At 41.7% G+C, this 144,179-nt stretch overlaps 2 protein-coding genes across 5 annotated transcripts; one reads left to right on the plus strand and one right to left on the minus strand.

Annotated features, from left to right (window-relative positions):
• The first annotated feature begins 38,211 nt into the window (after positions 1-38,211).
• On the plus strand, positions 38,212-54,663 carry LGALS3 (galectin 3). 2 transcript variants are annotated; one of them, XM_003267720.3, is made up of 6 exons: positions 38,212-38,298; positions 46,406-46,427; positions 47,380-47,703; positions 49,600-49,688; positions 51,911-52,076; positions 54,357-54,663. In XM_003267720.3, exons 2-6 carry the CDS (start codon positions 46,410-46,412, stop codon positions 54,510-54,512), a joined length of 753 nt encoding a protein of 250 aa, XP_003267768.1. In that variant the 5' UTR covers positions 38,212-38,298; positions 46,406-46,409; the 3' UTR covers positions 54,513-54,663. The 2 variants fall into 2 exon arrangements, with proteins under 2 accessions (XP_003267768.1, XP_030666776.1); XM_030810916.1 differs by having other exon boundaries at positions 38,257-38,343.
• Positions 54,664-57,370: 2,707 nt separating this feature from the next.
• On the minus strand, positions 57,371-100,484 carry DLGAP5 (DLG associated protein 5). 3 transcript variants are annotated; one of them, XM_030810899.1, is made up of 20 exons: positions 100,269-100,385; positions 97,760-97,998; positions 92,079-92,272; positions 90,890-90,952; positions 89,746-89,830; positions 89,203-89,325; positions 88,179-88,249; positions 85,626-85,900; positions 84,455-84,579; positions 83,897-84,023; positions 80,257-80,342; positions 78,657-78,817; positions 72,242-72,346; positions 67,844-68,063; positions 63,949-64,138; positions 61,876-61,936; positions 61,001-61,247; positions 60,096-60,145; positions 57,892-57,982; positions 57,371-57,770 (listed from the first exon to the last, which is right to left on the minus strand). In XM_030810899.1, the coding sequence occupies exons 2-20, from the start codon at positions 97,995-97,997 to the stop codon at positions 57,751-57,753; spliced, it is 2,532 nt and encodes an 843-aa protein (XP_030666759.1). In that variant the 5' UTR covers position 97,998; positions 100,269-100,385; the 3' UTR covers positions 57,371-57,750. The 3 variants fall into 3 exon arrangements, with proteins under 3 accessions (XP_030666759.1, XP_030666744.1, XP_030666751.1); XM_030810884.1 differs by lacking the exon at positions 57,892-57,982 and having other exon boundaries at positions 57,427-57,770; positions 100,269-100,484; XM_030810891.1 differs by lacking the exons at positions 57,892-57,982; positions 100,269-100,385 and having other exon boundaries at positions 57,432-57,770; positions 97,760-98,000.
• Positions 100,485-144,179: the final 43,695 nt, after the last annotated feature.

Here is a 144,179-nt window from a genome sequence, read left to right on the forward strand (position 1 = left end):
GACGTGGTGGCATGTGCCAATGGTCCTAACTACCTGGGAGGCTGAGACAGGAGAATCACTTGAACCTAGGAGGCAGAGGTTGCAGTGAGCTGAGATTGTGCCACTGCACTCCAGCCTGGGCAACAGAGCAAGACTTCGTCTCAAAAAAAAAAAATTTTTTTTTAGAATGTAGGTGAGTGGTTATCACCCACAGGACTAGTAACTGGGAGGGGAATGAGGGTGTTGGCTAGGGTGCCGCTAGTGTTCTACTTCTTGGCTTATGTAATGAGTTCACTTTGTAAAAATTCACAAAGCTGTACACTGACGAGGTGTGCTCTTTGATGTATATATGTTACACTTCAATAAAAAGTTGTTTTAAATCCTGATTTGTTTACACAGATTACTTTTACATGAGCCGACTTTAATACCACCAAAACTTAGCTCATCCCTGCTTAAAGGAGCAGCAGCCTTGTTTACTGTTACGCTCTGACAGAGAGCACACCAGCGTTCCCTGAGGACTTTCTGAAGGGTTGTGAGAGCAGCTCAACATCTGCCATTGCATTTTGAGTGCAAGCATACATTTCGGGAGAGCTGCCACACAGGAAGTTCATCCTCTGCCTTTAATACTACAAACATATGCTTTTTCTGTGTGTCCAGAAAGTAAGGAAGAAGACAGTTTCTAAGTGGGCAGGCCAGACACAGCAAACATCTCACACAAACGGCAAAGCTCAGAACTCACTACAGTCTCGACCTCCTGCGTTCTTGAATAGCTGGGACTACAGGTGCATGCCACCACACCTGGCTAAGTTGTAAATTCTTTTGTAGACACAAGGTCGCACTATGTTGCCCAGGCTGGTCTTGAACTCCTGGGCTCAAGCAGTCCTTCCGTGTGAGCCGCCCAAAGTGTTGGGATTACAGGTGTGAGCCATCGCACCTGGCCCATATCCCACTTTTAACAGCCAACGGCACCAGTACTATTTTCAGGAAAAGCAAGAAAGCCAACTCCTGCATCCTAACGGTGCAGATGGTACCTCCAGAGAAGACAGAGATGAGAAACGGAGCTGCAAACTAAACTGCTCAAAACTCCATGGCAGGCCGCAGTGAAGTCATAAATGGAACCAGATTTCCTGTTTCCCCAAGTACACCTGCTTCTCATTAGCTCTTACTGCTTTTGCGGGACCAGCAGACTTGACAACATTAAAGGACAAAAGTACAACATATTCCTTCAGGGGTTGGCTGTCTCTGTTCATGGCTACACACCACATACACACATAAAAAAACGCATACACACACATATACACACGCGTGCACATGCACACACACCCGCACACGTACACACATACACACATATACACACACATACACATGCACGTATACATAGACATTCACACATATGCACACACGCATGCACACATACACACATAATACACACACATGCACATATACACAAAACATACACACATACACACACATACACATACACGCTCCCTCATTCCCTTTGCTAACTTGGACTGCTACTGCCACTTGAGCTCCTCGTATCCTCCATCTCACTGATTCTCTCCCATCCCACAAGCAAAAGAGTAAAAATCCTGAAAAACATTGCTAGAAATCCACTTGCACACTTTCTCCAGCTAGATTGCTTTCAGAGGAGTTGACCCTCTTTCTTTCCTCCCAGTGGTCAGAGGGACACGGGATATGTGTCTGTAATTTTTGCACCTCTCCATGATGGGGCAGGGGGCGGTTTTCAGAACTCTGGCAGGCTGTGCCACAGGTACATTTTCAACCACAAGTGCAGGATCATAGTGTGGGAACTGAGGCAGGTTGCTGTTCTGCCAGAGTCTAAAGGAGTCCTGGGGGCAGCAGAGACACCTTGGGGTCTGCTTGCTTAATTGGGGCCCAACATCAGGAATTTTCTGCAGTGGCAATACTCAAAGCCAGGTAGATGGCACAAAGACATATACAAAGGTGTTCATTATAGCATTGTCATCAAAGAGGAAAAGAGAACGAAAACATCCAGCAACAGGAAGTGTTAAATTATATATAATCAGCTGGTGCGGTGGCTCACACCTGTAATCCTAGCACTTTAGGAGGCTGAGGCAGGTGGATCACTTAAGGTCAGGAGTTCGAGACCAACCTGGCCAACATGGTGAAACCCCGTTTCTACTAAAATACAAAAATTAGCTGGGCATGGTGGCATGCACCTGTAGTCCCAACTACTCCGGAGGCTGAGGCAGGAGGAGAATCACTTGAACCTGCGAGGCGGAGGTTGCAGTGAGCCGAGATCACACCACTGAACTCCAGCTTGGGCAACAGAGTGAGACTCTGTCTCAAAAAAAAAAAAAAGTATATATAATCATATACCATGGATTATCACACAGCCGTGAAAAGAAATGAGGCAGCTCTATATTAACTACCATGGAAAGAAGTCTATGCTATGTTGTTAATGATAAAGGCAAGTTGGAGAAAACTGCATATAGCATGATCCCACATATGGATTAAAACAATTTGTATGCACACACAGGCACACACTATTTCACATGTTAGACTTGATAAGCTGATAGAAAAATGTCTAGGAAAAGTGAGGAGGAGGAGGAGGGGAAGGAGGAGGGGGAGGAGGAGGGGGAGAAAGGTCTTGAAGGATACACACTAAACTATTATCAGGTTATTTCTGGGCAAGGGAGTGGAAGTGGGGGTTGGTGAGGGGAACTTTCCAATTTTGCCATATTTATTTCTATGTTATTTAGGATGCACCAGTAGTGCTTCCCCATAAAAACTATGGGGATGGAGTATGGAGGAGGCATGGAGGCACATTTGATGGGGATGTTAGCACAGCCAGAGGCTTCTGGGAGTCAGGGCCAAGGGCTGGAAAGCAGACTGCAAGCTGGGGGAGAGGATCTAAGCTCCCGACTATGCACCGCATGTCCTTTTCTTGTTTTGTTTTCCCTTTCCTGGGTCTCTTTCCAAACCCAGGCAGCTAGAGAAGAACCCCTCCCTAGGAAAACTCAGAGAGGATGGCTTGGCTTGGCCCTAGGCCTTAAGAAGAAACCTCTTCTGTCCCTTAGTGCCCATTTCCTTGTTTTTTGTTTTGTTTTGTTTTGTTTTGTTTTTGAGATACTCACAGTACAGTGGTGCAATCACGGGCCACTGCCACCTCGACCTCTTGGGCTCAAGAGATCCTCCTACCTCAGTCTCCTGAGTAGCTGGCACTACAGGCACGCAGTGAGACCCTGTGTCTACAAAAAATAAAAAATTAGCCAGGTGAGGTGGTACGTGGTAACGTGTTGTGCCACTATATTACAATAGCTATGATGTCACTAGGCAACATAGTGAGACCTCAAACTCCCGATGCAAGTGATCCTCCTTCCTCAGCCTCCCAAAATGTTGGGATTACAGGCATGTGCCACCTCGCCCAGCCTTCCTTGAGGTTCTCTTCCTGTGCCTTTTGCTATCAGAGCAAAAGATCTCCAGGAGCTGAGGAAAAGAGGCTACAATAATTTGGCTAACTTCCAGTGGAGACCACTTGTTTTCTACCCAGATTCCTCCTTAGAATTGCCTGGGGAGCTTTTAAAGAATACGTAAACCTCACGCATAGTCATGCATCACTTATAAGAGACAGGGATGTGTTTTGAGAAATGCATTGTTAGGTGATTTTGTCATTAGATGAACATCACAGAGTTTATTTACACAAACTTAGATGATATAGCCTACCACACAGCTAGGATACACTATAAAGCCTATTCTTGCTCCTAAGCTATAAACCTATATGGCATGTTACTGTACTGAACACTGTAGGCAATCATAACACAATGGTTTTTGTGTATCTAAACACATCTAAACATAGAAAAGGTAATGTGTCATGCTACTACATTACAATAACTATGACGACACTAGGCAATAGAAATTTTTCAGCTCCATTATAATCTTATGGGACAACCATCATATATGTAGTTCATTGTTAACCGAGATGTCATTTATGCTGCTTAGTGTATAGACATATACACTGTAGTACAGAATAAATGTTTTGTTATTTTAGCAAATATCCAATTCTGGATAAATAGAACGTTTCTTTTATTCTGGAATGAGTGTAAATTGGTTAAGAACCCTTTGAAAAGCAATTTGACAATACCAAAGTCTAAAATGTTTTTTAATTTTTTTTTTTTGAGATAGGGTCTAGCTCCATCACTTAGGCCGAAGTACAGTGGCATGATCATGGCTCACTGCAGCCTCGACCTCCCAAGGTCAAGCAACCCTCCTAACTCAGCCTCCTGAGTAGCTGGGACTGCAGTCACATGCCATGATGCCCTGCTAATTTTTTTTTTTTTTTGTAGGGATGGGGTTTCACCATGTTGGGCCAGGCTGGTCTTGAACTCCTGGCCTCAAGCGATCCTTCCACCTCAACCTCCCAAAGTGCTGGGATTATAGGCATGAGCCCCCTTGCCCAGCCAAAAATATTTTCATACTATTTTGTTCAGCAATAAAACTTCTGGGAATTTTTCCTAAGGAAATATTTTTTAAAGAAAATGTGTGTGACAGTTGCTCTCATGATTCTTTTTATAATTGTTAAAAATTGGAAACAAATTAAACCAACAAATGGCAGATCCTTACTACATTGGACATTTTGCAGCAATTAAAACTGTAATGGAAATTTGTAATAATACGTAAAATATACTGATAATGAACTTGTAATCTTTTTTTTCTTTGGACTTAAGTGTTTTTGTGCTTTTATGAAAGTTCATTTCAAAGGAAAGAATAGGCCGGGTACGGTGGCTCATGCCTATAATCCCAGCACTTTGGGAGGCCAAGGTGGGCGGATCACGAAGTCAGGAGTTTGAGATCAGCCTGGCCAACATAGTGAATCCTGTCTCTACTAAAAATACAAAAATTAGCTGGGCATGGTGGCGTGTGCCTGTAGTCCCAGCTACTCAGGAGGCAGAGGCAGGATTGCTCGAAACCAGGAGATGGAGGTGGCAGCGAGCCGAGATTGAGCTTGGGCGACACAGCGAGATTCTGCCTCAAAAAATAAATAAATAAATAAATAAATAAATAATAAGCATGCTTAGACCTCATCCCAGTCTAATAATCTAAGTCAAAACTTGGGGAGTAGGGGCTGGTCATTGGTATTTATTATTTATTTTTATTTTATTTTATTTTTTTGAGATGGAGTATCACTCTGTTGCCCAGGCTGGAGTGCAATGGCATGATCTCAGCACACTGCAACCTCTGCCTCCCGGGTTCAAGCAATTCTTGTGCCTCAGCCTCCACAGTAGCTGGGATTACAGGTGTCCACCACCATGCCAGGCTAATTTATTTTGTATTTTTAGTAGAGATGGGGTTTCACCATGTTGGCCAGCTGGTCTCGAACTCCTGACCTCAAGTAATCTGCCTGTCTTGACCTCTCAAAGTGCTGGGATTACAGGTGTGAGCCACCGCACCCAGCCCTATTTATTTTGTTTTTCAAAAATTTGTTTTAACACAGCAAAATTTCATCATGAAATGTTGGTAGTTTTTAAAGTCCCCCAGATGATTCTAATTGAAGCCAAGGTTGCGAGACAACCATTAGCTTTGGATCCAAATAAGACCCTCCCTCCGCCCGCCCGCCGACCAAGTTCAGCTGTGGCCCATTCTAGCTTGTTTGGGTGGAGTTCTAAGTGGGGTACTAAATGGTCTGTTTCCCTAGACTTGTCACTTGCACATACCTCTCAAGGAGTAGTGGGGCCAGTGGTGGCCCCAGTAGGAGGCTAATCATAAATTTGGGATCATGGCCGAATAATTTTACATCTTACCACAGCCAGCAGCAGGTAGACTCATTAGGAAGTAGGTGTTAAAATAATCTAGGTAAGAGTCAGTGAGGGCTTGACCAGGGTCAGGGCAGCAGAGGAAGGCAGGCAGAGGCAGAACCTGCACCACTGAGGAGCTGAGCAAATCTAGGATCTACAGAGTTGGAACCAAATTCTGGAATGAATCTGGCCTGTTGTGGAGGGGACCCCAGCCCTACAGAGGCCCTGGTTGCCTGCCTGCTAGTGTCTGCATAGTCTTGCTAGAGGGGATAAAAGCAGAAAGCTTAGAGGGTTTGCACTAGGAGATCCTGGCAAGAGATGCTGGTGTCTACAGGGATCTTCAGAAGAAGGTGCTACCAATTTGCTGTTGGAACAAAGGAAACAAACTAAAATTGAATAGGAAAGAGAAGAGTCAGGAGAGCAAAAGAGGTCCATCAGAAAAAGATAATGATCCCTTTATGGCCCAACATTCTGTGACCTCAGGGAAGAGTGACACAGGTGATGTGGCATGACTGGTGAGGCAGCAAGGAGCCCCCTGCTCATCAAAGTCCTTCTCCCCGCAGCTCCCTATTGCCTGTAATTCCACTATTGGGTCGATTCTACTTGGATTAGTAAGCATCGCTCATTCATTATTATCATCTTCTAAAACACAGATTCCTGAAAGGGCTAACAATTTGATTAGCAAAAACTTAGTGGAATTGGTTTATGATGTATTCAGCCAGTGTGAGTGCCTACTCACTAGGAAGTCAGATACAATAGAAACAAGAACTTGCCAAGGTGACTAAGAAGACTCAATTCAATTTGGAAGTATCTACTAGACATTTCCTGGTCACCAGACAAGGTAGGAAAACAGAAAAATGCATGATACTGTCACCTCCCTCAAGAAGCTTTTAGCCTTGTTGGGAGGAATTCAAGCACACTAAAGCCACAGACAGAACAAGCAACTGCTTATTAAACTGTTAACATCATCAAGGGCCAACATGAAGAGCAGAGCTAAGTGCCTTCATGTCAAAGAGCCTTTTCAGAAGCTCTCATGATTGAACCACACTGACCCTTTTCATTAGGGAGCCTGGAAAATAAGCTATTACAACCCTACTGTTATCTAAATATTAACCTGGGTGTAACTTTGTGGTTCTAAGGAACCATAGTTTCTACCGTGCACCAGAGGTCTTGCGTTTGCACTACTGAGAGTCATTCATAAGCATTTCAGGGTGCGTAGGAGCCCACCTACCTTCTCTGTCCTCCCAACTCTGGCCACATGCCACATCTTCTAGGTGGGCTGAGTGGTTTCACATTTACTAATCACCCAGAAGACACATGGTTCCTGTCTATCTCAGTCATGCTCACAAGGAACCCTCGTGAGGAAACCTCACCAGCTTCTGCCTCTGGCTGTCACTGGAAGAGAGGACTGTAACCATCAAGAAATTGGAAAAAAAAGAAGCAAGATTCAGGCAGGGCATGATGACTAGTGCCTGTAACCCCAGCACTTTGGGAAGCTGAGGCAGGAAGGATTGCTTGAGTCTAGAAGTTCAAGATCAGCCTAGGCAACATAGCATGAACTCATCTCTACCAAAAAAAAAAAAAAAAAAAGAAGAAAGAAGAAAAGGAAGAAAGAAGGAAGAAGCAGCAGAACAAGCAGAAAAAGAAACAGAAGAAGCAGAAGCAGCAGCAGAAGCAGAAGAAAGGAAAGAAGTATGGGCCAGGTGTGATGGCTCATGTCTGTAGTCCCAGCACTTTGGGAGGCCAAGGCATATTGCTTAAGCCTAGGAGTTTGAAACCAGTCTGGGCAACATGGTGAAACCCCATCTTTACAAAAAATACAAAAATTAGCCGGGTGTGGTGGTGTGCTCCTGTAGTCCTCGCTACTCTGGAGGCTGAGGTGACAGGATCACTTGAGCCTGGAAGGTGGTGGCCGCAGTGAGCTATGGTCAACCACTACACTCCAGCCTGGGCACAGAATGAGACCTTGTCTCAAAAAAAAAAAAAAAAAAAGTATAAGTCACAAGGGTGTATCTATTTATAAAAAATTGTTAAATTGTATACTTAGGACTTGTGCATTTCTCTATATATAAATTTTACCTTTAAAAATGTGAGCAGGCCAGGCACGATAACTCATGCCTGTAGTCCCAGTACTTTGGGAGGCCAAGGCAGGTGGATCACCTGAGGTCAGGAGTTTGAGACCAGCCTAGCCAACATGGTGAAACCCCATCCCCACAAAAATACAAGAAATTAGCAGGGCATGGTGGCAGGCGCCTGTAGTCCCAGCTACTTGGGAGGCTGAGGCAGGAGAATTGCTTGAACCCAGGAGGCAGAGGTTGCGGTGAGCCAAGATCACACCATTGCACTCCAGCCTGGGCTACAAGAGCAAGACTTTGTCTCAAAAAAAAAAAAAAAAAAAAAAAAGGTTAGCAAATTGAACTCTGGTTAGGTTTACTTTTAGCAGTGCTATGGACTAGCAATTCTGAAACTATAGTCTGTGTATTCTTGAGCTTAAGGCTAAGGGGAACCAGATTTTTCACTGTTGGGGAAAGAAGTTACAAATATGGAAAGTTTATTGCATTGGAACTGGAGTTACTCAGTAGGAATTCATGTTTTCTAATATACATCTATGTCTCTATAGCTATTTCTGTGTGTATATATGTGTGTGTATTGCCTAATCCTGTCTGCTGACAGGGCCTACAAGCAATGACACACCAACAGGAATGAGCATGTTAAGCACCCAGGTCTTGGTTTCTAAATACCATGCTTCACTAAAAGAACCAGGGATCTTTGAGAAATGGCTTATTCCAAAGCTGGAGCAGGAAAAGCTGGAGAGGATTAGCCTGAAACATCTTGTGCCAAAATGTAAAGAAGTGCTCCAAGAAAAATGGGACGTTGTAAGGACTCAGAAGCCAGTTTGGAGGACTCCTAACTGGCCGAATCTGAAACAATTTAAGTATCAAAATAAATAATGGCCTTATCCCATTGAATAAAATAAGAATCCATATAGATATAAATAAATAAATGCATTTTTTTAAATGGAAGGGAGGGGAAATCTCTCTTTTTAAATTTTCTTTCTTTTTTTTTTTTTTTTGAGACAGGGTCTCATTCTGTTGCCCAGGTTGGAGTGCAGTGGCACAATCATAGCTCACTGCAGCATTGGTCTCCTGGGCTCAAGCATTCCTCCCACCTTAGCCTCCCGAGTAGCTGGGACTACAGGCATGTACCACCATGCTTGGCTAATTTTTGTTTTAAATTATTTGTAAAGACAGGGTCTCACTATGTTGCCCACGCTGGTCTCAACCTCTTGAACTCAAGTGATCCTCCTGCCTTGGCCTCTCAAAGTGCTAGAATTACAGGTGTGAGCTGCTATGCCTGGTAGAAATCTCTTCATTACAGAATGCCAACTAATAAATATAGAAGGAATGATGAAGGGAGAAAATCATCAATGAATGCTAAGACTGGTGAGTACATGTTTGATAAGAAATAGGATAATTACACAGTTGCAAAGTATGCTGCCACAAATTACTTATTTGTTACAAAGGAAAAATAATAACACCACAGTGGCAGACACCACTTAAGTCATCAAACCTTACATCACTATATTGGCATAAACCAATATCCAATATCCAATATCCAATATCATGTGCCTTCCAGTAAGATGCTTGGAGAAGGAAAATAAATAGACCTGGCAACAAAATGCTATTGTGTGATCTTGGACACAGGAAAAAAAAGTAAGAGCCTTGTTAGGGCAATGGATGAGATAGATAGTAGTACTGTATTAATGCTTAATTTCCTGATTGTGTTAACTGTACCATGTAAGAAAATGTAAGGGAATATAAGAGAGTGTCTTTGTTCTTGGAAAATGCACACTGAAGGCCAAAGTGGGAGGATTGTTTAAGGCCAGGAGTTTGAGACCAGCTTGGGCAACATAATGAGACCCCATCTCTGGAAAAAAATGTAAAACTTTACCAGGCATGGTGGCAAGTGCCTGTAGTTCCAGCTACTTGGGAGGCAGAGGCAGGAGGATCACTTGAGCCCAGGAGTTTGAGGTTACAGTGAGCTAGGATTGTGTTACTACACTCCAGCCTGTATGACAGAGTGAGACCCTGTCCCAGCACCCCCCACTTTTTTTTTTTAGAGACAGGGTCTCTACAAAACAATAGAAGGAATTCCTATAATCCTTTATCCAGAGTCACTGATGGTTTGCATTTTTGTCTTTTTTGTCCCAGCACTTTGGGAGGCTGAGGAGGGCAGATCACGAGGTCAGGTGACTGAGACCATCCTAGCTAGCATGGTGAAACCCCATCTCTACTAAAAATACAAAAAATTAGCTGGGTGTGGTGGCACGCGCCTGTAATCCCAGCTACTTGGGAGGCTGAGGCAGGATAATCACTTGAACCCCGGAAGCAGAGGTTGCAGTGAGGCAAGATCATACCACTGCACTCCAGCCTGGGCGACAGAGTGACACTCCATCTCAAAAAAAAGAAAAAAAAAGCACAATGAAGTTTTCAAGTTACTCTTTCTTTTTTTTTTGAGGCAGGTGTCGCTCTGTTGCCCAGGCTGGAGTATAGTGGCACGATTCTGGCTCACTCTGCAATGCAACCTCAACCTCCTGGGCTTAAGTGATCCTCCCACCTCATCCTCCTGAATAGCTGGGACCACAGGCACATGCCACCACGTCCAGCTAACTTTTTTATTTTTGGTGGAGACAAGGGTCTCCCTATGTTGCCCAGGCTGGTCTCAAACTCATGACCTCAAGCAATCCTCCTGCCTTGGCCTCCCAAAGTGCTGGAATTACAGCCATGAGCCACTGTGCCCAACCAACAATTTACTCTTAAATGGTTCAGCGAGCACTATATATATATATATATATATATATATATATATCTCACACATACATATTTATGGATAGAGAATGATAAGACAAAAATGCCAACCATCAGTGACTCTGGATAAAGGATTGTAGGAATTCCTTCTATTGTTCTTGTAATTTTTCTGCAAGATTGAAATTATATCAAATTAAAAGGCCCTCCTCCAACAAAGCAAACAAACCTGAGTGTGGCCAGGAATCAGGCAATACTTTGGCACGAGCAACCAGGAGGCCTGTGCTTCCTGCTGGGGCCAGAGCCAGCCCAAAATACGTCCACCCAGGGCCTGCAGGAGGGTATGAATAGCAACCCTGCAGGGTAGGCCTGGTTGGCAAGAGCACGTATCATGCAAATTCTGTCAACAACTAGACCACAAGCTGGGTTGCAGTTCCTGGCAGAACTCATTATGTCCTTAGAGCAGAGAGGCCTTACAGCTGTTTCGTGTTAGATGATTCACAGACAACGTGCAGCAAACCAAAGAATCATTGGTGAATGTGTGGATTGCACTTGCATTTCATCTCTTTTCATAAAAGTTATTATTGTTTAAGTCTGCTTTTGTTACAGCTCACTAATAAATGGAATGTATTTGCATTTTTGCAAGGAGGCCTGAATTTTTAACATCTAATCATCTTTACCAAAGAGCAAGAATCAGTTAAAGTTTTCCCATTTAGTAAGAGTAGTAATTAAGACATACACCTTCCCTAAGCAATTCCTTTTCAAAGAGGAGCACACATTTGAAGAGAATTCATTGATGTCTCTTCTGAGGCTGTTTATCCAGTTTTGTCATGGCTCTAGAACACAGGAATCTCTTTTTCTCCTCCATCTCTTTTTTAGCCAGTCTCTGAGAATCTGAGTTGCTAAATATTATTTATTTCTTCAATTTTACCCCCAGAAGCTTAACAATTTTTGACTTTTTGGCTTTGTTTTTTGAGCAACTTGAATGTCCCACACATCAAAGGCCAATTAGCTAAAAGACAGGCTTCTTCACACAACCCCTAGTTGCTATCAACCTGTCTTTTTCTCAAAGCAACAGGAGGCCAGGTGGCCAGCTCTAAAACCAATCCCACCACATACGTTTTTCCTAACCTCTGACTTACACCTCCGGGTTGTGCCTGGTTAACCTTCTTGTTTTGCTCCTGGGGCCAAGAGTGAGCTGCGGAGGAGTGAAACAGACAAAGATTCACGTTCCTCTCCGGCCGCCTATGGGGAGCAGTTTCAAAACTCCCATCCCGGCTCACGCAGGGGCGGGGCAGTGCTGGCCTGGGGAGCACCTGGCCGACATGACTGAAGAGGCCCCGCCCCAGAAAGGCCTGAAAAACACTCGTTAGAGCTAGGGCTGAGTCGGCCGGGCGCGGTGGCTCAAGCTTGTAATCCCAGCACTTTGGGAGGCCGAGGCAGGCGAATCATGAGGTCAGGAGATCGAGACCACTGTGAAACCCCGTCTCTACTAAAAATACAAAAAATTAGCCGGGCGTCGTGGTGGGCGCCTGTAGTCCCAGCTACTCGGAGAGGCTGAGGCAGGAGAATGGGGTGAACCCGGGAGGCGGAGCTTGCAGTGAGCCGAGATTGCGCCACTGCACTCCAGCCTGGGCGACAGAGCGAGGCTCCGTCTCAAAAAAAAAAAAAAAAAAAAAGCTAGGGCTGAGTCATCTGGGTGTGGAGGCTGTTGGGTCACATTCTTGAAACATAACAGGCAAACAGGACAGGCAGAGAACATCTAGACTGTGGATTCTGTAAAGCTTTTTCAAGGCCGGTTCACAGAAGCATTCCCTACTCTGTGAGCGTGAAATAAAAGGTGAATGCAGCGCCAGTGCCAGAACACAAGGCCAGTCAGTGCTACACAGGGTCAGTTTAGCCCTGGGCTGACCCTTAAGATCAGGAAAAAGTGATGGGGCAGTGACTTCTCAGCAAGTCTTTTCCAAGTTTCTGGTGTCTTTGAATTCCTAGCTGAACAGAATTTATCGAAGCAGAAGGTAGCCGTTTATACCCCAGTTTACCCAGGCAAAGAGGAATGCTTTGGAATTGAGATATTTTCAGGGCATGAGTGGTTTAGATCTCTGAAACTGGAAGACGAAATCCAGGTTATTAGAGATCAGCAGCACCTGAGAGGCAGGCTTCCTGGCACCTGAAGACTCACAGAGAAGTCTTGGTAGCCTGGCTTGTTTTCCTTGGAGCTCAAAACCATTTCTTTGAGGTCATGATCTGAAAGGGGACACTGGGCCCTGGACCTAAATTCTGGTCCCTATGAGTAAATGCTTCTGACACATCAAGGTGGGGAGCTTCCGCTGAAGAACACTGAGACTAACACCTTGGTGTGACAGCCACACCTGTCTCCAAAGTGTACATACCACCCCACCAGGACATCACCAACCTGACATTTAATTAGCAATGAGACACTTGTTTTCACTCCTGTGGTCAAAGTATGGGGAAATAGCTGCTTTCTGTCTTCTTGCCTTTGGTTATTTTTCTCCTGCTTCCTGAGCTGGGCTGGGAGCGACAGAAAAGAGAAGGAAGGAGAAACCCAGCAAGGCAAGAGCAGCTCCTTCCCTTCTTCGACACATTTATGTTCTGCTCCTATAGTGGTGGAAGCAGGAAATAGGGTGACTGGCCTGCTGCACTCACATTCTGATCATTTTCTCTACAAGGCAAGGATGGCTAGCACCTCCAGTTGTATGGAATGTTTCTATCAGGGGCCTGTGTATGGTATCATTGACATCTGGAATGTCTCATTCAAGCAAGGAGGGCCAGGTGTGGTTGTGGATGGTGAGATAAAAATTCATCTTTGCCTCTGGAAAAACAGTCAGAAGGCATGCCTTCCTGAAGGCAGGCATATCCTCTCTAAATCCAGCATATTGTATAGCATTATGGAATAGAGCAGAAAAGAAACCTAATATTTGACTGGGGGCTGGCTAACTGTACTGAACATTTTAGCTATCTTCTCAATCTGCCACCAACTCTGAGGCAGATGGCCTTGTACCTGTTTTACAGACGAGGCAACTAGGGCTGTGGATTTGGCAAGGTGCTAGTTGCAGGACCTCAGGTAACTGGCAGAGTTAGGATGTGAACTTAGGTTGGTACCTACTTATCAAGCCTGTGTGTTCTCCATGGGACCAGGCATGCTGTGCTTGACACTGGTTTGACATTAAGGTCATTTGTTCATCCCTGGTCACCTACTACTTCTTCAGTTTTCCATGATTTCTTGAAGACTGCCAGGAGGGATTGTGAGGTCAATGGTGATTTGAGTTTCATCTTTTTAATATATTTGATTTGAATTTTATATTTAAATATACTTGGGTTTCATTAAAAATTTTTTTTTAACTATAATTAAAAACAGCCTAGGTATGGTGGCTCGTGCCTATAATCCCAACACTTTGGGAGGCTGAGGTGGGAGGATCACTTGAGCCCAGGAGTTCAGGACCAGCCTGAGCAATGTAGGGAGTCCCTATCTCTATTATTTTTATTTTTTAAAACTAGAGATGGGGGTCTCACTATATTGGCCAGGCTGGTCTCGAACTCTTGGGCTCAAGTGATCCTCCTGCCTCAGCCTCCCGAAGTGCTGGGATTACAGGAGTAAGCCACTGCACCCAGCCTCCATTAAAATTTTTTTTTTTTCTTTAACCTGGTGGTTGATGCCTGTAATCCCAGTACTTGGGGAGGCCAAGGCGGGTGGATCACTTGAGGTCAGGAGTTTGAGACCAGCCTGGCCAACATGGTGAAATCCCTCTCTACTAAAAAAAAAAAATACAAAAATTAGCCAGGCATGGTGGCAGACATCTGTAATCCCAGCTACTCGGGAGGCTGAGGCAGGAGAATCACTTGAACCTGGGAGGCTTAAGAGACTCCGTCTCAAAAAAATAAACAAAATAAAATTGAAAATAAAAAATTTTAAAAACCTATAATTAAAAACACAATGTGTTGCTGTGCTATAATAATGCTGGCACATAACTTTTGCTGGCAGTCTTTTGAGCAAATCTTGGATTGAAGCTTTCTGGGCCCTTCCTCCTTTCCTCCCTGCCTCTCTCTCTGTCCCTCTCTCTTTCACTGACTCTTTCAACTAACAGGACATTGAAGTATAATTAATCTACAGCAGAATGCACAATTCTTAAGTGTATAGCTCATGAATTTTCCCACATATATACTCCATATAATCACTACGCATAACAAGATATAGACAGGGTCCAACACTCTGGAAAGTTTCCTTGTGTCCATTCCAAGTCACAAGCACCGCCTCTTGTTACTATTCTGACTTCTATCACCAAAAATTACTGAGTTGTGCCACTGATTAGGAAGGTTATGGGTCTGCCCTGGCCTTTTCTATCTGTTCCTGCAACAATGTTCCTGAGAAGACAACTGCTGCACAAGGCTCAGGATTTTTGGTTCATATTCTTGTCATGCCTCAGTTGTGTATTCACGAGTGATGTGTAACCCGCCCTGAGGCTCTACTGCTTATGAAAAGTTTTGGGTATTTTGTGTTTTGTGTCCAACTTTTTATTTAGGACAAGAAATTTAATAGTCTTTTTTTTTTGAGACAAGGTCTTCCTTGGTCACCCAGGCTGGAATGCAGTGGCACGATCTAGGCTCACTGCAGCCTGCAGCCTCCACCTCCCAGGCTCAAGTGAGGTCAAGTACCTCAGCCTCCCAAGTACCACATCCAGCTAATTTATAAACTTTTTTGCACAAAGTCTCACTATGTTGCCTAGGCTGATCTCAAACTTCTGGACTCAAGTGATTCTCTTGCTTGGCCTCCCAAAGTGTTTGGATTACAGGCATAAGCCATGGCATCCAGCTTCAATAGTCTTAATAATTCACTTTGAAAGTTAAAAAGTGTTCTGGTCTTCCTTTTCCAAATTGGATCAGTTTAAAGATGAGAGAGATGACAAGGCAGGCAGTTTTTAAATATTTGTTTATCTTTTGCAACTAAAACAATATGAAGTAAATTAAATGCTGAGCTTGATAAAAGATTGCAGTGGTTATGCCTGTGTTATTTCAAATTTTGGTGTTCATCAAAATGGTAATTTTTCTCATAGATTGACTTTATGAGAAGTGAATGCCAAATGAATTTTAACTTAAATGTAGATTCATAAATTATTTCTTTTGTGTTTTTATCTTTTATTGCTTTTTGAGACAGAGTCTCACTCTGTTGCCCAGGCTGGAGTGCAGTGGCTTGATCTCAGCTCACTACAATCTCTGCCTCCTGGTTCAAGTGATTCTCCTGTCTCATCCTCCCCAGTAACTGGGATTACAGGCGCCCACCACCACACCCAGGTAATTCTTGTTTTTGTAGATATGGGGTCTCGCCATGTTGCCCAGGCCAGTCTGAAACTCCTGGCCTCAAGCGATCTGCCTGCCTCAGCCTCCCAAAGTGCTGGGATTACAGGCGTGAGCCACTGCTCCCGGACTCTTTGGTATTTTTATTTTTATTTTTTTAGATGGAGTCTCGCTCTGTCCCCCAGGCTGGAGTGCAGTGGCGCGATCGGTTCACTGCAACCTCCACCTCGCGGGTTCAAGTGATTCTCCTGCCTCAGCCTCCTGAGTAGCTGGGATTACAGACGTGCATCACCACACCCAGCTAATTTTCGTATTTTTAGTATAGATAGGGTTTCACCATGTTGGCCAGGCTGGTCTTGAACTCCCTACCTCAGGTGATCCACCCACCTCGGCCTCCCAAAGTGCTGGGATTACAGGCGTAAGCCACCCGTGCCTGGCCGGTATTTTTAAATTAAAGTTCTTCTAAGATTTATCTGAAAAAGTTACACTACTAAAAAATTTGCAACCCACACTCAAGGACATAATTTGTCTGGGCATAGAGACTTGATGACGCTTCAAGTAGCTGGATGAGCTTCTCTTAACATGCAATTTCTCTCAGGTTTACATTCTTCTTGACTGCCCTTGTTCCTTTCCTATTCTATTTGAAGCAAAATGGTTAACGTTCTTCCACTTTCACCAGGACAGCCCTATTTGCCCCTTCCTTGGCCTTGTTAGCCTGGTTTTATAAAGCCTCTTTTGCAGGGGTCGGGGCAGTTAATAGCATTGGGGATTGTCGCTTGTTCCCTATAGACGAAAAGTATTTTTCTATTGTTTAAAAAAAAAATCGAGGTCATTCTCCAAAGTAATTTCCTGAAATAAAGCGTGGGAGGAAGTCATGGGCATGAGGATGAGTCATCAGGCAGCAGCACGAGGCTGCAGGCGTGAGCCGGGGAGCTCTGGCTCAATCCTCCACAGGCTTGGATCCCTGAGCAGAGCAGGCCACTGGGGCCTTCTGCCGTGAGAAGAGACCTACTGAGAGGCGGGGAGCGGGGGTGGGAGTGGTTGCTTCTGACTTATAGGACGGTGGTCAGCGTGGGCTGGTGGAGGCACAGGAGAAGGCCCACAGGCCCTGGGTCCTGGGGCCACTCAGCTGCTGGAAAATGAGGTTCAGAGTTGTTTGGACTGTCTGAAGTAGGATAGAACCAGCCTTAGCCCTAGTTAGGTAACACATGCCAGAGGCACCTGAGCAGAGACGTGAGCTGAACCATGGACTTCCTGGCAGGACTTCCACAGAGGAGGGCTAGGGGAGAGGAACAAGGGAGCAGAGGGCAGCTCGCCATCCATGCAGCCTCCTGAGGCCCCAGATGAGTCACCAGACAGCAGCCTGTCTTTACTTAAAGCAACTGCTGAGTAGAAGAGTCCCTAACCACATGAACACTGGGGAGGAGGTTCTGAAAGAGGCTGCTGGGCACAAGGTCCACAACTAGGGTAATCCAATTTCACCCCAGGCTTCTTTTTTTTTTTTTTGAGACGGAGTCTCACTCTGTTACCCACGCTGGAGTGCAGTGGCACCATCTCGGCTCACTGCAACTTCCGCCTCCCAGGTTCAAGCGATTCTGTTGCCTCAGCCTCCTGAGCATATGGGACTACAGGGCGTGCCACCATGCCCAGCTAATTTTTGTATTTTTAGTAGAGACAGGGTTTCACTATGTTGGCCAGGCTGGTCTCGAACTCCTGACCTCATGATCCTCCTGCCTTGGCCTCCCAAAGTGTTGGGATTACTGGCATAAGCCACAGCTTCCAGCCGAGTCCCACTAGTGCTTCTAAGAAGAAATTAGGGAAGCAGGATCATGAGAGGCTTGGTCCCACTCACAGTGTGCGACATCACTGATGACTATGCTTGGTTACCTGTCTTGTTATTTGCTACCTTTGTTATTGTCTATTTCTTGGTAATTAGTAGTACACTATAGTGATTAGGAGTGATCAAGAAGATGCCTGGCTTCATATTCCAACTTTGTCATTTACTAACTGTGAACTTGGCCAAGGTTTTTTGTTTGTTTGTTTGTTTTGCTTGTTTGTTTTGAGACAGGATCTCACTCTGTCACCCAGGCTGGAGTGCAGTGGCGTGATCTCAGCTCACTGCAACCTCCACCTCCTGGAATCAAGGGATCCTCCCACCTTAGCCTCCCAAGTAGCTGAGATACACGTGTGCACCACTACACCTGGCTAATTTTTGTATTTTTTGTAGAGATGGTGTTTCACCATGTTGCCCAAGCTGGTCTTGAAGCCCTGGGCTCAAGCCATCGCCCACCTTGGCCTCCCAAAGTGCTGGGATTACAGGCGTGAGCCACCTCCTGACCTCAGGTGATCCACCTGCCTCAGCCTCCCAAAGTGTTGGGATTACAGGCATGAGCCACTGTGCCCAGTCCAATTTCAATTTCTTTGTTTGTAAAGTTGTAATAATGACAGGACTAGCTCTTACCCAGAAGCAGTGGCTCTTGCCTGTAATCCCAGCACTTTGGGAGGTTGAGGTGGATGGATCACTTGAGGCCAAGAGTTTGAGATCAGCCTCAGCAACATGGCGAGACCCCCTGTCTCTACAAAAAATATAAAAAATTATCCAGGTGTGGTGGCACACACCTGTCGTCCTAGCTACTTAGGAGGCTGAGGTGAGAAGGTCGCCTGAGCCCAGAAATTCAAGGCTGCAGTGAGCTATGGTCACGCCACTGCGCTCCAGCCTGGGTGAAAGAGCAAGATCTTGTCTCAAAAAAAAAAAAAAAAAAGAGATAGGACCAACTATATGGTAGACACATCTGTGTATGGGAGACACGCCTGAGAGTAATAAACTAAACATTCCCTGAGAATGACACTGTATGGCAGAGGCACCTGAATGTGTATTCTGAATCGCAAGCATGCCAACTCAGAGATTCATTCCTTATCTATAGGGAACATCTGAGCTCTTGTCCTGGCCACGGAATGCTGTAGAGGGGATCAACGCCCTTTGTGTTGGTTTAAGTGAAGGTTGCCAGGTGGTAGTTGTTAGGGGGAGGGTGTTAAGTGAAAATGCTATATAAACTGCATGCATTTTTTTTTTTTTTTGAGACGGAGTCTCTCTGTCGCCCAGGCTGGAGTGCAGTGGCCTGATCTTGGCTCACTGCAAGCTCCGCCTCCCAGGTCCATGCCATTCTCCTGCCTCAGCCTCCCAAGTAGCTGGGACTACAGGCGCCCACCACTGCGCCCGGCTAATTTTTTATATTTTTAGTAGAGACGGGGTTTCACCATGTTAGCTATGATGGTCTCGCTCTCCTGACCTTGTGATCTTCCCCCCTTGACCTCCCAAAGTGCTGGGATTACAGGCATGAGCCACCACGCCTGGCCAACTGCATGCATTTTTACAAGCAGTGGCAATTCTCCTGTCCAGCTCACCTCCATCAGACCACTCTGTATGTAAATGCCCTTCAATAAACTCTATGTTGGCTGTGTGCAGTGGCTCCTGCTTATACTCCCAGCACGTTGGGAGGCTGAGGCAGGAGGATCCCTTGAGCCCAGGAGATTGAAAGAAGCCTGGGCAATATAGCAAGCCCCATCTCTAGTGAAAAAAAAAAAAAAAGAAAGAAAAAGAACAAAAAAATAACCCTATGTCTCATTCGCTGGGTCTCTTCTTTGGCCTCTCAGACATGGTACCATCCCTACTGGAAGTTTTTTTTTTTTTTTTTGTAATTTTTAAAATATTTTAAATTTTTAATTTTTTTCTAGTCCCAAAATTAACATCCTGACCTACTGGAGTAAATGGGGTCCAGTATGATAGGTGGTGAGCCCAGCAGGAGGTGGGAGAAAAGCCGCAGATGATGAGATTGGGAAAGGGGAGATCTGCGGGAGGAAATCCTGGGTTGGCTATCCATGTCTATATGGGGCCCGAGAGCCATATGGATCGGGCCTAATGTGTGAGTACAGGGATGCCCTGAAAACACTGAAAGGTCTGGAAGGGTAGTTGCAGCGGGTAGATCTGACTGAGCAAGGCTCAGATTCCTGAGCTGTGGCAGCTGTAGTTGGCTGGCCGCTTCTGACCATGCTCCAAGCAGCCATAGAGGCTGAGCTCACAGCACAAGCAACGGTCCAACTGGGCACAGATGGTGGCTTCTCTTCAGGACAAAATGGACTGTTGAGCCTACAAAGAGCCGCCCCCTCCTCCACCAGGGGCCTGCTGTGGCACATCCAAGATGGGCTCCCAAGAGCTTGGGAGAACTTTCTATTGTATTCGTTGTTCTTTTTGTTGTGGTGGTTTGTGTTGCTGCTGCACTGGTGCCAGTGCTCCTCTGTATACCTGGCCCCAGGGAATGTGATGAGACTATGAGAGCCATTCAAGGGCGTGCTGGGGTGGGGCGTATGGTAGATGCACCTGTTCATGGCAGATGCACCTGACAGCAATAACTTAAGCCTACCCTGAGAATGACCCTGTATGGCAGATGCACCTGAATGTGTGTTCAGAGTTCCCAGTGCGGCCAACCCAAAGATTCATTATATCTTTTTTTTTTTTTTTTTTTTTTTTTGAGACAGAGTCTTGCTCTGTCACCCAGGCTGCAACCTCTGCCTCCTGGGTTCAAGCCATTCTCCTACCTCAGCCTCCTCAGTAGCTGGGGCTACAGGTGTGCACCACCAGGCCTGGCTAATTTTTGTATTTTTAGTAGAGACAGGGTTTTGCCATGTTGGCCAGGCTGGTCTTGAACTTCTGACCTCAAGTGATCTGCCTGCCTCGGCCTCCCAAAGTGCTGGGATTACAGGTGTGAGCCACTGCGCCTGGCATCATTATATTTTATCTATGAGGAACATCTGAGACCCTGGGCCATCCTGTGGAATGGGCTGTGTGGGGGATCAAGGACCTTCGTTTTGGGTTAAATGAAGGTTGCCAGGTGGAGGTTGTTTGGGGAAGGGTACTAAATGAAAACACTATAGAAACTGCATGCTTTTTGTAGGTGCTGGTGCTTCTCTGGCCCAGCCTGCTGCCACTGGACCACCCTGTATAAGTTCCTCTCAATAAACCCTGTGTCTCATCTATTGGCTTTGGGTCTCTTCTTCAGCCTCTTGAACCTGATGCCATCCCTACTGGAGTTAATAGGGGTCTGGCATGATACCAACTCTTTTTTTTTTTTTGAGACGGAATCTCACTGTGTCACCCAGGTTGGAGTGCAGTGGCACCACCCTGGCTCACTGCAACCTCCGCCTCCCGGACAAGCGATTCTCCTGCCTCAGCCTCCAGAGTACCTGGGACCACAGGCATGCACCATAGCATCTGGCTAACTTTTGTATTTTTGTGGGGATGGGGTTTCATCATGTTTGCCAGGCTGGTCTTGAACTCCTGGCCTCAAGTGATCCACCTGCCTCAGCCTCTCAAAGTGCTGGGATTACAGGCATGAGCCACCACTCCCAGCCCAACACCAACTCTTGAGGTAAAAATGTTTAAATGAGAATGCGTATAAAGCCCTTGGCATGGGTAAGGGTGATGGTGAGGATAGAAATAATAGTAGCAAGAGAAATAGTGATGGTGACAAGCCAAATAGCGGTTGTGTGCTGGTTTGGGGATGGGGGAGTGGATGGGAAGGTGGGGAAGGGCTGTCCTGCAAGCTTGGGGCCCAAGGGAATCTGAGAGGAAGAGCTTCCTACTGTGGTTAGCCTCTGAGGGCATCATGATCCCAGGCTGGTTCTCTTCAACCTGCCTATAGCTCTGGAAATCCTCCCTTCACTCAGGACTCTTTTTATTTTGTTTATTTATTTATTTTGAGATGGAGTCTTGCACTGTCGCCCAGGCTGGAGTGCAGTGGCGTGATCTCAGCTCACTGCAACCTCTGCCTCCTGGGTTCAAGCGATTCTCCTGCCTCAGCCTCCCAAGTAGCTGGGATTACAGGCACCCACCACCACGCCCAGCTAATTTTTGTATTTTTAGTAGAGATGGGGTTTCACCATGTTGGCCAGGCTGGTCTCGAACTCCTGACCTCAGGTGATCTACCCACCTCAGCCTCCCAATGTGCTGGGATTACAGGCATGAGCCACCATGCCCCGCCCACTTAGGACTTCATTGAAGCCATCTGAGTGGATTCCGTCTCCTGATGGGACCTCAACAGATCTAGTACTTGATAATTGCTGTGTGTCCTTCCGTCAGTCTTTTGAGATGATCCTCAAACCAGCGCCTTCTCTGAACTTTCCTTAGCTTCTTCCCTTGGCTGTAGACACTAACATTTCCTCAAGCACTCAGGTGTGACTTTTAGTCATGCCTGATTGATGCTTCCCTCTCCCTGAGCGCCCACATCCTGACACTCTTACCCCCGCCAATCCCTCATGCCCACTCCTTCCTTTCCCTTCCCCTGGCTTCTCCTTCCCATTCAGACCTTCCTTCCTCCCCCTTGGGCTGTGACAGGAGTCTCCTAACTCGACCCCCAGGCTCTTCTACACCCTCATTCAGATGAATCTCTCTAAAGCTGGAGTTTTCTTGTTTCTTTCTTTTTATTTATTGAGACTTTTTTAGACAAGGTCTCACTCTGTCACCTGGGCTGGAGTGCAGTGGCACGGCTTACCGCAGCCTCGACCTCCCAGGCTCAAGCCATTCTCCAGACTCAGCCTCCCAAGTAGCTGGGACTACAGGCACACACCACCATGCCTGGCTAATTTTTTGTAGAGACGAGATTTCGCCATGTTGCTCAGGCTGGTCTGGAACTCCTGGGCTCAAGTGATCTGCCCACCTTGGCCTCCCAAAGTGCTGGGACTTATAGGCATGGACCACCATTCCTGGCTAAATCTGGAGCTGTCCAGCCTTTTTGACCATGACTCATAATAAGAAACATATACATATACTTGAGACAGTGTCTTGCTCTGTTGCCTAGGATGGAGTGCAGTGGCATGATCATGGCTCACAATCACAGCTCACTGCAGCCTTGACATCCCAGGCTCAAGTGATCCTCTCCAGTTGCTGGGACTACAGGTGTGTACCACCACATCCGGCTAACTTTTTATTTTTATTTTTAGTAGAGATGAGGTCTCGCTATGTTGCCCAGGCTGGTCTCAAACTCCTGAACTCAAGCGATCCTCCCAAAGTGCCAGCATTACAGGCATGAGCCACTGTTCCCAGCCAAGAACTATATTTTACCTTACAACCCAATACACAGACACAAAACTCACAAAGCAATACTGCATTCTATTCATGATCCACTAAACTGACTTTGTGGCTCAATAATGGGTCATATCCCACAGTTTGAAAATACTGCTTCAAAGCACAGCTCCGATTATGCCACTGCTCCAGGGAAAGCTTTCAATTATCTCTGGCATCCACTGAATTGAGTACAAGTTTAACCTGGCATTAAAAGTCTTCTATGGGATGACCCCAAGTTGTCTGTCTAAACATTTCTCTCCTTACCTCCAATTATGCCATTTAACCTGTCCAGGTCTTGGTGGTCTAACATATCGCATGGTAATAAAAATACTTCCCTAGCCTGGAAGCCAGGGGTAGACCAGATGGTCCATTTAGTTCTCTTTATCTATAAGAGCTATGACTCTGGGATTGTAAGTACCCAATATCAATGACTAAACACATCTCCTCTCTGCTGTCTGTGCATTCTCATATCTTTATCTGTGTTAATGTTGTTCCCTATAGCCCTCCATCTCCCTCTATATTCCTGTGTTGAAATCCCAACAAAGTCCAACAAGAGCAAAGGACACAGGAAGGAAAGGTAGGAACTTACTCCAGGAATGCAATTAGTCCACTAAGGCCAGAGACACGAAGGCTGGCATGTTACCTGAGATGGGTTGGGCTAGATCACACCAAACCAAGAGCCTTGGGCTGAGATTTTACCTTAAATTAGAAGTCATAGGGAGTCAGGGCTAGCTTCTGGGCAGGTGTGACATGTTCAAAGGTGAGGTTGAGCCAGGGGTGGTGGCTCACGCCTGTAATCCCAGCACTTTGGGAGCCCTGAGGTGGGTGGATCATTTGAAGGCAGGAGTTCGAGACCAGCCTGGCCAACCTGGTGAAACCCTGTCTCTACTAAAAATACAAAAATTAGCTGGGCATGGTGGCAGGCACCTGTAACCCCAGCTACTTGGGAGGCTGAGGCAGGAGAATTGCTTGAATCCAGGAGGCAGAGGTTGCCATGAGCCAAGATCACACCACTGCACTCCAGCCTCGGTGACAGAGTGAGACCCTGTCTCAAAAAAAACAAAAACAAAAAAACATGGTGAGGTTGAAGGCTGATTTACCTGGAGCTGGGGACATAAGAGGTTACTTCAGTAGTAAAATGGACACAGCCTGGATATAATTAGTATCAGGCCAGACCATGGATGAATTCTAGAAATCCAGGCAGGCAGCATCTGGGAGGTTTGGCTTTGGCCACAGATGAGTGTGCTGGAGAGCAGGAGGGACACGGTGTCAAGGTAAAAGGGGCAGGCCTGAGCAGTGAGTGCCTGGCTGGAACACAGTGCAGGGACACAGCCAGGGACTGGGACTTGGGAGCAGGAGGCCATCCCTGGGAGGCTGATGAGAGCTGAGCTTCTGACAGCAAATAAAAGGTGTTACTCTTCACTCAGTTCCTGCTGTGTGACGGGTTCCCTAGAAAGCACTCTGGGCTGGGGGTGGGGAGAGGGGGGAGGGATAGTATTAGGAGAAATACCTAATGTAAATGATGAATTAATGGGTGCAGCAAACCAACATGGCACATGTATAACTGTGTAACAAACCTGCACGTTGTGCACATGTACCCTAGAACTTAAAGTATATTAAAAAAAAGAAGAAGAAAGTACTCTAGGGAACCCATTGCTTGTCATCCATCTGGCACCAAAACCTAAACTCTGAATGATACCAAACTACCACCAAGGTCTCTAAGGGATAGATGCAAATTCTCTCTCCTCCTGGGACCTAGCACAGTGCTTGCACAGAGCAGGCCTTGACAGGTTTTTGTTGGGTAGAATTGCAAAGGGATTATTGTCGTTATCATCCCATGGATAACACTGTTTTCTTCTCTGTCTTCATGGGTGACTTTTTTTGTGTCCTGGGCCTGAATTGTCTTCTAAATACTAGAGCTCTGTGGCCAATTATGTTAATATTCTGATTTCATTAACCTAAATGCATTTCTAGATGAAAGCCTTGATACGCAGCTTCAACAACTGGTGCCGGTGTGAAGTGGCAAGCCAGCAGCGTTACTGTGCTGTCGTCTTTCATCCCAGAGCCCTTGAGGAGCAGTGAGAACTCAGCGCTGTGGTGAAACATTACCTATGAATAGTCATGAGACTTGCTTCCTTCTGGTGCAGAAGAAACTGTTACCAAGCAAGGGCTGGAGAAGCCAATACTATGGCAATGGCTTTTGAGATAAGTAAAAACCTTATCACCAGTTGACTGGCAAGGACACAGGAGGCAACATTCAACTCTGTCGCCAGGATCTGGGTGGTTGGGTCAAACTTTTGTGGCATTTCTAACTAGTCCCAGCCCCCCATGCCAGCCAGTCTGCTATGCTGGCGGTGCTAACAATGAGGAGGTTAAACTCTTCCCATGGCACGTACCAGGGCAATTTTGACTGTGTGACATAGTCAAAGGTGAGGCTGAACACCCTAACAGCTGTTCAGCTGTTGCTGTAACAACTTAGGCAATGGTTAATTGGTTTGAGCCGGTCCCATGGTTACAAAACCAGCACTATTGTTATTCTTTTCATACACTCTCTTCCAGATATGCCATAAACGTTCCAGCCCCTCCCACCAACATGTCAATGGGCTTAGTTGCTGAGTGTGCCCACTCAAGGAGCAGTGTCAGGAGGAAGCTGAGTCCTGGGCTGGAGCTGCTGCATCTGTGTGGCTCCCACTGTCATTTCAGCAGCCCTGAAACAGGTGGGGGAAGCTGGCTGGGGTCTGTTTGGAGCAGCATACTCTTGGGGTGAACAGGGAACATTTGACTGCCAGAAAAAGGGTGTAAAACACTCTTCCTTGGTAATCTCTCCATGAGCATGGGTTATTCGGGATCCATGAGTCCTGCTTATTCATTAACAATCACTAAAAGCTCTTTTGCTAACCCGGAAGCAGAGGGAAGGCCGGCCCATTCCACTTTTGAGGCACATAGTACACTAAAAAAAAAAAAAAGTACAAATGGTCTGGGCACGGTAGCTCATGCTTGTACTGCCAGCACTTTGGGAAGCTGGGGCGGGTGGATCACTTGAGGTCAGGAGTTCAAGACCAGCCTGGCCAACATGGTGAAACCCCATCTCTACTAAAAATAAAAATTAAAAAAAATAGCCGGGTATGGTGGCACATGCCTGTAATCCCAGCTACTCGGGAGGCTGAGGCAGAAGAATCGCTTGAACCTGGGAGGCAGAGGTTGCAATGAGCCAAGATCACACCACTGTACTGCAGCCTGGGCAACAGAGCAAGATTCCCTCTCAAAAAAAATGTTTTTTAAAGTACAAAGGGCTAAACAACATTTTAAAATTATGGTATATTTTAACATTTATTTTTAAAATTAAAATTGTACTATGAATATTGCCTTTCCTTCCTATAGGTATACCTCTGTGTCTGAGTTCACAACTCACTTGCAGATAGCTCAAAAGCCCATATTTGAGGCCCTTTATGGATATGGTGACTGGATCTATCCCCACCCATGGCTGGTCTCTTGTCCCCATCCCCCATCATCTCCCCTGCCATGTCATGATGCTCAGAGGGCTGAACTGTGGCTTATTACGTATGTCTTAGACTAATGCCAGACTATCCACCTCCTGCGCAACCACAGAGGAGACTCCCTTTGACTTCAAATTGAGCCTGGAGCTTTGGTCTGCCCTGAGAGGCTCACACTCAGATGCAGGACTCTGTTCTGGTCTGAAGCAACTCTTCTGGGTTGGGAAAGCCTTTCCTGCCCGGCCGACAGTAAACCATGCTATTTGGCTTGAGTTATATCTATGGTTTCCCCACATGCATTAGAACTGTGGGGAACACCCTCTATGCATATGCTTGGACATGCTCATCTGTAGCAATAGGGAAAGAAGGGATTCCCCAGGGAACCTCTTTTGCTTGGACACATGATAAACTCCTCTAAAGCCACAGAGTCAGGAATAGGAGGTGCTGTGATGTCCAAACACAGAAGCACATGATTTGATTTCCATTGTGATAATATGAGGAACTGCCAGCGCCCTTTTTTAAAACAACAAAGAGACCTAACCCACAATACGAATACATTTACCAGATTTTGGTTTTAGGAAACAATGGATCTGAGGGACTCATTTCTTTGGAATCTGCTTCTTCTACAGCTTGGAGTTTGGGGGGGGACCCAAACTGGGGCCTCCCACAAGGCCAACTGAAGTCTGACGCAAAATCTTGCTGGATTTCCTTACTAAGACCTTTTCTCTAAGAATTTCAAATTTGTTTTGAGAGAGTTAAGGAGTTAGCACTTCCCTGACAACACTTAAGAAGAAAAGGGCTTCCATTTCTTCTGGAAGTAGAAGATCTGAGCCCTGTGGCCTGTTCTGCGTCCTTGGTGGTGGACTGATTCCTGCCCCAGCATTCACTGACAGCTGAAAATGTGAAGAGACGCTGAGGAACAGGGAGTGACGCAGTTAGAGAGAGCTCTCTAAAGAACTTGGGAACCCAGAAATTCTTCATGTGTAAAAATGCCTACCCGTCAGAAAAAGCCGATAAGAGGGAGCAGGCAAAATAACAGAGTCTCTAATATTGCTAAAGGAATAAAAATACTTTTTTCACATCAATTTCATCTTAATTACAAAGATGCATGAATGTGATGATGTAGCTGTCACTATTGTGTTTCCTGGCACACAGCTATGTTATTTTGTTTCCTTACAGGTTTGTAGCAAAGGAAAAAACGTTAAAAAAATTTTAAGTCTCAAGGGGAAAAAAGACACAAGTGGAAGGAACATTTTTTTTTCTTCAGACCAGATCACACTTGCATTTTAAAAGGTAGCACATCTCTTAACATATTTATCTTAGGGAAGCTTCCACCTCCCAGGAGAAATGCTAGAAATTATGGCTAGTTACTTTGTGTTTATCTTGGGTGTTAGCTCTTGAAAGAAGAGAAAATTATAATGGAAGTACTTGTCTATTATTAATTACCGAGCTTCAGAAATCCTGTCACATGACTTCTAGTGTGTCCTTCTAAAGGAAATAATGACCATGGCCTTCCCTTCCTTACTTTGCCTTTAAGAGTGGAAATTCTGGTGTGGCTTTATATTAATTCTGGGGAATTTGATTATGACTATAGCAGTTCCTTCAGTCTTGTTCCCACCACCCTCTTTCTCACTAGCTAAAGGTGATTTTCTCCATCTCCTGCTATCAAGGTCATTGGCAGACTGGGCAAAGTGGTGCACAGGAGTTTGAGGCTGCAGTGAGCTATGATTGCACCACTGCACTCCAGCCTGGGCCAAAGAGAAAGACCCTGTCTCTAAATAAATAGAACATCGGCCCTGGTGACTCCTTCATATCTAGGAAAAAGAGATGTTCTGGCATTTATTCACTTTATTTGGCATGTATTCATTTAGTGCCTGGTATTTTGCTAGGCACTGGGGATAAAAGAGTGACCAAAAAAGGACAGAGCCCTATTATTAGGTGGTAAGAATCATACCAATAAATATGAAATGACACTCTGACAAATCCTATTCTTTCCAAGGAGAAATCCTCCTTGTTCTTAACTCATCCCTTCCTACCCCTCTTGTCCCTCTGCAACTGCAGCCTTAACCTGTTCACCTGATCCTTCCTCCCAGTCAGCAGCACGCTCTGGCTTCCCTTTTTAACCCTGCCTCCAAATAATCTTACCTTCCTCACCTTCTTTTTAGCCAACAAACTGTGTAAGTTGGTGCCCACTGGCTTTCTCCAACCTACTGGAAATGCTGTCTCAGGACAGGCCACAAAGTCCTCGCCATTACTGAATCCTCACCACAGCCTTCATTGTTGCTCCTGATCTCTCCACTGTGTCTAATGCCCTGACTACCTCCACCTGGAAACGTTCTTCCCCCATCAGACAAGCCTCTCTTCTTTCTCCTTACACCACATACGGACTGGTGTTCCCCAGGTTCCAGTCTTGGCCCTACTCTGTCTTCTGTCCATTCTGGGAGATGGCACTGAGTTTCAAGCCTTCAATGACACTCTCCCCTACACCTCCAATTTGAGTTTCCCCTGAGCTCAGACCCATGTTTTCATGTCAGCCATTATTCTTGAATGCCCTGTTGGACTTCAGATCTGAAGATGTGCAAAACAAACCTCATGGTTTTCCCTCCCAACCCAGTCTTTCTCTGTTCTCCGTCACCATCCACAGCATGGCTTTCCATTCAGGGACCCACAGCAGAAACCTCCAAGCTATCTGTGACTACATTTTTTTTCACCTTATTGGGACATTCTGTCTGCCATTGTGTCCACCTGAAAATGTCTGTCACAATGACAGATGACAAATAGGTTTCATCTAATGTACCAGCTGTGACTGATTGGCAAGTGGCTGCCTGGAGCACTGTGTTGAGAAAGATTCCGAGGCAGCATCTGACCCCAGCAAGAAAAAGTAGCGTGATTTGTTATCACCTCTGCCTTGGGTGGTGGAAGACATGGCCGGCATTTGCCATCTGGCTGCAAACTTCACCAGTAAGCAAATGGAGATAAGCTCCTCCGGGTCCCATCGCCACTGCCCTGGGTTCTCTCTTAGAGTGTTGCAATAACCTCTCTTGGTCTTCTCCTTTCTGTCTCTCTTCCCCTTCCCCATCCAGCCCTTGCATTATCCCTTTAGGGCAAATTTCTCATACTAGGTTAAAGCACATGGCATTAAAGTCCATTGCAAATTTGACTACAGCACCCCCGCTTCCTCCAAACATCCTGCATGTTCCAGGATCAGGTAGTAGAGCATCGTGGTTCACAGCATGGACTTGAGGCCTTCCTGCCTAGTTTCAAACCCCAAATCTGACACTTACCAGTTGTGTGACCCTGATTAAGTTATTTGACTCTCTGTGCCTCTGTTTTCTCAGCAGCAAAATGAGAAGATCTACCTTATAGGGTTGTTGTGAGCATTAAATGAGTTAAAGTAGGCCGGGCGTGGTGGCTCACGCTTGTAATCCCAGCACTTTGGGAGGCCGAGGCGGGCGGATCACGAGGTCAGGAGATCGAGACCACAGTGAAACCCTGTCTCTACTAAAAATACAAAAAAATTAGCCGGGCGTGGTGGCGGGCGCCTGTAGTCCCAGCTACTCGGAGAGGCTGAGGCAGGAGAATGGCGTGAACCCGGGAGGCGGAGCTTGCAGTGAGCCGAGATCGGGCCACTGCACTCCAGCCTGGGTGATAGAGCAAGACTCCGTCTCAAAAAAAAAAAAAAAAAATGAGTTAAAGTATAGAAAATGCCCAGAATATCTGTGGGCATATGATAAATCGAATGTCAATGTTCAGTCTTATTGCTACCACACCTGCACCCTAATCCTCATTGGCTTTGGTGAGGCTGTTTCCACGGGCCCTGCCCCACCTTTCCTAACTCTCAGGAAGAACGAAGTGTTCCTTGCGTTGTCCTTCCATAGCACGGGTAATATTCCTCTACTCCAGCAGTTGTTGCATTGCACTGGGGTTAGTTGTTCATGTGTATGTCTGATCCAACAGTTGGGGGATCCTTGAGGGCAGGGAACATGTCTTTCCTACTTTTGTGTCCTCTACTTCTTTTTCTTTTTTTTCTTTTTTTTTTGAGACAGACTCTCGCTCTGTTGCCAGGCTGGAGTGCAGTGGCATGATCTTGGCTCACTGCAAACTCCGTCTCCCAAGTTCAAGGGATTCTCCTGCCTCAGCCTCCCTAGTAGCTGGGACAACAGGCACTTGTCACCACACCTGGCTATTTTTTTTTTTTTTTTGTATTTTTAGTAGAGACAGGGTTTCACTATGTTGGCCAGACTGGCCTCAAACTCCTGACCTTGTGATCCGCCCTCCTCGGCCTCCCAAAATGCTGGCATTACAGGCGTGAGCCACCGCGCCCAGCCTGTGTCCTCTACTTCTACCAGAGTAGAAGTCTGGAGGACAGTAGATATGATAATGTGTGAATGACGACATGTTAAATAACTGAATGAATGAATGAATTGGCAGCAGAGACAGAACGAGCACTGGGTGCTAATAATGGTTATAGTGGAAACTTGTTTATCTCCAAGGGAGATAATAAACAAAAGTTTACCTCCTGGAATACTATCTCCATAGCAGATAAATTCTTTCTTGAATACTAGTACATCTCCAGGAATCAGTTACCCAGCTCTGACTTTTCCTTTGCCCCTAGAAAGGGCTCTTGTTAACTTAAATGTAATCATGCTCATTCTCATCTCTATAAACATAAATTGCACTTTTTATGGCCTATACGGCCTAGTTCCTCCCCCATCTGTAATTCTGTGCTAGGTATAGAACAAACAGAAACTTCTTACTTGATTGTAAGACCTCTGACCTTTACTCTCAAAGGTACCAGGGGCCAGTAGTGCTGAAGATTTCATGATTGCTGCTAATGATAACGAGGCATTTGGAGAGCTCTGACTTGCAACCTGGATGAGAAAGAATTAGCTCTTTTCTGAAAACTACCTGCCTCATGCTCTTGCTATGATTTAGATTGTGCATTTGTAGTCAATAGACTTCCACAGTTTATAGTAAACAGCCAGACCTAACTACACGTCTCTTAGCTCCTCTGTGAAGTTTGCAACCTTGATTCTGCCCTTGGCAGAAGCACATGGCACGCCCTTCAAAAGTGCAGAGAGGGGCAAATCCTCCTCCATGTTCCCTGATTTTCTGCACAAACTAGATCTCCCCAGCTCATTCCACAGAGATATTTATGGTTGTTGGCTAGCAGACATATTGAAAATATGCATGGCACGTTGCCAATGTGCAGATCTGGAAGAAACAGGAGCCTGTCAGTCCTGTTCCACCCCACCCTGCCACAGCCCTGGCAAGCCTCATGGGTCAGTTTGCGCTGTGAACACTCCCACTTCATTGCAGGCGATGCTTATCAATAGCGGCCCTGGCCTCCTCCCTCTGCTCTCTGTAACATAACAGGCTGGCAGCGCCCAGAGAGGATTTTGACTATTCCAGTTTTAGTAAAAGGCTGGAGGAAATCCATATAAGCAAGTCTATTGTTCTTGGGGAGAAAAAGAGTAGGACTTTGGTGTAGAGAAAAGAGGACAGAATCTGCAGAGGCAGGATGACAGTCCTGGAGAATGCCACAGGTGGAGGCCAGAACACAGTGGATCCGGGCACATCTGAGCTGACAGTAGGCCAGGATGAGCTGCCTCGCAGGGAAGGTGCAGCCCAACCCAGCTTCCCAGGAAAGACTTCCCCCTGAGTTGTAAGCCGGCAGTGTGGGAATCAGTGGGTGGGCAGTGTGGGATTCAGTGGGGAAATCCTACAACATGAGTCAAATAGCAGTAACCATGGTGACAACACTGAAAGTCAGCTCTCTCTGGCTCATGTCTCCACCAGCACACACACAGGACCCAGCCCTCCACAGTTAGGTGGCCTCCAGCGAGGCCCCATTTGGGTCTATATTCTGTATGAGGGCTCCTTGGTGGCAAGTGACAGAGACCAGCATCAGCAAGCCTGAGCAGAAAAAGGATGCGAAAAAGGGAGGTGGGCCAGACGTGGTGGCTCATGCCTGCAGTCTCAGCACTTTGGGAGGCTGAGGTGGATGGAGTGCTTGAGCCCAGGAGTTCAAGACCAGCCTGGACAACATGGCGAAACCTCATCTCTACAAAAAATACAAAAATTAACCGGCATGGTGGCACGTGCTTGTAGTTCCAGCTACATGGGAGGCAGAGATGGGAGATTCACTTGAGCCCAGGAAGTCAAGGCTGCAGTGAGCCATGATCGCGCTACTGCACTCTAGCCTGGGCAACAGAGTGAGACCCTGTCTCCAAAAAAAAAAAAAAAAAAAAAGTGTTGGGGGAAGCTGGGGTTGGATTCCTTGGATTTAGAATCTGAGGAAAAAAAGAGGACGGGTGTTGGGACAAAAGCAATACACAAAATCCAAATGCAGACGTGACACTAGGCCTCAGGAATTTAAATACTGCAGGACTCTCTCTGTCTTGTCCCTTGCCTCTGTACAGCTTCTCAACTCATCTCCGCAGACCGGCTCTCTCTGCTCTTCCTTTATCATGGCAGAATGTGCATGGCTCCCAGGCTGACATGGTGCAGATGCAGCCACACATACCAACTGACTCACAATCCATCAGGGGCCCAAACTCAAGCTTTCAGGTAAGAGAAACCAAATACTCAGCTGCGTTAGTTCCTTCTGATTCTTGTTGCAGGTGAGCCGTGACTATTGGGGCCAGTGGCATGGGGGGTAAGAGGAATTTATCAAGACAGTTGTAGGTAAAGAAAGGCAGATTTATTAGAAAAAGTATAAAAATATGTTGCAAGGAAGCAATGGGCAGGCTGGCAAAAGAGAAGTCGAGTGAAAGGAGACAAAGGCTTGCTGGGGATTTTATAGGATGGAGCGCGTGCTGCGTGCTGAAGAGGGTTTTGTGCAGTACTGATGATGCCAAGGTTGCAGTGAGCTAACGTGCATTTTTTCTATCAGCCAAGGGGCTGGAGAGAGCTGGGAGCAGGAAGATTGTGAGTTATTTGCGCAAGAGGGCTATGTGTCCTGGACCATGAAGAAAGGCAGACTTATAGCTTATCTGCCTTTTTTTTTTTTTTTTTGAGACAGAGTCTCACTCTGTTGCCCAGGCTGGACTACAGGCACCTGCCACCATGCCTGGCTAATTTTTGTATTTTTAGTAGAGATGGGGTTTCACCATGTTGGCCAGGCTGTTCTCGAACTCCCGACCTCAAGCGATCCACACATCTCCGCCTCCCAAAGTGCTAGGATTACAGGCGTGAGCCACTGCGCCCGGCCTGCTTTCTCTTTTTGCTTTCCCTTGATCCCACCAGCCCAATTCTCCACTTCCCCCAGCCCCCAATTAGGACTCCACAATTCTCCCAACTCCACTTAAGGTGAGAGGTCATGAAGTGCTAGCTTTGCTGCTGGGCCACTTTATGAGGATGGCAGGGAAGGGATTCTGAGAGGAGTGGGCAGGAGGTGCCCCATGGGTGTCTATGCTGGCACAGGTCCCTGTTGCAATTCAGTGTTATTCTTGCCATTCCCACTTTCTCGGATCTTTACAAGCCTGTCCCTACTCCTTATTTAGGTCTCAGCTCAAATACCACCTCCTTGGAGAAATCTCTGCTGACCACACTTGCTGAACTGACAGCCAGCTCCTCCCCTGCCCTTCTCTGATACGGGATGAATTGTGTCCCTCTCTCTTTGCAAAAACTTTTATTTCAGTATCATCCTAGCCCCGGATAGCTCAGAATGTGACTGTTTTTGGAGATAGGGCCTTTAAGGGGGCAATTAAGTTAAAATAACGTCTTAATCTAATACGAATGTGTCCTTCTATCAAGAGGAGATTAGGACACAGACAGGCATATAAGAAAGACCATGTGAAGTATAGAGAGACATACAAGCCAAGGAGAGAGGCCTCAGAAGAAACCCACCCTTCCAACATCTGATCTTGGACTTCTGGCCTCCAGAATTGGGAGAAAATAAATTTCTGTTATTTAAGTTACTCAGTTCCTGGTGCTTTGTTATGGCAGCCTTAGCAAGCTCGCACATTCTCTATCCCTTTCCCTGGTTTTATACTTCCTCAAGAGGCAGCTTAATGCTGTAGCATGGTTAAGATCATAGCCCTATAGCGTGGTTAAAAGCATAGCCCTGGGTGTGGCTGCAATAAGGGCAGAAGTAGTGGCAGCAGCCACTTCCTGTCTATAGACAGAAGTGACTGGTAGGAATGTGGGTTTGGTGGTGGCTAGTGCTGAAGACAGGCCTGGGTTAGTTAGGCTTGAGGGACAAACAAGGAAGGTTAGGCTGAGGTAGCCAGGGCTGAGGTTGGGCTGGAGAAGGGGCTTTACACCTGCAGTGGCACCTGGGACACCTCTTCTCCCTGACGCTGTTGGCCTGCCCATCCAAGGCAGGAGGGGCTGCTCCCTTCTAAGCAGGTTTTGACTCTCACTCTGTCCCCAAGGGGCTGTAGTTGCAACCCAGGTGGTAAGACCTTGTAAACCATCATTGGGCACATTACTGCCACCGACCCTATTTCATTTGTTGACCAGGTTTTGGTGAGCCTGTTCATTCAGCGAGCTAGAAGGGGTGGATTTTGCAAAATAGTTGAGGCATATATTAGGCCCTCACTAAAGGCCTTGGATATGAGTAAGTACATGTAGATAACTGGGACTAGAAACAGCAGACAGCCACAGTCATTTCGTTCTGGAACTGGAAATTACTTTGTCTTCAACGCATAAATGGTTCCCCAGAACACTCAGCCTCTCTTTCAGTCCCTAAGTCTGCCAGCCACCCAGAATCCAGTTGTTGGCACCAGAAAGACCAAGTGCCCTGAGGCCTGACTCAACTCTTCACTTGTCACCCAGATGCGTTAACACCATGTAGACACAGAATTGCCAAACTTGCCTGGGCTCCCCAGGGTCCAAATGTGAAAACTGGAAAGCAGCCGCTTTGCTCTTTTCTGGCTGTTCCTGTATTCTGCTGTCTACATGACTTAATATCAAGATTTTTGTTTATATTTCATAAGAACTTCAGCTTTTGTGAGACATTCTTTCCCTATCTGGCCCACTGTAGTGCTAATTTCTGGGAAATTTCTCTCCTCTTTTCTGGCTTGTTCCAGGTTCACTCACTTTTTATATTTTCATAATTCTTCTATTCTCCTCTCTTTTTCCTTTCTCTCTGGTTCTGTTTTCTTATTTAAAAGGTGACTTTAAAAAACTGGCTTTGCTGCCGGGCACAGTGGCTCACGCCTGTAATCCCAGCACTTTGGGAGGCTGAGGTGGGCGGATCACCTGAGGTAGGGAGTTTGAGACCAGCCTGACCAACATGGAGAAACCCCGTCTCTACTAAAAATACAAAATTGGCCAGGCGTGGTGGTGCATGCCTGTAATCCCAGCTACCGGGAAGGCTGAGGCAGGAGAATCACTTGAACCTGGGAGTGGAGGTTGCGGTGAGCCGAGCAAAACTCCGTCTCAAAAAAAAAATAAAAAATAAATAACTGGCTCTTCTTTCTCCTCCAATTACTGTCTTCGTTTCTCTTTTCTGCTTATCCTTAAAGACTTTCCCTTTTTGTTCTCATCTTCATCTCCTACTCTCTTCTGGCTCTAACCGAAGTTCTTACCCAGCTTCCCTCCTGACCTTCCGGACAGCCACCTGCTTTCCCAAGTTTCCTCTTTTCCCTCCTGTGGAGATGCCTCTCTTAGAATCCTTGCTTTTATCAGGGGCCTACAATCTCTGCATCCGTAGAAACCAGCCAGCCTATTTGTTTGAGGGCTAATTCTTGCCTTGTCCCTTATTTCAAATAACACAGTGAGCTGTACATAGAAGTCACTCAATGATACCTTAATTGATTTTATGGGGTTCTTTTTTACGCTTATCTTAGAAAAGGGATATGACTTTGGATTGGGTAATAAAGAGCCGTTTATTGCATGTGTACAAATTATAAATTCCCAGGCACACCCTGATCATAGCAGGATCCTTTTGTTAGCTTTGTGGGGCATGAAGTTGGCACCAAAGTATTCATGGGGATGTACAAGTAAGGAAGTGAAGCCAAAAGGATGTCTGATCATACAATCAGGTGTAAGCAAGCCCCCTAAGTAGCCATGGCATGAACTTTGTCTATCTTTGAAATGACCAGAAGAAAAGGCAAGAGTGTGATCCGTCCCTTGCCTCCACAGCAATTCATTTGGCTATCTACTTTTCTTATTACCAATGGCTAACCCTCTAAGGGTACCACACCTGGCCATGAGGCCTCATGACTCAAAGTCTTAAGATTTATAGCATTTTCCCTGGAGACCAAGGGCATTCCTTTGGGTGACACCTTTTTACTACCCAGAGGTTAGTCATTTACTATGGGTGATCCATTCAAATAAATTGGTTGCCAGGCTACCTCTTCAGATAAGAGTTCATACTTTCATAAATAATCCCCAGCCACACTGTGACTTCTATGTGCAAGCCTAGAGGAGACAATGTTGCAGGAACAGTGCCAGCCACTAAGACACTTTCAAATTTATCCTAGAGAGTGCCAAGACAGCTTCTCAATTCCATCAAGTGAGTCCTTCACAGGAACATTTCCCTAAGTTGAAAAACTGCAGGAAATAATTTATCTTTATGTTATTAATCGGTTACTATAAGGGCTACAGGAATTATTTAGGAACCAGATGATACCTGGTTTTCTCCATAGTTTACATAAGCCAGTCACTGCAAATATTCTTCCCCCACCCCCCTTAATTTTTTTTTTTTTTTCCTCAGAGATCCTTGTTCTGACCTGCAAGGATTCTTTGGCCTGGTGCTTTTCCAGATAAAGTGTAAGAGCCAGGATTTCTGGATTTTGTTCCTAGACATGAGTGAGCTTGGATAAGTAAATCATTTTCTCTTTTAGTCTGTTTGGGTTTCTGTAACAAACTATCATAAACTGGGTAGCTTATAGGCAATATACATTTATTTTCCACAGTTCTGAAGGTCGGGAAATCCAAGATCCAGACCAGCAGATTTGATTTCTGGTGAGGGCCTGCTTTCTGGTTCACAGAGGGCACCTTCTGGCTGTGTCTTCAAAAGGTGGAAGTGGAAACGGGTCTCTCTCCGGCCTCTTTTATTAGGGCACCAATCTCATTCCTAAGGACCCTGCCCCTATGACCTAATCACTTCCCAAGGCCTCCACTTCCTAATACATCACGGTGAGGGTTAGGATTTCAACATATGAACTTTGGTGGGATATAAACATTCAGACTATAGCACCCTGACAGTAAAAATGAGATAATAATACTTATCTCTTTCTTCTAACAAAACGATAAGGTAAAGTTAAAAGGAGGGTATATATATATATATATATATATATATATATATATATAATGTGAATTTCCTGTGTAAAATGTGTTAAAGAGTTGTCTGATTAATTGCTTCATAAGGGAATTGCTTTGAGACTAGGCCTATTGATCTAGAATAAGTAGTCAATTTGTAGTCAGTACCCTAGGGAATAGACACTGAAAAGGTTTTTGGTTTTGTATTCTACAAATAAAGCAACCTATTAATTGAATTCCTCTCAGTGAATTCTTCACTCAGGTGATTCTGGAGAGGGCGGGGGACAGACGCGGCCACAGCCCAGGCCCCGGGAGCGCCACGGAACCTAACGGTGGCAGCGGAGGTCGCGCCCCTCAGTGCCCGCGCTCTCCCCGTCGGGAGCTTCCTGGTCGCCCCTGTGGCGGCGGCTCGGGGTGTCAGGCGGGCGCGGGGCTCGCCCAGCCTGATCCAGGGAGAGGACGGGCTGGGCAGGGGCGCCGCCCCGCCTCGGGAGAGGCGGGCTGGGCGGGGCTGGGAGTATTTGAGGCTCGGAGCCACCGCCCCGCCGGCGCCCGCAGCTCCTCGCCAGCAGCCGTCCGGAGCCAGCCAAAGAGCGGTGAGCGGCGCGGGGCGCGGCGGACGCGGCTCCGGCCGGGCAGGGGTGAGGGCGCCCAGGCGCTGCTTGGGGCGCGGTCCGGAGGGGGTTCGGCTCCCCGGGACCGGGCCGGGGCGCGCGCGGAGAGCCCCACAGCCTGTGCTCTGCCCTCCGGGTGCGGGGCGGCGGGCAGCGATCTGGCCCCGGGGCAGTCGCCTTTGATTCTCGAGGGCGCTGGCGCTCGGGGAAGGTTGGCAGCACCTTACGAGACCCACACACGTCTCCGCGGCGGCACGGGCCACCTTCTGCGGAGCCTCGGGGGCTTCGCTGCCGTCTCACCTCCGCTGGCTGCGCTCTGCGGCCCCGGAGTAAGCTCCATCTGGTAACGAGCCGCAGTCTGGTCACCCCAGTCCCGCCAGGTCCCGCTGCGAGGGGAGGCGGAGGGGCTCGCTCAGCAAACCAGACGGCCGCTCCAGTTTCTCTAACTGGGGTTGGAGCCCCGTCACCCTTTCCCAGATCACGGCCGCGGGGGAGCGAAGGGACTTCCCGGGACTGCATAGGGCGCCTCCCGGGACCCACAGCTTGGCTGGCCCGGCCGCTTTTGAGCATCAGCTGAGGCTGGACTTGGAGGAGATCTCGCAGTGGAGCGCGAATGAGTTCTTCCACCAGGACCAGCTGCGGCCGGGCTGCAGCCGCTGTCTGGTTGCTGATCCCACAGAAAATGGTGCTTGCCCCATGGCCTGAGTGGACATGACCCGGCTTAGCAAAGACTGCAAACTCTAAGCTTTTCCGAATCAAATGCGCCTCCCTGCCCAGACTGTGCCCAGGAAGTGGTGGATGTGGCAGAATGTTGGTCCTAGTGTGCAGAGCCCTAGCGGGGAGCTTTCACAACATGTTTGAGAGTTTATTCTGAATTATCGGGTGCTCAAATAGAAACACTAAAACGATTGCCCTCTGAGCAGTAGGCATTCAGGTCCAGGGAGTCGGGGACGCATGGTGGAGGCTGGGACTTAGGTTTCAGCCTTACCCTTCAAGTTCGTCATGCCGATTCCAGAGACTGCGGAATGTTTGTAAAGTGACTCTGGGAGTTGGGTTGCTGCACAATGAGGACACCTGGACCTCGGTGACTCAGGCTGTTTCTAGGATTCTGGGGAAGAAATGGGAGAAGGCTCAGTTAATTCTGAAGAAAATGAGACTGATACAATTAACCACTTGGGCACAGAGCCTGAGGAGAAAAAGCTTTCGTCAGCTTCCAAAGTTCTGATTTGTTTACGTAAGGTTTTTGTTTTTGTTTTATTTTTATTTTTATTTTTTGAGACGCAGTTTCGCTCTTGTTGCCCAGGCTGGAGTGCAATGGCACTATCTCGGCTCACCGCAACCTCTGCCTACCGGGTTCAAGCGATTCTCCTGCCTCAGCCTCCGGAGTAGCTGGGATTACAGGCATGCGCCACCATGCCCGGCTAATTTTGTATTTTTAGTGGTGGTGGCGGGGTGGGGGGTGGGGGGGTGGGGGGGGTGGGTCTCTCCATGTTGGTCAGTCTGGTCTCGAACCACCAACCTCAGGTGACCCGCCTGCCTCGGTCTCCTAAAGTGCTGGGATTATAGGCATGAGCCACTGCGCCTGGCCTACCTCAAGTTGATAAATATTTCATAGTAGGAAATTGTGTGTTTCCATAAAAGGTAAAGTTGAATAATGATCATTTACTTTTCTACAACAATAGTCTCCCTTGTAGACATTTACTCTCAATCCTTAGGGTAGGGTCTCTCATTCTAAAGATGATCATACCCCATCCTTGATCTTTGGGGGACTTAAGCAACTTCCTAAATTCATAATATTTAGAGGTGATGTTTAAAATCAGCACTTAGTCCAGATTCTGGGGAGAAGTTTGATGATGGTCCTTGAATATTTAGCACTTAGAAGTGCTAGGAGGATGCCTCACTAAGTTACGTAAGAAGCAGAAGAGGACGAGTACCGCCTGATGGACTGACCCCGAAAACTAGTTGTGTCCAAGTAGAATAGGTGTCTCGCTCTGTTAAGTGGTCTTTAATCTATGATAGTTCGCTGTGCTACAAATATGCATAGGTGCTTTATAAAGACTTTTTTCACTTAGTGAGGTCAAGAGGCTAATGCTGGTCTCATGTATAATTTAGATACCTTTTTACACAGAACCCTCATTAGCCAGACTCTAAACCTTAACTGCAGCCGAGACCTTTGTTCATGTAGTATGCCTTCAGAATCTCGTGTTGACCTTAAATGCCAAGTGGCTTGTAAATTTATGTACTTGATACTTGTGGTAACTGATCTCAAACATAGCTTTTCTTTCCTGTGATCGTTTGGGACACAGGCTCCCACTCAAGGGTAGCTCCTTGTGTCTGGTGCCTGAACTGGATCTTCTCATTAAATTCTGAGTGGGTAACTTAAGAGCCAGTCTAGGCTGTGCTTGCTGTATACTTCCAGTTCGCTATTGACCAAGTGTAATGTGTTCTCTTTTGACCTCTGTTCAGCTTTTCCATAGGGGGAAAAATCAGTCATGAGAAGCAGAAAGTAACTACCTTCCTTGATGCCAGGGAGTTATGATGAGAAAGAAATCCTAGGAAAGGACTAGTTTCCCTTATTCCAACTTAGCATCACTGAATTTGTCTTTGGCAAATAAGCTTTCCTCAAGTCCTGCTCTGTGTTTCAGCAAGGACAGGAAGTAGACTGCCTCTTGTGTTACTTGAGGAGCAGTGTAGGGCAGTGCCTAAGGGCTCAGGAAGTAGTCTTCTCCCGTGATGGCTTGCGCACAGGTCAGGGACCTTTATGAGCAGACATTTCAGAAGTGCCCCTGGGAACCCAGACAACCGGACTGATTGCTGGGTGGGCCTATAATAGCATAGTGCAGTGGATAGCTACTCTTTGTTAAAGGGGAAATCTACCAATTAACAGCCGATTAAAATGGTCTGTATTCTAACTCATGTTTAAATTCCTTATTCCGAAGCTACACTGAACTGCTTACTGTAGGTGTTTACAAATGTGGAGACCCAGCTAGTATTTCTCTACTTTTAGTTTATTTTTTGAAGTGTTTTTTTTTTCCTTCTGACTCTTCAAAATTCTCTGATCCTGGAAACACCAGGATGGGGTTCACATATCTATAGTATCTGTAGAGTGGGAAGATTTCTGACATTTGATTGTATGTCTCTCTCTCTAAACTACTCATCTGAAAAGAAAAACGAAAAAAATTTCAGGCAGGTAAGGATGATATTTATCTGAATAGATGTCTTTTTAGTTTTCCTGAAAGTTTTGAGGTTAATAATCTTGATTTCAAAAGAGCATCGTTATAATGCTTTTCTTGTCTTTTTTTCTTGAGATGGAGCCTTGCAGCCTCCCAGGCTGCAGTGCCATCTCGGCTCACTGCAACCTCTGCCTCCCGGGTTCAAGCGATTCTCCTGCCTCAGCCTCCCGAGTAGCTGGGATTACAGGCGCCCGCCACCACACCCAGCTAATTCTTTGTATTTTTAGTAGAGATGGGGTTTCACTGTGTTGGCCAGGCTGGTCTCAAACTCCTGACCTTGTGATCCTCCTGCCTTGGCCTCCCAAAGTGCTGGGATTACAGGCGTGAGCCACTGCACCCGGCCTATAATGCTTTTCAAAAAAGAAATCTCATGTTTGGAAGTTGACATAATCAAAACGGGGCATACCCAATTTTTGGAAAAGTACACTTTATTGGTTAAAATGTGGTTATAATTAGCAAGTGACTATACAAAATGGCATTCTTGTATTCAATATTCAATATCATTTTGTGCTTGAATGAATCACCCAGTTAGTTTTCTGACCAAAACACAATCCTTTTTAAAAAATTTGTTTACAATTTCAGTGTGTTATGTAGTTACAGATGAGTAAGTCAGAGAATTAATTTCCCAATGAAGTAATTAACACTTTCAAAGGACTGTACTTTAAAATTTCAAAGTGTGATGTTTTCTATTGGTGTAGAATGAGCCTAAATAAGGAGTAAAAAGACACGAGCCCTACTCCTTGATCTGCCAATGACAGATGACTTTGGGCCACCGTGTTATCTCTCTGAGCCTCAGTTTCCTTATGGTGAGAACACAGTAGTCTCCCCCTTATTTTCAGGGGATGCATTCCAAGACCCCCTGTGGATGCCTCAAACCATGGATAGTACCGAACCCTATATATACTGTTTTTTTGATCTGATAACCAAGCCTGCTACTAAGTGACTTGTGGGTGGGTAGCATCTACAGTGTGGATAGGCTGGACATAGGGATGATTCATGTCCCAGGCTGGACAGCGAGATGGCAGAACAGTACAAGATTTCACCACAAAGATTGTCATTATAACTAAAATAGATAAGGTATGTGAACATGCTTCATAAGCTGAAAAGCACCACACAAATACCAGGTTTTGTTCTAGTGGCCTTGTCTAATGTGTCGAGACACAATCTATACTGCCCTCCGAGGTGGTGTTGAAACAGTGGAAATGCAGCAAGATCTGCTTTGTTTCCCAAACTGGATTTGGTTAGATTGGAAAATAAACTAAACATGCTTGAGCGGAGGCTTTGAAAAGAATAAATATTAAATTGTGGAAATGCCTTCTTTATTGGACTTTCTGGTTGGAATCAGCCTTTAAACACATCTTAATTTGAATAGAGTTATGTTAGGACCCTTTATAAGGCAAATTCAGCTAGTTTTAACAATTGAAACTTTTTGGTTTTTATTGAACCATGTGTGCACATTCATGTAGGGATACACTGCTAACTAGCTAGATTGGCGGTCCTCAACTAGCCATGATTTCGCTCCCAGGGGATATTGGCAATGTCTGAAGACATTTTTTCCTTTTTTTGGTAGAGACTGGGGTTTCGCTATATTGCCCAGGCTGGTCTTGAACTCCTGGGCTCAAGCAATATTCCTGCCTCAGCCTCCCAAATGACTGGGATTACAGATGTGAGCCACCACACCCGGCCTGAAGACACTTGGTTGTCACAAGTTGGAGTGTGGTATGCTGGAGTTCTGGCAGCATATGTATTGAAGCCAGCAATGCTGCTGAACATCCTGCAGTGCACAGGACAGCGCCCCACAGCGAAGCATCTGACCTGAAGTGTCAGTGGTGCTGAGGTTTACAATAAGCTCCTGTGCAAAGAGGACATTTAAAAGAAATCAAAATGTTGATAACGTTATTGCTGGGTCTTTGATATGTTGCCTTAGGGTGGAAGAAGTATGTGTAATTAAAGGAACTAAGCTTTCTGCCCACCTTGAAGTTCAAGATTGTTTCCTACTGGCATCCAAAATGAGGGAGACTTTCTTTTTCTGAATTAAAAAATTTCATTTATTTTCCTTTTCTGTAACAACTCTTCTCTCAAGTTCCCCCTGCAGTAGCAACTTATACGGTTTCTTGTATGGTAGTGTGGCAGCCTTTTGGGGAAGGAGGCACATGCAGAGGAGCTCACAACTTTTGCTTTAAAAAGCCAAGCACTATAGGATGTAACGTAAATGAAAGATGTAGTAACCTCTGGAGTCACCGTGACTTCCCTGTCAAGCTGCCAGCAGTTCCCTAGGTTGGAAAATGGGCATGGTCATAACCTAACCACTTCTGAATAGGTTTCAGAATGACCATGTTCAAAAAGAGATGTGTGGTTGGATGCGGTGGCTCATGCCTGTAATCCCAGCACTTTAGGAGGCTGAGGTGGGAGGATCACTTGAACCCAGGAGTTTGAGACCAGCCTGGGCAACATAGAGAGACCCTGTGTCTACAAAAAAAAAAATAACTTAGCTGGGTGTGGTGTTGTGTGCCTGTAGTCCCAGTTACTTGGGAGGCTGAGGTGGGAGGATCACATGAGCCTGGGAGGTGGAGGCTGCAGTGAGCCCTGATATCATGTCACTGCACTCCAGCCTGTGCAACAGAACAAGACCCCGTCTAAAAAAAAAAAGATGTACAAAAATATTTTAGTCAAAGGTAATGTCTGACTATGATATAAATAATAGTAGTATAGTATAGGATGAGCATCCCCAATGCAGAAATCTGAAATGCTCCAAAATCCCAAACTTTTTGCATGCCTGCATGATGCTCAGAGGTCATGCTCTAAAGAAATGCTCACTGGAGATTTTGGATTTTGGCTCTTTAGATTAGGGATGCTTAACTGGGCATAAGGACATATTCCAAAACAAAAAAAAAAAAATGGAAATCAGAAACACTTCTGGTCCTATTTCAAATAAAGGATACTCAACCTGTATAAAATATCCAGTGTGTGTAAATGAAGCATATGTTAAGCCCTAGGAGGAGCTCTGCCTGTTTGAGTTTTACCAAAAAAATGTAATATTTTATGGGTTTTTTTTTTTTGAGACGAGGTCTCGCTCTGTCACCCAGGCTGGAGTGCAGTGGTGCAATCACAGCTCACTGCAGCCTTGACCTCCTAGGCTCAAATGATCCTCCCACCTCAGCCCCTCGAGTAGCTGGGAACACAGGCATGCGCCACCACACCCAGCTAATTTTTGTATTTTTCATAGAGACAGGGTTTTGCCATATTGCCCAGGCTAGTCTTGAACTCTTGGGCTCAAGTGATCTGCCCACCTTGGCCTCCCAGCGTGCTGGGATTACAGGCATGAGCCACCACACCCAGCCAATATCTTGCATTTGAATCAAGTAGTGGACATTTATTGGATCCCTTGGGGCCGATGCCATTTCTAAAAGTGATTGAGTAAATATCACAGGTGGGTAAATCAAAGAGAAGGCTATTCTGGTTGTTTCAAGGTCCAGGTAATTCAGGCCATGGCACAGGTGATCCTGAGCTTAGGAAGAGCTCACCCATGACTCAGGGGCCCAGCTGCCCTGCTCCCCTCACTGCTGGAGCACCTACAACAGCTGTGAAGCATCTTGTGCTTTTGGAGCCTTGACATGGGAAGGAACAGGAGAAAGCAGGACTGATGTCTCCAGACCACCCCTTAGGCAAACCCTCTTTGGTAGCATCTTACACCCAAATATTTTTTTCCTTCACGTCGCATTGCCTGAATTTTTTCATCTTAGTTTGTTGTACTGCCAAAGATTTTATTTGGAATAACAAGTACCTTTGAAAAAAAAAAAAAGCACATACAAATTTCAGCTGCCCTTTGAGGCTTAGCTCCCAACAGCACCTTTCCTTTCCTTCTTAGAAGTAAGCTTTCTGGGTTTCAATTCCTACAGCACATATTCTGACTCATAGCATCTGTGACTTGTTATTTCACATTTCCATGGATGCATCTCATCTGCCTTGCTGGACTGTGGGCCCTTTGGCTTTTTTGTTTTTTAATTCTTAATCTTTATGGGTACATAGCAGGTATATATATTTATGGGGTATGTTAGATGTTTTGACACAGGTATGCAATGCCTAATAATCACATCATGGAAAATGGGGTATCCGTCTTCTCATTTATTTGTGTTACAAACAATCCAATTATACTTTTAGTTATTTTCAAATGTACAATGAAATTATTGACTATAGTCACCCTGTTGTGCTGTCAAATACCCGGCCTTATTCATTCATTATAACAGTTTTTGTCACTCATTAACTATCCCCACCTCCCTCCCACCCCCTCCCACTACCTTTCCCAGCCTCTGGTAACCATCCTTCTATTCTATATCTCTGTGGGCTCAATTGTTTTGAGTTTTAGATCCTGTGGCCCCTGTGACCATGCAGATCATGGCCTATTCATCTTCACACCTGGATAGGAGCCTGCGCAGTGCCTGGCCAAGAGCAGGCATAAGTGTGTGCAAATAGAGGAATAAGTAACAGGGCAGCAACTATGTCTGGAGGTCATTGTCTTTCCTGTCTCAGTAGGAATCAATCACTGCTTATCTTCAAAAACTCAGAGGAGGGGATGGGGCAGTTAGTGGGGACAGAGGGCAGATGGGCAAGATTCAGAGCACAGGCTAGTGTGATGGAAGTTTAAACTTGTGAGTTAAATAGGGTTTGGCGATCTAGCTGGAAAGCATCCCTGCCCCTTGAAGAGATGTTTTTGTGGCCCCACACTACTGACTTAGGCATAATGCCTAGAGATGGACTAGAACTGCACAATGAACTAGTAGTGAGGTTCAGTTTAATGGAAATCAGTGAAAGCTTTCAGGATCAAATGATAACCTCTGTCTCTTTCTTTCTCTCAGGAAAATGGCAGACAATTTTTCGGTAAGTGTTTTATGCCTGTTTCTTTTTTTTTTTTTTTTTTGAGACAGAGTCTCCCTCTGTCGCCCAGGCTGGAGTGCAGTGGCGCGATCCCAGCTCACTGCAAGCTCCGCCTCCCGGGTTCACGCCATTCTCCTGCCTCAGCCTCCCGAGTAGCTGGGACTACAGGCGCCCGCCACCACGCCCGGCTAATTTTTTGTATTTTTAGTAGAGACGTGGTTTCACCGTGGTCTCGATCTCCTGACCTCGTGATCCGCCCACCTCAGCCTCCCAAAGTGCTGGGATTACAAGCGTGAGCCACCGCGCCAGGCCTTATGCCTGTTTCTTACCCTCGATCAGCTCCACATGGTTGAGGGCTGGGGGTTTTGTTTTTACCATGACTTTCCCTTTTCACTCTCCCACTGCGTGGCTTCCCCTGGACTCATTTGTCCAATGAAGGCTTGCGAGCTGGAGCCTTGTTTTTCCAGCAGCAGATCTGGGAAGAAAGCCAGGCAGAGCGAGGCCTGGGACTCACTCACAGTAACCCTTTCACCAAAAGGCCCAGGGCATAAGGGAGTGGACTCTGCCAGCAGGAGCTGAGAAATCCTCTGAGGGGGGAAGTGCGGTACAGTCTGGGCATTCTGATGTTTGTGATTGTTTTTCTCACGGTGACTAAAAAGTATGTGCTGTAAGTAGAGGAGCACTAACTACTGACTTGAGCTAATTATGAAAATACAGCCCTCCCTGATCTTGAGACGTTGGGAGGCAAGAATAAAGTGAGAAAGTATATGTAATCCCAACATCTAATTTTAGTCTTAGAAACTCAAACTATTAATAAGTGGAAAAAGTTTAATGATATGCATGTAATGCCTTTGCCATATTCCTCTCCTTCTTTGATCACATATTCCTATTTTCCTGAAAATTCTGCTTTTGAGAATGCTTTCTGTCCTGTAATTGTTTATGTCTTTCTTTCCAGCTCCATGATGCGTTATCTGGGTCTGCAAACCCAAACCCTCAAGGATGGCCTGGACCATGGGGGAACCAGCCTGCTGGGGCAGGGGGCTACCCAGGGGCTTCCTATCCTGGGGCCTACCCCGGGCAGGCACCCCCAGGGGCTTATCCTGGACCGGCACCTCCGGGCGCCTACCCTGGAGCACCTGGAGCTTATCCCGGAGCACCTGCACCTGGAGTCTACCCAGGGCCACCCAGCGGCCCTGGGGCCTACCCACCTCCTGGACAGCCAAGTGCTCCTGGAGCCTACCCTGCCACTGGCCCCTATGGTGCCCCTGCTGGGCCACTGGTGAGATGGCATTCCTTCTTTCATGTACTTGACATGCAGAGGGCTTCAGGGAGACCCTGAGCTTTAAACCTGCTGCTTAGAGCCACTTCTCAAGGGCCAGCCATGGGTGTATGTTGGTGGAGTCAAAAAATTAAGTATTCATATTGAGCTTATTGTGTGTGGTTAGTATAAACAGAAGGTAATGAATATTTTGAAGGCACTCATAAAGCTGCTTATGAATATAAATCAAGATTGTAGTAATGGAGAACATTTTGGTTATTATTAACACTTACTGAGTACATGTCAATAGTATGCATCTACATGGATAATCTCATTTAACCCCATTACCACCCTATAAGATACTGTTAATAACCCCATTTCACACATGGGGAAATGGGGCAATAGAGAAGTGATATAATTTGTCCATGGTCATTGAGCAAACATGTAGAGGAACCAGGGTAATCTGGTTTTGAAAAACCTTCTAAAGATAATTTTGTGATCTAAGGGTTGAATTTTCATGCAAATTAAAATGTCTTAGCAAGTGAATTCTAAGTGTAAAACATAACTCCATGGGGGATCCAGATACATCTCAGCCACAGGATCCTTCCTTTCCAGATTTATAATCTAGTTGGATGATAAAACGTATAATAAATATGAGGAAAGAGCTAAGTACCAGTGTGGGATTAGACCATTTCAGGACTATGCAGAAGACAGCACAAGGTAGCACTGTCTCCTTTTAGGTCAGTTTAGAGTAGAAAGACTTGGGGGAGTGGGTGGCATTGAGAGGGACTATACCAGAGATGATCAGTTGCAGAGAGAGGGGGACATGAAGGCTGTGGAAAGGAACAGGCAGATGTAAGAGAGATTACAGAGGAAGAACCCCCAGAATCTACTGATTATGTCTTAGGAGTCATAGAGGACTCTGACTTTTCAAGGCTGAGCAACTAGAGCCATCGGCAAAGCTTTAGCCCAAACTGGGAACTCATGAAGGGGAACTGATGGGGGAGGGGGTAGGGAAGACCATTCTAGTTCACACTTTGAATCTGAGGCACTAGCAGCAAATCCAGGTGGGAGGAAGTACAGGACTAGTACACATCAGGACTAGAAAGAAAATATTTGGATGGGCTGGGTGTGGTGGCTCATGCCTGTAATCCCACCACTGTCGGAGGCTGAGGCAGGAGGATTGCTTGAGTCTAAGAGGTTGAGGCTGCAGTGAGCTATGATCACACCACTGCACTCCATCCTCAACAACTGAGACCCGGATTTTTGAGACCTTGTCTCAAAAAATAAAAAGGTTTAGGTGATAGTTAAACCCAGGGGAAGTCTTAAAAAGGGAAAGAAAAGAGGCCATAAATAAATAGAGCTTTGGGGATATTCACAGTACCTTGAATGTAGTTGCTCAATAAACATTTGTGGAATGAACCTCACAGTATTAACAGTGTTCATTCCATAAATACTGAGTATCTGCCACATCAAAGCACTCTGCTGGAGCCATGTGAATACAGAGCATATGAGAACCCACAAGCCCAGAATATGATATGCTGCTTGCCCCCAGGAAGCAGAATAACCACAGTGAAGCATGTACCATGACAGGGCCTTAAGAGTGATACAAAAATGTTAATGTTGATCACAAGATCTAGCTTAAGCCTTTCCAAAAATAGTCAACATGAATAAGTACAAATTGGGATGGCCGTAGTAATGAGATTTACTGATGGCTTTCAATTATTATTTGTACATCTAGGGAGCCTTATCTCTTTGGCCCCTGGGCAAAGTGGCCCGAGAGTCTGGACAGATGGCATATACTAGAGTTATGTGTTTTTCACACATATTAATAGTGATGGAACTTTAGAAACATCGTTTTCTTTCCCCAAAGAAACATGACTCCTTATTGACACATATGTAATTGTTCATTCCCAGACTGTGCCTTATAACCTGCCTTTGCCTGGGGGACTGGTGCCTCGCACGCTGATAACAATTCTGGGCACGGTGAAGCCCAATGCAAACAGGTAAGGAGAGCAAAATTAAAAAGCCTACCCTATTTGTAGATTGGTTTTTGAATAAAGAATGGCCTATCTTGATTTTTTTTCCTTGCCCTGTCTTACGGTGCTATTTTGAATTTTAGTACAATTTAAAGAACTACATATTTAGAATCTTGGCTATACCATCATATAGATTATCCCATAAATCCATACATATTCCCATATAATTTTGCTAAGCATCAGGGCACTCATAGTAAACGGTAACACACCTTATTCTATACTTTGATATGTACTATGTCAGCTAATCTTCATGGTTGAAGGCAGGATAAGGAATATTGCTCTCCCCTTTTTATAGACAAAACTGAGGCTCAGGTTCTACAGATGATCAGTGGCAGGCCTGGGAACCCGTCTTTTGAGTAGATACTATTTGCTTATGGGTTTGAAGAGATTCTACAAGTTAAAAACTTCATCATAAATCAACCTTTGCTATTGGAAGTGGTTTGATTGATGAGTTGGGCTAGGATGGGGTGAGGCTTTATTTAGGAAAACACATGCTAATTATGGCTGTCCTGGGCCGCTTGGCCCTGGTTGTCACCACTGGTTATGTAGTACTTACATATCATATAAGGAAGCTGGCCATGTCCTGAAACCATCTGAGATGCCTGCCCCTGAGGTTAGTGGAAGTGTCTCTAGGTCTTATGGACAGTACCTAAATGGCACAAATTCAAACCATGTACACAGATTTATGCAAGAATCCATAAACAGTCTCAGTGTCTGTCACCTTGTTCCACATCCTGCAATCAAGAGATGGACTTCACTTCTGATCTGATAATTTCACATTCAAATGCTCATTCGCTCCACCTCAGCCAGCCTCCTCTGTTTCTGCAATGGTAGTCACTATCCTAAGCCAACCCATCTTTCCACACAGCCTAGACAACTTCTGTAAGCACAGAACTTCCCCGCACAATAATGCCCATCTCATAGCAAATTACAAAATATATACATCCTCTACCTATGTCCTTATCCATATTTCCTCCCAACATCACATAAAACCCAGCACACCTTATCCTGTGCACACAGCACTCATGATTTATTAAATATCTGCTCTCCTCCTCCCACAACCCCTAACGCACACTGAATACCCAGTTTGGTATCCTTGTCTTGTTAGAGTCATTTCACTGGAAAGTTTAGTTCTAATAATGCTAGAGATGTAGATTGAGACTGGCAGATCAAAACTAATTCTGGTTGAAATGGTTTATGGTAGTAAACTAAAAAAAAACTGTTGCTTAGTCCTGTAAATTCTATATGACGAACTGCGTAGAAAAAAAAGTGCTTAAGCTGACAGAGATGACAACATTGTATATTTAGTCAAACACAAATTCTATGCTGTTTTTTCCTTACAAATTTAATCACTGGAAGATCATTTGTGGTTGAATGTGACTGTTACTGGGTGAATCAAAATACACAGAGAATCTTTGTTAGTTGGTCTAGAGTGCAGACCTGGCTTTAAAATACGAATACCTGCTGATGATTCTGGTGTTACTGCTCTATAGAGCACACTTTGGGAAACTCAGGGATGGGGTTAGTCAAAGAGGGCTTGTGTTTGCATTAACATCCAGGGAGAAGGAACAGGGTCAAAAAGCTAAACCAGCAATTTCATTGGTTCCGGCTCACATCACAGAATGTTTACCACATTTACTATCATGACTTTACAACTTAGCAACAAGATACTGAATATTAACTACCTTATCTCATTCTTGTTGTTTTAGAGGAACTAGGGCTTCTGGTTAATTATGAAGAAGCCAGGTATTTGATGGCTGTTAACTATATAGCTGGCTGGCCTTTACCAGGTATTGAAAGCAAACTGGAAGAGCAGGAAAGAGATAACCATTATCTATAGTAAGGGATAAAGTGTCCTCAGAGTGGCTCTAAACCTCTGTAAGAAAACCTCGAAGGGTTTTCATGAGTCTGTAGGGGCATTACAGATGAATGGAAATATGATCGAAGACAATGAGGCAAAAAAATTCAACATCTATTGTCTTGCTTTAGATTTTGTGATAGTACATAGAATATCGGGCTTAGGATAATTTCCAGTTTGAACTCATTCTGATTTATTTGCTTTCCATTCAGAAAAATTTCCTAGGTACTGTATTATGAAATTATTTGCTTTTTAGAAAATTATATGTTCTTTACATGATACAAATGTACAGCTTTAATCATTTTAATAACTGGTCTTTGGTTTAAAACAGAATTGCTTTAGATTTCAAAAGAGGGAATGATGTTGCCTTCCACTTTAACCCACGCTTCAATGAGAACAACAGGAGAGTCATTGTTTGCAATACAAAGCTGGATAATAACTGGGGAAGGGAAGAAAGACAGTCGGTTTTCCCATTTGAAAGTGGGAAACCATTCAAAGTAAGTTATTGCTACTATTATATATTGATAATGTATATTTCTCATGAGGAATCACTCTAAAACCACAAAGCACTTGAAGTGAGTTTTTATCACCTCTCCTAAGGTGCCTAACCAGTGTATCTTCTCCCTGCCCAGGGGACCAGGCTCAGCAGGCTGAGAACATGGCCAGGAGTGGCACACTCACAGTTCCTTTCAGGCAACTCACCATCATCACTGCTGCCACCCCTCTGAGTTTAAGCCTTTCTAGAAATGAAAAGAATACAATCTTTAACAAAAAAGGCAAAAAGTCTTTATGGTACAGTTGTACTGCGACTTTGTTGCTTAAAACAACGCAGTTGGCATAGAGATGAAAAATGTTTTTTATTCTAAAATTAAAGTTTTATGAAAAGTTTATAAATTTTTAAATTAACAAAGTTTCCTATCTTTTACTCCTTCCCCCATCCTAAGTTGCAATTCGATGAGTATCTTGCCAGTATTTTCTGACATATAGCATGCTTTTTATTTGTAAGCACTGCTTCAACAAATGAGGTCCACAGCATTGAGTTAGGGTTGACTATAGAGTGGTGAATAAAACAGCTGGACTGTAAACTCTTCAACAACAGGGACAAATAAGGACCACAGTCTACATTTGGTGGACATCTTTTCATATCAGAATATTGTTACTTAATAGCACTTTTTTTTTTTTGAGACGGAGTCTCGCTCTGTCGCCAGGCTGGAGTACAGTGGCACGATCTTGGCTCACTACAACCTCCGCCTCCTGGGTTCAAGCAATTCTTCTGCCTCAGCCTCCCAAGTAGCTGGGATTATAGGCGTGCGCTACCATGCCCAGCTAACTTTTGTATTTTTAGTAGACACGGGGTTTCACCATGTTGGCCAGGATGGTCTCGATCTCTTGACCTCGTGATCCGCCCGCCTCAGCTTCCCAAAGTGCTGGGATTACAGGCATGAGCCACCATGCCTGGCCAATAGTATTTCATTTTTAGATATGTGATAATTTAACCAGTACCCTACTGATGAAAATTTACAGAATAGAAACACTCCAACCTGGAAAGATTTTACTAAAATACTGTAATAACTATCCTTACAAATCTTTGCTTCCTAGAAGCAAATCTTCTAGAAATCTTTGCTTTAAATGTACATGTTTACAATTTAGATATTGTCAAATTGCTGCTTCCAAAAAGATGTAGGAATGAACATCCACTATTGGAAGAGTAGATTTCTCCTACCCTTGCCAAAACTGATTATCATCAATCTTTACAACATTTGCCAAAGGAATCCTATTTTCGTGTTTTTCTTTTAGGTGTTTTAGGCCATACCAGAACTTTTGGTTGTTTTGAGACAGGGTCTCACACTGTCACTCAGGCTGGAGTACAGTGGCACGATCACAGCTCATTGCAGCCTGTCAACCTCCCAGGCTCAAACGATCCTCCCACTTGAGCCTCCTTAGTAGCGAGACCACAGATGTATGCCACCCACGCCTGGCTAATTTTTGTATTTTTCTTGTAGAGATGGGATTTCACCATGTTGCCTGGGTTGGTCTCAAACTCCTGGGCTCAAGAGATCCGCCCACCTTTGCCTCCCAAAGTGTTGGGATTACAGGTGTGAGCCACCACACCCAGGCTCTTTTAAGTTTTTATGCAGGCAAATCTTTAGCCTTCACCTTTATGGCTTCACTTATGTATCCTTCTAATAAATTTGTTGCTTTAAAAAAAAACCTGAATAACTTGGAATTTTGTTGTTGTTTTTTGTTTTTTTGAGACAGAGTCTCACTCTTTCGCCCAGGCTGGAGTGCAGTGGCACTATCTCGGCTCACTGCAAGCTCTGCCTCCCGGGTTCACGCCATTCTCCTGCCTCAGCCTCCCAAGTAGCTGGGACTACAGGCGCCTGCCACCATGCTAATTTTTTGTATTTTCAGTAGAGACAGGGTTTCACTGTGTTAGCCAGGATGGTCTCGATCTCCTGACCTTGTGATCCACCCGCCTCAGCCTCCCAAAGTGCTGGGATTACAGGCGTGAGCCACTACGCCCGGCATAACTTGGAATTTTTGCTGTTAAGTTACTTTCTCTGGATCTTAATTGGTCCCACAAATGATAAGGATGAAACGCTGGACATCCTGAGCTCAGGCCAGACTGGTTTGAAATTAATGGACATTTTTTTTCATTTCAGTTGACAAAAAATTGTTTCTATCGTGCACATGAAATATGTATATATTGTGGAATGGCTAAATCCAGCTGACATATGCATCACCTCATGTAACAGTTTATGTATATGCCATTTCAGATACAAGTACTGGTTGAACCTAACCACTTCAAGGTTGCAGTGAATGATGCTCACTTGTTGCAGTACAATCATCGGGTTAAAAATCTCAATGAAATCAGCAAACTGGGAATTTCTGGTGACATAGACCTTACCAGTGCTTCATACACCATGATATAATCTGAAAACGGCAGATTAAAAAAAAAAAAGAATCTAAACCTTACATGTGTAAAGGTTTCATGTTCACTGTGAGTGAAAATTTTTACATTCATCAATATCCTTCTTGTAAGTCATCTACTTAATAAATATTACAGTGAATTACCTGTCTCAATATGTCATTTAATTGGAGTGGTTTATTCTAGATAATGCACAATGGAAAAAATATGTAGCAATATTAATACTGCATTGGGGCCTCAAGGTTTCCTATACTTGTTAAAATATTTTTCTTAAGGAGAAAGTAAATATTACCACAAAATTATCTCTTCCAGAATTTCATAAAAATCAGATGTTTCAAGGAAATTATTCTCTCATTTTCTTAAGGAAATATATGTTCAGGAAATGAGAATAGCATTAAGAAAAAGTTAACCTATAGATGACCTATGACCCATAGACAATTATTGTTAGGATTCTGGTATATTTCTTGACGGCTTTTTAATCCTGTTTTCTCCTGCTATAGTTCACTGCTTTCAAATCAGTAATTTGATACCAATATAGGACCATCTCCCTGGTTTTAATGAAATCTCTTATAGAGAAAAAAAGGATCTTATATAGTCGGCTTTCAAAATTTAATTGTTCCTATCATCAACACTCTTACCCATGCCTTTCTACCCTTATTAGCAGCAAGCCCAAAGATTAATAAAATTCCAAAACTAGGATGTGGCAAAACCACTTCATCTTATAGAAGACCAACATTTTTTTTTTTTTTTTTTGAGATAGAATCTGACTCTGTTGCCCAGGCTGGAATGCAGTGATGCGATCTCAGCACACTGCAACCTCTGCCTCCCAGGTTCAAGCAATTCTCTGCCTCAGCCTCCTGAGTAGCTGGGATTACAGGCACCTGCCACCAAGCCTGGCTAATTTTTGCATTTTTAGTAGAGATGGGGTTTCACCATCTTGGCTAGGCTGGTCTTGAACTCCTGACATTGTGATCCACCCACCTTGGCCTCCCAAAGTGCTGGGATTACAGGCGTGAGCCACCACACCTGGCTCAAAATACTATTTTACACAATACTATCTTTTCAAATCTGTTAAATCAGTAATTGTCACAGGTTGGGTCTCCCAGGAAACAGAGAGATTAGATCTCAAGAAGCTTGTGAGGGAGTGTACTTGCAATCAATACATGTGGGGATGGGAAAGACATGACTGGGTTGAGGGAGAAGTTGAGCAGCAATAACTTACCCTACCCTAGGGGGAGTTCTGAAGCTGGGATTCTTCTTCAGAGCTGCAAGGGGGGCCAGGCCTTTTTATACCCCCACTTTGATCGGTCACTGACTATAGGACACCTGGGAAAGAGAATGTGACCTGAGATGAAGTGGCTCTCTTCAGCTGAGGCAACATAATCCTCACAAAGGATGTCAACTGAGGGCTGCCTGCCAGCAGCACTTCCTGCATCTCAAGGAATAAGTCCTCTATCGCTAAAGAGGGATGTGGGCAGCATATCATAGCATATTTCAAAAAATTCCTTACCCTAACATTCTGGTCTTGACTGTTCTATTCTTATTAAAGAAATGGAAGAACAGAGCTTTGGAGAAAAGAGAGAACTTGGTTTACACAAAATTACTTAAATCCTCTGAGCCTTGGTTCCTGTGTCTATAAAATGCACACAGCTCTTACAGAGTTACTGTAACATTAAGTAAAATATTGTTTGCAAAGGGACTGTCAAATAGTAGGTCCTCAGTAAATAGAAATTCCCATTCTATTTTGGTAGAAAAGAACTCCTTTTTTCTCTGAAAATACGCTGCATTAAGAACTCTTGCTCTGTCCAAAGCAGTTTTCTTTCATTTTGTCTCTAAAAATTTTCCTAATACCTCATAATTCTAGACTCCAATAGCCAAGCACATTATCTAGTAAGGGACACTGATGGTTGCCTACCCAATATCCATTCCCTGTTTCCTAAGAGCCGTGGTTTTATTCAGGTGTGATCCCAGATTCAACAGGGAATTCTGATTCATTTAAGTCAGTCCCCTGCTGGCTCACTGATCTGCAGATGGGGATGTGGCATTAGTTGGTCTAATCAGGCCAAAGGGAAGGACATAACTCTAACTGCCACTAGCAGCCATCTTATGACCCCAAAAAGACCCAGCCACAGAGAAGCCGACATCAAGGATAACAGAATGAACTAGGAATAGAAAGTTGGACCTTGATGTCATCACTGAGCTATTGATTATATAGTACCTGGAATCACTTTGATAACTTGTGAAATAATAAATTTCCTTATTGTTAAGCCAGTTTGAGTTCATTGCTTGTTTGGGTAATTCAAATAAGCCATGTAGGAAAAAGAAATATACATAAACTAGGATTTATAATGGCCCAGGGCCATGAACAGCTGAAAGCTTTCAAAACAATTCAGTGATACATCTTATTAAAGACCACATTTACTGACATTGTCTTATTATGATCTGCTTTATTTTTGAGAGCAAAATATTGTGTTGCATACTGCTTTGCGTAAACTGTAAATCTTGGGTTTCTTTGTACCAATCTTTTAAATGTTCATGTGACTGATGTTGTATGATTGATAAGATTTTTTTCAAAAGAAAAAAGCATTTCCTTAATGGCTCTTAGCCATGCCAATGGGAATATGAAAACAAAAAGGTAAGGATTTAATGGGCACCTCTAATGATTGAACTGTTTGAAACTGCAGCATGTCAAACTGACTTTGGAATCCAAAAAGCTCATCTAAAGAAACTCAGAATACTCTGGAATATGTAATACCCAAAGCTGTTCAATGTCAACAAATTTAGGAGTTCAAACTCAGAATAAAGTGTAAAAAGATGCAAATATTTCTGTCACAGGTTATTTCAATTAAACTAAAGAATGTTTATAAGTGCTAATAAGTATACTTAGCCTTAAGCTTATTCCTTTTAAACAAGAGAGGCAAGGCACAGTACATTTTTTATTCTGTGTTGAAAATGTACAAAATATCCCCACTTCCCTTGAGAAAGAGTATATCTAAAATACACTTTGATGAACACAGAATATTAAAACATTATATACTACAGAAGTGAACACAAATACATTTTCTCCAAAATTTCAATAGTCTAAAGAATATATAAGCATTGATAATATGAAGGAAAATGTTTGGATTTATTTTTAAATTCAAAATTCTCCTGGTTGTAGAGGTGAAAAAGTAATCAGGTTACCACCAAAAGAAATGTGTCTGGCATGTTCTTGATGTCTCCTCTCCAGCTGAGTAAATGGATTACTGCAGTTTAGACCTGGCTGGAGAACAAATCCAGAGAAGTCAGTAAAGTATCTATCAAGAGTTTCACCAATTAATTCTTCAACATTGCTATAGTGGATTAATTAATAACATAAATAAACCGGGTGCGGTGGTGCACACCTGTAGTCCCAGCTACTCGGGAGGTTGAGGTGGTAGGATCACTTGAACCCAGGACTTCAAGACCAGCCCGAGCAACATAGCAAGATCCCATCTCAAAAACAAACAAACAAGAAACATGTAAACATTTTCCCTATATAACAATAAAATTATAAACAACAATGATTATGCTACTTTCCAGCAGATCTTATTTCAAATGTATATTAGGTTTTTTTAATTGGAAAGGTATATTCAGAATATATGTATAAAAATGTGAATAATATGTAAATGGACTCAAGCAGTGTATGCAGAATGAATAAAACTGAGGCTATATCTTAAGCCACTTACATAGATTCCATAAATCCTAAACCATATAATAGCACTTAATAGGCCTTTTAATACTGTGTGATCCTGCTGGGATCTTTTTACTCCCTCAAGCCCTGCTTCAAGTTCAAATTATGCTACTGGGGCAACCAATAATTTGGATCTAAAGTAGACATCTAAATACTAATATTTACAGAAGTGAAAAAAATATCAGACTAAATGATAAGGTATTAAGATTTATCAATGAGAACATATAATTGTGATGTACTTTTAATCACATTACTATTAAAATGTTACGATTTGGTAATCTCTGGATTTACTTATAACAACATATATTCTCAGAATCAATCATTCAGAGTTCGATCTGGGAACAGGGTTAAATCAGGTTTACATAAGTTGGCCTTATGCTGAAAGCCCTGATCCTCTAGGTCTCAGTTTATGATTAAAGAAGGCTAAAACCAAGAAAGAATGGTACATGGGTCACAGTAACACATTTCATTTTGCTCCTGAGACACAGGGCAGCCCAGAGCCTAACCACAAAAAAGGCAGCTTTGCAAAATAATGAAAGACAAGATATACAAGGGTCTTTAAGGAATTCGTGGCTTATGGAAGCTAAGTATTTGCCAGGTTTCGTGAAGTTAACTAAAACTGTGTTTGTTTGATCCTATACTTGCTTTATGAATCAATTTATTATATTCTGAGATTAAAGAAGAATAAAACCAAGACCGTTTTCTGATCTATTCTAGTAGTTAGTCCTGGAAAATTCCAAGGTAAGGCTGTAAACCACAGGTGTAAACCATAAGAATCACTTGATGAAGAAAAAAAATGACAAATCCCTAACTCCAGATCATTGAAATAAAAATATCGGCCGGGCGAGGTGGCTCACGCCTGTAATCCCAGCACTTTGAGAATCTGAGGCGGGGGGGGGGGGGGGGGGAATCACCTGAGGTCAGGAGTTCGAGACCAGCCTGGCCAACATGGTGAAACCCCGCATCTCTACTAAAAAATACAAAAATTAGCCAGGTGTGGTGGCAGGCACCTGTAATCCCAGCTACTCAGGAGGCTGAGGCAGGAGAATCGTTTGAACCCAGGAGGCAGAGGTTGCAGTGGGCCAAGATCACACCATTGCACCCCAGCCTGGGTGCAAGAGTGAAATTCTGTCAACAACAACAACAACAAAAAATGTCTGGGATGGGGCTGAAACTAATGCTATATATAAACAGCAGGAAAGAGAGCACTATTTAATTCGTGCCATAGTGCCAGTATCAAAGGTATGAATCAGACAGCTCTACCTAATGTGGAATTTACAGTTAATAAGGAATTTGATTCCGGAAGTTATATTTTTGGAACGCATTCATATTATACCCTGAATAAGAGATGAAATGTAAACATTGTATGCCTACATGCATCTGTACCTATATATAAATTAACATGAGAGAGGTAAGAGCTTTTACAGAAGGCTTCACAAAAGGGCTGTTTGAACTAGATTTAGAGGCAAGAGGTCACCAGAAGTAAAAGCAGGGAAGTAGCCACTAAAATAGCAGGACATAAATAACCAATGATGACTGAAGGTGGGATAGACATTATTTCCCCAGAAGGGCAGAAACTTTGCCTTAGATTTTTCTTGAATCACTTAGAAATATATTCAGATATTCAAGTACCCAGTTTGTCAGAGCAAATTTGATAGAAAAAATCATATAGAGAAACGTATCTTCAGGGTTAATATTAAAACATACTATATTTTAAAGTATATAAACACCAAATTTTTCTTCATTCTATGAAAAATAGTAAGCAAAATAACGATAAGATATAAATTTTAAGCCTTGTACACAAATAGAAAAGCAATATTCATTTTATAAAACAAAACTAGAATATAAAGGGACTTGTCAAGTTGGAAAACTTACTGAATCAAGAAGGTGGCATTCAGTAGTGAGACTTTTATTATCAAATAGTTCTGAAAAACAAAAAAAAATAACTTTTTAAAGAATATTCTCACATTCAAGGGCTGTTAGAAATGGACAAAGCCTTGAAAAATATGAAAAGTTCCACATGTCAAATGCTAAGACAAAAACATTATGCTATAATGTTTTTTGAAAGTAGTTAAATTTCTTGGTTAAATTCTTATCCTTAACTTTGGTATTAAAGGAGTCTTCTGTAAACAAATCTCATGCTTGTAATATTAAAGGTACCCAGAAGATGCTTATGAAGAACAGCTGGCGGACATTAAATGTCTGGCCAAGGTTAAAACCTTTTGTTTTACCACAGACCCCAGTTAGACCAGCTACAGACTAACTGATGAAAATAGCAGGTGAAACTGGCACACATTATAACAAAAATATAGGAGCCATTTTCTATTGCAGAACCATCACAACAATATAGGTAGAACTAGGCAGTAGGAAAGAAAAATAGGCTATTTTGAAGAAAGACTTGGGGATATGTGTTGAAAAGAAGGAGAACTAAAAAAAAGCCCAGGCTGGCCAATGTGGTGAAACTCTGTCTCTACTAAAAATACAAAAATTAGCTAGGCGTGGTGGTACATGGGTAGGAGAATCGCCTCAACCTGGGAGGCGGAGGTTGCAGTGAGCTGAGATCATGCGACTGCACTCTAGCCTGGGCAACAGAGTGAGACTCCGAATCAAAAAAAAAAAGCTTGAGGGAATTTTTCTAATTCAGGGTCTTCACTAACAATGAAGGATCCTAAATAGATAGTTAGATTTAATGTAAAATGGACCTTATAGGATAATTTATACCTTAATCCAAGTTCATTTCTTTAATAAAGGCTCATTTAAATATATTTTAAATATCTCACCTGACTGAGAAATTTTAGTTTCCCCTTCTTCTAAGATGCTATTTTGTGAAGCTGCATTTTTTTCAGGGCTACTCATCAAAACATCCTGTGATGTAATTGAAGAATTCAGTTCCATTCCTTCCACAACATCTGAAATTCCTTCTTTTTTGTTAGTATTAATATCATCTGCTACTCCACCAGCAAGAAGAGGCAAACTCATTCTCTCACTGGGTAAACAATCCACCTTCAAGTCTGTCTTATTTACAACCTGGAAGTAAAAATGGTATTATATTTAATTATCAATTTAATTACTTGGAACAAATTTTAAAAGTCTTGTTGCTATTAAATACAAGAAAAACAGAAGGATGACATCCCGGACACAGGCTTAAGAACATTATAAATCCTACTATCCTGCTTCTTCAACAACTAGTTCAGATAATATTATAGAAATAGTATGATTGAAGGCAAGTTTCTCAGCAAGTACCTATACTCTAGCTCAGGGACTGGCAAATATTTTCTGTAAAAGACCAAATAGTAAATATTTTAGGTTTGTGAGTCAAGGGTCTCTGCAATACCACTGTATTGCAAAAGCAGCCAGATAGAATACATAAACAAATGTGTGGCTATTACAATAAAACATGATTAAATAGGGGCCAAAGTTTGCTGATTTCTGCTCTAGTTCACTGGTTCCATATTCATTCTGATATGAGTTGAAGAATACAAAATGACACTATGGGTTTAAATGACCCAAATGTCATTGAAACAAGAACTACCATTCTATATGACTGATTTAGATTTCCAATGGAAATTCTGGGGATGGTTTATGAAATTACTTTCTATAATGATATAAACATATGACATACTGGGATATCTAACCACACTGGAATTGTACTTACATGGTTTTCTTCAATTAAATCTGGTAATCCGGGACACTGAGCATCTTCTACTATGCTGTTCCTAAAGAAGAAAAAAAGCAGCATTACACTCATAAACATATTGTTATTGTTTCACTTGTGTTTTGAGTCTTTCCTTTACGATGGCAATTAGTTTAGCGAATGGATCAAACATGGAGCCTGGTGCAAGATCAGGCCTGATCCAGATAGATTAGTTTTGGACTATAGCTACTGCGGGAGGGCCTTACAAACTAAATGCATTCTTCCCTGGAAAGCTCACAAGTCTGTTACTATGGTGGTCAGTCAGGCTCAGGTGGCTCTACCAGCAATACTCTGAATCTCAGCCAAATCCAGAGCTATATATTAAAGAAAAGTCAAAAAGAAGGTGACTTCTGGAGACAGAAGCAACAACTCAATTATTGTCTAGCTGGAGTTAGCTACATTTACTTGTTACTTGTTAATCCAGGTACCTGCTAAGAAACTTGCCTTCAATCATACTATTTCTATAATTTTATCTGAACTAATTGTTCAAAAAGCACAGGAGTTACAATGTTCTTAAGTCTGTTGCTTGTTAACAAGTAAATGTAGCTAACTCCAGCTAGACAGTAATTGAGTTAGAATACAAGGTATTCTAATCCTGAAGTTATTAGCTTGTATCTTGTTAGAAATATGTTTTGGCCAGGTGCCTCGGCTCACACCTGTAATCCTAACTCTTGGGAGGCAGCGGCGGGTAGATCACAAGGTCAGGAGATTGAGACCATCCTGGCTAACCTGGTGAAACCCTGTCTCTATTAAAAATACAAAAAATTAGCTGGGCGTGGTGACACGCGCCTGTAGTCCCAGCTACTTGGGAGGCTGAGGCAGGAGAATCACTTGAACCTGGGAGGCGGAGGTTGCAGTGAGCCAAGATTGTGCCACTGCACTCCAGCCTCAGCAACAGAGCAACACTCCATCTCAAAAAAAAAAAAAAAAAAAAAAAAAAAAAAAAAAAAAAAAAAAAAAAAAAAAAAAAAAAAAGAAAATTTATCTTCACTTCTTTCGAGTTACTTTTTAAAAAAGATATGCTCTATTTTTCTAGTGTCCAGCTTTACTTTGCCTTTATTGCACAAAGTTGCTTATTTGTATGATGCCCTTTGAGGATGTTTTGGGGAATCCAAAACATTTTTAAAGAGTACTTATGACTCAAATGCAATTATGAATCTTCTTAGCAAACAATAGTAAACTACAAGATATACAAAGTAGGCCGGGCACGGTGGCTCACACCTGTAATCCCAGCACTTTGGGAGGCCAAGGCTGGCAGATCATGAAGTCAAGAGATCAAGACCATCCTGGGCAACACAGTGAAACCCCGTCTCTACTAAAAATACAAAAATTAGCTGGGCGTGGTGGCACGTGTCTGTAGTCCTAGCTACTCGGGAGGCTGAGGCAGAAGAATCGCTTGAACCCAGGAGGCAGAGGTTGCAGTAAGCCAAGATCATACCACTGCACTCCAGCCTAGGCAACAGAGTGAGACTCCACCTCCAAAAAACAAACAAAACCTAGAATCATATCTGGCCCATAAGAGTTGTTCAGTACACATTAACTCCCCCTTCAATATGCTCTGCCATCTGTCAAGATAACAATCTCAAGGTACTTTCTACAAAGGCTGGTAAAAAGTGTCTATCTCTCAACCACCTCGGGGAGGCATTAGCACTGCTGCTTTGTAGATGATGAAAGTGAAGCTAAAGAGAATTAATTACTTGCCCCAAAGTTGCATAGCTAGTAAGTCACAGAGCTCTTCTCAGCTCAGAACTATTGAGCACCAAAGTTGTAGTGTGTTTAGCACCAAAGGATACCATATTGCTTCTTTTCTTCTTAGTGCTGCAGAATTTACCCATCTAAACGTGACCATTTAGTATCCCGAAATCTTAAGCTTTAGTTTCCTCATTTATAAAAAGGGAGTACTGCCTATATGTTGCAGGGTCATTATGAAATTTATTAAAAATATATGTCTGGCACCTTTTACCATCTTAGCAATCTGAAATGGTATTTAGTATCAGCAACTGTTAAACTCTTATTAACATGTTAAAGAAATACCTGCTTTCAGGAATACTCAAAAACAAAGTCGTCTTCACATGTTCGCTTTTCGTATTCTGAGGACTGGCATTTTCTGGTGATGTAGTTTGTCGTGGAAGGCCCATCTCATTTCTACTCTGAGATACAGCTTTGCTGACAGACTTAGGTGTTCCAAGTCTTTGAGAAAGACCTTCAGAAGAGACAGAAAGTCCTAGAAGATGAGAGAAATCGCCTCAATACCAAATAGTTCTTTTGCTTTTCATTACAACTAGGAATACAGTGAAAATCCTATCAATTAGCCTCTTTCTCCTGTCAAATAATGTCTGTTAAAGACAAATGCCTGGGACTTTCTGTTAAAGATAGTATTGAAATGCATATTAGATGCTGCTTCCTTTTGACATCCCACTACTTTTACATGAACAGAGATAATTTTGTTGTTGTTGTTGAGACAGAGTCTCATTGCTGTCACCCAGGCTGGAGTTCAGTGGTGTGATCTCTCAGCTCACTGCAACCTCCGCCTCCCAGCTTCAAGTGATTCTCCTGTCTCAGCCTTCCCAGTAGCTGGGACTACAGATGCATGCCACCGCGCCTGGCTAATTTTTGTATTTTTAGTAGAGATGAGGTTTCACCATGTTGGCCAGGCTGGTCTCGAACTCCTGACCTCAGGTGATCCACCTGCCTCGGACTCCCAAAGTGCTGGGATTACAGGTGTGAGCCACTGCGCCGGGCCTGAACAGAGATAAACTTTTTTTTTGTTTTTGTTTTTTAGAGATGGAGTTTCATTCTTGTTGCCCAGGCTGGAGTGTAATGGCACGATCTTGGCTCACTGCAACCTCCGCCTCCTGGGTTCAAGCGATTCTCCTGCCTCAGCCTCCCGACTAGCTGGGATTACAGGCACCTGCCACCACACCTGGCTATTTTTTTATATTTTTAGTAGAGATGAGGTTTCGCCATGTTGGCCAGGCTGGTCTCGAACTCCTGACCTCAGGTGATCCACCCATCTCAGCCTCCCAAAGTACTGGGATTACAGGTATGAGCCACCGTGCCTGGACAGAAATAATCTTAAAAAGCAGAACTCCACAAGGACAAAGGAAACTAAAGAAGAGACAGCAACAATAACAACATTTTGGAAGCTATAATGTAGATTGTTGAGTCGGACTAGCAGACTCAGGAAAACGAATTCTAAGCCACCAATCAAGAAAAATGAGAATCGGCCAGGTGCGGTGGCTCATGCCTGTGATCCCAGCACTTTGGGAGGCTGAGGCAGGTGGATCACGAGGCCAGGAGATCGAGACCATCCTGGCTAACATGGTAAAACCCCATCTCTACTAAAAAAATACAAAAATATCAGCCAGGTGTGGTGGCAGGCGCCTGTAGTCCCAGCTACTCGGGAGGCTGAGGTAGGAGAATGGCGTGAACCTGGGAGGCAGAGCTTGCAGTGTGCTGAGATCGTGTCACTGCACTCCAGCCTGGGCGATAGAGTGAGACTCTGCCTCAAAAAAAAAAAAAAAAAAGAAAAAGAAAAATGAGAATCAACCCAATTTCTACCACATAACCCCTCAGAAGAACTGGTGGCTCCAAGTACCTCTGCAAGTGGAGATGAAAATGGAGGTAAACACAGAAGGAATGGCTCAAAGTCAGTTTAAACAAGAAGAGCTCGGATTCCTTTCCTCATTCTGCACAGCAGAGCAACTGTCATCACCCACCCCCATCACCAAAAACAGAAGGGTCTCTGGTTTAGAGGATACCAGATACAGTTGAGAGATGGGGTACTACATGGAAAATAAGGGAAATAAGTGAATATTTACACATAAAGTGTTGAGACACTTAGCTTTCTTCCCCTACATGGCTCCTGAAAGACTGGCAGCCAGAATGATACCTTCCAGGAAGCAGATGGAAACCATCTTCTCTGGGGAATCTGAGTAGACTATGAGAAAAGTCTTAAATGCAATGATGTGTAGGTTCCCAGCATAATGGCCCTGCTAACAGTAGAGCCCCGAAAGTAAAGGTCCTACCCATGTGCAGAGAGTTTCCAGTCAGCTTTTTAGTGCCCATTCTTAACCATGTGCAGGCAGTGAGAGATCAGCAGATTCCCGAGGAATGCCTCTAATACAAGAGACAGAAACCAAAAACAACTAGATGAAAGTACCCTGAAATAAATACTGTCTATAGTGGATGAAGAAAACGTAAAAGCTATCATTAATATCCTCGGAAACATAAAACAATACACTGATGAAACAAGTGCAGAATGCTATAAAATGAACATTTGGAGAGTAAGAAAGGGCTCTTGGGAATTAAAAACATGATAGCCAGCATGAAAGTTGAGGAAATCCTCAGGAAGTAGAAGAAAACACTAAGTACAGGAAAGAAAGATTAAAAAGTCTACCAGAAGAAAAATGTGTTTTCGAAAAAGATCAAATCTTGTCAAGAGAGATGGTGGTAAACAACAAAACTCCAGTAAGACTCCAGTAAGTCCAAAAGACTCCAGTAACAACTGAAAGTAGTTGCTTCTAGGGATTGGCAAATGGAATGAGAAAGGCTTCTTCAGGGACTACTGTTTTGTAATTAGCCTCATATAAACTATGTGCTCTGTAACTAAAACTCAATTTTAAATGACCAATTTTTGCCATAAACCTTAATCTCCCTATCCATAAGGACTGAGTTGAGCATGTGAAAGAACAGAATGATGAGCTCCATAGCTGTAAGAACCACGAAGATCCTCGACCAGTAGTAGAATGAGGCCATGTTATTAGCAGTACTGGGAGATTCCTGGGTATCCAGGGAGTGTAGCTGCTTAAAGGAAACAAACAAAAGTGCACCAGATTTGATACCTAAACTAACAAGAATATTATAATATACTTGAGGATCACTATAAATATCAGATAGCAGGTATTAGACAACAATTTAGGTTTACTTTGAAAAAACTTCCTGGTGGACATCTATGGCTTATAAATAAATAATTTCAATTGAGATAAATTCAAGAAAAATAGTCTGTGAAAAAAAAGCTATTGACAAATACAGTTAGAAAATCATCAAAAATGATTTCCTGAAGTATTAAAAACTGCTTTTACTGGAATATTTTTAAATTGGAAAATTAGTACGTTTACTGCCTTTCAAAAAGATCTGAGCAAAAGTTTTAATACAAATGCAAATAAAACCAAATCCACTTTGCATAAACTTCTTATTTTTTAGAGATGGAGTCTTGCTCTGTCACTCAGGCTAGAGTGCAGGGGCACAATCATAGCTCACTGTAACCTTGAACTCCTGGGATCAAGTGATCCTCCTGCCCCAGCCTCCCGAGTAGGTGGGACTACAGGCATGTATTGCCAGGCTCAGTTAATATTTTTTGTAGAGAGAGGATCTCACTAAATTGCCCAGGCTGGTCTCAAACTCTTAGCTTCAAGTGATCCTCCTGCCTTGGTCTCTCAAAGTAGTGGGATTATAGGCATGAACCAACACACACAGCACATAAGCTTCATTTTGAAGCACAGCTAGACAAGTGATAGCTGGATGCTCAAGTTTCCTTTGCATTATAAATTCTAACCAAACTTCTAACTGACCTGAAGAAAATCAGTTTACTTCTTCATGCTTCCGTCATTTCTCTTACCTCTTGGGATCCTGTGACCTTTCTCACAGACTGTAGGGTTACATGGTAATTACGTTACAGATGTGAAATCACTTAGAAAGTAGAAAAGCAATCTTAGAAGACATATCGCACTTAAACTAATCTGATCATACCCATCAAAATGTGATTTACATGTGTTTGTGAGCGAGCATAGTCTATTTTCTAAAAATCACAGAAAAACTTAACGTCTCTTCATGTAAAAACTATTTTTCACCTTACACAAGCCCCCATCTATACCAAATAGTTCTCTTAAGTAGTCTCAGGAAAAACAATAAAACAAAAACAACTAACCTGAGAACGATTTAACAGGACTTTCAACTCTGAAAAATCCAGCATCAAACACTATTTTATCAACTTCCTTTGGTATCACAGAGGCTGCTGTTTCAGCACATTCTTCCTGCCTAATTCTCTCTCTCATTGCATTTTTTATGGCAGCTAGGCGATTTCTCGCTGCAATTCTTCCAGCATCATCCTGTTTTGGTTTACTCGCTATACCTGAGACAACATTTTTCTGCAAAGAGAAACTAACATATAGTAAAGCTGCCCATTACCATCTTATAAGAAAAACACACAAACACAAATTCATCACTTAAAAATTTAATTTTTAAAAGTAAAGTATACACAAAATATTCCACATTAATCACATATTTATCAAGTTCCTAGTATGTGCTAAAAGGTAAAAAGGTAAAGGACAGAGTTGCTGCCCTCAAGGAGTTTGCAGCTTAGTAGAAGATCTGGGAAGGACAGTAAGAAGGATAAATGTCCTGTTGGAAATAAATTTAAGGGACATCCTTTAGATTGTAACCATGACACCCCCCCAAAAACAGAAAAAACAAAAAAAAAAGTAAATAAAAAAGAAAAAAAGTAAAACATTTAAAGAAAATAAATAAGGATGACACCTAAATCAACCTTCAGACATCAGGAAAGGTTGTAGGAAGTAGCACCTATGCTGAAACCATCAAACTAAAAGATGGGGTGAGGCAAGGGCTAGAGAGATGTTTCCAAAGCCAGAAATGAAACAAAGCAAAGTGGAGTTAAACAATAGCTAGATTATAAAATCACCTGCATGTAATGGTCTTAAAGTCACATTTATACAGAGAACAAGGGAATAGAGAGTTATTGGTGATTTTTAAGCACGAGATTAACATTATCAAGCTGGTGTTTTAGAAAGATCACTCAGACTAAGGAGTAAGAGATGAAAAAAGTGGACAGATTCAAGAGATATTTGAAAGGTAGAATTGAGAGGACTTACTCATCTATTGGATGTGTGTGGGGTGGAGATGGTGAAATAAAGCAAGCAAAGGACCAAAAGGGATATTGAGACTTCTATCTTGAACACCTGGTGGGATGGTAACAGCATTATGAGACAGGGCAACATTGGTGTGTGTGGAGATGCTGTCAGTTTGGGATATGATTTTTAAGGTATATTGAGTCATGATATATAGAATTAGAGCTTACTAAGTGTGGTCTGCAATACAGACTTGAGAATCATCACAGGTTGGGTAAGATTGCACAGAAAAATTATGGAAGGAAAGAAGAGAGTAGAGGTAGGAATTCTAAATATCAAAAACATTTAAGGGATAAATGGAAAACAAATATGCAAACATGACTGAAGAATAGGCAAAGAAGTAGAAAGGAAATATAATTTCAAAAACAAGGAAGTAGGCCAGGTACAGTGGCTCATGCCTGTAATCCCAGCACTTTGGGAGGCTGAGGCAGGCGGATCACTCGAGGCCAGGAGTTCCAGACCAGCCTGGCCAACATGGAGAAACACCAGCTCCACTAAAAATACAAAAAATTGGCTGGGCATGGTGGCACATGCCTGTAGTCCCATCTACTCAGGAGGCTGAGGTGGAAGATCGCTTGAACCTGGGAGGCAGAGGTTACAGTGAGCCAAGATTGTGCCATTGCACTCCAGCCTGGGCCACAGAGCTAGACCCCATCTCAAAAAATAAGTAAAATACAAAAATAAAAACACAAGAAAAAAAATAGCTGGGCACGGTGGCACACGCCTGTAATCCCAGCTACTTGGGAGGCTGAGCCATGAGAACAGCTTGAACCTGGGAGGCAGAGGTTGCAGTGAGCCGAGATGGCGCCACTGTACTCCAGCCTGGGCAACACAGCAAGACTCTATCTCAAAAAAAAAAAAAAAAAAAAAAAAAAGACCATATTTAATACTGCAGAAAGGTTAGATTTATTATTTTTTTTTAGTTTTTATTTTTGAGAGAGTCTTGATCTGTCACCCAGGCTGGAGTGCAGTGGCATGATCTTGGTTCACCATAACCTCTGCCTCCCGAGTTCAAGTGATTCTCCTAACCCAGCCTCCTGAGTAGCTGGGATTACAGGCGCCCATCTGGCTAATTTTTTTATTTTTAGTAGAGACAGGGTACACCGTGTTGGCCAGGCTGGTCTCGAACTGACCTCAGGTGATCTGCCTGCTTCAGCCTCCCAAAGTGCTGGGATTACAGGCTTGAGCCACCACGCTTGGCCTAGAAGAGTTAGATTTTAAAATTAAGTGCCTAATAACTTAAACAACTAGTGGATTAATAATTTAGATAACTATTCTGAAGTTATAGAGGGGGTATAACTGAATTGCAGAGTTGGAGAAATAAAGGAACAAAAATAATAGAGTATAGACATTTTAGGATGCTTGTCAGTGACTGGATAGAAAGAGAAAAATGGGGGTGTACAAGTAATTAAAGGGAGAAGCAGACACCACAGGTTTCTTTGTTTTAATGTAAACAATGATAAGACACTTAAACATGTTTAAAGACTGATGGAAAAAAGGGAGGAAAGGAAAACAAGACTGATGGAATGAGGGATTAATAAATAAGAGGTAGTAGGGAGTGGTATCGAAGTATATTATAAAAGATTAGCTTTACTTTGTTGGATAATCTTAATGGTAGTCTATAAAATAAAGTAGGAGAGACACCTGGTGACAACAGGCAGAATTACAAATCTCTATAGGACATAGCCATGATCTGCATCACTGATGATATTAATATTTCCAGGACTAAATCCTTAATAAGAAATACCCACGGTAGCTTTAATAATGAAGTAGCATCCCTTACTATTTAGTAGTTTTGAAATCCATTCAATCAATTTAGTCACTGTCCTCAGGGTCCTCATCGTGAGACTTTATTAGTAAAAAAATTTTTTTTTTTTTTTTGAGACGTTGTTTTGCTCTTGTTGCCCAGGCTGGAATGCAATGGCATGATCTCAGCTCACCATAACCTCTGCCTCCCAGGGTAAAGTGATTCTCCTGCCTCAGCCTCCTGAGTAGCTGGGATTACAGGCATGCGCTACCTCACCCAGCTAATTTTTGTATTTTTAGTAGAGACGGGGTTTCTCCATGATGGTCAGGCTGGTCTCGAACTCCCGACCTCAGGTGATCTGCCTGCCTCAGCCGCCCAAAGTGCTGGGATTGCAGACGTGAGCCACTGCGCCTGGCCTAGTAAAATATTTTTTAAGGCCGAGCGCAGTGGCTCATGCCTGTAATCCCAGCACTTTGGAGGCTGAGGCACGAGAATCACTTGAACTCAGTAGGCGGAGGTTGTGGTGAACCAAGGTCACGCCACTGCACTCCGGCCTGGGCAACAAGAGCCAAATTCTGTCTTTAAAAAAAAAAAAAAAAAAATTTAAAAATAAGGTTTTAAAAAAAATAACAAGTTAAACTCTTAAGATAGGATTCAAGACAGTTTTTATTTGGATTATATAGTATAATAAAATACCAATCTAGACAACCTGAGTTTATAACTACAGTCATTTTTCTCATATCATAAAGAAAAACTGACAATGCTTAGTTTGAAAAGTGTCCACCCAAACCAAAAACTTTGAATTCAAAAACACTACTAGAAAGATAACTACTAGAAACAAGAACAAAATCTATCATGTTAACAAAGCACAAGAATAACAGCATCCATTTCATATGACTGTTGTAAGGATTAAGTTAATAAAGTACTTGGAATAATATTTGATACATACTAAACATTATATAAATTACCTACTACTATTATTATTATAACAAAATGTGTAAGTACAGTTTAAAGAATAAAACCTTTAGGCCAGGCGCGGTGGCTCATGCCTGTAATCCCAGCACTTTGGGAGGCCGAGGCAGGCGGATCATGAGGTCAGGAGATCGAGACCATCCTGGCTAACACAGTGAAACCCCGTCTCTACTAAAAATACAAAAAATTAGCCGGGTGTGGTGGCGGGCACCTGTATTCCCAGCTACTTGGGAGGCTGAGGCAGGAGAATGGCATGAACCCGGGAGGCGGAGCTGGCAGTTAGCTGAGATGGCGCCACTGTACTGCAGCCTGGGTGACAGAGCAGGACTCCATCTCAAACAAAAAAAAAAGAATAATAAAACCAACACTCATATATCCACTATGTGGTAACTTAGAAGCTCTCTGGGTACCCCAATTCAATCACAGCCCCTCCTTTCTTCTCTCTAGACATAACTATATTAAATTTTATGTTGATCGATTTCCTTGCTCTTTCTTTAAAGGCAATCAGTACACTGTAAGTAGTATACAGACTTAACTTTGTAAAATGATGAGAAATCTGAACCTAAATGTTTTTAAAACTTAAAAACAAGAAATAGAAGAATCTATATTAGAAATTTGGATGTATGTAGAACAGTTCCTTAACTAAAAAAAAAAAATTCAGATATAAAACCCACAAACTTACCCTAAAGACATTTTTGTTCATATTATTATTCATATTATTATTGACTTGCCACCCAGATTCCTCAAGTTTGATCAGATTGTTGAATTTGTGGACTACATCTTCTATCTGTTAATAAAGCACAAGTTTACCAGATTAATGCTAGCCATATTAAAGTTATAAACGAATGAGCTGAAGACTAAAAAAAAATTAAAAATAGTGATTCAGAAATGAGTTATTAAAACTGGACTGAGTCATTCTCAATTTAGCGTTCAAATAATTTTTATGGTAAAGTTTTTCATTATCTTTAGTCTTATAAACCTCCAAAATCTACATAAAGAATATCATATATGAATAACTCTCCTAGATTATTTTTGACAAAAATGCTAAAATGGTAGAAAAGACACCCTAAATGTTGTTTCTTAAATTACACAATGTAAACACAATCTAATTTTTTTTTTATTTATCCATTCCTCCACTGAAGGACATCTTGGTTGCTTCCATGTTTTGGCAATTATGAATAAAGCTGCTATATTGCTAAAAACACTCATGTGCAGGTTTTTATATGGACATAAGTTTTCAACTCATTTGGAGCGCAATTGCTAGATCGTATGGTAGGAGTATGTTTAGTTTTGCGAGTGACTGCCAAACTGTCTTCTAAAGTGGATATAACATTTTGCATTCCCACAGGCAATGAATGGAAAGCTCGTATTGCTCCATACCCTCCCCAGCATTTGCTGTTGGCAGTGTGTTGAATTTTCACTGTTCCCTAGTAGGTATGTGGTAGTATCTCACTGTTGTTTTGATTTCTAGTTCCCTAATGACATATGATGTTGAGCATCTTTTCATATGCGTATTTGCCATCTGTATATCTTCTATGGTGAGGTAACTGTTCAGGTCTTTTGCCCATTTTTAACTGGGTTGTTTGTTTCCTTATTGCTGGGTTTTAAGAGCTCTATCTTTTGGATAACAGTCTTTTATCAGATACATCTTTTGCAAATATTTTCTCCCAATCTGCGCCTTGTCTTCTCATTTTCTTGACATAATCTCGTTTTAAAAGATACAAGTATATTTAATAGGATGGAAATATAATCCCCATCTTTCTGATACTTCCAGTCTCCTACAAAGAGTTAGCCACTGACAACAGTTTGGTAACCATGCTTTTAGTCTCCATGCTATGCACTTATACACACATATCCTCTCAGCTCTGCTCTCCCTTAAAAATATGTAAATGTCTCTGGGCACTGTGGCATATGCCTATAATCCAAGCTATTTGGGAGGCTGAGGCTGGGGGATTGCTTGAACCCAGAAGGTCGAGACTAGCCTGGGCAACAAGGCGAGACTCCACCTCAAAGGAAAAAAAAAAAAAGTAAATGTCAAAATGACTCAGAATTACACTCATGACCAACTGATTTTCAACAAAGGTGCCAATACAATTCAATGGGGAAAAGACAGTCTTTTCAACAAACAGTGCTGGGAAAATTGGTTATCCATAAGCAAAAAGATGAATTTAGACTCACAATCTCATACCATATACAAAAACTAACCAAATGGATCATAGACTTAACTGTAAGCACTAAAACCATAAGACTGTTAAAAGAAAACACAGGAGAAAATCTTTGTGACTTGTGGTTAGGTAAGAGTCCTTAGACGTGGTGTCAAAATCACAACATAAAAGAAAAAAAAAAAAAAAAAACTGGCCGGGTGTGGTGGCACACCCCTGTAATCCCAGCACTTTGGGAGGCCGAGGCGGGTGGATCACTTGAGGTCAGGAGTTCAAGAGCAGCCCGGCCAACATAGTGAAACCTCATCTCTACTAAAAATACAAAAATTAGCCAGGCATGGTGGCATGCGCCTGTAATCCCAGCTATTCGGGAAGCTGAGGCATGAGAATTGCTTGAACCCGGAAGGCAGAGGCTGCAGTAAGCTGAGATCATGCCACTGCACTCTAGCCTGGGCGACAGAATGAGACTCCGTCTCAAAAAAAAAAAAAAGGAGAAATTTGATAAATTTAACTTTAAAATAAAAATATTTGCACTTCAAAAGATGCCATTAAGAGGATTAAAAGTTGAGCTACAAACTCAAAGAATATTTGCAAATAATATTTCTCATAAGGGACTTTTACCCAGAATATATAAAGAATACTTAAAACTCAATAATAAAGACGATCAAATTTACAAATGGGTGCAAAAGATTTACACAGACATCTCAGTAGAAGATACACGAATGGCGAATAAGCTCACAAAACGATACTTAATATCATCGCTCATTAGAGAAATTCAAATCAAAACTACAATGAGGTCAGGCATGGTGACACCTGTAATCCTAGCACTTTGGGAGGCTGAGGAGGGTGGATCACTTGAGCTCAGGAGCAAGACCTGGCCACCTGGGTGACATGATGAGACCCCACCTCTATAAAAAAATACAAAAATTAGCCAGTCGTGGTGGCACATGTCTGTAGTCTCAGCTACTTGGGAGGCTGAAGCAGGAGGGTTGTTTGAGCCCAGGAAGTAGAGGTTGCAGTGAGGTGAGATTGTGACAATGCATTCCAGCCTGGGTTGACAGAGCAAGACCCTAACTCAAAAAACAAAAAAAAACAAAAAAACCCTACAATGAGATACCTCATACCCACTAGGATGGCTATGCAACAGTTCCCCCTTATCTTCAAGGAATCTGTTCCAAGACCCCCAGGGGATGCCTGAAATGCAGGTAGTACTGAACCCTATATATATGTTTTTTCCTATGCATACATACCTATGAAAGTTTCATTTATAAACTAAGCATAGAGATTAGCAATGATAATCAACAATAAAATAAAATAATTATAACAATATTCCGTAATAAATTACGTGAATGTGGTCTCTCTTCCCTGCCAAATATCTTATTGTACTATACCTCAGGTAACTAAAACCACAGAAAGCAAGACTGCTGATAAGGGGGGACTACTATAATAAAAAAGACAATAACAAGTATTAGTGAGGATGTCGAAAAACAGAACACTCATACATTGTTGGTGGAACTGTAAAATGGTATAATCACTTTGGAAAATAGTTTGGGCAGTTTCTTAAAAAGTTAAACATAAATTTACAATATGACCTACCAATATCTAGGTATCTGCCCAAGAGAAATTTAAAAACATATATCCACACTAAGATTTGTGTGGAAATATTCATAGGTTATTCATAATCACCAAAAAGTGGAAGCAAATTAAATGACCATCAACTGGTGAATAGTGATATATCCATACAATGGAATACTACTCAGCAGTAAAAAGGCATGAAGTATACAGGCAAGCTACAATATGGATAAAACTCAAAAACATGGTAAGTGAAAGCAGCCAGATGCAAAAGACCACCATAATGTATGATTCTATTTATATGAAATATCCCAAAAAAGGCAAATCTACAGAAACAGTAAATAGATTAGTGGTTGCCTGGGTCTAGGAGTAGAAATGGGGATTGACTGCAAACAGGCAGGAGGCATCTTTTTATACTGATGAAAATGTTCTGGCTGGGTGTACTGGCTCACACCTGTAATCCCAGCACTTTGGGTGGATCACGTGAGGTCAGGAGTTCAAGACCAGCCTGACCAACATGGTGAAACCCCGTCTCTAGTAAAAATACAAAATTAGCCAGGCGTGGTGGCGCATGACTGTAATCCCAGCTACTTGGGAGACTGAGGCAGGAGAATCACTTGAACTCAGGAGGCGGAGGTTGCAGTAAACTGAGATTGCGCCATTGCACTCTAGTCTGGGCAACAAGAGTGAAACTGCATCTCAAAAAAAATATATATTCTAAATTTGGATTGTGATGGTTGCATAACTCTAAATTTACTAAAAATGATTGAACTGTACATTTCAAATGAATACATTTTATCATATGTAAATTATACCTCATATAGCTCTTTTGTGTTAAAAAAAAAAAAAAAAAAAAAAGTGCCCCAATGGCCAACTTGAAGTGGCTCCCACTAAGCCAAAGCTGGGAAATGAGCATCAATCAAGATAATGACTACAGGCTGGGCACAGTGGCGCACACCTGTAATTCCAGCACTTTGGGGGCCTGAGGCAGGAAGGTCATTTGAGGTCAGGAGTTTGAGACAAGCCTGACCAACATGGAGAACCCCATCTCTACTAAAAATACAAAAATTAGCCCGGCGTGGTGGTGGGCACCTGTAATCCCAGCTACTCAGGAGGCTGAGGCAGGAGAATCGCTTGAACCCAGGAGGCAGAGGTTACAGTGAGCCAAGATCACACCACCGCTCTCCAGCCTGGGTGACAAAGCAAGACTCCATCTCAAAAAAAAAAAGACTATAAACAGTGTAAACATATCATACCTAAATCTACAATAATGATACAAAAATTGCCACAGAATCAAATAATCAGAATTGAAGGGTGCTAGTGAACCAACTATTATGAAAACTGGTAAATATATAAAAACTGATCATAAAGTAATGCTTAATTATGACTACATAAACACTATTCATGTCTGGGCCATACAGCTGCTAAGATTCCGTTTCCTTCCTCACAACGTTTTCTTTAGACTTAATAATTGTTTTGCTTTTTGTTTGCTCAGGGTTTTGGTTTGGTTCTTTGAGACAGGGTCTCGCCTCTTTCTGGGAATGGAGCCCACTCTCCTCTTTTCTTGGGTAACTCTCTCATCTTTGTGAGGGACATTCTCAGTTTCCTGAGAAAGGGTACATGGAAGGAGGTGAACTTTGAGATCTTGTGTCTCTGAAAAGTGCCTTTCCACCCTCATGCTTGATTGGTTCGGTATAGAACTCCAGGTTGGAAGTTAATTTCCCCCAGAATTTTCAGAGTATTGTTCTAGTTCATAATATTGCTGCTGAGAGATCAATGCTACTCTAACCCTTGATGCTTTGTATAAAATTTGTTTTCTTTCCCTGGATGCTTTAGCCTACCCTCTTTATCCCAGAGTTATATAACAGTATTTAATCATGTAAGTTGCTGTGGATCTACTCTGATTCGCAGTGCTAAACACTCAACAGGCTCCTTCATTGTTCACTTGCTCCCCAATTTTTTTTTTCTGTTCTCTTTTTCTGGAATTCCTATAATTTGGCTATATTTCCTGGACTGGTCCATGTAATTTTCTTATCTAATCTCTTTTGTCTTACAGCTTGTACTACAGGCATGTGCAACCATGCCTGGCTAAGTTTATTTTCTGTAGAGATGGGCTCTCACTATGTTGCGCAGGCTGGTCTTGAACTCCTGGGCTCAAGTGATACTCCCATCTCAGCCTCCCAAAGTGCTAGGATTACAGGCTTGAGCCACTGTGCCTGCCTGAAATTTCCTTAACTTCATATTCTACCTATTGTATCTTACATTTCTGTTCTCATATTGCTAAGCTTCAAAGAGCTATTTATTCTCTGAATGTTCTTTTTTTAACAGGTATTTTTACTTGACAGATGAAATGTCTGGTCTGAGAATATGAATACTTGCATTTAAAAGTCCATCCAAATAGCTTTCTTCCTAGATGTTTGCTTTGGCCTTTTTCTTTTAGGTTTGAAGCTTTTTTCGATGTCTATTGTTGGCTGTTGGTTCTTGAAATGCTATTTTATATGCTTATTTCTAAAATAAGTTCAAAAAGCTAGAGTCATCTTCCCCCATACCTTTACTGATCTTCCTAGTAATTTCTTCTATCACAGCACTTTCTACGTTAGAATTATATTTTGTATCTCAGTCACTAATCGAATTACAAACTCCTCTGGGACAGGGAATGCACTATTTTATCAACTCCTAATACAATACTCCTAATACAATAAGAGATTAATACAATATGGGCACACAACAGGAACTCAGTAAACTGTTAGCTGAACTCAACTACCAAAGGCCAGTTGACTCATTTCTCACAGGTCGAATCATTATAGACTATTATAGAGTTGAAAATAATTTCAGTTTTCAACCTATATAGAAATTATCCTGGCCAGGTGTGGTTGCTCATGTCTGTAATCCTAGCACTTTGGCAGGCCAAGGCGGGTGGATCACGAGGTCAAAAGATCGAGACCATCCTGGCTAACACGGTGAAACCCCATCTCTACTAAAAATACAAAAAATTAGCCGGGCGAGGTGGCGGGCACCTGTAGTCCCAGCTACTCGGGAGGCTGAGGCAAGAAAATGGCGTGAACCCCGGGGGCAGAGCCTGCAGTGAGCCAAGATCATCCCACTGCACTCCAGCCTGGGCGACAGACCGAGACTCTGTCTCAAAAAAAAAAAAAAGAAAAGAAATTATCCTGAGAATATACGGGAGAAAAGGACATCAGTCATAAAATTTAGATCATGTTTTACAGTTTATAAAAGTGCTTTATAACATCTCATTTAATATTACAGGTACCTAAGCAGCTATTACTCCATTTTACTCCTGCTACTTAAAAAAAAAAAAAAAAAAGTCCAAAGTTAATGTATTTGAAATATTGAACCACATACCTGAAAACTAACCATATCCCAAAATCCATCCAGATCTGTACAGGTAGTCTCCTTTATACCTCGTTTATATTCACAATCATCAACAAGTCCTTCAAACTGGTTGAACCTTTCCTTCATAAGGAGTCTTGTTTGACCAACTGCTGTGCGAATAAGATCTTTAGCTGAAGGAAATAGGAGGTTTTTTAAAATTAAAGGACAAAACGGGACATTCATTACAAGTCAGCCCACTGATAAGACTTCACTCCAAACATCCCAGGGCTTACAGGTTGTTAAGCAAAACAAAAAATATCTACCACAAAACTTTGTCAGACAAATACTAAGTATTAACTATTTGCTTCAATTCCTGCTCAAAATTAACAATATTTTCTCACACGTATTGCTATATACTAAATAGCATTCTACTTTTTTGTTTTTGAGCCGGGGTCTCGCTCTTTCGCCCAGCCCAGGGTGCAGTGGCGCAATCTCGGCTCACTGCAAGCTCCGCCTCCCGGGTTCACGCCATTCTCCTGCCTCAGCCCCCCGAGTAGCTGGGACTACAGGCGCCCACCACTGCGCCCAGCTAATTTTTTGTATTTTTAGTAGAGACGGGGTTTCACCGTGTTAACCAGGATGGTCTCAATCTCCTGACCTCGTGATCCGCCCGCCTCGGCCTCCCAAAGTGCTGGGATTACAGGCGTGAGCCACCGCGCCCGACCTATAGCATTCTACTTCTTCTTGTACTTTATAAGAACTCAATGTCAGCTGGCGTGGTGGCTCATGCCTGCGGGCACAGTGGCTCATGCCTGCAATCCTAGCACTTTGGGAGGCCAAGGTGGGTGGCTCACCTGAGGTCAGGAGTTCGAGACCAGCCTGGCCAACATGGTGAAACCCCATCCCTACTAAAAATACAAAAATCAGCCGGGCCTGGTGGCAGGCATCTATAATCCCAGCCACTTGGGAGGCTGAGGCAGGAGAATCGCTTGAACCCAGGAGGCGGAGGTTGCAGGGAGCCGAAATGGCGCCATTGCACTCCAGCCTAGGCAACAAGAGCAATGCTCATCTTAAAAAATAATAATAAATAAATTTAAAAAAAAACAAAACTCAACATCAAACAACTCACTGCAAATAATTATCTAAGAAGGACTTCATACTGACAACACATAATTTTTTCTAGACAGCTTCCCCAAATAAATCAGATTAAGAAACTCTTCAGAAAATCTTTTCCATATTGATTTAGGTAATTTCCATTCAGAGTATATTTTTGTGTAAACAATATCAGATATTGATATCACCCATAAAGTCATATTAAAAAAGCTAGTAATATTCACTGTTACTTGCTTGGTTGGTTAGAAAAATGTCCAAGTCAAAGGAATGACAGTCAATATTCTAATTACATCTTTTAAGTTATATACCATTTTAGCACAGATGTTAGGGAACATATGTTGAGATATGAAAAACACTTGCTACTTTATTGTAGACATCAAGTTAAAAAAGAAAAATTCATGCTACTTTGCATAATAATGAAACTATAAAGTTAGGCAATGCTATATTCTTGTGTTTCAGATAAACGTAACCATAGTAAAAGAAACAAAGCAAACAAAAAATACAAATGTTGCCTCACCATCATCTGGAATGTCCAATTCAAGCTTCCTGTCCCACTCGAGGCAATGTGAAGTTAATTTCTCAGTTTCTAACTGGAGGATATTTCTAAAATTATGACATACATTTCAGTTCTACAAGTGGTTTTTACACTAGTATCTAAGTATTAGCATAACATCATGATACATCATATTAGGAAGTTATAAAAGGGAGCCACAATATTTTCCCAAAGTTGACACTGAGTTATTTATAAACTGTGATATATTAAAATCCATAAATACAAGTTGATACCCTTTGTATGTACATCCTTTTACACCTAAAACTTATGTGGCTGGATAATACCAAGAACCTACTTTTTAAGCTAACATTTCTAGTTTGTTCTGTTCTTTTTCAGAGGCTGATCAAAGTCAGACATTCCTAAATGTGCATCAGATTCTCTGCATTGTCTATGAAACTAAGCCAACTCAACTGTCAAGAGTAAATAAAGCTAAAAACTGTTAATCCCAGGATTACAGTGATAGGGCCTCATCGATCCTAATTATTAGGCTTTGCTTGCTTAAAGGTAGTGGTTCTCAGCTGGGTCAATTTTGCCCCATTCTAGGGAACATTTGGTGGTGTTTGGAAATATTTTTGATTGTCATGACTGAAGGAGTGCTACTGGCCAGGGATGCTACAGAACATCCTACAATGTATAGGATATATACCCACAACAAGTATACAATCTAAAACGTCAATAATGCCAAGATTGAGAAATCCAGGCCTAAAAGAAGTTTAATTTGTGTCTATGTAGAAAGTATCCTAGCATGTAGAGAAACTGGAACCCTTGTATGCTGTTGATGGGAATGTAAAACGGCAAAGCCACTATAGAAAACAGTATGGCAGCTCCTCAAAAAATTAAAAATAGACTTACCACACGACCCAGCAATGCTACTTCTGGGTATACACCCAAAATAATTTAGAGCAGGCTCTCAAATGGATATTTGTACACCCATGTTCATAGCTGTCCACAACAGTTAAAACATGGAAGCAACCCAAGTGTCCACTGACAGACAAAGGGATAAGCAAAATGTGCTATATACATACAATGAAATATTATTCAGCCTTAAAAAGGAAAGTCTGACACATGCTACAATGAATGAACCTTGAGGACATTATGATAAGTGAAATAAGCCAGTAACAAAGAGACAAATACTACATTATTCTACTTAAATAAGATACTTAGTGGAGTCAAAATCATAGAGACAGAAAATAGGATGGTATTTACTAGGGGCTGGGAGGGAATGGCTGAGGAATGGGGAGTTATTGTTTAGTAGGTACAGAGTTTCAGGCACCTACCACCACGCCCAGCTGGTTTTTGTATGTTTAGTAGAGATGGGTTTTCACCATGTTGGCCAGGCTAATCCTGAACTCCTGACCTCAGGTGATCTGCCCACCTCAGCCTCCCAAAGTGCTGGGATTACAGGTGGGAACCACCGAACCCGGCAGGTTTTGTTTCTTAAAAAAAAAAAAAAAAATTTAGGGCCAGACTCAGTGGCTCATGCCTGTAATTCCAGCCAGCACTTTGTGAGGCCAAGGCAGGTGGATCACTTGAGCCTGAGTTCCAGACCAGCCTGGGAAACATGGTGAAAACCAATCTCTACTTAAAAAAAATACAAAAAAAAAAAAAAAAAGCCAGGCATGGTGGTAACCTCTTGTTATTAAAAAAAAAAATTTAAATTTAAAAGATAGATGAAAATCACCTAACATCAGTTTCCCTCCACTATATTAAGGTTATAAATATTTTAGTTTTGGTTTTAAATGTCTAGATATTAATACAAAATTATTTTTATTTTTTTAATACAAAATTCTTACGCTAGAAACAGACAAAGTCCCAGCTCCTCAGGAAGCTGAGGTGGGAGGTCGGGAGGTCAAGGCTGCAGTGAGCCAAGATCGAGACACTGCCCTCCAGCCTGGGTGACAGAATGAGACCCTATCTCAAAAAACAAAAACAAAAACAAAAAATTTGAGTTGTTTATATTCAATGACACAACATGACAATTAATAAGGAAGCAGAGGGTTGGGCGCGGTGGCTCTCGCCTGTAATCCCAGCACTTTGGGAGGCTGAGGCAGGTGGATCACAAGGTCAGGAGTTCGAGACCAGCCTGACCAACATGGTGAAACCCCGTCTCTACTAAAAATATAAACATTAGCCGGGTGTGGTGGCACACGCCTGTAATCCCAGCTACTCAGGAGGCTGAGGCCTGAGAATTGCTTGAACCTGGGAGACAGAGGTTGCAAAGAGCCAAGATCACGCCATTGCACTCCAGCCTGGGTGACAAAGAGAGACTACGTCTCAAAAAAAAAAAAAAAAAAGAGATAGCAGAAATGGTTTAGCTCTGACATTATCTAGTTGGGTAGATTGCTTAATATTTCAATAACTCAGTGGAACAACACAACGGATTAGCTACCTCTAAAATCCCTTATAATTCTAAAACCCAGTGCTCTAAAAAAGAAATTAAGCCGGACATAGTGGCTCATGCCTGTAATCCTAACAGTATGGGAGGCTGAGGCAAAAGGATCGCTTGAGCCTGCGAGTTTGAGACCAGCTTGGGCAATATCGTAAGACCCTGTCTCTACAAAAACAAACAAACAAACAAAAAAAAAACACCAAAATTAGCCACCCACTGGCAGGAGGATGGCTTGAGCTCAGGACGGAAAGGCTGCGGTGAGCTGAGATCACGTCACTGTACTCCAGCCTGGGCAACAGAGTGCAAAACCATTTCAAAACAAAAGAGAAAGAAAGAAATGAAGTCACTCTCAAAAAATATATTTATAATAGAACAAATGAATAGTAAAACTATAGTGAGATACTTACTTCTCATCTATTTGATTTACAAACAGAATAGTGTGTATTGTATGATATTGTCTATATGTATCTTGTATATATATATATAAAGAATATATATAAAGAATACATATATATAAAGAATACATATATATAAAGAATATATATATATAAAGAATATATATATAAAGATATATATATATATTCTTTTTTTTTTTTTTTTTGAGATGGAGTCTCACTCTGTTGCCAGGCTGGAGTGCAGTGGTGCAACCTCTGCCTCCCAGGTTCAAGCGATTCTCCTGCCTCAGCCTCCCTAGTAGCTGGAACTACAGGCGTGTGCCACCACGCCCAGCTAATTTTTATAGTTTTAGTAGAGATGGGGTTTCACCATGTTAGTCAGGATGGTCTCGATTTCTTGACCTTGTGATCCGCCCACCTCGGCCTCCCAAAGTGCTGGGATTACAGGCGTGAGCCACCATGCCCAGCCTATTGTCTATATTTAAAAAAAAAAAAAAATGTATAAGTTATATTTGTCTACATATGCATGAACTATCCATAGAAGTATTCACAAGAAATGAGTAACACTTGCCTTCATGAAAGGTTCAAACTATGTGGTTGGGTCACAGTGCTGAGAAGGAGTCTTCTCACTTGTACCTTTTCCTACCCTTTGAATTAGGAACCACATGAATGTACTAGTTATCAAAAAAAAATTAAAATTTAAACGTGAAAATCACCTAACATCAGTTTTCCCCTATGTTAAGGTTAAAAATTTTTAGTTTTGGTTTTAAATGTCTAGATATTAATACAAAATTCTTACACTAGAAACAAACAGACATACCTGAAATATGGCACATCGTGGTGGGGCTGAGCTATTTGACCTTCATTTCTTTCAAGTGATGGGACTTCTTTTATTGGAAGACCATTTAAATTTTTAGTAGTAGCTTCATTTTTATTTAAAACATGTTCTATAAATTAAAGAAAATCTTACATATAAATTTCAAAGCAACAATTCCTAAAATGACAGCCCCTAAAAAGACATTTTAAAAATCCTTCAATTCTTTTCAATGTTTAATTTTAAAATTTTATTTCTGCCTCAATCACTTCACATTTCCTCTAAAGTAGCTCTCAATATTTTTTTCTTTAAATTTACATTTATTTCCCCTCTTCTGTCTGTATTCTTCATTCCAATTATCTCTTCAGATATCTTTACCCATGCTTTCCTGTCTTTTCTGACCCTGAGTTCATATCCCCAAATGATATGGTGAAAAAGAACTCCAAACAAATCTGACAATAATCCAGAAAAGTAAAAATTTAATTACTATACCTGAAAGCAAAATATTTTTGTATTATTAATAACATTATTCTAAAAAATGAATAAATTAATTAAATACTATACCGTCATGCCAAACAGTTAGAGGACCCAAAGGACATTGCAATTTATTTGAATCTTGCTGTATTGTCTTGGTAGAGTAAGTTTTACATTTTTGTGCCAAAATTTCTTTTGTTGCTTGAGACTCATCACTAAAAACAATAGCAAAAATATACTTCATGAAACATGAACTCCATATATCTAATGTAAAGGCTTTCAAAATTGTGTCACTTGTTATAGATCTGGGCTAAAATAGAAATGTTTCTATTTTTTTAAAATGTGTATTCTGGAGGGGAGAACATGTAAACACCTATAGTGTGAATGTCCATCTTTACTAATTAATTGTAATGAGATTCAAAGATTTTGAAGATTTCTTAATGGAACATAAACACTTAATAGTCTTAGATGCTGCTGAGCAGTTTTTAGTATATTTGCTGCCAGCCAGTCTTTGCAAAATGATCTTGCCTTTTCTTTTAAAGGTTCCAACTGATTTTTCCCTTGTTTCGCAAATTAATCGTTTTTGTCTTCAGAGGCAGTTTTTCTAAATACTAAGCCAGAAGAAAATGAGGAAAAAGTCATATCTGAGCTAAAGTAGTATAGCAATTTTCTTTTGAAAGATGTATGTGTTATAATTAAGTCATTTATTAAAAACAAAAAAACCCAAATTGTATAGTGAAAATAACAATGCATAGGAAATATAAAAACTGTCAATTACATTATTGTACCTTCTGAAGAATTTTTTTTAAAGAAAAAATTGCATGATTCCTAATTAACACAGTTCACTAATAATAACTTTTTAAAAGCATAGACCAAATATAAGAAAGACATTTGGCCGGGCACGGTGGCTCACGCCTGTAATCCCAGCACTTTGGGAGGCCAAGGCGGGCGGATCACGAGGTCAGGAGATCGAGACCATCCTGGCTAACATGGTGAAACCCCATCTCTACTAAAGATACAAAAAATTAGCCGGGCGTGGTGACAGGCGCCTGTAGTCCCAGCTACTTGAGAGGCTGAGGCAGGAGAATGGCATGAACCCGGGAGGCGGAGCTTACAGTGAGCGGCGATCACTCCACTGCACTCCAGTCTGGGTGACTGAGCAAGACTCTGTCTCAAAAAAAAAAAAAAAAAAAAAAAAAAGAAAGAAAGGCATTTATTACCCATCTTAGCAAGGGACTTATTATTAAGGTCATATTCTTACACTTCTGTTTTTAAAGGAGTCCAGGTGTAACTGGGTGTCAAAAAAGCATTGGCACTTCTGGGAGTCATAGGTGTTACTTGATAGGTCTTCAGACCATCCAGTGGCTGAAACATAAAATCTTTAGGTGCGAAGGAATTCTTCCCTTTTATTTTTGCAGTATTTATCTCAGGTAAGTTTTCCATTTTTGATAAGACTCCATCTGGATCCATTCCACTTGTTGCACTAGTTTGTGAATTCAAAGTATTTTCTTCACTATCCACTTTACAAGAAAAACCCTAGGATGTGAGTTAACAAAGTAGAGTAAGATTTCTCTCTTCTGAGGATATATTCAACCAATTTTTATAGGTCTGAAAATACGACAACAGAAATATATGTTCTATGTACATAATTTGAGAGACAAAAACAGATACAATTAAGTGTACACATGGAATCAGAAGACCAGTTATGCTAAACCCATTGCTATTACCCGGGAATGGAATCAATTCTTTTTTTTTTTTTTGATACAGAGTCGCCCTCTGTCGCCCAGGCTGGAGTGCAGTGGTGCTATCTGGCCTCCCTGCAAGCTCTGCCTCCCGGGTTCACGCCATTCTCCTGTCTCAGCCTCCCAAGTAACTGGGACTACAGGCGCCCGCCACCACGCCCAGCTAATTTTTTGTATTTTTAGTAGAGACAGGGTTTCGCTGTGTTAGCCAGGATGGTCTCAATCTCCTGACCTTGTGATCCGCTCGCCGCAGCCTCCCAAAGTGCTGGGATTACAGGCAGGAGCCACCACACCCACCCCAAACCAATTCTTATTTAAAGACTAGCCAATACCTTTTGGGTATTACGACAAATTAAAAGATAATGGAAAATTAATATGGAAAAACTTATTCAACAAATAAGTATCTTTTTATTTAAATTACGTTGATAATTACGGCCGGGCACAGTGGCTCATGCCTGTAATCCCAGCACTTTGGGAGGCCAAGGTGGGCAGATCACGAGGTCAGGAGATCGAGACCATCCTGGCTAACACAGGGAAACCCTGTCTCTACTAAAAATACAAAAAATTAGCCGGGTGTGGTGGCAGGCACCTGTAGTCCCAGCTACTTGGGAGGCTGAGGCAGGAGAATGGTGTGAAACTGGGAGGTAGAGCTTGCAGTGTGCCGAGATCGTGTCACTGCACTCCAGCCTGGGCGACAGAGCGAGACTCCGTCTCAAAAAAAAAAAAATTATGTTGATAATTACAATGGTTTAAAATCAGAAATCTAACATTATGGAATGACTATCGTTAAGGACCAAATCCTTAACTTAAATAACCTTAGATTATAAATAACCTTAACACAAGAGCAATACTTCCAATGTGACACAAAAGATTAACCATATAAAATACAAAGCATATTTACTATTGCAAGTCAATTTGTTACTTGGTATTTAAATAATTTCTAGAGGTTTCTAGGTTTCTGATTTTTAATAAGATATGAACTCAAACCCAGGTATTTCAACCTGGACAAAAGTTTAAGTGGTAACACTGTTGAAGCCAGCATGGCAGTCAAAGCAAAAACTAGTGATAATCCTTAAGGGTTAATCTTAAGGGAGGACCTACAAGGTCCAGCTGCTTTATCTGCAAAGATTCACTGTATGTTTCCTTTCTTGATCTGTGTTTGATTTTTTACTAAGAATCTAGCCAGGTTACTTAATCTTTGGTAATTTTTTTTAATTAAGAAATTATACTGGCCAGGCACGGTGGCTCACGCCTATAATTCCAGCACTTTGGGAGGCCGAGGCAGGTGGATCACCTGAGGTTGGGAGTTCAAGACCAGCCTGGCCAACATGGTGAAACCTCGTCTCTACTAAAAATACAAAAACCAGATGGGCGTGGTGGCGCACTCCTGTAATCCCAACTACTCGGGAGGCCGAGGCAGGAGAATCACTTGAACCCGGGAAGCGGAAGGTGCAGTGAGCCAAGATCATGCCATTGCACTCGAGCCTGGGCAACAATAAAATAAAATAAAATAAACTATACCATAGATTATAGGGCAAGGGGTTGGGTCCTCAAATGGGGCATCTTTTTTGAAGATCTTATTAGAAACCATGCTAGATGCAGGCAGAAATTTTAGTTTATTTAATTCTTACAACTACTCTATGCAGGTACTCCATGTTAGGAATAAGAAAACAAGCTCATAAACTACATAACTTGCCCAGGGCTATGCAGCTAATTGGAAGCAGAGAGAGTATTCAAACCCAGGCCTAAATGAATCCAAAGTCAATGCATTTCACCCCACTTCACCCTATGTCTTGGCTAATTCCCACATACAGGTTTCTTTCAGCTGTGTTTTTATTATTTTTCTCCATCTTCTAACCAAATTATGCTTTCTCTACCTATAAAGCTCTGAAAATAAGATACCTGAAAAACAACAAGAGTAAATCCTCTTGATGCTTTCTTATCGTTCAGGAAGTTTTAACACACATGTAGGTTAACCTCTTGCAGCAGTTCTTTATGTTTAATTTCAACTTTATGAAAGTAGCAATGAGATTTTCAAAGCATCTAGAAGTAAAAAGATGTTTATTCTCTACCTTGTCGGGTTTTGTTTCTACGTTTTTGGCAGGTCTTCCTTTACTTGGCACCTTTCTTTCTGGTTCGTTTTCTAAAACAACAATAAAATATTTATTTTACCAGATAGAAATGCTACATGAAAATACTAGGAAACTTGGGAAAGGAAAAGAAGCAACAGTAGGAATATATGTCTTGAAGGATTTTTTTATTAAAAGCCATATTATAAAAAGGGTTATGGAATTTCCTGCCAAATACAAACCATCTGTTTTCAAAACCAGAGTGTTTTACCCTTTTCATCTGAATACCAAATACAGATTGAGTATCCCTTATCCAAAATGCTTGGGACCAGAGATATTTTAGATTCCAGATTTTGGAATATTTACATTATACTTACAGGTTCAGCATACCTGATACAAATATCTAAAATCTGAAATGCTCCAACAAGCATTTCCTTTGAGCATGACCTCTGAACGTCATGTCAATGCTCAGGATTTTGGATGTTTTGATTAGGGTTGCTCAGCCTGTACATATTTATTACAATTAGAAAAATAACAGAAAACTACAAAGAACAACAATGACAAATCACCCAGGATTCCATTACTCAGTTGTCACTTCAGGGTATGGTATTCCAGGCCTATGTCCACATACTTACATACGGCTTTTTAGAACTGCGATCCTACTGTTCAGAGTTTGACCTGCTTTTCTTTGCCCACTTAATATATCATGAACCATGTCATTAAGTGTTCTTTAATAATATTATTCTTAATGGCTACATTGTATTGCACCAAATAAACGAACTATGATTTACTCGGACCATTAATTTTTCACTTTGAAACACTGTTTATACTAATTAAGGTCTTCAATGTTTGGGCACCCATTGTGTGCTAACCAGATGTCAGGGCACAGAATCTATTTTCATGTATTAGAATTTCCCGTTTCCTTCTCTCCTACTCAAAGAAGTACTTGTTGATTTTTGAAATGGAACACAAAAACCTCAAGGACCAAACATTCTAGTTCGGTCACTGATCAAGGACTAGTTCTTACCATTAGCAGCTCTTGTAACTGGCTTTCTTGCTGTGGTAGATGAGACTGTTCTGGGAACCTGCTTTGCTGCTTGAGTAGCTGATCGAGTCATTCTCAACGACGTGGGCATTACAGGCTGCATGACTGTGGGGGAAAAAAAATAACCAAATCAAATGTCCCTTGTAGTTATTAAATTATTGCTGGGAAGCCAGGCATGGTAGTGCATGCCTATAGTCCCAGCTACTCGGGAGGCAGGAGAATCATTTCAGCCCAGGAGTTCGAAACCAGCCTAGGCAACATAGTGAGAACCCGTCTCTACAAAAAATATAAAAATCAGCTGGGCATGGTGGCAAGTCTGTAGTTGCAGCTACTCAGGAGGCTGAGGTGGGAGGATCACTTGAGCCCAGGAGATGGAGGCTCCAGTGAGCTATGATTGCGTCAACCTGGGCAACAAAGCAAGACTCTGTCACAAACAAACAAATTCCAGTTAACCTTCTAGACACTTAAAAAAAATTATGGCTGTGGTAGCCTCAGAGGATTTATAGTAATTGCTAATATTCCTACCTTTTTTCTCTTTGTCTGACACTTTTTTTTCAGAAGTTTGTCTTGGACCAGGTCGGGTTGCTCGAACATCACTCTCATTATCAATCTATTTAAGAGATTAGGTGCTATGTGATTTAACTGCATAATGAATCAAACCATCATATTTGTAATCTGTAAATTGATTCCTCATACGAAATCTGATCATTGTAAATGACCCAACAACCACAAAAAAAAACTACCCCAAATAAAATGAGATAAAGAAAAGCTTTCCATTAAGCTTCCAAAAAAGCTTACATCCTTTTTCAGAATCACAGAATTTAGAAAATGCTAATAACCCAAGCTATTAAAAACAGCTAACTATAACTTGCCTTCTGAAGGTTCTTGAACACTCCTAGACATGCTTTCACTTCAAAACCTTTTAATTTTGCCTACAAAATACTTCCCCTGGATAAAAAGCGCTTTCCCATGGTTCTCTCCTCCACTTCCATAATGACTTCACTCAAAAGGCTTTCATCTCAGGGAGGCCTTCCTTAACTGCCCAATCAAAATTCTACCCCATACCTACTTCTAGTACACCCCACCCCCCTTTTAAAAATCTCTTTCATAATACTTACCATCTTCTGACATTTTATGTATTTTTTTTAAATGTCTTACATGTAAGATCCACAAAGGGAATTTAGTTTATTATATCCAAAAGCCTACAACACCAGGAACATCACAGCAATGCATACGTGGAACTTAGCTTCCTCACCTGATAAAGACGCATATTATTTCACTTTTTGCCCACTTCACTTTGTTTTAGTAACCCTCCTAATATCTCTATTACAGTATTTTGAAGATCTGTAAGTTTATAACACCTACCCTGTGTGCTTTCCTCTCCATCTGCATTTCATGCAGGTAACTTGGAATGCATAATAGGAGCCCAGTAAACAAAACAAGAGTGTGACACAAAGACAGTTTGCCATGGATCTCATAAGGAATGTTGGAGCAAATATTTTAAGTGAAATTGCTCTACATCACCATACCAAAAACAGTGACTTTGGTACCTGTTAACTCTAGTAAATCAATCGTTATGTTTGAATCTGATATTAGACTTAAAATGAATTTACTTACTAAAAAAGTACAATTTATCATTTTAGTAACAATTATCTACTATCAACTATACCTTAGTCTGCTCCATTTGGTCTTTGGCTTTTGACCTTGTAATCCGTACAGAAGATGGAATAGCCTTAGAAGAGTCAAAAGAAAATGAACTTAACAAATGAACTGGTAAAGGTTTACTTCCATATCTTATTACAAAATAAAGCTCCCATTTTAAAGTTAAATTTTATCCTTAATCTCTTATAGCAAAAAGATACTTAAATTCCTTTTTCTGGTTCTAGCTTGATTTAAATTGTTAGTAACTTCAAAAATTACTCATATTTCTCAGTGAGAAAGAAATTTCAAACCGTATTTTCCAGGTATTGGAATCATCATTAATATGAGCTTCTATCCTCTCTTTTAGTTCTCCTGCCTCTCTGACCGGTCCTCAGCCTGGTACCTGACTTCTGCCTACCTAAAGGTACTCTCTAGAGCACACTTTTTCATAACTTTATATATCCTTATTGGAATGGTCTCATTTAGTCCTACAGCTTAAACACCCATCCATACTCCCAATATTATATCCTAAATCGACATCTTAGCACCAATTTCCATCCTGCTTTCCAAATTTTTACTAATATCTAGGTGGCCCACACAAGTTTAAGATTTTTAAAAAGGTTATTAACATGCACCCACTTAAGCTTGTTCCTTTTCTTATCTCTTTTAGCAGCAGAGCTTCTCTCTGCTTTTTCAATTTCCTTTACCCCTCACCATCTACTTGGCCACCAGTCCTGTCAAATGCCTTTATTTAGATGTCTTACACCTATTTTTTCCTTTTAAAACCCACTGCCCCTTTCCATCTATTCTATTACAATAGTCTCATAATTGGTTTCCCTATCTATAAATGCTTCCCTTTCCAGACTAAAATCTTTAGGGCTGTGGTATTTTCCTGAATTATTAATTTGACAATGGCACTACCCTTATTTATAAACTTCTCCTGATTCTGCATAACCTACAGGATAAACACCAAATCCTTTGCATAACATTGTTCAGCCTGGTTCTACCCATTTTCCTAGTTTTATCCTATCTCCACTTACCTACAGCTATCTTAAGAGACCTGATTTTCATTCTTCTGAGCTACTATTATGTCATTCCCACCCTCTACCAACCAGTTAATAGAGACTAAGGGAAAGGGGTTATTTTAGTCAGTTAATGTCTTGAAGAAAATGCCAAATAAAAGAAACTATTCCTTTATATTAAGACACTAAATTTACCTTTTTTGGCTCAGCTTTCACAGCATTCTGGTTTGATAAAAGAAAACAAGGCATATCAGGTCTATAACGACCCACTTTAAATATTCCTCGTTTAGCTTTCTCTCTCTGCTCTTTCAATTTTTGAAGTTGCTTTTCTTCTTTATATTTTTGGAGCATCTGTTTTCGTTGATCACCTAGAATAGTTTTCATTGCCCCTAGGCAGAAAAAAAACCAAAACCACACAGTATATAAAACATTTCAGATGAAAAGTTATGCAAATGTATAAACAATTATTTTTGTGTCATTTCAACTGCTGCTAAAAAACGCTTTCAGGCCAGGCATGGTGGCTCACGCCTGTAATCCCAGCACTTTGGGAGGCCAAGGAGGGCGGATCATCTGAGGTCAGGAGTTTGAGACCAGCCTGGTCAACGTGGTGAAATCCCATCTCTACAAAAATGCAAAAATTAGCTGGGTGTGGTGGCGGTCACCTGTACTCCCAGCTATTCGGGAGGTTGAGGTAGGAGAATTGCTTGAACTCAGGAGATGGAGGTTGCAGTGAGCCAAGATCGCGCCCCTGCACTCTAGCCTAGGCGACAGAGCAAGACTCCATCTCAAGAAAAAAAAAAAGCTTTCAATAAGCCAGGCACAGTAACACACCTGTAGTCCCATCTACTGGGAAGGCTGAGGTGGAAGGATCATTTGAGCCCAGGAGTTCAAGTTCAGCTTGAGTAACACAGCAAGACCTCTCCGCACAAAAGGAAATGCTTTTAATATTTCTTGTTAATTGTTTAGCACTCTAACCACAAGTTATTTCAACCCCTAGTCTTTTAAAATTTGTATTCATTTTGCCTTCATGTGTTCAGATATTAACTGCTTGCTATGTACTAGGCATGTATTACTTCTTTTAAATTAATTAACTTGTATGACAGCCAGCATCCAAGCTGCCCTCTACTGATCCTCACTTCCTGGTAGTCTTGCCCTGTGTTATCCCCTCTCACACTGAATAAGGCTGACTTGTGTGACCAAGAGAGTATTACAGGAATAATGGAATATGACTTCTAAAACTAGGTAGTGTTTGCATTGCTCTCTCTTGAAGCGTCCCTTGCTCTGGGAGAAGCCAGGTGCCATGTGGGGCCTTAAGAAGACTCAAGCAGTCCTACGGAGATGTACACATGACAAAGAACTACGGCCTCCTGCCAAAAGCCAGCATCAACTTGCTGTTCATGTGAGTCAGTCATCTTGGAGGCAGATCCTCCAGTCTCAGTTAAGGCTTCAGATACATCTCTGGATGACATCTTGGCTGCTACCTTCAGAATCACCCAGCTCAGCCATACCCAAGTTCCTGACCCACAAAAGTTGTATGAAATAATCAGTGTTTATTGTTTTAAGCTGCTAAGTTTTGGGATAACTAATACAATTATAGGTGCTATTTATTATAATAGATGTACTCCATTCCTTCTCACCTATTCAAGGACATTCTTCCAGCAACTTATCCTCTTACTCATCTATTTTTTCCTCTACTGAATTGTTGCCATTATGAAGTTACAGACACGCAGTAATTTCTCTCAACCTACATCCTCATCTAGCACTTATTTTTCTAGTCCCATTTAAGGCAAAATTCTTCAAGAGAGTTACCTGTATCTCTACTATCAACACTTTTATTTATTTGTTTATTTGAGACAGAGTCTCGCATTGGCGCCTGGGCTGGAATGCAGTGGCGTGATCTTGGCTCACTGCATCCTCGGCTTCCCGGGTTCAAACAATTCTCCTGCCTCAGCCTCCTGAGTAGCTGGGATTACAGGCGCCCACCACCATGCCCAGCTAATTTTCTGTATTTTTAGTAGAGACGGAGTTTCACCATTTTGGCCAGGGTGGTCTCGAACTCCTGACCTCATGATTCACCCACCTTGGCCTCCCAAAGTGCTGGTATTACAGGTCTGAGCCACCGTGCCTGGTCTTTTTTGAGATAGTCTCACTCTGTCGCCCAGGTTGGAGTGCAGTGGCGCAATCTTGGCTCACTGCAACCTCCACCTCCTGAGTTCAAGCAATTTTGCCTCAGCCTCCCTAGTAGCTAGGATTACAGGCATGTGCCACTGCGCCTGGCTTATTTTTGTATTTTGAGTAGAGATGGGGTTTCATCATGTGGGCCAGGCTGGTCTTGAACTCCTGACCTCAGGTGATCCACCCACCTTGGCATCCCAAAGTGCTGGAATTACAGGTGTGAGCCACCAAGCCCAGCCTATTTCCAACACTCTTTACATTCCCTCTCTTTTCAAAATTATGAAAAACTTCTAATATACACACAATTATAATGAACCCCATATACCTATTACCCAGATTCAATAATTATGAACATTTTGCTGCAGCTGTTTAAAACAAATTATGCTTAGAAGATTTCATCTCTAAATACTTTAGTATATACTTCTAAAAAATAAAGACATTTCCGGCAGGGCGCGATAGCTCACGCCTGTAATCCTAGCACTTTGGCAGACCAAGGTGGGCGGATTATCTGAGGTTGGGAGTTTGAGACCAGCCTGACCAACATGGAGAAACACTGTCTCTATGAAAAATACAAAATTAGCCAGGCGTGGTGGTGCATGCCTGTAATCCCAGCTACTCAGGAAGGCTGAGGCAGGAGAATTGCTTGAACTCAGGAGGTGGAGGTTTCAGTGAGCCGAGATCGCGCCATTGCACTCCAGCCTGGGCAAGAAGAGCAAAACTCCGTCTCAAAAAATAAAAATAAAATAAAATAGGCCGGGCGCGGTGGCTCACGCTTGTAATCCCAGCACTTTGGGAGGCCGAGGCGGGCAGATCACGAGGTCAGGAGATCGAGACCACGGTGAAACCCCATCTCTACTAAAAATACAAAAAATTAGCCGGGCGTGGTGGTGGGCGCCTGTAGTCCCAGCTACTCGGAGAGGCTGAGGCAGGAGAATGGCGTGAACCCGGGAGGCAGAGCTTGCAGTGAGCCGAGATTGCGCCACTGCACTCCAGCCTGGGTGACAGAGCGAGACTCCGTCTCAATAAATAAATAAATAAAATAAAATAAAATAAAATACATTTCCTTTCATAGCCACGATATCATCATCACACTTAACAAAATCAGCAGTAATTCCTTGTTATCTATTACATGGTTCAGATTTAAACGTCTCTTTGTTTCAAAGAGGTCTTTTAAACCATCTATTTATTTAAATCAAGAACCAAGTAAGAGCAACACATTTTATTTGGATTTCTTTTTAAATCTCTTCATCTAAAACAGATCCTCCTCCCCACTCTTGGCTTTTCATGCCATTGTCTTACCGACAAAAGGTAGTCAGTTTTCCTATTGAATGTCCTTGCAAGCTATATTTATTTACTTACTCCTCCAGGCCCCATGTTTTCTATAGACTACAAATTATATCTAAGGGTTTGATTATACTCATCCATTCCAATCTGACTTTCACTCCCTGAACCTCACTCCACCAAAACTATTCAAGATCACCAGTGACCTCCACAGTGGTGAAGTCCATATTCTCACCTCTATTATACTTGATCTAACAAGCAGTACTGACTAACATAGTTAATCAGTCTCTCCTTGATATGCACTTTTCTACTCGGTTTCTAGGACAGCACGTTCTTCTGGTTATCCTCTTACATTACTTTGCACTGTTCTTTGGTTCTTTACTAGTTTTCCCTTGTCTTTTTTTTTTTTTTTTTTTTTCTGACAGAGTCTCACTTTGTTGCCCAGGCCGGAGTGCAGTGGCGTGATCGGCTCACTGCAACCTCCACCTCCCGGGTTCAGGTGATTCTCCTGCCTCAGCCTCCCAAGTAGCTGGGACTCCAGGCAAGCACCACCATGCCCAGCTGATTTTTGTATTTTTAGTAGAGACAGGGTTTCACCATGTTGGCCAGAATGGTCTTGATCTCTTGACCTCGTGATCCACCCACCTCAGCCTGGGGTACTGGGATTACAGGTATGAGCCACTGCATCCAGCCTCTTGTCTTTTAATACTTTAATATCAACTAAATTATTGCAATAGTCTACTTACTGCTCTCTCTGATATCATACATACTACCCTATAATCTATTCTCAATACAGCAGCCAAAGTGATCCTTTTTTTTTTTTTTTTTTTTTTGAGATGGAGTCTCGCTCTGTCGCCCAGGCTGGAGTACAATAGCATGATCTCAGCTCACTGCAACTTCCACCTCCCGGGTTCAAGCGATTCTCCTGCCTCAGCCTCCTGAGTAGGTGGGATTACAGGAGTGTGTCACCACACCCAGCTAATTTTTGTCTTTTTAGCAGAGATGGGGGTTTCACCATGTTGGTCAGGCTGGTCTCGAACTCCTGACCTCGCGATCCACCCGCTTTGGCCTCTCAAAGTGCTGGGATTACAGGGATGAGCCACCGTGCCCGACCTGATCCTTTTCTTTTTTTTTTTTTAGGGGACAGGATCTCCATGTGTCGCTGAAGCCAGAGTGCAGTGGTTTTTCACAGGCACCACTGTAGCACACTAAAGCTTCAAACTCCTGAGCTCAAGATTTCCTGCCTCAGCCTCTGGAGTAGCTAGGGCTACAGGCCTGACTCCAAAGTGATCCTTTTAAATCAGATTACATAAACACCCATTAATGGCCTCTCATTTCAGAGTAAAAGCCAATGTCCTTATAATGATGGTCCTTAGGATTCTATGTAATCTATCTCCCTTGCTCATTCTTTTCTACCCAGTTACCTACTTGCATTTACTAAAACATATCAGGCACACTCCTACCTCTAAGCCTTTGCAAACGGGAAATAAAGGATATTTTAATAGCATACTGACATAGTTGGACTTTAATTTGAAAGATTTTTGGTTAAGAAATAGAGTATTTGAGAGGACAAGATGAGAAAGGAACCACCCTTTCTCAGATAAAAAATGTTTGGTTCTTTCTGCCATTCCCTATTTATCCTAGCATTATTTCAATGCCATCTAGCTCCTAACGCCTGCTATACGAACACAACAAGCAGGAGTAGGGTGACTCCTGACTAAATACAAGTCATTTCTCAGTTCCCTTTCTCTTTTCTGTAGCATCCTTTGCCTTCTAAGATGCTCTATTTTCATCTTTTTCTGAGATTATTCCTTTCTTCTTTAGTTGGTTCTTTCCATCCTAATGGTCGCAATCCTTCTGGGCAAACTGCAAGGATGAATTCTTTGCTCTTGGTAATGTTTCCATTGACAAAGTACTCTCATTTCATGGATCCTTTAATTATTCTATTTGTACATTTCTTATCAATTTATCTTGTTAACACTTATCCTACCCAAGCTCCATAAGAACTTTAGGATTTCTATGAGGCAATATAGACTATCAATAAAGTGTTATAATACTCCACAGGTAAATGGCTTTGCCTTAAAGACAGTAGTTAGTTGTAGATAACAGGTTATTAAGGGGCCAGGCGCGGTAGCTCATGCCTGTAATCCCCACACTTTGGGAGGCTGAGGCAAGAGAATTCCTTGAGCCCAGGAATTTGAGGTTACAGTGAGCACACCACTGCACTACCGCCTGGGTGACACAGTGAGACCCTATCTCTTGTAATTTAAAAAAAAAAAGGGAAAAAGACCAAAAAGAAAAGTTATTTATAGAATGGTATTTCAAAACTCTTTTGGCCAGGGTTTTTTACTCATATAGGCATTAAACCAACTATTATTCACTCTTCAAAGTACTTAAAATTACAACAGACCTTTACTTACTTGGCTTAACGTTGGCCTTTTCTGGAACAAGCTCTTGAGATGTCTCATCTAATTCAACAAGAATTCTACCTTCCAAGGTTGGAATGTTTACATCTTTCAAACCAAAGTGTCTATTTCGTTCGTATTCCTTATGTCTATTTTCTTTCTGAGACAGTGATTTCCTATGAGCAATTTTAGTTCTAATCATTTCAGTACTTATATCCTTCCTGTGTCGACTGGCAAAATGTGATGAAGACATCCTGTCAAGGAAAAGGACAAAACCCAACTTACATGAATTTTCATTATTTAAAAAATTAAGATTACAGTTTATTTCCTGTCCCACCTCTGGGCCTTCTGAAATAAAAATATAAAATGTACAATGAAATAAATATGTAACACTGAAAAGTGGGAAGAAGATTATCAGAGAATAAGAAGCTACCTATTTGGGGGTTTTAAATAGGAACTTGCTTGACCAGTGAAGAGAAAGCCAGGAAGCAATAGTCCAGAATAAAAGAAGCTCTGGGCTTACCACAGAGAACACTGCAAAAAGAAAAGTGTGAACTAAAGGTGAAAATAGGTTAAGTGAAGGACCATGTACACAATGGTTTCCTTACCCATGATGACGAATGCAGGTAGTTTAACATTTCTTCTAAAGCCAAAAGAAAACCAAAAACAAACAAAAACCCCACACCGGGTACCTATTAGTCATATAGGGATAATCAATAAGCAACCGGATACAGATAGAGTTGGATGGAGAGGCACAGGGCAAAGTATGTGGAAAGGAACAAGGAGCTTCCATGCTCTCTCAGGTAGCACCACCGTTTAGGAACCTTCATGTGTTCACCTAAAAAGCTCTCCAAACACAGGTGTTTTTTTTTTTTTTTGGTTTTTATGGCAGCTTCATTACATAAGCCTGAGTGATTAAATCATTGACCACTGGTGATCAGGTCAACCTTCAGCTCCTCTCCCCTCCCCAGAGGTTGTGAGGTGGGGCTGAAAATCCCAACTCTCTAATCCTGCCTTGGTCTGTCTAGTGACCAGCCCTAATCCTGAAGCTATTTAGAGGCATCCAGCTATCAGTCAATCATTAGCACACAAAAAGATACCACTTTGAAGACTCCAAGGATTTTAGTAGTTGTTTGCCAGAAAACAGAACAAGACCAAATATATGGTTCACAATAACCCTATCAGTTTGCTCCATTATTTTCACCCATACAAGAAATTATACAGTTTAGGCCGGCACGGTGGCTTAGGCCTGTAATCCTACCACTTTGGGAGGTCAAGGCAGGAGGACTGCTTGAGCCCAGGAGTTTGAGACCAGCCTGGGCAACATAACACGATCCCGTCTCTATAAATTTTAAAAAAGAAAAGCCATACACACACACACACACACACACACACACACACACGCATGAAATCATATAGTTTGTCACACGGCTTTTTCTTGGAAAGATCTTTGAGAATGTATTCAAGCAAAACAAAAGAGGACAATAAAGACGATGTCAGTGGATCCAACTGGGGAGAACAAAGAAAAGTGGAAAGTTTGAGGGGGTCACCTGTGTAGCTGGTATAGAGAACTACCAAGCCAAATTGGAGAAAGGATACTGATTCTCAGAAGTCTTGGCAGTTAAAAAACAAAAACAAAAAAAGATAAGGGGGAGGCTCTGTGATAGACACACTATGGTATACTCTTCAACAAGAATTAACTAAATCCACTAGAAAACCCCAGATAATAGAAAAATTGACACAAGTAATGCAATAAATTGTTACATGATTCTAAGCAATCGACAAAATATAAAAAATGAGAATCTGTCTGACCTGCATGCTAATAACATTCTCCTCTAAGACCCAAGGAAAGTGACAATGGACTGTGCTTTTCATAAAGAACTCTCTTCTACTATTTATCTCCTGCAATATTAATTCGCTAAAGATTGAAGAAAAATTAAGACTTATGTATTAAATACAGAATAGCACTATCCAAAGCAAGAGAAAGAGCGAGGACATTAAAGGTACAATTATCAGAATAACCCTGAAAGGTAGTTAACTATTATCGCTCTCATACAGATGAGGTCAATTAACTGCTCACATTAGCATATCTAAAAGTTGGTGAAGCTGGGATCCCAAGCCAGGCAGCCCTGGCTCTTCACACACACCTAAATTTTGTTTAGCTGAGTGGCGTTTCCTCCAGCTTGAAAGTCTAGAATGCGTTAATCTTGCTTGACTAGCTCTCAACCGGGCGTTTTTAGTTGCCATGAGACCTGGGAAGTGCTACGGGAATTTAATGTCGAAGCTAGTGAAGAACAGTTTCACCCCAAAGGCGAATTACGCCCCGGTGGTGAAACGCTGACTACTACAGAGGTCACGGCAAACATACAGACTCTTCTGAAGGCTCACATTATCAGCTTCGGGAAGGGCAGGTAACACGGTCCTAAAGGGGCCTTCCTCTGACTTGCTCCCACTCGCAGCCCCCGGTCCTCAGACCCTTCTAGACCTTCAACGGAAGCGGGCCAGCTCTCCAACACCCACCTACCTGAGCCACCTTCTAGCGTGAAACCTCAACCAAACAAAAAGTAAAGAACTCTCGGTCTGGACGACCACCGCCGACTCCGAAGCAGGAACCTTCCCAACCCGAGCCTCCACGAAATTCAAACTTGCCGCACCGAGCCGCTGATTGGAGGGGCTTTAACCAACACTTCCGGGGAAGATCCCACCCCTTCCACTCAACGAGGCTTGCGATTGGTTTGCTCCGTGCGACATTTGAATTGATTGAAAGGTGAAGGGACGGTTCAAAAGATGGGTAAGAGAGGGGAAAATAGGCGGGACCGCGACGCGGGATGAGAAGGCTTGGAGCGGTGGGGGCGCTCACGTCAGGTGAAGGGCGGGAGTGCGCGGTGGAGCCCGAGGGGTGGTGCTGGGTCCCTGGCAAAGCTGGGCTGCGGGAAATCTCCCCCAGAGCTCGCAGGGCTTTTTTTTTTTTTTTGAGACAAGGTCTCTGTCCCTCAGGCTGAAGTGTAGTGGGCACCGACCACTGCTCACTGCAGCCTTGACTTCCTGGGTTCAAACCATCCTCCCACCTCAGCCTCCCGAGTAGCTGGGACTATAGGCGCGCACCACCACGCCTGGCTAACTTTAAAAAAATTCTGTAGAGACAGGGCCTCACTACGTTGACCAAGCTGGATTCAGGGCTTTTTAATGTCCTTGTTTAGTCACAGAATCCAGCAGACCTTCTTGGAATGTTTTCTTTACTAGACATTTTAAAGAAAAGGCTTACCCCAATTATCAAATCTTTACATAGTTTAGCGTTACTTTTCAACGTCGCCAGCCCCCTCCCCTTTTTTTTCTTTTCTAGTTCATTTTTTGTTGATTCGAAGTTTTCGTACAGTGAAAATAATAGTTTTTCCCCCCAGTGGACAATTTGATGAGTTTGGTAAATGTAAACAGCTGTGTAACTACCACCCAATCAGGACATAGAGCATTTCCATCACCCAGAAGAGTGGCCCGTTTCTTTCCTGTCCATCTCCCATGGCATCAGCAACCACTCCTATTTCTAGCACTATAAAAATGAAGGTGATAGGTACTCTTTTGGGTCTGCGTGAACCAGAAGTTAGTAGTGTTTGTTATTGAGAGGCATTCCATTCTGCGTATGTTTAATTTGAAAAAATTTTTTTTTAGAAGCAGGGTCTCTCTGTCCCCCAGGCTAGAGAGCAGTGGCACAATCATAGCTCATTGCAGCTTTGGCCTCTTGAATAGCTGGGACTATAGGGGGGTGCCGTCACCCATGTCTAACTTTGTAAGGAATTGCCAAGCAGTTTTCCAAAGTGGTTGTACCATTTTACAATTCCCACCAGCCATGTATAAGAGTTCCACTTGTTTCACATGCTTTCCAGCATGTGGGGTTGTCAGTCTCTAATGTTCACCCTTCTGGCCAGGCACTGTGGCTCGCGCTTGTAATCCCAGCACTTTGGGAGGTCAAGGCAGGGGGATCACAAGGTCAAGAGATCAAGATCACCCTGGCCAATATGGTGAAATGCTGTCTCTGCTAAAAGTACAAAAATTAGCTGGACATGGTGGTGCGTGCCTGTAGTCCCAGCTACTCAGGAGGCTGAGGCAGGAGAATCGCTTGAATCCAGGAGGTGGAGGTTGCAGTGAGCTGAGATTGCGCCACTCCACTCTGGCCTGGGTGACAGAGTGAGACTCGTCTCAAAAAAAAAAAGAGACTGAGAATGGTGGCTCATAACTGTAATTTCAGCACTTTGGGAGGCCAAGATGGGAGAATCACCTGAGGCCAGGAGTTCAAGTCCAGCACTGGCAACATAGCAAGACCCCATCTCTACCTAATAATAATAATAATACAATATTAGCTGGGCATGGTGGTGCACATCTCTAGTCCCACTACTTGGGAGGCTGAAGTGGGAACATCACTGGAGCCCAGGAGTTTGAGGTTACAGTGAGCTATGATCGCACCACTGTACCCTAGCCTGGACAAAAAAGTGGGAACCGGTCTCAAAAAAAAAAAAAAAAAAAGCAAAAAAGAGAAACAAAAACAAAACTATTCTGCTATTAAGAAACTCTGATGCATTCTTCAGCATGTCAATTATATTTTTTTACCCTGCAATTTCTGCTTCTTTTAAATTATTTCAGCTTCTTTGTTAAATTTATCTGGTAGAATTCTGAATTCCTTCTCTGTGTTGTGTTGATTTTCTTTGAGTTTCCTCAAAACAGCTGCTTTGAATTCTCTGCCTGAAAGTTCCTTTATCTATGTTTCTGCAGGATTGGTCCCTGGTTCCTTATTTAGTTCATTTCATGAGATCATGTTTCCTGGATGGTGTTAATGCTTGTAGATGTTCATTTGGTGTCTGGGCATTGAAAAATTAAGTATTTATTGTAGTCTTCACAATCTGGGCTTGTTTTTGGCTGTCCTTCTTGGGAAGGCTTTCAGGGTGTTTAAAGGGACTTGTGCCCCAAGCCTAATAATGCTGTGGTTTTTTCAGACTTGTAGGGGTACCACCTTGATGGTCTTGGAAAAGATCTGGAAGAATTCTCTGAATTACAGGCAGAGACTCTTGTTCTTTTCACTTACTTGCTTGGAAATAAATGGAATCTGTCTCTCTGCTGAGCCAGCTGGAACTGAGGGTGGTGGCCCACTGTGGCCACCACCACTGGGACTGTGCTGGATCAGACCTTAAGCCAGCACCTATCATGGCAGTGAGTTCCCCTAGGCCCCGGGTATTCCCAGAGCTGGGCTGTCTGGGAGCCAGGGATTGGAGTCAGAAATCTTAGCAATTTACCTGATGTTCTATTTATTATTATTATTATTGTTTTTTTTTGAGATGGAGTCTCACTCTGCCGCCCAAGCTGGAGTACAGTGGCTCAATCTCGGCTCACTACAAACTCTGCCTCCCAGATTCAAATGATTCTCCTGCCTCAGTCTCCCGAGTAGCTGGGATTACAGGCGTCTGCCACCACACCCGGCTAATTTTTGTATTTTTATTAGAAACAAGATTTCACTATGTTGGCCAGGCTGGTCTTGAACTCCTGACCTCGTGATCCACCCACCTCGGCCTCCCATAGTGCTGGGATTACAGGCGTGAGCCACTGCGCCTGGCCTACCTGATGTTCTATTCTACTGTGGCTAAGCTGGAATTCAAACCATAATACAAAGCCCTTTCATCTCTTCCCTTCCCTTTCCACAGGCAGAGGAGCCTCTCCTATAGCCACCACCACCACCTGTTCATGGGGGTTTCTGCCAGGCTATGGCTGATGTTCACATAAAGCTCAAGCATTCTTCTGTCAGCTTGCAGTGAATGCTGCCAGGCCTAGAACTCACCCTTCAGGGCAGTGGGCTCCCCTTTGGCCCAGGGCAGATCCAGAAATGCTGTCAGCCTAAGCCTGGACTCAAGGACTCCCCCAAGAACCCTCTTGGTGCTCTACCCCTCTGTGGCTGAACTGGTACCTAAGGTGCAAGACAAAGCCCCCTTTACGTTTCCCTCTGCTTTTCTCAAATAGAAGGAGTCTTTCACTGTAGCCACCACAGCTGGGCATGTGCTGGGTCACCCCTGAAGCCAGCATATCTCAGAGCCCAAGGCCCACAGCATACTCCCTGGTATTGCCGCTATTCAGGGCCCAAGGACTGATGAATCCTGCCAGGACTGAGTCCTTCCTTTCAAGGCAGTAGGTTCCCTTTTCGCCCAAGGTGTGTCTAGAAATGTTGTCTAGGAGCTAGGGCCTGGGATGGGAGCCTCATCACCCTGCTCAATGTCCTATTGTACTGTGGCTGAGCTGGTATCCCAGATGCAAGACAAAGTCCTCTTTACTCTTCACTCTCCTCTAAGCAGAAGGAAAGAGTCACTTCTGTTGCAGAGAGCTGCACTTCCTGGGGTTTGGGGAGGTATGGCACAAGCTGTGCCAGCTGGTGTCACTTCAGGTCACTTACCATGCTAGTTCACTGGCTGTAAGGCAAGCCTAGCATTAGGAGTTGCCTAGGACTTGCAGTCCTTGTGTTCAGACTGCCTTTCAGGTTTACCTAGGACCCCAGAGCACTTCAGCCCGCTGTGGTGTGCCTTGCTGAGAAGCTCACGTTCCAATTGCTAGGCTATTCCCCTCTGGCTAGGGATGGTCCAAATGCTCCCTCCATGCGTGGGGTGCTGGCTGAACCCAGCACAGCTTTAACTCTGCTGTGACAAGGCAGCACTGAATATAATGTGAAGTCCATCAGTCACTGCGCTCTCCCTCCCCAAAGTGCACAGATTCTCTCTCCACACCACATGGCCACTGGTGGAGGATGGGGGAGGGATGGTGTCAGTAATTCAAGACTATTTCTCTTGCCTTCCTCAGTGCCTCTTTTGCAAATATGAAGTCAAAACCAGGTACCATGATTGTTCACCTGATTTTTGGTTCTGTGTGCAGATAGTCATTAAAATTTGATGTTCCAGTAAGAAATGAATGGTGTAGGCTTCTATTTTGCCATCTTGATTCCTTTCCCCTCATTACTAATTTATTTAATCATTTGCCTATATCAGGATGGATTCTTAGTATATTTATTTTATACTTTGGGTTATACTCCCATACTACTTTATTTTATTGCTTAAATTGTTCCAGCTATAGCCATTGGCAGCTCTTTCCATTTGTTCCTCTATCACTTTGACATATTCCCACCATTGTACAGTTTTTTTGGTTTCTGTTTATTTGTTTTAGCACTTCCCTACTCTTTGATATCAGAAGATGCTCATAACTCATCTTATATGTTTTCCTGCCACAGCACTAAAATCAGCATTTTTCCAAGTACCATTAATTTGTATTTATTTACTTACTTGTGTTTTTTAAATCAGTTAGAGAACCTATGAAACTTAGATAAGTGGTTAAATCATTTAAATCATTCTGTGGAGCTTAATTCAACATGCATTGAGCCCTACTACGTACCAAGTGCTGTATTTAAGCACAATTGAAGAAGATACAGTTCCTGCCCTCAAATAGTTCTAATGGTGAAGTTGAAAGCAATTTTTTTGTTTCAAGTCCAGAGGAGCCATGATAACCCCATTTACTGTTAATCAACCCTGTTACCTGAGCAGTCGCTTGATCAGCCAACTAGCAACTGCTTATTGAATGCCTAATATTAATGACAAACATAAAATTAGTGACATTTTAATGAACACTGATAACCTCTGAACGATGTACAATTTTCAGTCTTTCAAATCTTAGCAGTCTTTTATATTGTATACTAAACATTTTACAAATGAGTACAGTTTCACTAGGATGCCAGCAAATTGTATCCTCCATAAAAATCCCCAAATAATTATTCCCAGAAAAGGATTCTGCTGCTATCTGGAACGATGGCAGTATTCACGAGTCATTTATTTATTTATTTATTTGTATCTTATTTATTTATTGTTTGAGTCTTGCTCTGCTGCCCAGGCTGGAGTGTAGTGGCATGATCTCGGCTCACTGAAACCTCTGCCTCCTGGGTTCAAGTGATTCTCCTGCCTCAGCCTCCAAAGTAGCTGGGACTACAGGTGCACACCACCAAACCTGGCAAGTAACTTGCCTTAAAGTAACCTACTCAAGATCACACAAGGAAAGTGGACAAATAAAAAACATTTAATTAATTATTTGATCCAGAGAGTATAATTTTATCATTTATATTTTCTTCTTCTTATGGTTACATATTTTCCTAGTTTTTCCATATGCACCTAATATGTTTTGCAATTATAAAATTGTTTAACAACAAAACATCCAAGTTTTATGATCAGTAATATTGCTCAATAAAATAGGAGTAAATGGAGTGCTGTGTGCCCGCATATTTCGTTTCTCTTTTTGTTTTTTTTTGTTTGTTTGTTTTGTTTTTTCTTTTTTTGAGACAGAGTCTCGCATTGGCGCCTGGGCTGGAATGCAGTGGCGTGATCTTGGCTCACTGCATCCTCGGCCTCCCGGGTTCAAGCGATTCTCCTGCCTCAGCCTCCAGAGTAGCTGGGACTGCAGGTGCCCACCACCACGCCTGGCTAATTTTTTGTATTTTTAGTAGAGACGGAGTTTCACCGGGTTAGCCAGGATGGTCTCAATCTCCTGACCTCATAATCCACCCGCCTCGGCTTCCCAAAGTGCTGGGATTACAGGTGTGAGCCACTGTGCCCATGCCAGCATATTTCAATACGAGCATACAGTTCTTTACTGTTGAACATGCAAAGAGCATTTGTATTGACTATTTGATGACATCTTGCAGCTTTGAATAGGGAAATGAAGTGACTTAGGAGGCACATTGATAAAGTTAGAATGTTCCTTTTTGACTGTGAAAATCCTTGGGCTTGCATTTTTTTTTCTCTTCATGGGAATACATGCTATATAAAAAAAGTAACTTTACACAAAAGTTCTACAGAATGAATCTAATATACACATATTAATCCAATCATAATCTAACAAAACAGGGCATTGCAGAGTCAGCAGTACTTCTATAGTAGCTGGTTTTTAACTCCAACTCTCTCTTTAAACAGTGGCCCTAGCTACATCTTGGTGTCCTGACTACTTGGCTCCTAATTTGAATCCACATCTCTCTGAGGAGAGATAACTCTTCAGTGTTTATTTGTGCTCTTTCTAGAACAACAAGCTCCCTTTTAAAATGATTATATCACTTTGCTTCTCTTTTTTTTATTCTTTAAAAAAAAATTTTTTTTTTGAGACAGAGTCTTGCTCTGTTACCCATGTTGGGAGTGCAGTGGTGCAATCCTGGCTCACTGAAACTTCTATCTCCTAGGCTCAAGCAATCCTCCCACCTCAGCCTCCCAAGTAGCTGGGACTATAGGCATGTGCCACCATGCTCGGCTGATTTTTTTAAAACTTTTTTGTAGAGATGAGGTCCCACTACATTGCCCAGGCTGGTCTCAAACTCTTGGGCCCAAGCAATCCTCCTGCCTTGGCCTCCCAAAGTGCTGGGATTACAGGTGTGAGCCACTGTGCCTAGCCAGATTTCTTTTATTCTATAGATTAAAAATTCTCTCACAATACTGAAGCAAGTATCAGTGTACACCTTGGAAAACATACTGATTTAAATTATTTACCCATTGATTCATAATTAGTTAATGGCAGAACTGAATCATGAATATGGGTACACTTTTCCCTTTATTAGATCATCATTGGGCACAAACATGTTTTGTCTCTGGAACTGGGCACATAGAACCCTATTTTAAAGTATCAATGCAGGCAGGAACATTGTCTGTAGTCTGCCAAAGTTCTTTACTGTTAACTCGAGGAACCTCATTATTTTTGTGTCAAGAAACTTGTAATGTATCTTACTTGTCATGGCATCTGGTTTCAGGGAAGAGCTCTGAAAAACTCTATAATTCCTTTGTGCCATTATGTATGTACTTGGAAGTCATAGAAGATTATATCCTTGTTTCACAATGATGATATCCCTTGACAGGGGAGTGGACAGGGCTGGACAGCAGCCCTGAGCTTCAAGCTGAAAAGGAAACATGAAATATAATAAAATTGAGAGTTCATGTAATGTGGCAGAGAATTTATGGCTACGAAAAAAGGTAAGGTAGGAGAAAGAGAACTAAAGATAGTATGGACCTGCAAAGTCTGGTTTTTAGACATCAAGGCAGTTGATGAGAAAACTTATTCTCTAAAATCACAGACCTGAGCCATCCAACATGGTTGCCACCAGCCACATAGCTATTGAGCACCTGAATTGTGCCTAGAGTGACTGAGGAACTGAATTTTGCATTTTACTTTCAGTACAGTTGACCTTGAACAACACGAAGATGAGGTGCGTTTCAGGCAGTAGAAAATTTGAGTATAACTCGTGACTTCCCTAAAACTTAACTACTAATAGCCTACTGTTGACCAGAAGCCTTACTGATAAACAGTGAATTGACACATATTTCCTATGTTTTATTTGTTTACTTATTTATTTATTTTAGATACAGGGTCTTGCTCCATAGCCCAGGCTGCAATGCAGTGATGTGATCATAGCTTGCTGGCAGCCTCAATCTCCTGGGCTCAATGGATCATGCTGCCTTAGCCTCCCCTGTTACAGGTATTATTTGCTATATTCTTGCAGTTAAGTAAGCTAGAGAAAGAAAATGTTATTAAGAAAATATATTTACTATTCATTAAGTGGAAGTGGATCATCGTAAAGATCTTCATCCTTTTCATCTTCACATTGAGTAGGCTGAAGAGGAGGGGTTGGTCTTGCTGTCCAGAGGTGCCAAAGCAGAAAACAATCCATGTATAAGGGGATGGGGCAGTTCAAACCCATGTTATTTGAGGGTCAGCTGTCATTTAAATTTAAATATAAAACTAGTATGTGTTTTAAATTCAGTTATTGGAAAACTCTTGAATATGTTGGAACAACTGGAGTATGTAAATCTACTTTTCCAACTGTAAATTCACTTTTTCAGCTGCAAATTTTCTAGATACAAAGCAAGTATTTCCAATGAAAATCTAAAGCCCAAATTGATATCTGCTATACTGGATTTATTTTTTTTTCTTTTTCTTTCTTTCTTTTTTTCTTTTTTTAGAGACAAGATCATACTATGTTGCCCAGGCTGGTCTCGAACTCCTAGCCTTGATCCTCCTGCTTCAGCTTCCCAAAGTGCTGGGATTACAAGCATGAGCCACTGTGCCCAGCTGTATACTGGATATCTGAGACTTGGTACCAAAAAAAAAAATAAAGAAAGTAATTTAATATTTTCATATTGATTTCATGTTGAATATTGTGAATATATTGAGTTAAAATGTATTACTAAAATTAATTTCACCTGTTTCTATTTACTTTTTAATGTGGCTATTAGAAACATTTAAATTACGTGGATAGTTCACATTACATTTCTATTGGAAAACATCATAATTTATGAGAAACTTTGCTGTTTGAAATTATATCAATGAGAATGAAATATCTCACTCCTACTTGAAAGATCTGAGCCATGTGGGTCACTTTGACATAGGAGAGTTGCCTCAATTTCCAACCCAGAGCTTCAGATAAAAGGTTTTTAAACTGTAGTTTCCAAGGAAACAGGTAATCAGGCTAGCACGTTCCTAACAGAACCTTAAAAAAAAAAATGTTTCTAATGAGAGGAGGCCAAGGCCATGTAAACAATGTTTCTTCTTGGGCTATACAGCCCCTCTCCTTTTGAGTGATTACTGCTCTTTTACCAGTGACATCCCCAGTTCTGCTTTGTTCCTGTCAGCTCCAGAACAAAGATTATTGAGAACTCTCAATTGCTAAACTGCCCCTGCTTCATGACAGCACCATTCCAGAGCTGATCCCTGCTTCTCCCGGTCCCTCGTCAGAATCATTCGGCACAAGCCCAAACCCCATGATAAGCCTCTCCCAAGTCTGTCTTGCCCAGACACCCCAGGACAGCAAATAAACAAACCAAATGTTAACTACAAGTGTGTTCCTGGTGGTCTTCATCTGATGGGTTCTATCTGTAAACATACTGAAATGGAGTAAAATTGGTACTTGTCTTAAAATCTTAAAGTTGGAGCCAAAAGTATAACCAAGTACCCCCATTTACTAAGAGATACAAAATGAGTTATTTTTAAATTATTTTTTCCTGTTTCCTTTTCCCCCGTGCTCCATTTCCTACATAGCTCTTTATACATGTAATTATAATTTTTTACCTCCCCTGCACCAGATGCTCCCTACAGGGCAAGGTCATCTAACTATGTCCTTAGAAACTTCAGAGCAGAACTCTTTCCCACCAGGAGATTCCCTCAAGAGACAACAGTCAATCTACGATCCAAAGTATGCCTACTATGAAACGCTCTCCCACCTGGAGAGTTTCAGCCATTTTTACAACCTAATTCTGCCCACAAAAGGCACCAGCACCACTGCCCATAGATAAGGCACCAATCAAGCTATGCAGGTTCCCATCTGCATTTTCCTCTCTGCATGCCATTCATGCCAAGTACCCCTTTAAAAGTGACTGCTTTCGGCCGGGGGCAGTGGCTCACGCCTGTAATCACAGCACTTTGGGAGGCCAAAGCAGGCGGATCACCTGAGGTCAGGAGTTCGAGACCAGCCTGACTAATATGGTGAAACCCCATCTCTACTAAAAATACAATAATTAGCCGGGCGTGATGGTGGGCGCCTATAGTCCCAGCTACTCGGGAGGCAGAGACAGGAGAACTGCTTGAACCCGGGCAGCGGAGGGTGCAGTGAGCCGAGATCGTGTCATTGCACTCCAGCCTGGGCAGCAAAAGCGAGACTCCATCTCAAAAAAAAAAAAAAAAAAGTGCCTGCTTTCTGCTCCGAAAGCAAAGTGGTACCCTTAAAAGCAAGAGCCTGTACTTCTTCCACTAAGCTAGCTTTGGAACAAAAGTCACTTTCTTTATAACAGGCCTCACTCTTAACTGGACTCTGCAAGTGGTGAGTGACTGAGTCTGTCTTTTGGTTACAAAAGGAGCAAAAGGAATCACTCATTCATTCAAGAAATACTGATAACATAAAGGTTGAGAGTGGAGTTTTAGTTTGTCCACCCTGAGCTATAGTCATGGAGCTGCTCAAATCTTGTTCTCAGACTTCATCTGTAAGGTGCAGATCATGTCAACATCTACTTTGTCAGATTGTTGTGAAAATTAGTGTGGAGAGGGTGTGGGCTTGGGCCCCACAGACTGGTTCGAATACCAATCTTGCCACGTTTTAATCTATGTGGCCTTGGGCAGGTGACTTAATCTTTCCTGAGCTTTGGTTTCCTCATCTGGAAAATAAAGATTTTCAATAACAACAATGTCCTTGAATTGTACCAATAGAAACTCTATGGTGTTTTGTGAGTTTACAGGAGAGTAGAAAGAAAAAGAAGAAAGAAAGAAAGAAAGAAAAAGAAAAGAAACTATATGCATTTTTAATTAAAATGTTGAAAAATAAAGAGCAAGAAGTTTTGCTGTCAACAATTAGTAAGAATGGCCGGGCACAGCGGTGCATCCCTGTAATCCTAGCACTTTGGGAGGCCAAGGCAGGAGGATCACTTGAGCTCAGGGGTTCAAGACCAGCCCAGGCAACATGGCAAAATGCCATCTCTACACACACACACACACATACACACACACACACAAATACACACACAAACACACACAATTAGTATGAATGAAAAATTTTAATGTTAATTGATCACAACCATAAACTGGTGGAGTCTATCTAGAAAACAAAACATGTTTCCCATCAGGCGTGGTGGCTCATGCCTGTAATCCCAGCACTTTGGGAGCTCAAGGCAGCAGACTGCTTGAGCCAGGAGTTCAAGACCAGTCTGGGCAACATGGCAAAACCTCGTCTCAACAAAAAAAAGTGCAAAAAACTTAGGCATGTTGGTGTGCATCTATAGTCCCAGCCACTCAGGAGGCTGAGGTGGGAGGATGGCTTGAGCCCAGGAGGTTGAGGGTGCAGAGAGCCATGATTGCACCACTGCACTCCAGCCTGGGTGATAGAGCGAGATCCTGTCTCAAAAAAAAAAAAAAAAAAAGATGTTTCCTAATCAGTACCACTTGTTTAAAACATGGATAAGATTTCACTTAATTCACAACATTGTGAGCCATTGCTTTGAATCAGCTTTTCTCCCCCCTACATGTTTATTTTGAGATTTTAACAAAGTAGAACTCATCCAAACTTTTCTTTATTCATCCATTTATTGCTGCTTTCTTCCACCAATCATCAAAGGCTGTTAATAATTCTTCCCTTAGGAACCATCTGAGAAAGCATAGCAGAAATGCAAAAATATGCTGACTGATATTTTTATTATGTAGATGTTTTACATAAAGTGACAAATATTTTTATGATGCTGTAAACTCACATAATATGATTGAAAACACATCTTAGGGCCAGGTGCGGTGGCTCACGCCTGTAATCCCAGCACTTTGGGAGGCCGAGGCGGGCGGATCACGAGGTCAGGAGATCAAGACCATGGTGAAACCCTGTCTCTATTAAAAATACAAAAAATTAGCTGGGCGCAGTGGCGGGCACCTGTAGTCCCAGCTACTCGGGAGACTGAGGAAGGAGAATGGTGTGAACCCGGGAGGCAAAGCTTGCAGTGAGCTGAGATTGCGCCACTGCACTCCAGCCTGGGCAATAGAGCGAGACTCCGTCTCAAAAAAAAAAAAAAAAGAAAACACATCTTAATTCAAAATCTCTAAAATTTAAGCTCACACCTCCTAAAACACCTCTGAAAATATGTAAGCACAAAGTTGTTAAATGACAGTTATTTAAAAGTTATATGCACGTGCTGACAAAGCCTGGAACTTACCATGTGATGTGACAAGACCGTATGAACCTTTCTTGTATTTTAATTTCTACTTTGTGTTTTAATAATGGTTTTTGTACAATAAATAACAGCTTAAAAATGACTGCAAATAGCTGAATCTAATTATAAGTTCCCAATGAACGAATTAGATGTTACATTTTCCAGTTATTAAAAAAATATTTTGTTAAAATAATTTTCTTTTTTTTTTTTATTATACTTTAGGGTTTTAGGGTACATGTGCACAATGTGCAGGTTTGTTACATATGTATCCATGTTTCATGTTGATTTCCTGCACCCATTAACTCATCATTTAGCATTAGGTGTATCTCCTAATGCTGTCCCTCCCCCCTCCCCCCACCCCACAACAGTCCCCGGAGTGTGATGTTCCCCTTCCTGTGTCCATGAGTTCTCATTGTTCAATTCCCACCTATGAGTGAGAACATGCGGTGTTTGGTTTTTTGTCCTTGCGATAGTTTACTGAGAATGATGTTTTCCAGTTTCATCCATGTCCCTACAAAGGACACGAACTCATCATCTTTTATGGCTGCATAGTATTCCATGGTGTATATGTGCCACATTTTCTTAATCCAGTCTATTGTTGTTGGACATTTGGGTTGGTTCCAAGTCTTTGCTATTGTGAATAGTGCCGCAATAAACATACGTGTGCATGTGTCTTTATAGCAGCATGATTTATAGTCCTTTGGGTATATACCCAGTAATGGGATGGCTGGGTCAAATGGTATTTCTAGTTCTAGATCCCTGAGGAATCGCCACACTGACTTCCACAATGGTTGAACTAGTTTACAGTCCCACCAACAGTGTAAAAGTGTTCCTGTTTCTCCACAACCTCTCCAGCACCTGTTGTTTCCTGATTTTTTAATGATGGCCATTCTAACTGGTGTGAGATGGTATCTCACTGTAGTTTTGATTTGCATTTCTCTGATGGCCAGTGATGATGAGCATTTCTTCATGTGTTTTTTGGCTGCATAAATGTCTTCTTTTGAGAAGTGTTTGTTCATGTCCTTTGCCCACTTTTTGATGGGGTTGTTTGTTTTTTTCTTGTAAATTTGTTTGAGTTCATTGTAGATTCTGGATATTAGCCCTTTGTCAGATGAGTAGGTTGCAAAAATTTTCTCCCATTCTGTAGGTTGCCTGTTCACTCTGATGGTAGTTTCTTTTGCTGTGCAGAAGCTCTTTAGTTTAATGAGATCCCATTTGTCAATTTTGCCTTTTGTTGCCATTGCTTTTGATGTTTTAGACATGAAGTCCTTGCCCACGCCTATGTCCTGAATGGTATTGCCTAGGTTTTCTTGTAGGATTTTAATGGTTTTAGGTCTAACATATAAGTCTTTAATCCATCTTGAATTAATTTTTGTATAAGGTGTAAGGAAGGGATCCAGTTTCAGCTTTCTACATATGGCTAGCCAGTTTTCCCAGCACCATTTATTAAATAGGGAATCCTTTCCCCATTTCTTGTTTTTGTCAGGTTTGTCAAAGATCAGATAGTTGTAGATATGCGGCATCATTTCTGAGGGCTCTGTTCTGTTCCATTGATCTATGTCTCTGTTGTGGTACCAGTACCATGCTGTTTTGGTTACTGTAGCCTTGTAGTATAGTTTAAAGTCAGGTAGCGTGATGCTTCCAGCTTTGTTCTTTTGGCTTAGGATTGACTTGGCAATGCGGGCTCTTTTTTGGTTCCATATGAACTTTAAAGTAGTTTTTTCCAATTCTGTGAAGAAAGTCATTGGTAGCTTGATGGGGATGGCATTGAATCTATAAATTACCTTGGGCAGTATGGCCATTTTCACGATATTGATTCTTCCAACCCATGAGCATGGAATGTTCTTCCATTTGTTTGTATCCTCTTTTATTTCATTGAGCAGTGGTTTGTAGTTCTCCTTGAAGAGGTCCTTCACATCCCTTGTAAGTTGGATTCCTAGGTATTTTATTCTCTTTGAAGCAATTGTGAATGGGAGTTCACTCATGATTTGGCTCTCTGTTTGTCTGTTATTGGTGTACAAGAATGCTTGTGATTTTTGTACATTAATTTTGTATCCTGAGACTTTGCTGAAGTTGCTAATCAGCTTAAGGAGGTTTTGGGCTGAGACAATGGGGTTTTCTAGATATACAATCATGTCATCTGCAAACAGGGACAATTTGACTTCCTCTTTTCCTAATTGAATACCCTTTATTTCCTTCTCCTGCCTGATTGCTCTGGCCAGAACTTCCAGCACTATGTTGAATAGGAGTGTGAGAGAGGGCATCCCTGTCTTGTGCCAGTTTTCAGAGGGAATGCTTCCAGTTTTTGCCCATTCAGTATGATATTGGCTGTGGGTTTGTCATAGATAGTTCTTATTATTTTGAGATACGTCCCATCAATACCTAATTTATTGAGAGTTTTTAGCATGAAGCGTTGTTGAATTTTGTCAAAGGCCTTTTCTGCATCTATTGAGATAATCATGTGGTTTTTGTCTTTGGTTCTGTTTATATGCTGGATTACATTTATTGATTTGCGTATGTTGAACCAGCCTTGCATCCCAGGGATGAAGCCCACTTGATCATGGTGGATAAGCTTTTTGATGTGCTGCTGGATTCGGTTTGCCAGTATTTTATTGAGGATTTTTGCATCAATGTTCATCAAGGATATTGGTCTGAAATTCTCTTTTTTGGTTATGTCTCTGCCAGGCTTTGGTATCAGGACGATGCTGGCTTCGTAAAATGTGTTAGGGAGGATTCCCTCTTTTTCTATCGATTGGAATAGTTTCAGAAGGAATGGTACCAGTTCCTCCTTGTACCTCTGGTAGAATTCAGCTGTGAATCCATCAGGTCCTGGACTCTTTTTGGTTGGTAAGCTATTGATTGTTGCCACAATTTCAGAACCTGTTATTGGTCTATTCAGAGATTCAACTTCTTCCTGGTTTAGTCTTGGGAGGGTGTATTTGTCGAGGAATTTATCCATTTCTTCTAGATTTTCTAGTTTATTTGCATAGAGGTGTTTGTAGTATTCTCTGATGATAGATTGTATTTCTGTGGGATCAGTGGTGATATCCCCTTTTTCGTTTTTTATTGCATCTATTTGATTCTTCTCTCTTTTCTTCTTTATTAGTCTTGCTAGCGGTCCATCAATTTTGTTGATCTTTTCAAAAAACAGCTCCTGGATTCATTAATTTTTTGAAGGGTTTTTTGTGTCTCTATTTCCTTCAGTTCTGCTCTGATTTTAGTTATTTCTAGCCTTCTGCTAGCTTTTGAACGTGTTTGCTCTTGCTTTTCTAGTTCTTTTAATTGTGATGTTAGGGTGTCAATTTTGGATCTTTCCTGCTTTCTCTTGTGGGCATTTAGTGCTATAAATTTCCCTCTACACACTGCTTTGAACGTGTCCCAGAGATTCTGGTATGTTGTGTCTTTGTTCTCGTTGGTTTCAAAGAACATCTTTATTTCTGCCTTCATTTCATTATGTACCCAATAGTCATTCAGGAGCAGGTTGTTCAGTTTCCATGTAGTTGAGCGGTTTTGAGTGAGTTTCTTAATCCTGAGTTCTAGTTTGATTGCACTGTGGTCTGAAAGACAGTTTGTTATAATTTCTGTTCTTTTACATTTGCTGAGGAGAGCTTTACTTCCAACTATGTGGTCAATTTTGGAATAGGTGTGGTGTGGTGCTGAAAAAAATGTATATTCTGTTGACTTGGGGTGGAGAGTTCTGTAGATGTCTATTAGGTCGACTTTATGTAGAGCTGAGTTCAATTCCTGGATATCCTTGTTAACTTTCTGTCTCGTTGATCTGTCTAATGTTGACAGTGGGGTGTTAAAATCTCCCATTATTATTGTGTGGGAGTTTAAGTCCCTTTGTAGGTCACTGAGGACTTGCTTTATGAATCTGGGTGCTCCTGTGTTGGGTGCATATATATTTAGGATAGTTAGCTCTTCTTGTTGAATTGATCCCTTTACCATTATGTAATGGCCTTCTTTGTCTCTTTTGATCTTTGTTGGTTTAAAGTCTATTTTATCAGAGACTAGGATTGCAACCCCTGCCTTTTTTTGTTTTCCAGTTGCTTGATAGATCTTCCTCCATCCCTTTATTTTGAGTCTATGTGTGTCTCTGCACATGAGATGGGTTTCCTGAATACAGCACACTGATGGGTCCTGACTCCTTATCCAGTTTGCCAGTCTGTGTCTTTTGATTGGAGCATTTAGCCCATTTACATTAAACGTTAATATTGTTATGTGTGAATCTGATCCTGTCATTATGATGTTAGTTGGTTATTTTGCTCGTTAGTTGCTATAGTTTCTTCCTAGCCTCGATGGTCTTTACAATTTGGCGTGTTTTTGCAGTGGCTGGTACTGGTTGTTCCTTTCCATGTTTAGTGCTTCCTTCAGGAGCTCTTTTAGGGCAGGCCTGGTGGTGACAAAATCACTCAGCGTTTGCTTGTCTGTAAAGTATTTTATTTCTCCTTCACTTATGAAGCTTAGTTTGGCGGGATAGGAAATTCTGGGTTGAAAATTCTTTTCTTTAAGAATGTTGAATATCGGCCCCCACTCTCTTCTGGCTTGTAGAGTTTCTGCTGAGAGATCAGCTGTTAGTCTGATGGGCTTCCCTTTGTGGGTAACCCGACCTTTCTCTCTGGCTGCCCTTAACATTTTTTCCTTCATTTCAACTTTGGTGAATCTGACAATTATGTGTCTTGGAGTTGCTCTTCTCGAGGAGTATCTTTGTGGCATTCTCTGTATTTCCTGAATCTGAATGCTGGCCTGCTTTGCTAGATTGGGGAAGTTCTCCTGGGTAATATCTTGCAGAGTGTTTTCCAACTTGGTTCCATTCTCCCCATCATTTTCAGGTACACCAATCAGACGTAGGTTTGGTCTTTTCACATAGTCCCAAATTTCTTGGAGGCTTTGTTCATTTCTTTTTATTCTTTTTTCTCTAAACTTCCCTTCTCTCTTCATTTCATTCATTTCATCTTCCATCAGCGATACCCTTTCTTCCAATTGATCGCATCTGCTACTGAGGCTTCTGCAATCTTCACGTAGTTCTCGAAACTTGGCTTTCAGCTCCATCAGCTCCTTTAAGCCCTTCTCTCCATTGGTTATTCTAGTTATCCATTCTTCTAATTTTTTTTCAAAGTTTTTAACTTCTTTGCTATTGTTTTGAATTTCCTCCTGTAGCTCAGAGTAGTTTGATCGTCTGAAGCCTTCTTCTCTCAACTCGTCAAAGTCATCCTCCATCCAGCTTTGTTCCATTGCTGGTGAGGAACTGCGTTCCTTTGGAGGAGGAGAGGTGCTCTGTTTTTTAGAGTTTCCAGTTTTTGTGTTCTGTTTTTTCCCCATCTTTGTGGTTTTATCTACTTTTTGTCTTTGATGATGGTGATGTACAGATGGGTTTTTGGTGTGGATGTCCTTTCTGTTTGTTAGTTTTCCTTCTACCAGACAGGACCCTCAGCTGCAGGTCTGTTGGAGTTTACTAGAGGTCCACTCCAGACCCTGTTTGGCTGGGTGTCAGCAGCGGTGGCTGCAGAACAGCGGATTTTCGTGAGACCACAAATTCAGCTGTCTGATAGTTCCTCTGAAAGATTTGTCTCAGAGGAGTACCCGGCTGAATGAGGTGTCAGTCTGTCCCTACTGGGGGGTGCCTCCCAGTTAGGCTGCTCAGGGGTGAGGGACCCACTTTAGGAGGCAGTCTGTCCGTTCTCAGATCTCCAGCTGCGTGCTGGGAGAACCACTACTCTCTTCAAAGCTGTCAGTCAGACAGGGACATTTAAGTCTGTGGAGTTTCTTGCTGAGTTTTTGTTTGTCTGTGCCCTGCCCCCAGAGGTGGAGCCTACAGAGGCAGGCAGGCCTCCTTGAGCTGTGGTGGGCTCCACCCAGTTCGAGCTTCCTGGCTGCTTTGTTTACCTAAGCAAGCCTGGGCAATGGCGGGCGCCCCTCCCCCAGCCTCGCTGCCACCTTGCGTTCCCAATGAACGAATTAGATGTTACATTTTCCAGTTATTAAAAAAATATTTTGTTAAAATAATTTTCTTTAACATCTGTCCAATTTGTTGTTTTAAACATATATTACAAATCAATCAATCTGTTTTTGTTAGTTATTTTACATTTTCCTATTATAAATAATCCTCTAACATACTTTAAAATGTTGATTTTTGTTGAGGCTTCTTTTTTATATCACTAAAGTATTTCCTTATTTTTAAACTCTTTATAATGAGGGAGGGGAGTACTGTAATTTTTTTAAAAACTATTTTTAGGCTGGGCATGGTGGCTCACACCTATAATCCCAGCACTTTGGGAGGCCAAGGCGGGAGGATTGCTTGAGCCTCGGAGTTTGAGTCCAGCCTGGCAACATGGCAAAATCCTCTCTCTACAAAAAATACAAAACTTAGCCAGACATGGTGGCATGCACCTGTAGTCCCAGCTACTCAGGAGGCTGAGGTGGGAGGATCACTTAAGCCAAGAAGTTGAGGCTGCAGTGAGCTGTGATCAAGCCACTGCACTCCAGCCTAGGTGATGGGAGTGAGATCCTGTCTCAAAAAACAAACAAACAAAAAACAACAACAAAAAATTTTTAAAAACTGAAAGAAGTAAAAATCCCTGTCAAACAATGCAAAATGTATACATTAGAAAGTGAATCCCCACTTCCCTCCTCACCACTACCATCTCCGCCTAACTGTGGTCCCTTTCAGGGTGTCCAAGTTTCCGATCATTTTTCAAGAGAGAACCCAGATGGGGAATTACTGAGTAATAAGGAATCAGATGATTTAGAAATTATAAAAACATTAAAGAAAACCATCGACAACAAAATAGAAAAATTCAAACTATATATGTATTTATATAAAATAAGAAAAATGGCCAGACATGGTGGCTCATGCCTGTAATCCCAGCATTTGGGAGGCTGAGGTGGGAGAATCACTTGAGGTCAGGAGTTCAAGACCATCCTGGCCAACATGGTGAAAACCCGTCTCTACAAAAAACACAAAAATTAGGTGTGTTGGCGCACGCCTGTAATCTCAGCTACTCTGGAGGCTGAGGCAGGAGAGTCACTTGAACCCAGGAGGCAGAGATTGCAGTGAGCTGAGATCACGCCACTGCACTCCAGCCTGGGCAACAGAGTGAGACTCTCTGTCTCAAAAAAAAAAAAAGAGGGAAACATTTGCACAACAGAAAGATGAAAAAGAATACCAACGGAGTGGGGAAATGAGAGAGCGCAGTTAATATTACAGACGGAAGTTTGGTATCTAATATAGATAACTGAAGATACATTTCTCTGGAACATAACTAGTATTCAATGGATAAGTAAATATTTTACAAGGGAGAAGAATGAGAGCTAGGGATGAAATTTATCCTGCCATAAGTCTGCTAGGCCTATGTGGTTAATGATTATAGTATCTTATACATTCTTTTGTTCAAGATTTATGATTTATGCAAATTTGCTACATAAAGTTTAGATTACATGTAATATACATTGATAGAGATTACATATAGGAACTGTGGTGTATTTTAGCAAAATGTTGGAATATATTATTGTTATTATTTTCAAGACAGGGTCTCACTCTGTCATCTGGGCTGAGTCCAGTGGTGGAATCATAGCTCACTGCAGCCTCAAACCTCTGGGCTCAAGTGATCCTCCCACCTCAGCCTCCTGAGTAGTGGAGACTATGGGCAAGTGCCACCACTCCTAGCTAATTAAAAAAAAATTCTATAGAGATGGGGTCTCACTATGTTGCCCAGACTGGTCTCAAACTCCTGGGCTCAAGTGATCTTCCCACCTTGACATCCAAAAATGCTGGGATTATAGGTATGAACCACTGTGCCCAGCCTGGAATATATTCCTAAAAATAGTTTTACTAGATCAAATGACATGATTATTTTTGTGATTCTGATAATGAAAGGTTTGAATAATTTCCTTTTCTGAAAAAAATCATGCTCGTTACTATTGCTTCGTCAGGCCAGGTACAGTGGCTCATACTTGTAATCACAGACCTTGGGAGGCTGAAGCAGGAGCATCACTTGAGCCCAGGAGTTCAAGACCAGCCTGGGCAACGTAGTGAGACCCCCATCTCTATGAAAATTAAAATTTAGCCAGGTGTGCTGGAGGGAGAATCACTTGAGCCCAGGAGATTAAGGCTGCAGTGATCCAGCATGAATGACAGAGTGAGGCTCTGTCTCAAAAAAAAAAAAAAGTGACAAAGCAATATATATATTGCTTTGTCACTAATTATTTTTTGTTACTGTTTCCTTCTAGTTATTTTCCAAGTGTTTCTTCTTGGGTAAATTACTTGTTCATCTGTATAAAGTTAAGGATTTATTTACAATGTGAACATTTTAGCAGATGCTTATATTTTGGAAAGGAATTTAATAGTAAATTTTAAAATTGTAAAATTAAGACAAATCAGACCTTTAAAGAGTTACAGTCAGTTTTATTCAGAAGTCTTACTGAGGATTATAACCCGGGAGAGTTTCCTAGAGAATGTCTGTCCTACTACTCCAATGCAGCATTTCTGTTCAGTTTTTATACAAGCAGTGAAAATACAGTGTAAAAAGAAATTGCAGTAAAGCTTGAGTGCAAGAGTACCTTTGGTTCCAGTTTGCAGGGGCATAACCTTGCAACACCTTGGCAGGCTTTGTCTTATGTGTCAGAAAAGGCAAGGACCAAGGTCATTTATCTTTTAAGGAGTGTAGTATCTCAGGCAAGAGACTGGGGAGCTATGTGCTATATCCTGTTTATCATCTTTAAGGCATTCTTTGGAGAGCTGCATTTTTAACAGAGTCAGGGTGACTGCAAAATTATGCTGGCAAGCAAACATGGCTTCTTATGTTTGCTACTCTGTGTCACAAAAGCCAAAATCTAGTGCCCGTGTGCATATTTTAACATGAAATCTGTATTAACTATATCTTATAAATATTTATGAGGTAGTGTGTTGGAAAGGAGGTAGTGTTATTTATTTTTAATTAAACTAATTTTTGTTAGAAAAGTATTACATTTGCATAATATAAAGAAAAGGATAAAAAACTTGAAGTGAAAAAATCTCCCTCCTCTGCTCAACTATCTCCTCCCCAATCCTTAATTCACTTCCCAGAAATCACCCCTGCTAAGTTTCTGCTTTTCATTTAACCATACTTATCTACTTCAAGTTTTATCAAGTTTATGCAAAATCTATTGATTTTCCACTATGAAAGATTAAGAACTTCCTTCCTTCCTTCCTTCCTTCCTTCCTTCCTTCCTTCCTTCCTTGCTTCCTTCCTTCCTTCCTTCCTTCCATTCTGTCTTTCTTGAGACGGTCTCCCTCTGTTGCCCAGGCTGCAGTGCAGCGGCATAATCTTGGCTCACTGTAACCTCCCTGCCTCGGGCTCCCGTGATTCTCCTGCCTCGGCCTGCCGAGTGCCTGGGATTGCAGGTGCGCACCACCATGCCTGGCTAGTTTTTGTATTTTTGGTGGAGACGAGGTTTCGCCATGTTGGCCAGGCTGGTCTCCAACTCCTGACCTCGAGTGATCTGCCCGCCTCGGCCTCCCGAAGTGCTGGGATTACAGACGGGGTCTCGCTCATTCAATGCTCAATGTTGCCCAGGCTGGAGTGCAGTGGCATGATCTCGGCTCGCTACAACCTCCTCCCAGCCGCCTGCCTTGGCCTCCCAAAGTGCTAAGATTACAGCCTCTGCCCGGCCGCCCTGTCTGGGAAGTGAGGAGCGCCTCTGCCCGGCTGGGAAGTGAGGAGCGCCTCTGCCTGGCCGCTGTGCAACCTTCCAAGTGTGAAGTGACAGCCTTCCTTGTAGAATGAGTGAAGACACTGGCACTGATATATAACACCTTGGCAGCTATCTCAAGTAGTTGAGGGTGGAGGTATTGGAATTATAGAAGAAAGCAAACACACAAATTTGACTAAAGGCGATTTTGTGACTTCTTTCTATTGGCCCTGGCAAACCAAGGTTATTCTGGATGAAAATAGCCTTGAAAAGGTGATATATATATATGAACGTATCTGATTTTTTTCCCCGTATAATTCTTACTTTGTGCATTTGATATTCAGTTGTGTTTGTAATCACGGAAAAATAAAAGCATATATAAAAAAAGATTAAGAATTTATCATGACCTACCTACCCCTCCACCTCTGGACTTATTTATAGTTTATATTTTTCTTCTTCTTCTTCTTTTTTTTTTTTCTTTCAGAGACGGGGTCTTGCTTCGTCACCCAGGCTGAAGTGCAGTGGCACAACCATGGCTCACTGCAGCGTCAAACTCCTGGGCTCAAGTGATCCTTCCAACTCATCCTCCTAAGTAGCTGGGACTACAGGTGGGTACCACCATACCCAGCTAATTTTTAATTTTTTTGTAGAGACAGAGTCTTACTATGTTGCCTGGGCTTGTCTCAAACTTCTGGCCCCAGCAATCCTGCCTCCGCCTCCCGAAGTGCTGGGATTACAGATGTGAGCCACTGTATGTGGCTTTATTCACTTTAAACAATGTATTTAAATGTTTAAATGTTGCTTTATTCACTTTAAACAATGTATTTAAATGTTTAATTCTTCATTTATCAAATTTAATATGGATTGAATAACCACAATGAAAGATAAGAATACTATCTTTCTACTTCCATCTGCTTCTCAATTTTTCTTAGTTATATTAATATGTGTCTGAATAATATTTATGATATTTGTATTTCTCCCTTTCCGTTTCTCCATTCAAGCAAGTAACAGCCTCTGAATTTTATCATATCAGGGAGGTATGGGACAGGGAGGAAAGCAGAATTAGTCTGTACAATTTTTCCTGGATTTTGTTTTCCATAAAACTAAATTCACTGAGGAGCGCAGGATTGAAGGGAAGCAGCGTGGTGACTGGGAGATACAGGAGGTGGGGAGAGGCTTCTCTCCTAGAGATTCCATGAGGGTGGGTGGTGGTGAAAAGGTATACAGGATTCAAACATTGCTCCACAGTGGAGCTCCAAGGAGGAGGCTCAGAATGGTTAGACGTGTCAGATACCTGGGGAAGGAAGGACCCTAGTACAGGGTTCCCAAGCTTAGCTAAGACTCTCATGCCTCACATAGGGCCGCAAAAGTCCCAAAAGAGCAAAGATTTGCAGCATGGGAAACAATCATTCGTTGAGGCTCTGTTACCTGGGTATAGAGATCACTCATGATGGGAGGGTCTCCCTTTTCTCTGATGCTTTTGTAACTGTGTGCCATTGACCACCAAGGGAGGGCAGAGTAACCCCAGGAATGTCTGTGATTACATTTCCCATCAAGTGGGACCTATGAGGGAGGTATGGGGAGAAAGAGGATATTTCCTAGATGCAGAAATTAAGTTGGAGTATAAAAAATAAGGTGGTATTTCTTGCACACTTGAATTTGTTGAGATTTTACATGCGATTGTTTAATATAATTATTAAATATCCTGTGCTTTGGGTATTGTTATACCTGAAATTGAAAATCAATAGATAGCACTTATGATAATGTGATTGCATAAGTATTATTCACTATAAACAAATATTGTGATTGGACTAAGCTAGAAGGAAACTTAATCTTATGACATTAAAACTTTGCTGCTGAAATCTTTCCTTCATTTGTTTCTGGTTCGACTTAGCTGCCACCATAATCGCATAACCTGATACCTTAGATTCCTTCTTTCGCGCTGAAGAACTTCCTCAAGTCATGCTCTTTCATATAGGGAGCTTAAATGGTAATTTTTTTTACTTCCGAAATGTTTTTGTTTTGTCCTCATGCTTAGTTAATAATAATGCTGAGTTCCAAAATTTTTTTCCTTAGACCTTTGAAGATATTACTCTTTTTTTTCCTATATTCTCACCTACTTTTTGTCCACTGCTGTAACATTGATTAAGGGGGGTTAATTGAAGTCTACCTCTAGGGTATTTGTAGTTCTCCTTGTAACTCCTACAGTTTTTGCTCTGAGTGTTGATGCTGTTATTTGGTGTATAGATTTTTCTTTTTTTTTTTGAGACGGAGTCTTGCTCTGTCACCCAGGCTGGAGTGCAATGGCGTGATCTCGGCTCACTGCAAGCTCCACCTTCCGGGTTCACACCATTCTCCTGCCTCAGCCTCCCAAGTAGTTGGGACTACAGGCGCCCACCACCACGCCCACCTAATTTTTTGTATTTTTAGTAGAGACGGGGTTTCACCGTGTTAGCCAGGATGATCTCGATCTCCTGACCTCGTGATCCGCCTGTCTCAGCCTCCCAAAGTGCTGGGATTACAGGTGTGAGCCACCGCGCCCGGCCGGTGTATACATGTTATAACTTCATTGTGACTATCTAGTTTAATACTTTTTTTTTTCCTTTCTTTCTGTCTTTCTTTCTGTCTTTCTTTCTTTCTTTCTTTCTTTCTTTCTTTCTTTCTTTCTTTCTTTCTTTCTTTCTTTCTTTCTTTCTTTCTTTCTTTTTTTTTGAGATGGAGTCTCCCTCTGTTGCCCAGGCTGGAGTGCTGTGACGTAATCTCAGCTCCCTGCAACCTCTGCCTCCTGGATTCAAGCGATTCTTGTGCCTCAGCCTCCTGGGTAGCTGGGACTACAGGCCGGCACCACATGCCTGGCTAATTTCTTGTATTTTTAGTAGAGACAGGGTTTTACCATGTTGGGCCAGGCTGGTCTTGAATTCCTGACCTCAAGTGATCCGCCTGCCTTGGCCTCCCAAATTGCTGGGATTACAGGTGTGAGCCACTGCGCCTGGCCTCTAGTTTAATTCTTTCTTTTTTTTTTTTTTTTGGCCCAGATTCTGCAATTATTCCAAGTCTGGCTTTCATTTTCTCTCAGGCTGGCTTTCATTTTTCTCTCAGGCCCCAATTCTCTTATAGCCCACTCCTCTGTTTGAATTTGCTGATTCTGAACCTGGAGCTTATCTGAGGCTTTCTTGGAAAGAATCTGGCTTGTCTTTGGTGTTCTGAGATGCAATTTTCTCTCTTTTGATTTTTCTGGAAATTCAAACCTGTCTGTGTTTTTCTTTCCACATAGTTATCAACATTTCTGATATATCGATGATACTCTAATTGTTTTCCACTGTTATGTGTCCGTGCTTTTAAAAAAAATTGTCTTGGCTATTTAATGTGACTTTTAACCCTTAAAAAAGTGGAGATGTATACATTTGTTAACAATGCTATGAAAGCATTTTCTTTCTCCTGAGGAAAAGTGAATTTCTTATCAGAATATCTGGCTGATCCTATAATTTAAATTAAAATACAATTTTGGAGAAACAGCAAAACAAACAAACAAACAAACAAAAAACTGTCTTGAAGTTTCCGTGGGAGGTATAGAATTAATCATGCGTGTACAGTCTACTGCAGCTTGACCTAGAGCCTTTACTGTGAGAGACTTTTAATAATAAGCTCTGCATCTATAGGAATAAAACTTAATTTAGTGGCCCATCCATTTATTTCTTCCCTCTCTGGGTCTTCAACATGCATTATATGTGCACACTAAATCGTTTAATCCTTTTTATACTTTTCCTTAATATTCATTAAGCTCACTGGGCACGGTGGTGCACATCTGTAATCCCAGCACTTTGGGAGGCCAAGCAGGGTAGATCATGAGGTCAGGAGATTGAGACCATCCTGGCTAACGTGGTGAAACCCTGTCTCTACTAAAAAAAAAAAAAACACCAAAAAATTGGCTGGGGGTGGTGGCATGCACCTGTAGTCCCAGCTACTTGGGAGGCTGAGGCAGAAGAATCGCTTGAACTGGGGAGGCAGACATTGCAGTGAGCTGAGATCACGCCATTGCACTCCAGCCTGGGTGAAAGAGCGAGACTCCATCTCAAAGAAAAAAAATTTATATATATATATATGTATATTCATTAAGCTATCAATGCTTGGGTTCTCTTTTTTCCCTATCCTGAAAATGTAAAATACTGGAAAGACGTATTTGAATAATGTATTCCTAATGAGCATTAAAAATTTTCAGCATACAGCCAGGCACGGTGGCTCACGCCTGTAATCCCAGTGCTTTGGGAGGCTGAGGCGGGCGGATCACGAGATCAGGAGATCAAGACCATCCTGGCTAACACGGTGAAACCCCGTCTCTACTAAAAATACAAAACATTAGCCGGGTGTGGTGGCAGGTGCCTGTAGTCCCAGCTACTGGGGAGGCTGAGGCAGGAGAATGGCGTGAACCCAGGAGGCGGAGCTTGCAGTGAGCTGAGATCACGCCACTGTACTCCAGCCTGGGCTACACAGCGAGACTCCATCTCAAAAAAACAAAAAAATTTCAGTGTACCATTTAAGATATATTGTTATTGTTATGTAGCTGTTATAGATTGCCATAATTCTAAAGGGAATTACAGTAATTTATAGTCAGAATACAGTTTATAATGAAAATATACCAATAAGTTCAAAGATTTGAATAAACTAGTTGCATGTAATTTTGTTCTTTCTTTCTGTCTGTCTTTCTTTCTTTCTTTCCTTCTCTTTCTTTCTTTTCTCTTTCTTTTCTTTTCTTTTCTTTCTTTCTTTCCTTCTTTCTTTCTTCCTCTAGATTGACATAATTCTAAAGGGAATTACAGTAATTTATAGTCAGAATACAGTTTATAATGAAAATATACCAATAAGTTCAAAGATTTGAATAAACTAGTTGCATGTAATTTTATTCTTTCTTTCTTTCTTTCTTCCTTCCTTTCTTCCTTTCTTCCTTTTTTTTTTTTTCAGGGTTTCACCATGTTGCCCAGGCTGATCTTGAACTCCTGAGCTCAGGCAATCCACCTACCTTGGCCTCCCAAAGTGATGTGGCTACAGGCATGAGTGAGCCCATCCAGCCTATTCTCATGCTTTCTATACATTACCAGCCTCAAGACATTTTACAGCTAGTGGCTAATAATACTTGAAATATCTGCCAACCTAAAATGCAAGGAAAATTAACATAGGCTGTTGTATAGTAGACCATGATATATAAATGGAGATGCAAACCCAGTGCTGAAGCTGTGTCTAAAACAGAATAATAAGATACTCCTGGATTTCTGAAGCTATTTAACTACCCCATTGTCTTCACAAAGCAGAAAGGAAAATCACACTGACAGATGGTAGCCGGTGCTACAAAAGACAACAATACTGTCTATTCTAAACAGATACAAAGTAGTGATTTCACATTTTAAAAAAGACACCAAGAACAGTTTTCACCATTGCTTTTGACCAACTCCTTGTTAAGTCAAAGGACCCCCTTGTCTGCCCTTCAAAGTGATACCCAAATTCCAGCTCATGGAAAGCCAGTAGTAATCTGGACTCCATCTTCCTCTTAAGCTTTATTTCCTAGTAGTTACTGTCTTGTTGGCTACGTTCTAACCACATTGAGCTGCTTTCTGTCTGCTTGTGGACAAGTCAAGTTTCCATTCCCCATACCTTTCTCATTATGTTCCTTCTACTTGAAGAGTCATTCCTCACTCTTGTTGCCTTACACACACTTATTCTTTTTTCAAGACTGAATCCAAATAATATCTTTTTGGGGAAAGTCTTACACAAAGAATCAACATTGACCTTTCCAAAGTTTAAGAAATATGTTGTGCCTTTATTACCATTGGATTGTACCATATTTCAGAGATTAAAGTTGGCCTGCTGGGCTTGAACACCATGATTTTTACAAAAATCCAGTGTTTAAATAAAATTCATATTGATGCAGGAGTTTTTGCTCCTTAGCTCAGCTAGATCCAAGTTATTGTCTCATGACCAGGAAAAATTAGGCACGGGAACATCAAAGAGTGAGTGGAATAGAACTTATTACGTGAAAAGGAAAGCTCTCAGCAAAAAGAGGGGTCCTGAAAGCAGGTTGCTGGTTGTCTTCCTTCACAGTTGAATACAAGGGCTTCTATATCCGCTGATGGGGCTGGGTTCCCTATTTGCATCGGGCATCAATTCTTGGTTGGCTCCACCCCATCCTTCCAGTGCACGTGTAAGTCCTTAGTCTGAGCCACTCCACATTGATTTATTTCCTTACTGTGCATGTGTTAAGGGACGGAATTTTTCACTGCGGGCATGTTTGGGTAAGCCCCCTGTGCACAATGACCTTGGCGGGTCGGGGGTTCTCCAGGGACCCTCCCCCATCTGCCTAGGAGAGTTCTCTGCCTCCTGCCTCTATCAGTATTCTCATGTCAATGCCAGGCTGCAATCATTTTTTTCTTTATATGCTAAATATACAAGTAGAAAGTTATATAATCAATTTAACTGTAAACATGTAATGTCATTATGTACATGATCTTAAATTATCCTTTTGGAAGATAAGTCTTTTTCTTTTTTAGTAGAAATATTAGGTCCTCTGTTTTCATTGTTAACCACATCAGAATCTGTATTATTACTTTTTATTTTGGAAATCTATTGCAGTACAGCAGGCTCACCATATGGTGGCACCCAAAAGCCCAGAAACCGACATCATACGGCCCAGTATTAGACATGTGTTCAAAAATGTAGGCAGTCAGCTTTCTAGTAGGTAGCAACAGGAAATAAAGCGTCGTAAGACAGTCATCTTAAAAGGGTGCCGGAAATGTTCTACATTTTGATCTGGGTGGTGATTACATAGGTGTATATGTAAAAATTCATAAAGCTGTATTCTTAAGATTTGTTCATTTTATTATTTGTATGTTGCACAACAATAAAAAAATTTAGGCCGGTCGCAGTTGTTCACACCTGCAATCCCAGCACTTTGGGAGGACGGGGCGGGCGGATCACTTGAGTCAGGAGTTTGGGACCAGCCTGGCCAACATGGTGAAACCCCTCTCCACTAAAAATACAAAAATTAGCCTGGCGTGGTGGCGCGTGCCTGTAATCCCAGCTAGTCGGTAGGCTGAGGCACTAGAATCGCTTGAACCTGGGAGGCAGAAGTTACAGTGAGCCAAGATCATGCCATTGCAGTCCAGCCTGGGTGACAGAGCAAGACTCCGTCTCAAAAAAAAATAATAATAATTAAATGACTATAAATGAGAACCATTTTATATAAGCCATCTTAATTTTTTCCCTGTTATTGAAAACAATAACAACAAATTTTAGAGAGTACTAAATATTAGCAATTTTCCTGCAGAGTATGAAACTATTTTATGATAGTTATTTATTTTATTTTTTCTTTTATTATTCCCATTTTACACATGATATAGTTATTTGGGCTCATTTCTATACATTTAAAACATTAAAAAATTGTCAGTTTAAGTTAAAGCAGTACCATCAGCAGCAGAACAGTACAATGGATGAATAAATTATGGGCACAATCACATATTGGAACATTTTTATACAAAATAAGAATTAAAGAACCACAGCTGCATGCATTGACATGGATAAACTGCCAGGCACAGTAGCCCATGCATGTAATCCCAACACTTTGGGTGGCTGAGGTGGGAGGATTGCTTGAGCCCAGGAGTTCAAGATCACCCTGGGCAACCTAGTGAGACCCTGTCTCTAAAAAAAAAAAACAAAATTAGCCAGGTGTGGTGGCATATGCCTGTGGTTCCAGCTAATCTGCAGGTTGAGATGGTAGGATCTGTTGAGCCTGGGAGGTTGAGGCCGCAGTAAGCGGTAATCATACTGCAGTACTCCAGCCTGGGTGACAGAGTGAAACCACGTCTCAAAAAAAAAAAAAAAAAAAAGGATATATTTTATAAACACAGTGTTGGGTGAAAGAAACAAGTCATGAAGATTACTTACATAGAAACTTTTGTATAAAGTTCAAAAATAGTCAAAATAAACTATATTGTTTGTGGATGCATATATAGGTGGCAAACCTAAAGAAACACCAGACAGAATGATTATCATAAAATTCAGAATAGTGGTTACCCCTTGAGGGGAAGGAGAACGATGCCATCCGAGGAGAGGAACACAGATGGCTTCTAAGGTACTGGCATAGTCCTTCTATATTTCTGGCTGGGCATGGTGGCTCATGCCTGTAATCCCAGCACTTTGAGAGGCCAAGGCAGGTGGATCACGAGATCAGGAGTTCGAGAACAGCCTGGCCAATATGGTGAAACCCCGTCTCTACTAAATATACAAAAATTAGCCAGGCATGGTAGTGCGCGCCTGTAATCCCAGCTACTTGGGAGGCTGAGGCAGGAGAATCGCTTGAACTCGGGGGGCAGAGGTTGCGGTGAGCTGACATTGTGCCATTGCACTCCAGCCTGGGCAACAAGAGAGAAACTCCGTCTCAAAAAAAAAAAAAAAAAAGAATTTGCTGAGTTCAACCATTATTGCAATAGTTCATAGTAATGAATCTCCATAATGCATTGAGTAATTTCTATCAACAAAAAGCAAATGTTTAAAAGAGCCATCAGTGTTTCTCCTTAAAAAACTCTCTCTCTCACTGCATCAGCCTCTCTTCTATTTACTTTGGATGAAGATATTATAGATGATAGTCTTGATGATACTCTTCTATAACTAATGTTTTTTTCTAATTTGTAGCCAATGCTTAGAAGTGAAGTTGCAAGGTAGGCTGTTTTGTTTTTCTTCTGCTAATACATGTATTCTCCTGATCATGTACCAGGAGCTGACTTAGGCCCAAAGGACAGGATAATGTATGATACCGACACAGTCCCTTCCTATGGAGCTCAGATTCTAGGCCCTAGAAGACTGTAACATGTGTGTGTATGTGTGTGTGTGTGTGTGTGTGTGTGTGTGTGTGTGTGATGCACTTGGTAAAGCATTATCTAGCAACAGTGAATATCTGTTGTTTGTTGCATAGCATCCCACCTTCTTTTGGGAAACCATCTGGACCCCATTCTGTTATTTGGTTTGGGTGAAATTGACCCCAAATCAATCACTACCATTGATGATGATTGATTCAAGAATGGTCATATAATCCAGTAAGAACTGATAAATACCTGAGAGCCAATAAATAGAGACTTCTGGAAAAGAAAGGCATTCATTCTTGCCTTTGAGCTTTGCAAGGTGGTAAAGCTTGGTAATAGTCACCATATAGCTAACTTGAGTGGAGCCATCCAGATAACCAAGGCTGTCAGATACCCCCAGAGAGAACCATTCATATGTGCAAAGGAAGAACTCAACACCCAGAAGAAGTATCCTCGTGACATTGGGCAGCCCTGATTCAAGAGGAACCTGAAACTACTCACAGATTTCATTTAAATTGAGCCAATAAATTCATTCATTTCTTAGGGCGGTTTCAGTTTTCTGTCATTTGCAGCATAAAGATCTGGTGTAATAAAAGTCTAGGAGGAAATAAAAGATTTCTTTCCTATTCTCAACCTCCGGTTTCATCTTCTAGAGATAATCACTGTTTCTTACAGACATATGTTTGCAAACATGTATCTAATGTATGCCATTTAATGCAAACAGGGTTGTATTAAATATATAGTTCTACCACTTGCTCTTTTAAAACTTATGTTGTATTATGGGCATCTTCCTTTGTCAACATATAGATCTACCACTTTTTCTTTATAGTTGCATAAAATTCTATAAATTAGATGTATCATCATCAATTTAATCTCTTCCATTGATAGAAATTTAGTTTTTCCTCTATTTTTTACTTTGACAAACATTACCTTTATATGTATATCTTTGTGCATTTGTGCAGCTATAAAAGGAAAAAAAAATCCTACAAGTGAAAGTGCTCAAAGAGAATGTGCACTTAAAATTTTTGGCCTCCAGAATTATTACAGCAATTTATACTCTTTTCAGAAACATATGAGGCTACGTTTCCTAGCACTGGTAAAACTGTGTTTGATAAACTTTAGAAAAGTTTGCCAGTACGATAATGAAAAGCAGTATTGTTTTCTTGATTTGCATTTGTTTAGTGAGTGCATATATATACATACATGTGGAGACATACATGGAGCGACACATACATATTTAGGCTATTTTATAACTTCATTAACTATTTTAATGTAAATTTTTTATTCATATCCTTAGCTGATTTTTCTATTGGGTCATTTATCTTTTCCTTATTTGTCTTTATATATTAAGAAAATAGATTCTTTTCTCATACATGTTTTGAATATTCTTTTCAGTTTTGTTGTTTGTCTTTTTGGTAATTTATTTCTGAATTTCTTTGTCTATTAAATGTTCTAAGTAGAGAGAAAACAGGAGAAGATTATATAATGAGCACTCATAGAGCCACTACCTAGTTTTAACATGTTGTCGTTTTGTAATATTTGCTTCAGCCTTTTTTTTAAAAGAAAAAATGTTACAGATACAACTGAAGTTCTTTCATACCCTCTCCAATTCTACTCCTTTCCACCCCTCCCCAGAATAACTAGCATCCTGAAGGAAATGTGCCTGTGTTTTTGGAGACCCTTTATACCCCTCAAATCCCCCTCACATGAAATAAATATTTAAATATTTTCCTTTGTCTTTCAGGAAAAAAAAAAGAAAATGTTAAAAAGATAGAAATAACAAATGGGGCCAGGTACAGTGGCTTACACCTGTAATCCCAACACTTTGGGAGGCCAAGGCGGGAGGATCACCTAAGGTCAGGAGTTCAAGACTAGCCTGGCCAACATGGCAAAACCCCATCTTTACTAAAAAATACAAAAATTAGCCAGGTGTGAGAAGCTATTCTCAAACTGTGCTAGCCTCTTGACAGATGTTGCTAATAAAGAACAGAGAAGGACCTGCCCATCAAACTTTCCTCAAATGAGGTCATTGAGTTATGATCAGATGGCATCATTATAATTTATTTCAACCTCAGGAGAGGTTTTTTTTAAGGTCATAATATCTCTTTCTGTCCACTTTGAAGCAGATATTAGTTGGCATCAAAGCCCTCCATATCTGCTTCTGCAAAAGGTCATGGTCGAGGGAGTTGGGGGTGTTCAGGCCTGCTTGGACATACGAAAAACAAAGAAACTTCATAAGCACTGTGATGAAACCAATGTGGTCATGTCTGAACATTTTTGAAGAATGAATTTTAAAACAGTTTTTTAAAAATTCACAAACCTTTTGAATGGTCTCCAGTTATTTGGTATGCTGAAACTTCTACCTCATTGCTTTTTTTTTTTTTTTTCTATTGAAGTTTTGTTTGTTTGTTTGTTTGTTTGTTTAGAGCTAGGGTCTCACCCTGATGCCCAGGCTGATCTCGAACTCCTAGGCTCAAGCAGTCCTCCTCCCAAAGTGGTTGGATTACAGGCATGAGCCACCATGCCCGGCCACTGTTTTTTCTTTTTTTAAAGGACCCAAATTAGGCCTAGCCTAAACAAGTGAGTCACCTCCAATTTTGACAAGTACCTTAAGCATTATAGGAAGGGTCTTCAAAAAGTTTTTGGAAAGTGCCTTTCATGAAAAAAACTAAAAATGGATTTCGAAATTTTTTGATACCAAAGGAAACTCACACTATCTTGTCATAAAATGTCTGAACAGAATCTAGTTTGAGACACTAAGAAGAATAAGACATCAGTTTGAAAAGAGCCCCTCTTGGAGCAACATAAATTCTGCTAAAATTGAAGCAAAAACAAACATCATATTTATGGTGAAGCTTGAGTGGAAGAATGGTTAAATCACTGATGCTTTATGAAAAGTTTATGGGGACAATGTTCCAAAGAAATCAGCAGTTTACAACTGGATAGCTCATTTTAAGAAAGGACAAGATGGTGTTGAATATGAAGCTTGCAGTGGCAGACCATCCACATCAATTTGCAAGGAAAAAATTATACTTTAAGAACACCAGTGATGAACAACAGAAACAAAAACCAACACCACAGACATCTCAATTGATTCAATATACACAATGCTGCCTGAAAAATTAAAGTTTAGCAGTCTTTCCACTTGATGGGTCCTAATACCATTGTTTCCAGATCAGCTACAGACAAGAGCAGAGCTTTCAGTGGAGATTTTAAGTAAATGGGATCAAGATCCTGATGCCTTTCTTTGAAGAACTGTGACAGGAGATGAAATCTGGCTTTAGCAGTATGATCCTGAAGACAAAGCACAATCAAAACAATGGATACCAAGAGGTGGAAGTGGCCAGTCAAAGCAAAAGTGAACTGGTCAAGAGCAAAGGTCATGGTAACAGTTTGGGGGGATACTCAAAGCATTTTGCTGGTTGACTTTCTGCTTATCGTGAGAGTATTTTGAGAAAGTTAGCAGAGCTTTATCAGAAAAATGGCTGGGAAAGCTTCGCCAGAGAGTCTTTCTCCACCATAACAATGCTCCTGCTCATTCCTTGTTCAAACAACGCAATCTTGTCATTGTTTCCATGGGAAACCATTAGACATCCACCTCACAGTCTTCACTTGGCTCTTTCTGACATTTTGTTTCCTAATCTTAAAAAAAAACCTTTAATGGTGCCCATTTTTCATCAGTTAATAATGTAAAAAAGACTGCATAAATTTCCAGAACCTCGGTTCTTTAGGGATGGACTAAATAGCTAGTATTATCTCTTACAAAAGTGTTTTGAACTTGATGGAACTTATGTTGAGAAATAAAGTTTATATTTTATATTTTATATTTTAATTCCATCGTTTTCATGAACTATTTGAAGTCTTCCAATACTTCTATAGCTTTATGCTTCTTCCACAGATTCGTGTTTTTTAAATTTTGAATTATTTATTACTTGAGACAAGGTCTTGCTGTCACCCAAGCTGGAGTGCAGTGGCACCATCATGACTCACTGCAGCCTCAACCTCCCAGGCTCAAGGGATCCTCCCATCTCAGCCTCCGAAGTAGCTGGAACTACAGATGCACACCACCACACCCAGCTAATTATTTTTATTTTTGTAGATATGGAGTCTCACCATGTTGCCCAGGCTGGTCTCAAACGTCTAGGCTCGAGTGTTCCTCCTGCTTCGACTTCCCAAAGTGCTGGGGTTCCAGGTGTGAGTCATGATGGCTGACCCTAACATTTTTAAATAATATATTTTTGTAAAATGTTAACATTTATATAAATTGCATCTACTTTGCCTATCATTCTGGAATTCACTGTTGTTATTCAACGTGACCTCAAAACTTATCTATGGTGATACATGTAGATGGAGTTTATTTATTTTAACTAATGAATATTATTACATTTTATGAATTTATTTTTCTATTCTAAAATTAATAAACATTTAGATTATTTCTCCTTTTTTCATTAGTAAAAACAATGTTGCTTTGAACGTACCTCCTTATGCAAATGTCTGATTTCTCTAGGTTATCTATTTACAAATGAAACTGATGGGCTATAAGGTTTGCACACCTCTTTACTGGATATTGCCAAATTGCTCTTCAAAACAGTTACATCAGGCCTGGTGCGGTGGCTCGTGCCTGTAATCCCAGCACTTTGAAAGGTCGAGGTGGGCGGATCACTTGAGGTCAGGAGTTCGAGACCAGCCTGGCCAATGTGGTGAAAACCTGTCTCTACTAAAAATAAAAAAATTAGCCAGGCATGGTGGTGCGCGCCTGTAATCCCAGCTACTCGGGAGGCTGAGTCACGAGAGTTGCTTGAACCCGGGAGGCAGAGGTTGCAGTGAGCTGAGATCACAACAGCCTGGCTGACAGAAGGAAACTCCATTCAAAAAAAAAAAAAAAAAGGCTACATCATATAATTCCTACTCAGTCAGCAGTGAAGATTACTGTTTACTCACATCCTTTCTGCCTCTGGGATTTTTGTTTTGAGGTTGTGTGTTTTTGATAGTAGTGTAATTTATGAAACTGCTTTATGACTCCCAGCCTGTGTGTGTTGTTGGGGGCAGGTGGTGTGTGTGTGTGTGTGGTCATGTTTAGAGATTATTTTTGTCTCGTTTAGTTTTGGTAGTATATTTACTACTGGCATTTGGTAGCCATTTACTAATGGCTATTCCAGTTTAAGTTGCAAGTACAGTTTGTTTCACAATGATGAAATGAAAAGAGAATAGTGCTAATAGCCCACAAATCTGGTAATCCCACAACAGGATTTTATTTATATTGTACAATGCTTTGCCTGCCAAGTATTAAGAGGGGCCAAAAGTTAAATCAAATTAAATTCAGAAAACCATGTTTGGGAAACTGCGCTAAATACTGTATGTAATAGCCAGACATTTTTCATTGACAGTTTTTGCTCATTGCACAGAACTGGGTTATCTAATGGAGCATTAATTATCCTATCAGGTCCAGGGTACACAGTTAATCTGGTAAATCCCAAACTATTGTTTCTTTCCCCCATCTTCCTCCTCCTCCTTTTGAAATAGTGTTGACTTTTTCTTCCTTATCAGGTCAGTCTTAGAGTCTCAGGAAAATCTTAGATGTAACATAGTTCAAGCTAAAAATGTTTGCAGCATGAGCTTATCCAAGGCATTAAACTCTGTCATGCCATCCAGCTAAAAACAAACTAAAACTCCAATCTGTAGGATACCCAGATGTGGCATCTGCTGAGCTTTCCTGTATTTAAAAAAATAGTAAATTACAGAGTAAGGCAGGAATGTAGCAGGTGTGGTAAATCAGGACTGGCTTCTTGACATAAACTGATGATGTGCTTCTGAAACAAAGAGATGTTTTATCTTACATATTCAACCCTTTTTGTAAAAGATATTTCATAACAGTGTAAGATCTAACAACAGTTTTCTGTACTATTCCTGACTGTGAGGGTAAGGATTACTTTACTTCACCATGTATATATGCCTAAATGAAGAATTTTTGCCTTGAGATGAGTATTACCCCAATTTATGTATGAATTTTCTTCTTTTTTTTTAAAGAAAAAAAGAAGAAGAAAAGTTTTCTTTAGAAAACTTTTAGAAAAAGTTCGTCCTGCATAGGGATAGTGATTTTGTTTTTCAGTTTTCACAATTTTTAGAAGATAGGAAAATCTTTAAACCCTTTTGGTCAGACCTCGGTTTTTAAATAAAAAGCATTTAAAGAAAACACTTAAGTCTTCACTCAAGACACATGGCCAGACATCCCTACTTGATGAAGCCTTCTCAGACCCTTATGATAAAGTTTTTATATTCTATTCTTTCCAAGGAAACTCCGAGGCACTCTTGGTTACAACTGGTGCTGCAACATCTCTCATTTGTGTTTTGTTCTTTAATTATTGGCACTCACTGTTTCAGAAATGGGTGTGTGCCATTTAGCCTCTACCTGACTCCCTGATCCCTGATTCCTGCCTTCCTCCGACTTCAGCTCTCAGGTGAAATGGGTAAACTCAGGTGTGAAGCAGGAAATGACCGCTGATTTTGATGATGGAGATGTTGGATTTAAAGCAGCTGCTTGGGAAGCAGGCATTTGTGCTAGATAAGAAGGCTAAGGTTCTTCAAGGCCATTACTATCTCGGCCTAGAAATAACATTCTACAGGACACTTGGTTTGTTTCAGGATTGACTTCACGAGCTTTCTTTCTTACTATTTAAGTCTCATCATTAATGGTCCATTGTTTTTTGTCTCTTTTATTTTATTCTGACACAGAACTAGTCAAAGCTTTGCAAATCTTTTCAGAGGATATGAAGCTACATGTAATTTTTCTTCAATTGCTGAGTTTGACTATTATAATAGGATATCACCTATAAGTAGTGAGGCCTAAGACCAAAGATCTAGATATGAAGAGTAATAATTAGTATATTAATATACCTTGTTTGTATTTCCTACAAAATATTAAGTGGTAAATTTATTAGCTTAAGAAAAACACTTCATTGTATTATGATTGTCAAGGAGTGAAAATCTTTGCTAAAAGCATTGGCAAAGTTATGCTTTGTAAAATCTTTTATGTATGAAATGTAAACATACATCATATCCCAATAGGCATAGGCCTTTTAGGAAACCATAAGTGATCAAGGACAAAAAATATTTATTTATTTATTTATTTAGAGATGGGGTCTTGCTCTGTTGCCCAGGCTGGAGTGTAGTGGTACAATCACAGCTCACTGCAGCCTTGACCTCCCAGGTTCAAGCAATCCTCCCACCTCAGTATCCTAAGTAGCTGGGACTACAGGCACGCACAAGTACACCTGGCTAATTAAAAAAAAAAAAAAAAAAGAATTGTAGATATGAGGTCTCACTATGTTGGCTAGGCTGGTCTCAAATTCCTGGGCTCAAGTAACTCTCCTGACTTGGCTTTTTAAAGTGCTGGGATTCCAGGTGTGAGCCACTGCATCTGGCCGAAAGTCATTTAATTTTACAATAGATGTATTAATAAGATTCAAGTATGAGTTAATTATTCATCCCAGTTTCAGATGTTATCCTGGTAAAAAAAATTTTTCTCAGCACCTATTGACTATATTTTGAAGGAAAAGGAAGATAATAAAAGCTTTTAGTCCTGCAAAGAGCGATTTCAGTCAATGAATTTAATAGCATAAGTTATTTTTACTATCGTCTTTGATGGTATACGGAGAAAAGCTAATCGATCCTCTCTTTTCACATCTGGAACTTATAAATCAATCCTCATTAGTAGCTTGCTTTCTCCATGCTTGATGATAACTCATAGCAGCTGGGAGTTGTTATTAATCATTTCCTAATTAGAGAAGCAGATGCCACAAATTCATCATTCTGCATGAGAGCAAAGGTGTTAAATCCATTCCTCTGATTCTTCTCACCTTATTCTCCATGAAGCAATCCATAATGACTTTACTGTTCATCATACAGAGTATGGGTTGATAGAAGAATGAGATTTTGAGGTGGAGAGCCTGGATTTGTATCCAGCCTCTAACTAGCTGTGTGACCCTAGTCATGTAACGTAATCTCTCTGAGCCTTAGATTATTAGTCTGCACACAGTCATTCTAGTTACCTCACAAGACAGTGGTGATGATTAAATGATGTAATGCATGGGAAAAACATCACACAAATACCTTTTGAAAAAAGCTTTTAGTTATTGAAAATTTCAATTCTTAGGTCAAGAGAAAATTATCTTGTACCATCACGTGCGCATCACCCAGCCTCAACAATCATCCATTCATGGCCAATCCTGTTATATCTATACTCCACCCAGTTTCCCTTCCTTTCTCAAAACGAATATAAAACAAATTCCAGACATCATGTCATTTCCCTGCTTAAATATTTTAGTATGTGTTTCTAAAAGGTAAAGTATTTTTCTAGGCTTAACTGTAAAACCATTATCACATTTTAAAAATTCAACAAATATCCAGTAAGTGTCTATTTCCCTAATTGTCTCATAAAATTTTTTTAATAATTATTTTACTTCCAGCCTGGACAACATATGAGACCCAGTCTCTACAAATTTTTTTTTTGTTTTTTTTCAGTTCACCACAGATGAGGCACTGTGGCTCACGCCTATAATCCCAGCACCTTGGGAGGCCAAGGCAGGAAGATTGCTGGAGCTCAGGAGTTTGAAACCAGCCTGGGCAATACAGCGAGACCTCATCTCTACTAAAACAATTAAAAAAAAAAATTAGCCAAGGGTGATGGCATGCACCTGTAGTCCCAGCTACTCAGGAGACTGAGGTGGGAGAATTGCTTGAGCCCAGGAGGTTGAGGCTGCAGTGAGCTGTGATCGTGCCACTGCACTCCAGCCTGGGTGAGAGAGCAAGATCCTGTCTCAAAAAAAAAATAAATAAATAAAAATTATCTGGGCATGGTGGTGTGTTCCTATAGCCCCAGCTACTCTGGAGGCTGTGGCAGGAGGATCACTTGAGCCTAGGAGTTGAGGCTGCAGTGAGCTATGATTATGCCACTGCATTCCAGCCTGGACAACAGAGTGAGACCCTACCTCAAAAAAAAAAAAGAAAAACATCATTTTCTTTGACTCGGGATTTAAATAAGGTCTACATGAAGCTTTTGGCTGATTTGTCTTTTTAGTCTAATTTAATCTGCAACTGCACTGTCCAACATTGTAGCCACTAGCCACATGTAATTATTTAACTTCAAACATTAATTAAAATTAAATCAAATTAAAAATTCCATTTCTCAGTTGCAGTAGCCATGTTTCTAGTGCCAAATAGCCACATGGATAGTACAGATACAGAACATCTCTATAATTGCAGAAAGCACTGTAGGACAGTGCTAATCTACAAGTCTCTCCCTTCCTCTATTTTATTCTCTTCAATTTAATTGTTGAAAAAACCAAGTCATTTGTCTTACAGAATTTCCCACATTCTGGATTTTACTGATTGATTCCTGTGGTGCCATTAAACATGTTCTTCTGCCCCATGCATTTTCTATAAACTGGTGATTAGTGTTAGAGACTAAAAAGCTTCACCCTTTTTGTGATCTCAAGTTCAACGATGGGATCTTGAGCGTGTAACTTGGAGTATCAGTTCTCTGATATGTAAAATGGGAATAATAGCATACTTATTTGTTGTGAAAACTAAATGATATAGTTGATACAAGTGTTTAGCTTTGCACACAGATTCAGTACATATTAGTTATCATTTGCATCATTATAATTGTTATCAGGCAGTGATTCTCAAATCCCAGTCCAATTATATTTTCTGGATACATAAAAAAAATTAAGTTTTCTGGAGACTCTAATTCAGTAGGTTTGTGGCACCCCCAAAATCTACCTACCAGGTGAAGTAGCATGAGTTGTAGCTACTTAGGAGGCTGAGGCAGGAGGATGGCTTGAACCTAGGAGTTGAAAGCCAGCTTGGGTAACACAGAGAGACTCTGCCTCTTAAAAAGAAGAATTCTTAGATGATTCTAATGCATTTGTGGGTTTGGACATTGATGGCTTTGCAATGTATAAACTTGACTAGGCTGAACTACAGTCCCCAGAAGTCCCTTTCTAGTATATTTCCCATTTGAGTGAATGGCAACAGATCTCTTGCAAGAGTTGGAAAATGAAAGGGAGGCAGCAGATGTTTTGTATTATAGTGTACACATACTTTCAGTTATTCAATCAAACATAATCTGAGTGTTATCATGAAGGGATTTTGCAGTTGTAGTTGAAGTCCCTAATTAGTTGACTTTAAGTTGATAAAAGGGAGATTATCCAGGGTGGCCCTGATTTAATCAGTTAGAAGGCCTTTAAAATAGGGTTTTTCCCAGGCCGGGGCTTACTAGTGAATTCTGTCAAATATTTAAAGAAGAGCCAATTCTTCCAAAATGTAAAAGAGGAGAAAACACTTCCCAAATTATTCTATAAGGCCCAATGCCAAAATCAAAGACAACACAAGAAAAAAACTGAAGACTAATATCTGTTTTGAATATAAATGCAACAGTTCTCAATAAAATATTAGCAAACTGGATCCAGCAGCATATAAAAAAGGATTATACACCATGACCAAGTAAAATTTATCCCAGGAATGCAAGGCTGGTTTAACATGTGAAATCAATTAATGTAATACACTATATAGTAGAATAAGGGACAAAACCACATGATCACTTCAATAGATGAAGAAAAATTATTTGACAAAATTCAGCAACTCTTCATAATAAAAGAAATCAACAAACAAGAAATAGAAGGAAACTTAACCTAATAAAAGGCATTTATGAAAAGCCATGCTGGGTGCGGTGGCTCATGCCTGTAATCCCAGCACTTTGGGAGGCTGAGGCAGGCAGATCATGAGGTCAAGAGATTGAGACCATCCTGGCTGACATGGTGAAACTCTGTCTCTACTAAAAAAAAATACAAAAATTAGCTGGGTGTGGTGGTGTACACCTGTAGTCCCAGCTACTTGGGGGGCTGAGGCAGGAGAATTGCTTGAACCCGGGATGCAGAGGTTGCAGTGAGCCGAGATCATGCCACTGCACTCTAGCCTGGTGACAGAGTGAGACTCAGTCTAAAAAAAAAAAAAGAAAAGAAAAACCAACAGCTAACATCAGACTTAGTGGTAAAAGGTTGAATGTTTTCTTCCTAAGATTAGGAACAAGACAAGAATGTCTTGTCTAACCACTTCTAATCAACATTTTACTGGAGGTTATATCTAGGGCAATTGGACAAGAACATTAAATAAAAGGCATCCAGATTGAATAGAAACAAGTAAAAATTGGCTGGGCGTGGTGGCTCACGCCTGTAATCCCAGCACTTTGGGAGGTTGAGGCAGGTGGATTACCTGAGGTCAGGAGTTCAAGACCAGCCTGGCCAACATGGTGAAACCCCATCTCTACCAAAAATACAAAAATTAGCTGAGCATGGTGGTGTGTGCCTGTAATCCCAGCTACTTGGGAGGCTGAGGCAGGAGAATCGCTTGAGCCTGAGAGGTAGAGGTCGCAGTGAGCTGAGGTCGTGCTTTTGCACTCCAGCCTGGGCGACAAGAGTGAGACTCCGTCTCAAAAAACAAACAAACAAACAAACAAAAACTCTAGCTGCCTTTGTTACAGAAATTAACAAACTAGTCCTAAAACTTATATGAAAATGTAAGGGACCCAGAATAATAAAAACAATCTTTAAAAAGAACAAAGTTGGGGAACTTATACTTCCTGATTGCAAAACTTACTACAAAGCTGAAGTAATAAAGATATTGTAGTGCTGACAGAAGACAGAAATATACATCAATGGAATAGAATTGAGAGTCCAGAAATAAACCCTCTTACACTTATGGTCAACTGATTTTCAATAAGGGTGCCAAGATAATTAACAAGGGAAAGAATACTCTTTCCAACATGTGTGATTGAGACAACTGGATATTCACATATAAAAGAATGAAGTTAAACCTTCAACCTCACATTGTACACAAAAATTATTTCTAAGGGGATTATGGATCTAAATATAAAAGCTAAACCTATAAAACACATAGAAGAAAACATAGGAGTAAATCTTCTTGATCTAGGATTAAGGAATGATTTGTTAAATACAACACTAACAACCAAAGTGACAAAAGAAGAATGTATCTACATAAATTGGACTTCACCAAAATTTAAAATGTTTGTGCTTCAAAGAATATCATCCAGACAGTGAAAAGACAGCTTATTAAATGGGAGAAAATATTTGCAAATTATGTAGTTGATAAGGGACTTGTATTTAAAATATATAAGTAACTCTTACAATTCGACAATAAAAGGACAACCCCATTTACAAAATGAACAAAGGATTTGAAAAGACATTTTCCAAAAAAGATATATGAATGGCCAGTTAGCACATGAAAAGGTATTCAACATCATTAGTCATTAGGGAAATGCAAATCAAAACCACACTGAGATATCATTTCACATCCATTAGGATGGCTAAAAAAAAGTTTTTTAATATACAGTAACAAGCCCGGCATGGTGGCTTACACCTGCAATCCTAGCACTTTGGGAGGCTGAGGTGGGCAGATCGCTTGAGGTCAAGAGTTCGAGACCAGCCTCGCCAATACGGTGAAACCTGTTTCTACTAAAAATATAAAAAAAAATTAGCCAGGCATGGTGGCAATCACCTGTAATCTCAGTTACTTGGGAGCCTGAGGCAGGAGAATCGCTTAAACTCAAGAGGCAGAGGTTGCAGTGAGCCAAGACTGAGCCACTACACTCCAGCCTGGGCAACAGAAGGAGACTCCATCTCAAAAATAAAATAAAATAAAATAAAATAAAATAAAATAAAATAAACAATAAAAAGTGTTGATGAAGATGTGAAGAAACTGGAATCCTTATTAGTTGCTGGTGGGAATGTAAAATAGTGTTGCTACTTTGGAAAACAGGTTGGCACTTCCTCAAAAATTAAACATAGAGTTACCATAAGACCCAGCAATTCCACTCCTCTGTATACACCCAAGAGACATGAAAATATATGTCCACACAAAAACCTTTACGCAAAACTTCAGAGCAGCATTATTTAGTCCAGAAGTGAAAACAACTCAATTTATCAAATGATGAATAAATACCATTTTAAATGTGATATATTTACACAATAGAATATTCAACAATGAAAAGGAATGAAGCATTAATACATGCTACATCATAGATGAATCTTGAAAACATTTTGCTAAGTAAAAGAAGTCAGATGCAAAAGACCACATATTCTATGAGTCCATTTATATGAGTTGTCCAGAACAGGCAAATCT

The sequence above is a fragment of the Nomascus leucogenys genome, chromosome 1a (assembly GCF_006542625.1).
Source record: "Nomascus leucogenys isolate Asia chromosome 1a, Asia_NLE_v1, whole genome shotgun sequence".
NCBI lineage: Eukaryota > Metazoa > Chordata > Mammalia > Primates > Hylobatidae > Nomascus > Nomascus leucogenys.

Bases quoted from the DNA above. Each gene is read 5' to 3' on its own strand.
- LGALS3 (XM_003267720.3), top strand. The intron at 47,704-49,599 runs GTGAGATGGCAT...GTTCATTCCCAG, and splicing joins GTGCCCCTGCTGGGCCACTG to ACTGTGCCTTATAACCTGCC. The intron at 52,077-54,356 runs GTAAGTTATTGC...ATGCCATTTCAG, and splicing joins AAAGTGGGAAACCATTCAAA to ATACAAGTACTGGTTGAACC.
- DLGAP5 (XM_030810884.1), bottom strand. From the start codon at position 97,997: ATGTCTTCATCACATTTTGCCAGTCGACACAGGAAGGATATAAGTACT. The intron at 89,831-90,889 runs GTATAGTTGATA...TCTCTTAAATAG, and splicing joins ACCAAATGGAGCAGACTAAG to ATTGATAATGAGAGTGATGT. The intron at 78,818-80,256 runs GTGAGGCAACAT...TATTTCCTTCAG, and splicing joins ATTGGACATTCCAGATGATG to CTAAAGATCTTATTCGCACA.